At 44.2% G+C, this 144,179-nt stretch overlaps 4 protein-coding genes across 4 annotated transcripts in view; 1 reads left to right on the top strand and 3 right to left on the bottom strand.

Moving 5' to 3' along the window:
* Positions 1-2,516, top strand: part of LOC138799966 (transient receptor potential cation channel subfamily V member 6-like) — a 17,514-nt gene extending 14,998 nt beyond the window's left edge. The window contains exon 15 of the mRNA XM_069981771.1: positions 2,282-2,516. Coding sequence (XP_069837872.1) covers positions 2,282-2,516 — 235 coding nt within the window. The remainder of the gene's footprint in view (positions 1-2,281) is intronic.
* Positions 2,517-4,156: 1,640 nt separating this feature from the next.
* On the bottom strand, positions 4,157-20,411 carry LOC138799965 (transient receptor potential cation channel subfamily V member 6-like). The gene is made up of 15 exons (XM_069981769.1): positions 20,344-20,411; positions 18,685-18,782; positions 17,338-17,460; positions 15,854-15,991; positions 14,284-14,382; positions 13,493-13,665; positions 12,966-13,112; positions 10,760-10,972; positions 9,181-9,267; positions 8,720-8,796; positions 7,863-8,028; positions 7,157-7,223; positions 6,783-7,051; positions 5,350-5,456; positions 4,157-4,595 (listed from the first exon to the last, which is right to left on the bottom strand). Exons 1-15 carry the CDS (start codon positions 20,409-20,411, stop codon positions 4,157-4,159), a joined length of 2,271 nt encoding a protein of 756 aa, XP_069837870.1.
* Positions 20,412-73,430: 53,019 nt separating this feature from the next.
* On the bottom strand, positions 73,431-104,466 carry LOC138799964 (transient receptor potential cation channel subfamily V member 6-like). The gene is made up of 15 exons (XM_069981768.1): positions 104,381-104,466; positions 100,031-100,128; positions 96,676-96,798; positions 95,476-95,616; positions 94,321-94,419; positions 91,742-91,905; positions 91,490-91,636; positions 90,825-91,037; positions 88,915-89,001; positions 88,538-88,614; positions 87,723-87,888; positions 86,187-86,253; positions 84,493-84,761; positions 75,736-75,836; positions 73,431-74,843 (listed from the first exon to the last, which is right to left on the bottom strand). Exons 1-15 carry the CDS (start codon positions 104,464-104,466, stop codon positions 74,627-74,629), a joined length of 2,055 nt encoding a protein of 684 aa, XP_069837869.1. The 3' UTR covers positions 73,431-74,626.
* A 9,976-nt stretch (positions 104,467-114,442) lies between these two features.
* LOC138798398 (transient receptor potential cation channel subfamily V member 6-like) lies at positions 114,443-143,630 on the bottom strand. The gene is made up of 15 exons (XM_069978839.1): positions 143,500-143,630; positions 127,825-127,922; positions 127,093-127,215; positions 125,382-125,522; positions 123,807-123,905; positions 122,766-122,941; positions 121,757-121,903; positions 121,458-121,670; positions 121,280-121,366; positions 121,123-121,199; positions 120,606-120,771; positions 119,789-119,855; positions 117,540-117,808; positions 115,358-115,464; positions 114,443-114,713 (listed from the first exon to the last, which is right to left on the bottom strand). Exons 1-15 carry the CDS (start codon positions 143,628-143,630, stop codon positions 114,443-114,445), a joined length of 2,172 nt encoding a protein of 723 aa, XP_069834940.1.
* Positions 143,631-144,179: the final 549 nt, after the last annotated feature.

Raw genomic sequence — 144,179 nt, 5'->3', positions numbered from 1 at the left:
CACACAGGACACCTCCTCTATACTACACCACACAGGACACATCCTCTATACTACACCACACAGGGCATCTCCTCTATACTACACCACACAGGACACCTCCTCTCTACTACACCACACAGGACGCATCCTCTGTGCTACACCATACAGGACACCTCCTCTCTACTACACCACACAGGACACCTCCTCTATACTACACCACACAGGACACCTCCTCTCTACTACATCACACAGGACACATCCTCTCTACTACACCACACAGGACACCTCCTCTATACTATACCACACAGGACACCTCCTCTATACTACACCACACAGGACACCTCCTCTCTACTACACCACACAGGACACATCCTCTATACTACATCACCCAGGACACCTCCTTTATACTACACCACACAGGACACATCCTCTATACTATACCACACACAGGGGCGGTCTTGGCATTTCTGGGGCCCCAAGCGAAGTTATGTCTGGCCCCCCCTCGACACGCAATCCAAAACAATAGACCGCTGTGTGTTGCCCCCAGTAGTATATACCCCTTGTGCGCTACCGCCAGTAATATATACTCCTTGTGTGCTGCCCCCAATAGTATATACCCCTTGTGTCCTGCCCCCAGTAGTATATACCCCTTGTTTGCTTCCCCCAGTAGTATATAGACCCCTGTGTGTTCCCACAGTTATATATAGCCCCCCGTCTGCTCCCCCAGAAGTATATAGACCTCCTGTGTGCTGCCCCAGTTGTATAAAGACCCCCTGTGTGCTGCCCCCAGTTGTATATACCCCCTGTGTGCTCCCCCACTAGTATATAGGCCCCCTGTGTGCTCCCTCAGGGGTATTTAGCCCCCCTGTGTGCTCCCCCACTTGGATATAGACCTCCTGTGTGCTCCCCCACTTGGATATAGACCCCTGTGTGCTCCTCCAGTAGTATATAAACCCCCTGTGTAGTTCCCCCAGTAGTATATAGACCCCCTGTGTGCCCCACCAGTATTATATAGACCCCTTGTGTGCTGCCCCAGTAGTATACATACCCCTGTGTGCTCCCCCAGTTATATATAGACCTCCTCTGTGCCTCACAAGTAGTATATAGACCCCCTGTATGTTCCCCCAGTAGTATATAGACCCCCTGTGTGCCCCACCAGTAGTATATAGACCCCTGTGTGCTCCCCCAGTAGTATATAGCCCCCCTGTGTGCTCCCCCACTTGGATATAGACCTCCTGTGTGCTCTCCTAGTTGTATATAGACCCCATTCTGCTGCCCCAAGTAGTATATAGACCCCCTGTGTGCTGCCCCCTGTAGTATATAGACCCCTCTGTGAAGCCCCAGTAGTCTATAGCCCCCCTGTGTGCTCTCCCTGTTATATAGCCCCCATGTGTGCTCCCCCCCATTTATATAGACCCCGAATGTGCGCTCCCCCAGTTAAACAGACCTCTGTGTGCTCCGCCTCCTATATAGTATATAACACAATAAAACAAACACTTATACTCACCTGGGTCCGGGCGTCTCCTCTCCTCTTCACTCTTGTGGCCGCAGGAAGGGTTTTCCCTGCGATAACAAGAGGCCGCACTCCCCTTGTCCTGGCGCCGATGCTCCAGTGATGTCACTGGAGCGCCGGCACCACAAGGACAAAGCTGCCACTTGTGACCGCAGGGAAAACACTTCCTGCGGCCACAAGAGTGACTGACAGGAAGGGAGCCAATGTCTCCCGCCCTGTCAGTGCTGCTGCTGCATGTAACTATGAGCGCTCATTACGAGTGCTCATAGTTACAGTTCAGAATGGCAGCAGCGAGCGGGGCAGCGGCCCTGTCCAGCGGTCTTGAGCACAAGAGCGGGCTTGGAGGCCCCCCTGGATGTTGGGGGCCCCAAGCGATCGCTTGGGGTGCTTGGTGCCAAAGACCGCCACTGACCACACAGTACACCTCCTCTATACTACACCACACAGGACACCTCCTCTATACTACACCACATCACACAGGACACCTCCTCTATACTACACCACACAGGACACATCCTCTATACTACACCACACAGGACACCTCCACTCTACTACACCACACAGGACACTTCCTCTATACTACACTGCACAGGACACATCCTCTATACCACACAGGACACCTCCTCTATACTACACCACACAGGACAGATCCTCTTTACTACACTACACAGGACACATCCTCTACTACACCCTACAGGACACCTCCTCTATACTACACTACACAGGACACATCCTCTACTACACCCTACAGGAGAGCTGACAGATCCTCCCTACTATTTCTTTTTTCAGTATACAGAAAGAACACCAGGAAGAACCGGGCATAATGGTTGTGTCACCAAATATTAGTACATCCCAGGATGCACAGAATGTGCGGAAGAATTCGACAACTTCAACCAATGGGGATAACAGAGAAAATGGACACACCACAGCTCAGAGACGATCCAGCCAAGGGTGGCAGATCCTTCGCAGAGCAACAATTGAACAGTTACAGGGCAACGATGAGCAGGAAATCTATTTTATTTAGTAATAAACTTTATTTCCAATAAATATGCTTCACTTTGGTTTGAAATAAGACACATAACACAACACTGGCAATCCATATGATTAGAGATGAGTGCTCATCTAAACCAAGCCAAGTGCTTTGTTTGGTCTGCGCTCCGCTCATCAATCTGCCGGCCTTTCACCGTTGCTCCGCTCTCTGCCGCTCCTCCCAGGATGCTGGGAAAAAGCTGGATCCAATCCTGGGAAACTTCTCCCAGTTTTCAAGGATTGGATCCATCTTTTCCTCTGGAGCTGGGGTGGAGCCACAGGGAGCGGAGCAGCGCTGAAAAGCATGAACATAGTCAGCAAGCTGAGTCATCAATGAGAGAATCAGCAGAGTGTCAGACATAAGATAGCAGCGTGGTCAATCAGGGCAAGTGGGTTTAGATTCAGGTGAGACAATGTCAGCAACAGGATAGGCAATCAGTACAGAAAGGGTAATTCGAGGAATAGACACGAGTCATGATACACAGATACACAGAATAGCAGTGGAATAGCAAACAGGGCAACTTTGCTCAGGAACACAAGGATCCAACAACGCTCAGGCAAGGAGGAACAGTTGGAGCAACTCTAAGTAAATGGAATAGGCTTGGTGGAGGCAGAAATAGGTGAAAACACATTGGCCATTTAAATCCCAGATTTGTGGCCATATGCATTCCCTGGTGGATGGAGGCAGCATTGTAGCAGCAGCTGGAAACTAGTAGCAGAGACTTGCAGGGATGCTGGTAAACACCAGTAGATCCAGAGCCAGCGAAGAGTGCAGCAGCTATGAATGAGCCCAAAGTGGTGAGCATCGCAGGCAGGACCAGTACCAAGATGACGATAGTGATAGCAGGACGCTAGTGAGTGCTGTCTAGCGGCATTGCATCCCCCAGCTTTAACATGAATAGAGGCTGGGCTACACTTTTCTCAGCAGAGAGGCTGTCCTCCAACTCCTCACTCTATATTAAACTTACCTTCTTCCTCTCACTAAAGCAGAACAAGCTTCTTGCCTCCTTCTGGAAGGCTTTCATCTATGTGTGTGAGTCCTTTAAATTGCTCTCAGTCTTTCTTGGTACATTGCAGTTACAATGGCATCACAGTACGATACAACATAAAAACAGTACAAATCAGTAGACCCTTCAAACTGACCCTCTCGACAGCATCACTTATGAACATTTAGCCGTTTGCAAATTTAGTTTAATATAAAATAAAATGCAATTTTTGTTGCAGTGAATTTTTGTCATTCCTATTCAGCAAGAAGACAGGCCAAACATGATTATTTCATCAGTTTACAACAGGTCGTATAATGTAGTCCATAGGTAGCGATGTACAACTTGATAATGGGGCAGTGCGTTCATCATATCACAGCTTCTCGAGGATTTGGCAGTCATAGTCCAAAAAATAGTTTTAATACTGTCTTCTGGGGCAAATGTCCATTCCTTTATCACTGAATTCACATTAAATGTCTTTTTTATGTCCATTAGTTGACTACAACAAAAGTCTTTGTATTAAGACCAGAATTCAACTCTTTGAGTTAAGTTTTTCCATAAGGAAAAATTTTTGCATTGGTGTCTCGAAGAGACCATTGCAAATTTTTAGGTCTAGTGTGTCAGAATATTACACCATTGGGGGATTATTTCTTCAAACATGGTGTATTTTTTCTTCATCATCACTACTAGCTTGTGCGTGTACTTGTACTTGTAGTTTTTGTATTGGAACTGATCTCAATATCTGCCAACCACGACCGCTAGCTTTCCGTACCCCCAATGATGGTTGATCATTGGGGCGTAAAACTTGTGTTCTCTGTGGTTCTACATGAACTTCTGGTAGCTCTAGATAGGTCTTCTGTGTACTGGGTTTGGAGGTCATGTCCTCATATGTTGGTCGACACTGACTTTGTGAAGTCCCTGGTGGCTCACGTGCTTCATCTGTGATCTTTACAATGGGAAGATTGGGTTTTATGGTTGAGGAAAAGTTTTTTTGCGACTTTACGAAGTCGTGGTGCTCCCCTTCAGGTCCTTGGAATGCTTCAACATAACGGCGGATCTTCTGCTCACTTAGGTCCTTCCTCACCACCGCTCTGTAACACAACCAGAAGTTAATTCTAAGAGAATGATCAAACAGGTTAGTATATTTCCTGATTGATCCCCATAGAGACGTACGCCTTTACAGAGCTGAATATTATTAAATGTGGTTGTAAATTGGTTGTCCAAGGGATAGACCATCAATGTCTGACTGGTGGGGTGTGGTGGAGTACTAGAGCAGATCCACTTTTTTGGCGGCGTGGTGCTTGGTGTCTGTGCCTCACCAATCCGACATTGATGGCCTATCTTGTATTCATTGTATGTCGAAAATATTGTAGCCCGATCTTATTGAAGGACCCCTGTATTAATAGAGCTACTGCAATATACATTTTGTTATTAAAGGGGTTGTCCAAAAACATGGCAATTTGCTTCCAGAGACAACACGGCTCTTGTCTCCAGGTCAGGTGTGGTTTGCAATTAAGCTCCATTCACTTCAATGGAACTAAGTGGCAAACTCCACCCAAACTGGAGATAAGAGCGATGCTGTCTTTAGAAGAAATTGGACATGTTTTTGTAGCGCTGGATAACCCCTTTAAATACAATGGTTTGTCTTTACTTTCTATTGGACAACACACACCAACATCTCTTATATCATAGCATCTTATGCAGTATTGTTCATGCCGTGTCCTTTGAATGGATATACAAATATCACTTTCACCTGACTTTTACTATGGTCACAATTTTCCATATGGTAAAGTATTTTGTACTGTCACAGCTGGGGTTCATAAAATAGGTTTGGCTCAAACTCACCGGAGGTACCAATGGTCTCCCAAGCCGTACTCAGTGCCACAAACGCCGGTTCGAGGCCAGAGACATCGCGGGAGCTTCCTTTCTAACATAACAGTGGTAGCAGCAACCTGAGGTAACAGAGGAAAGGCGGGTGATGAAATAATATCCCCAAACTATACAGCTCGTCCTACAAGACCGATCATGAGTTTATCACCATGGTATAACTAGCGACGTTTGTCCTAAATGCTCCCCTGTCATTCGTCATCATGCTGCTTGTTAAAAAAGAAGTTCTCATTACTAAAAACTAACTACAAGACATTAGCAGTTACTGTGCTAATTTGCATAATTATATCCCATAAGGCATTGTATGGCTAAAACTCCAGATGTCAGTTTCCTTAAAGGACAACTCCCGCGGGACCCCCAAAAAAAAAAAAACACAGACACACACAGACACCATACTCACCATCTCTCCGGTGACGATCGCCACTCGATTCGCCCGCCGTCCGCCTCTCCGTCGCCGCCTTCCGCCATCCAGCGATGTCTCCAACTTCCGGGTCCAGGGGATGGAAAAAGCTGCCAGTGCGCTTGCGCACCGGCAGCCTTTTCATTGGCTGGAGCGCATCACATGGCTTCCAGCAAGCTCAGCCAATCAGGGCTGAGCAAGCTGGAAGCCATGTGATGCGCTCCAGCCAATGAAAAGGCTGCTGGTGCGCATGTGCACCAGCAGCCTTTTCATCCCCATTCACTTTGCATGAAGACGCCGAGGAGGAAGAAGACCCGGACCGCCCCTCGGCTCTGACGTCGTCGTCACCAGATGCCGCCCCGGAGAAGAGGACCGTGACGATCGTAATAGGTAATGTATAAATTCCTTAACTTCCGGGGTGGGGGGTCGGGGGTCCGAAAGTGGGGGAAGGGGGCCAGGCCGGGTATTTAACCACATTACAAAGTTATATAACTTTGTAATGTGTGTTAAATGAGCAAAAAAAAATTTTTGTGGGAGTTGTCCTTTAAGGAGAAACATTTTCTCTTAAGTCCCTCATCAATTGGTCAGCTAGAAAGTTGATAAGTACTCATGAGGGGCGAGGACACCTGGCATAGATGGCCATTCAGGCTGGGCCATCTCTGATAAGGGTCCTATTCCACCGGACCATTATACACAGTACAGTATGTGCACAGTATACACATAACTATACTAGTAAAAGGAAATATGTTGATAAATGACAAGTGGTATATTGGTATAAGGTACATTGTTCTGTTCTGTCACTATGAATACTAGTCACTTTTACTTGAGTTTTCGACCTTCTTGATCACTTACAAATGCCTTGTTTTTTGAGAAATTTTGGTGGCCATACACAATGGACAAACATGAGCCGAACCTACAGCCAACCATTTACCGTACATGAGATTGTCAGGGAGAAGAAGGATCTTTTGTAGACATTTTGTAGCTACTGTACCTGAGCTCTCCATAGCTCATCTCTGTCCTGTGCCACCCTCCAGTGAGTATCCCCCATCATGGCGATCAAGAGATTTAACATGAGGAGATTGGCAATAATGGTGAAGCTGAAATAGATGACATGGAATATATAGGGGAGGTCGACATCATAGTTTGTTGGAGAGTTGATGACATTGAGGAAGAGTTCAAATGTGCTGAAGAGCGCCATAGGGTAGCCATAGAAGTGACCGAGCTGGTTGGAGTCCTCGGATTGGAATATGATGTAGAAGGCTGGATGGAGGAATACAGAATGAATGTTATTCATACAACTCCTATAGGAAATGCTTTTTAGGGTATGAACCATAATTGTGAAAGACGTCAGTGAATTCTACTTACCAGTCGTGTATCCAAAGATGACCACAACCATCAGCCAGCAGAAACGCAGTAGGTCCCCAAATATCATCTAGAAGAACGAAGAATGTATTGTATTGTTATTCTAATACACTTTATTATTGGGTATTCACTGGCCAGTTTGCAGACCTAGGCTACTATATTTTGTAACTCAGATACATTGCTTAGAATTTGAAAATTGGCTGCCGATGTATCCATGGTTGTGTCCATTTCAATAGCTTCAATAGCCACTTTCTGAGCCTATTCGAGTTTTGGCTTGGACTAAAAAGCGTAATTTGTAGCAGTAATGCAAAACTCGTACTATAATGGATAGGGCCCAAGCTGAACTGAGCATAGATGCGTTAGTAGACGATTTTAAGATTCTGGTGACGCATCTGTGTCTGGAGGCACAAAAGTGGTATGAACCTGGCCTTAAAATGTGACAGAATTATGACTTGTAAGACAAGACACCTTTAAAAGATCTTAGGATTACTAAGTGTATTGATATCAAGATGTTCACAACACAACACAGTCTATAGTAGAAGAGATCTACTATACAGTGGGACTTCAACGTTGCTACATTGGTGCACGTGCACCTCAATATCGGATAGTCACCAAGAATAAAGAAGTTGTACCAAAAATGATGAGTGCCCTTAGCTTTTTCTTTGACAAGTAGTGTTGATATCAAGGTGACTGATCTACATTTGCCTACCTTATGAATCATAATGGTAAATGGTCCAAGCATCTGGAATCCACGGGCAAAATACATGACGTAGCACCAGCCCAGCACCAGCAGTATAGACATTGGGATGACCTCTCCATCGGTGTCAGTTAGTCTTAGGATTAACGTCACCAGAACCAGACATGGGTACGAGATGCTATAGGGCCATAAAATATATTAGGTAAATCTTAAATAATTAAATCAATAAGTGTTAAAGTCTAAATGGCAGTCATACAGTCTGCTTGTTTATTACTACTCATAATTATGGCATATCTAAAAAAAAATCTCAAACTAACATGAAAATTAGGTGCCCTGACCCCAATTCTCTATCCTGAAGTGACCATATTGAATGTAAGGCAAGGGCTACATGGCAATTCCCAGTCACATGACCCACAAGAACCACCATATCATGCCGCCTGTTCTGCTGCCTGGATAGATTTCTTTTAACTGCAGGGTCACAATTGTGGTTTGCAATGTGACCCCATTCACTACAAGAAGAAGCCGAGAAACATGACCAGGGAGGGCTACATGATCATACCTAGTTGAATGACCAGAAATTGCCGTGTAACCCTAGCCTAACTGGGGAGGTGGCTGCAATCATTGAAGGATCTATAATACTTTTATTGGAAATAGATGGTCAAATGGGTTGGAGATCCCCCAAAATGGGTAGTTTATGGCTCAAAAAACAGACTTTAAAAATTAGATCCATTAAACTCAATGGAAAAAAAACCTGGTAAATCCCATTGTAAAATTTTCCAGTCATAATTTAACATCTATAAAATTAAGTGAAAGGTCATTTTGCTATGATATAATGTATGATTTTGTCAATACAATTCTGAAAATCTTACATAATAAGGGTGAATGGCCCTCCTTGTACAGCTTGGGTCAGAAATCTTGCTTCACGTATCTTGAACAGGTCAGGAATCTACAGAAACATTTTGGACGCTGTTAGCTACATGGTGTTGGATAAATAGCAACATATATGGGTGTAACAGTCATGTGGGGTGGAAATCATCATGTGGTTGCACATTAAAGTGATAAATAGAGATGAGTGTAATTCGAGCATGCTTGAGTCAGTCTGAACCTGGAAGTCTCTGCATTTGAATACCAATGGCTGAACAAGTTGGATGCAGCCCTAAGCCTGCCTAAAAAAAACATGGCTACAACCTATGGCTTATGGCTTTAGCCATGTTTTTCAGGACTCCCTAGGGCTGCATCCAACTTCCATGTGACTTCCAGGTTCAGAGTCATGCGCGAGTTATGTTTGTCTCTATTCATGAACTAGTTTGGTTACTGCTCCAGCCCTTACCTTTAGTAATAGGATAAGGATGGCTCCTACGACACTAATAATTTCTCCTGCCAGACGTAGGTAATCTCCAGAGGTGGCATACGCTTCCTGGAAGGAAAAAGATAGAAATTAACTATATTAACTATATTAACTATAAATTTAAGCAGTTGCATTACTTAGACAATACCGGGTAAGGTTTTTTTTTTTTTTGTATTTTTTTCTCTGTATTTGGGCACAATGGCAGTGCTGTTAGGTTCCACGTTTGACTACTCTCTGTTTTCCTTTTTTTAAGAACAGGGAGAAAAGGGACACAATGGCCTGCTGGCCTTAAAGATCACCTGTGCTTTCAAGCCTTCAGCTGTCATCATCCATGTTTTTCTTTAGCTTCCCCCCCCACCCATTCGCTAGTTATGGCCGGTACCCGGTGGGATCACCAGGCCTCCGGTTTCAGCCGGAGAAGGGCATTTGATACTCTTGTATCAGCTAAGAAGCACTAGAAAGAAATCTTAGGTGTGAAAAAATATATTGGCCATACGGGCAGACAGGATTTTTAAAGGAGAAGTCTGGTGAGGGGGTCGGAGTGGTAGGGGGTTGCAAAAAACGTATTTCGGGCCGGGGACGGGGGAACATAAAAAAGAAGTTATAGTTTCTTTTTCCACTGCCCACGCAGAACCGTAACTCCATCCTGGACCCTGTCAGCTGTCTTCTGAGCTCCCCTCTGGCTACGTCAAGACCCGGCTGACAGGGTGGGACACTACTGCAATCATTGATTGGCTGAGCAGGCTAAATCCCACCCGTCTGTGACATCAAACCCGGGTTGTGACGTACCCAGAACCAAGGAGAAGATGACAGACGTCGGGGTCCGGAAGGTCCGTGATGTGGCCTGGCACAGGCACTGGGAGTGGTAAGAATTTTTGAGTGTAAGCCTGGATGAAAAGCCCCTCTTGGTTCTAACCTTTCACCATGGTCTGTCACTTTAGAAAACAAAAATAGAAAAATACCCCTCCCCCAGGAAAAAAAACAAAACAAAACAAAACAAAAAAACAGAACTCAGAAGTCTTTGGTCAAATTGATTGCTGGAAATTGATAGAAAAAGTGGCCTGATAATGTGCCCAAGGAGGACAACTTGAGGACAACTTCAAATGTCACTTATCAATGACTTATGATATTTAGGCAGAAACATCTATAACAATAAGCACAAATTGTTTCCAATAAGCAACAAGTAGGTGAAACCGGCACGTAATGGAGGACCCGCATTGGTTATTATAAGCAACAGGAGTACAGACAGTGCCTGTTTTAAGAACACATCAAAAGTTGTTGTCACTTGAAACATTCCTCCAAGCCCACGCCATGATCACTCTTTTGTACTTTCGTTGCCTACAGTAAACGTGTCAATCACCGACGAGTCTGTCAAAATGTGCACACTTCGTAAAGTCACGAGGCTCTACCATGTGCATGGAATCAGGATTGTGACCTCAAGACGGAGTCAGAAAACGAACGCAAATGCCTGTAATCTTATAATCAATACAAAGCTGTACGCATGATTGGCACTTGTTTAATTTTATATAAGAAATTATTGAGTAAAGTTTAAGGTTCTCACTTTTAGAGTCTTCTGCACCATAATAGTGATATCCCTGGTATTCGTAACATTGTCCGTTCTTGGTTTGAGAGGTCGGTTGGCACACACTAGAGACACAATGATCATGTATACAATATAAAGAAAACCCAAGGTCCAGAAATATGGGCGGCCAAACCTCTGCCACTTTCTATTGACCAGCTCCTTGACGGGAGACAAGTCCAATATCCTCCGTGCCTGGAAAGAAATGGAGATTTTTATTAATAAAATTAACTACTCCATCTAATCAATATTATGCATTGGGGCTTTACTTTCTTTAATTTGTTTTGAGTCTCAAAAAATTGTTGTTTTAAAAAAGAAAGTTCTATTTTTTAGCCTGTTTTGGCATTAGGTTCTTTTTTTCACTATGTTTTTGGACATATTTTTTTTCTATGCTACTACATAAGCTATAACCCAAAATTAAAATGTGTGTTTCTGAAAACTCTTTAAAAAATCAATAGGAAAATTAGAGCTTTTAAGATTTTTGATGATCTTATCTGACACTGGCCGTTCCGTGACGAACGGCTGGTGTCATACAACGTGTGAACATAGCCTTAAACTGTAAAATAGATTTTTTCATTCAAAGTCCTTTGTAATCTCAAATTTTACATAATTTTTACACTACGCTGGTCTATGTTATGTCCTATTAGACAATCTCTTCCTAAACTTCTCATCAAACCTTTGGAGGCCAACCTACAATTACACTTGCATCCAGGACAAGGCCTCTATTTCAACCACCTCCAGTATGGAGCCATCTTTAAGCTGGGTAAACACATTAAAGCAAAAGTACCATCAGGTACATCGCTTTAAGTGTTTTATATTAATAGACTGGCGCCAGCCGGGAATACCGATGCCGCGGTTCTTTTTAGAACTGTGTCTCGGTTTCCGCTTACAGCGCCAGTGTATTCCCAAGCCAGTTCAGCCTGGCTTGAAGCACTGGAGGCAGGCCCCCCATCCCCAAGCGCCTCAGGCCAGGACGGTGCCTGGGAATATACCGGCGCCATTCACGGGAACTCGGCAGCGGTTCAAAAAAGGACCTCTGCGTCGGCATCCCCGCTCCAACATCAGTCGATTAATGTAAAAATCTGAAAGCAAAGTACCTGATGGTATATTCGCTTTAAAACAATGTCTATAGAACACTTTTTTGGCCAACAGATGTCTCTCCTGATTCTTTCATACATGTGTTTTTTTCGATGAGGAGAAGGGCTTAGCCACTGTCAGAGAAACCTGCTGGCAGCCCGTTTCTCCTGAAAACGAAATGGGGTAAGTTGACATCCGACTGCCCAATCATTCTATCCCCCAGCATCATTTGTCTATGTATAGTGAGGAGGCCCCCCGACACCTCAGATAGTTGGTAGGTTTGGCCTACATGTGTACGGTCAGCTTTAATCTGACCTGCAGTAAAAGTGGTGACAATTACTATGGAAAACAAAAAAATTTCTTCAAGAATGAAGCTTTTGGACTGTTACCAATCTAGTCAGTTCCCTGCTCTGTACTGTCGAGGATGAAGAACCCCAAAACTACTGCCTTCTTATTTTGAGCAGATACTAGCTTGGTTGACTATCCTCATGTGTTGTGTCATGTGATGTTTCAAGGCTCTTTAAGAACTCTATTTCCAATGGGTGGCACCAAATTGCACTTTTGGAAGAGAACTACTGTGTACATTTTTCGCAGGTACCATACAATAGACTTTAAGGTCCCAATTCCTACCTATGAAGACACATTACCACTTAAGATTGTGACCAACGAAGGGCGAAGTCCCCATGCATGCTGTGAGCGGTGGGAGCAGTCACGGGACCCCCCGCTGGGCTCCAGGATCTTCAGGGTGTCCACTTGATGACCCAGCTGAAGGACTGGCCGCTCAGCCAGTAGGTGACTGGGGCGGGACAAAGCTCCAGTCACTGACTGGATGAGCAGCCAGTCCATCAGCCGGGACAGGTACTTTCCCCGTGAGGCCATCACCACTAAGAGGAAAATGACTTTTGGTGGGGGTCCCGCAGCCACTCCAGCCGCTCACCGCTGGCACGGGTAGAGGTATGTTTTTACTTGTAATCATTTTCTTTCCTCCCCCTGCAGATTGATGGCTTTTAGACATCACTGAACTTCTCCTTTAAGAGTGAAAACCAATTAGAGATAGTATTACCCCATAATACAGCTTGTTGGCTACTTCTAGATTCTATCACATACACACCTCCCTTTTCTTCCCAGAAACCACCAAATCCAGTACAGACTGGGGATCATCCCATGAGTCGATCTCGGTAAGGTCATAGAGATAGCAGCTAATGGGCCCAAATGTCCACTGTAGTTGTCGTCTCTTCTGGACTAAGTGCTGGAACATCTGGGAAAATCGAGAACCATGAAAATATTGAGTATTGTGTAAAAAGTAGAATTTAGAGTGAATGGGATTTGTATACGGCACATCCTATTGCCGATGGTCTCCTAATGGCGATCTAGCAAGGTATAGTAAGGTATATGGTATTTAGAACTTTCCCATAAATGTGACCAATCCACGCTTATTGGACTCCACCACGTCCGGAACAACGTACACTTTTATCTATAGAGTGTGGATTTATAACCACTAACGCATGTACTTTTCCAGTAATGGATCCTATTTTTTCACACTCTCTATGGATAAGAGGGTATTTAGAAGCAGCTTACAATACTAGTATAGATGTGATAGATGTGATACAGATGTGATAGTTTCTTATGTATACATACCACAGTGTTACCTTCCAGAGCTGCAATTTTTAACGGGGTAAGGCCATCGTTGTTGTGTATCTCCTCGAGCCCCGGACCATACTTTTCCTTGTGGTAGCTGAATATGAGGTCATACATCTGGCAGGCGGACATCTTGTTGGGCTGTAGTGTCAGGATGTGGAGAATGGTATTTCCTGGAGGGAAAGAATGATAAGAGGAAATGATACTAACCTAATAACTGTCATGGTACAAAGAACCGAGCCCCATTCAGAGAGTTCAGATCATAGTGTTAAAGGGGTACTCCAGTGGGGAAAAACTGGTGTCAAAACGTTATATTGATTTGTAAATAACTTCTATTTAAAACTATCCAATCTTTCAGTACTTACCAGTTGCTGTATATCCTGCAGGAAGTGCAGTCTCACACAGTGCTCTCTGCTGCCACCTCTGTCCATGTCAGGAACTGTCCAGAGCAGTAACAAATCCCCATAGAAAACCTCTCCTGCTCTGGACAGTTCCTGACATGGACAGAGGTGGCAGCAGAGAGCACTGTGTCATACTGGAGAGAATACACCACTTCATGCAGGACATACAGCAGCTGATAAGTACTGGAAGACTTGAGTTATTAAAATATAAGTACTTTACAAATCTGTATAACTTTCTGACACCATTTAATTATAGACAAAACATTTTTCTGGAGTACCCCTTTAAATCATAGTGAATATTGGTTAGACCCATCAACCTACTCTATAACATATATGAGCTTGTATATTCATGTGGTTTAAAAGAAATAGGAAATACATTGGATTTCTCACCATGGGAATCTTGCGCTTGAGCGTCTGCTCCATGTAGCAGTAATAGCCGCACCAGCTCGGCATTACCCACGCATGCGGCAAAGGAAAGAATATGCTCTCCTGTAATGAGAAAAGCCAGATCTTACTCCATATACCGAGTCCTATTGTAATTGCTTACCTTTATATGCCAAAACGAAGATGCAAGCTACTCCTGGTCTATGATATTCATTGGCTAATCCATTTTATTAAAGGGGTACTCTGGCAAAAAAATCTTTCCAATCAACTGGATTTAGAACGTTCTATAGATTTGTAAATTACTTCTAAAAAAAAAAAAAAAAAAAAGAGAGCTCAGTCCTTATAAGCTGCTGTATGTCCTGCAGGACGTTGCGCATTCTCTCCAGTCTGACACAGTGCTCTCTGCTGCCACCTCTGTCCATGTCAGGAACTGTCCAGAGCAGTAGCAAATCCCCATAGAAAACCTCTACTGGACAGTTCCTGACATGGACAGACGTGGCAGCAGAGAGCACTGTGTCAGATTGGAGAGAATACACCACTTCCTGCAGGACATACAGCAGTTGATGGGAAGTATGGGAAGGCATGATGTTTTTAAATAGAATTAAATGACAAATCTTTAAATCTTTTTGAAAGCAGTTGATTTGAAAGATTTTTTTTTAACGGAGTACCCCTTTAAAAAAATCTAATTTATGGGGGATATCTGTCAAAGATAAGCTGTTATGTATATGACACAACCAACATGGTTAAAAAGCTTAATAAAAATTGCACAGAAGGATCACTTAAAGTTTGGTTTTAAGCCCTGAAGTCAGGCCTGGGGACCTAACAAGTTCAAGTAGGTTCTTAAGTCAGCTCTCTGTATTGGTGTTGGTGGATAAGCAACCCCAGTAAATGAAGCACAAATAAAGTACTAGCATTTTGGAGGATACGTGGGTGCCACAAGTTATTTACCTTCATGAACTCAAGACCTAGAAAGTTCCCCACCCAGGGCTGTGCGTTCAGCCCTGCTGTTAGCTCCTACTAAGTCATAGTGACACAGAGGTTAATACAGGAATATATTAATAATTTATAATTAAAAAATAAATAAATAATAATCTAAAATAATAAAAATATAAATACATTTTTAAAAATGTTTTTTAAATTAATAAAAATACATAAATACATAATTATTATTTTTATTGACTATAAAACAATGTTATTGTGCATATATTACAATAAAAACTACACAAACAAATAATGCCAGAAAAGTTTTGGTATAAATGACAAAATATTATACATGTACCCTAAAAAAAAGAAAAGAAATTTGTTTATGTATGCATCACCTATGCAGATCTATGTGTCTCCATGGCTACAGACTACAAACAAACCCCTTGTAGTCTGATCCTGTAATCACACTCTATTCTATTTGTCCCTTACTTCAGGATGGTGGGAAGAGGACAAATGCATGGTTCGACAACAGCATCAGACCACACAAGTTTTTTTGTTGTAGTCTGTAGTCATGGTAACCCATTGGCCTGCACTGGTGCTGAAAACACAAAATGGAAGAAGAGTTTTGTTAAGTCATTGGACATGTACTCACCATAATAGAAGGAATTAGGTTTAAGTTGGAAGAAGGTGCCCACCGCCCGGGCTGTGTACACATTGGCTTTATTCTTAATCAGTTCCTGAGCGATGGCCACATTTTGACGCATGACAGCAATGTGTAAAGCTGTCTGACCTATCAAAGAGCAAAAACACTGACTTAGGAGAAGACTAATATAACGATAATTCATCCTTATACTTCACCAAAAATTTTAAGTTTAGAGTAGAGATTTATCCCCCTCGCCACCTGATCAGCTGGTGATCGGCAGATCGTTCCCGATTCTCCCATCTTGTTATCTACTTCTCATACTACAGGTATAAGATCAGGTAAACAACTAAAACACAAACTAAATGTCCCTCCACGTGAGCTGGGGTGCGTCTACGATGAGGCAGCCGGGAGGAAGGTGTGACTGCATGAACATGGAAATTATTTTAATGAGGTCTGATGGAGAGATGGTTATCTTGCAGGATTATGTAGTAGTGGTAACAAATTGTTCCATCCTATGTAGCCTAGGCAACCGGTATTCAAAAGCACAAGTCACATGGTTAGTTAATAGGGGACAAATATATCGGTGCATTGAAGTTGCCCTTGTAGTTGGGAATGGTCCAATAGGAGCCACAGCTCATGGTGCATGGGACTCCATTTGTGGCTCCATATCTCCACCAGTAAGAACCTACAGTGGTCCCTCAACACATTGTTCTTGGGATGACCTTTGCATGTCGAGACCATAAAATTGGTAATTGGTCCCTGAGCTCCAGAAATGGCAACTCAAAATTAGAAAACATAAAGAATAATAAGCACAAACGTCATACAAAAAAACAAGTAGAAGCAACTGGATACTGGTTAGTCCCTTTCTACAGGATAGAAGCGTTTTCGGGGTCTGTCATTTGGAGTATGTTGAGAAGAACACAAGATGGAAGCTCTTCCACAAGGCTTTCTTTGGGGTGGGACAGCCCTAAAGCTTCTATTGAGGTCAATGGCGCTTAGGGGCTGCACAAGGCTGAAAAAAAGTGGTATGCCACTTTTTTTAAGTTCTTTTTAGCATTCTTCCTTCACTACTCCCTCACGCCAGCCTTTCAGCAATTAAAAATTAGTATGTTTTCTATGTCTGGAACAGCATGAGTTCCCAGATGATAATCCGAGTACATGGTCTCCTGTTCCTAGGACCCTCCAGGTTCCTTTTCCCTGCAGCGCCACCACAGGAAAAATAAAGCATTACACACTTCCCACAAAATCTTTGTAATACATAGACATATTGGAACCTCCAGGATGAGAGACAATCATTGTAACCCTTCTGCACTCTCATAGATAGATAGGTAAATGTGCAAAATAATGAAACCCTCCCCCCCCCCCAATTATTTTAAAGGGTTTGTCCAGGAGGAACTACAAAATAACATGTCTATCCTTTTCTAATACTTTGTACAGTGAGAGCAATTTGTAAATAATAGAAGATAATAATTCACCAATATCTTGTTACCCACCTTGGTACATGTCGGAGGTCATGGGCATGTTGACCAGCTCGGGGGCATGTTCCAGCAGGACCTTCACAGACTCCAGATTATCATGTAACACGGCCAGATGGAGCGCAGTCTCCCCGACCGCTCCTAAGAAGAAGTTTATCATTGTGAGACATGAACGGTGGTAAGAGTTATGGAGAGATCAAAATGTTACAGAGCAGGTTTTATAAACGCCGAGAGCTTGATATTCCTGATAAACGTTCAGCGGAGAAGTTTATACGAGAATACATTGATATCAGAATAAGCCTTCAAACGGGGAAGGGTGGAAAAACACAGATACACAAAGACATTGAGTGGGGTATTCTGATTCAGAGGATCTATCAGTCGGACATGTTAGAGAGTCACGTTGGTGGTGGTCTAGAAGAAAAATCGATGGAACCAGAGAGAATCTGCACATTTTTTTTACCTGCAGATCTTGTCGAGGATTGTGTAGATTTGTTATGCATTGGAAAGGGTGAAATCTGTTAACATGGTGACTCTCCTCTGTTTCTCTTAGATGTTGGGCTATTGCCGTAGAGTACCAGGCTCATTGGTCTCGTCCTCCTACACCTCTAAGGTGAGTGAGCAGTGATGCATACCATCACTATATACATTGCCGCTCGGCTCACATGCTGTGGGAGGGGTCTGCATCATGCTGTAGTGCTATCGTGAATGAGCCGGTGGGTGGTCCTGTTTCGGTTGGTTTGGTCGTGTACCTAACTATATGAATCTGCAGCAAGTAGAATAAGAAGCCTCTGTAGCTCTGTACTGTTTTGCATGCCACCATATTGTAAAGTCCTTTAGAGGACTAACTTGTAGTTCTTAGGACTTGATATCTGTGACAAATCTTCAACTCCATTTACCAAGTACCATTCCCAATACTGGTGTCTTCCAATGTGGCTGAGAGGCCTCGGGTCAACTTAGGTACCAGTGGCCATGGTGTAACTGCTACCTGTGCACCCCCTATAGTGATGCCGCTAGAGAATAGTGGAACACCATAGCCAAGGATCCCAAAGTAGAGTATAGGCCATATTGGATATATTAAGCCATAGAAGTGGCATACATTTTTAATAACTGTCCTCTCTCCCATCCTCCCTATACCCTCATAAATGTTTGGCATGGCACATTCCCTTCGAGGAGACATAAGATACAGCTGGGTAACTATGGAGCCAACTTATCCCTCCGAGAACAATAAAAATCCATCACGTCTGAACCCTGTCTCCACCAACATCAACTGTTGAAGCCGGGAGACCCCCATAAACATCTCAAACAGTCAGTCAACTTTAGTATAAAGTATTTGAGCAGCTTTCTAAAACCCCACCGATCTCTTACCTGTTTGTAGTGGGTTAATCGCTTTACAGGACAGAAGCTTCTTCAGGGATCTCACCCGATTCCTTTGTGCACAATACAAAAGGGGAATTTCCTGAATTCTGCAAAGTAAACATTCCATAGTGATTCCTCCGCTCAGCAGATGAAAGGCGACGCCGACGACCACATCACCTTACCCGCTTTTCTGAATCTTGTTTCCCCTTCCTCTATGTTTGCTGCCATGTAATTCAATCAGTATTCTCAAATAACAAAATTTTACTAAAGATAGTCCCATAAGGAAACAGAAATTATAGGCCTGGAGGACCAAGTTATTTTTAGCTTTTTTAAACTTTTTTTTTTTTTTTTTAACTTTCACTGGTCTCTACTGCATGTATATACAGCAATGCTCTTATGAACCCTCCATCAGGGACAGATATGGCTTAAAGGGATATTCCGCTCAAACATAACTTTTCATATGTTGCTGCCCATGATAAGACTAATAATTCCTTCCATACTCCATACTCAGTCTCCTTCCCCCAGTCCTGAGCTTCTGCGTTCTGCTGAAAACGCAAAAATCTGTATGTGAGCCTTTCCCACCATCTCCCCCTCCTCCCCCCTTCCTTCTGAGACAGCTGATGTAAACAAGTCCCTGGCAGGTTTTATCTGCAAAACTGTAGCTTCTTTGTAATGCTGGGAGGGATGATCACAGTAGGGGAGATTTATCAAAGGGTGTAAAATTTAGACTGGTGCAAACTACCCACAGCAACCAATCACAGCTCAGCTTTAGGCAGTGCTGAAAGGAAAGCTGAGCTGTGATTGGTTGCTGTGGGCAGTTTGCACCAGTCTAAATTTTACACCCTTTGATAAATCTCCCCCAGTGAGTTCATCAGCAACTTGACCTCAGAATAACCTTCCCAGCATTACAAAGAAGCTACAAAGTTGCAGATACAGCCTGCCAGGGACTTGTTTACATCAGCTGTCTCAGAAGGGAGGAGGGGGAGACAGAGAGAAAAGCTCACACCCAGATTTTTGTGTCTTCAGCAGAAAGCAGCAGCTCAGAACTGCATAATGGTAAGGTAATAATTTTGACAGCAAAAACCCTTAAATAATCTCAGTAATATTTATTCTACAATAATTTTCTGTGAGGTCAGAGTGCGGCTCATAGGTTACAGGTACAGAAATGATCTTGATTTCCGGTTTGTTTATTGGGCAGATGACTCTTTTAGCTGCTTGTACATTGAGCCGTATGTGAGCTGACCACCTAATATAAAGGAGGACTCCTGAGTGTCCCTTATGACATTTTATTAAATTTTTTCAATTGAATTCAACTTTTAAATGATATGATCATTTTATAGGTTGGGTTTTTACCCCCATTATGTGACTTTGTAATCATTTGATCTCTTGTCTAGTTTACCGCAATACCTTTGTATTGCAGTGTATTATACCGTTCAGGTTACTACTGAACGGCATCCTATAAGGCAATGGCGGGATCTAATAGGGATACAAAGAAGGCAGACCTGGGGTGTTCAGTAAGTCTGTGGCTGCCATATAAACTCTCCATGTTGTGGAGCAATGATAAAGTGAGAGGGAGGGACACCTTCTCCTGTTTAACCACTTAGATGCCTCAGTAAGCATTGATATACCATAGCATTATAAAGCACTCATTATAAATCACTCTCTTACCTTTTCTGCTGCTGTAAGTTGATTTCACAAATGTTTTCCACAGGTTTCCGATTCCCCCACAGCTTCATCTTGGCGTAGGGTCTTATAATACTGTCTCGTAGGTTAGTTCACAGGCAATAACATCGTCTCTTAGGAGCTCGCAGTTTATAGACAGGCTCAGCTCTCATCCTTCATCCTGGATGAATAATTTGCTGTTTACTGTGTTCAATGCGGCTTTCTCGGCAGAAGTCATGAGTGGCAGGCACTGTCTCAGCCAGCCAAAACCATCCCCTCGTCAGAAGATATCGATCCTATGAAGACAGCTGTGAGGTTACAATGTACATAGTATGTTAGTATTCTAAGTAAGTAACAAAATATGTGTAATATAGACTAACCACCTTTAAATGACCTCTCAATATTGCATTAAAAGGTGGGAGTGTTCTAGAAGAAAAATGCATAACGTATGGGGGCCTGAAGACGTGTAACATGAAGTCTGGTCTGGAGAAGGAGATGGTCTTCTCAAAGAGTTTTCATTGTATTATTACAGTGTCAATTAACCTTTATCCCAACATTGGACACCTGAATACCAGCCAGTCTGCCCCATAAACAGTGTCAACCATTGGCCGTGCCAGCTAGAGAGTCTAACAATTGCCAGCCAACCAAAACGTACCACTATTAGCAGGGAATGAGCTCATAAAAAGGGTCATCTTCTCAAAGGCAGCCAACTCTGAAAGTGACCAGTCCAAGCCCCTCCAGGAAACAGGTGATTGTACGTGGGGTTGAATAGGTGTCTGGGTAATGTAATGATAGCATAAGTCTGCTACGATGGAGGCTACTCTCCATTATAATAAGGATAATGTCCATATGTCTTAATAGGAAGTATGGAGAGGGATAGGTGACTTTATTAACTTTCCCATCAGTATATTTTCCATAAAAACATTCTCCATTTATTTCTTCCTTGTTTTAGCAGTCTCTTTGGCTTTTAGCTCGATCGAAGGACAAAAGGCCATTTTACATGGGTCAATTATCGGTCAATTGAGTGCTCCTAGGAACATTAGTTCTTGATGATCTTCCTATGTTAAAGGGCAAGAAATTAGCCGATGAACAAGAAAACGAGACTACCTACCACAGTCTCCTTATCGGTGGGGGTCTCAGGAATGGGCAACTATCTATGTGCCTCAATGGCCGATTTACATTCCATGTTGATTTCACATTATTGTTCTCAGGGACATGAGGTGCCACCAGAGGAGTTTGGCACCAACTTTCCCCATTGAGAACTCAAGCATGCCTAAGATTGCGCATGTGTATGGGGGGAATCGGGATTGATAGCTGTCAGACAAATGAGACTGCGGCCAATAGAACCTATAAAGAACCTTTATCGAGAACCTTGTGGAACATAAATGGGCCGCATGTTTTTCTTGTAGTGTATGGAAGCACAATTACACTCTCTGCTTTACGAATTCTAATCTTTTTTTTTTAAATACTACCCTATAATAAATTAGACGTAAAAGAAAATCTGAATTAGAAGAACGTAAAAGAGTCCAAAAAAGGTAAAACAACACTAAAAAATTCTCTAGTATGCCTGGCAAGAAAATACAAAGAAAAGCATGTGACCCATTTATGTTCCTAGAGGTTCCTGATAATATAGATTTATAATATATATGAGCAAATTATATGACTATTACCACTCACTAGATATACAATAGTACATGGCTCTAAAGGTGGAGTTTGTAAATTTAAATATGGATTTAAAAAAGAAGGCAAGGAAATAAAAAAAGATAGTTCAAAACATAAAATAAGATAACATGGATGCGTCAAGTTTTCCAATCCATTTGAAATGCAAATTTAATTTCCAGGTTTAACGTCTTAAATCTCATTTGCATATGACTCATGTATACGTGTATTCTGCAATGTGCTCTGCAGCTCTTCTGACACCTCAACGTCCAGCATGTTGGGAATCGTCACCATGCAGCAGCTGCAGGTTGGAGGCGTCTGATACATCGGAATCAAACACAAGTAATGGAGGGGAGTGGGTGACTCACCTGTTCCCGTATCTTGTAATTTACTGGCGATATTTTCCCATCTAGAATCCCTCCTGGACCTGTGTTTTTTGGGATTAGTCTTCGTGCGTCCAACCGTCCTTGGTCCTGGGTTCTGACTTTTGGTCAGATTCTTCTTTTCCTTGAAGAGCTTCTAACCAATGGAGCATAGTGAAACTTGCTGGGCAGGTTACGTGGGAGCACAGATACTTTACACACACAACTAGCTGAGCAGGGGTTAAGGGCTTCCCCCTCGCCTATTATCACCTGAGATGTCAGCAGCAATTAGAGACCTGTCTGCATTAACCCTTCAGAGCTTCAGTTCCTGGAAGACACAAACTGGTCAAGCTTGATTTATCGAGTGACAGTCCAGAAGAGTTCAATAGCTCGGACAGCAGTGATAGAGGTCGTCACCTTAATTAGGTGATCAGACGAGAACTGTCCTTCCCGAACCCCCCTCCCCCGTATGTAAATACAATTGATTGTATGTGTCTGTGTTCTCAATGGGGAGAGGGGCAGCTTATCTGCCAGAAGAACAATGTTGCTAGAAGTTTCCTATTGTTCTACTCTGATCCCCGTATTGTCTTTCTGTCACCTTTCATTATTCTGTTTGTTTTCACCTCATGTTAGGGTACTATTACACAAGCCATTTTTCGACGATTAAAGATAAACGATCTTAAACTACAGCTAAGGCAAACGATCCGAAATCGTTCGCCCAATTACATGGAACGATGATCGTTATTTATGATCGTTCTTGCGGTCGTTTAGTCGTCGGTATTGCGTACATTTCAGCTGCGAATTCTTATTCCACCGAACAATGTGCGAACGATCAAACGATAAAAATAGGTCCGGATCCTATTAAACGACCAACGATTTCTCGTTGGCCGTTTAATCGTTGCCTGCTATTACATGAAACGATTATCGTTCAAATCCGAATGATTTAACGATTTTTCGAACGATAATCGCTCCGTGTAATACCAGCCTTACTAGATAAAATACATTCATTACCTAATGCAACCCCCTAGCACAGTACTGTACGGAACAGCTACTATATAACAATATCCTAAGGTCCTTCGTACACCTTACATTTTTGGGCCCTATTCCACGGGACGATTAGCGTTCAGATTATCGTTAAATCGTTCGAATCTAAACAATAATCGTTTGTTTGAATAGCAGTTAACGATTAACGCCGAACGAGAAATATTTGATCGCTTAATAAGACCTGGACCTATTTTTATCGTTGCTCGTTCGCAAATCGTTCACATTGAATAAGACTTCATTGGGTCATTCGCAGTAGTGACGAACGCAATAGCGACGACAAGACGACCACAAGAGCGATCATAAGTAACGATTATTGTTCCATTTAAATGGGTGAACGATTTCAGGTCTTTCGCAATAGAGATCGTTTGGATCGTTTATCATTAACGATTATGCGAACGATAATCGTCCCGTGGAATCAGGCCCTTAGTCTGCTGAGCCGGTCACTTGGGCTCTTTTGGTCGTTAATCCAAGTGTATGGGGCTCTACCGACTGTCCAGTAACAGATGATGTCAGGGAAGATAGTTGTCAGCCGTGATGGACAATCACGGCCGACCCCTTCCTTTTCGCGGGAGAACATACCCTTAGGGTACTATTATAACAAGCGATTTTTTGACGACTAACGATTAACGATGTTAAACAACCGCTAAGGCAAACAACCCGAAATCGTTCACCCAATTACACGGAACGATGATTGTTATTTATGATCGTTCTTGCTGTGGTTTAGATGCCGCTATTGCGTACATTTCAGCTATGGCTTCTTATTCCCCCCGAGCGATGTGCGAACAATCAAACGATAAAAATAGGTCCAGATCCTATTAAACGATCAACGATTTCTCGTTGGTCGTTTATTCGTTGCCTGCTATTATACAAAACAATTATCGTTAGAATCCGAACGATCTAACGATTTTTTGAACGATAATTGTCCCATGGAATAGGGCCCTTAGGGTGGTTAAAGGCTATGTGCAAACTATGTGAAAATGTGGCTGTAGTGCCGATCACGTGGCACTGCCGATAATAGTAGCATCAATAGCCAAACAAAATCATTCCTAGATCTAAGCTCGGCTCTAAACTAAAGCGTTTTTTCAAGAGAATGGGAATTAGTAGCACCGGTGCCGCAATACTACAGGATTAGTTCCTAGTGATGTGAACAAGAGCAGAAGCTGCAGTAACTCCACCGGCCCTGCCACTACACTATGCAACTATTGATAACCAATATGGTGGATAGCCTATCAATAACTTTTTGAAATACTCCTTGAAAATCTCTTTTTGCATGGGGAGGCAGACGTGACGATACAGAATTGTTATATGGTCAATGTTTCATTGCAGTTAAACTTGTCAAAAAGACAGGTACGATTGTGATTACCTTGGTTCTTTGTCTCTCTATTTGTCTGTACTAAATCTAGGGGAGGCATAAGTTTATAAAGTTTCCCGGCACTAGTCGACTCCAGTCAGAATTAATCTTGGATCAGTGTCCCATCCCCAGAGATCTAGTCTAGTCCAGTTCTTGAATCACCCTAAACCATCTCAGTCCATCTTGCAGCACAAAAGTCACTCTCATAAATCACTGAACCGTCCCCTGTCTCCTCTCCCTCCCTGCAGGGCATATCTCTCCTAATCCTGGTCAATTCCGCTGCACACTTCAACTTGTTACCTGCCTTATGAAGAAACCCAACAAATCTGACCAGTATGTTGTCTTCTTCCTCCTTTCACTGGATCACTTGTTTAGGCTATGTTCACACTACGTACATTTCAGGCAGTATTTGGTCCTCAAGTCAGGTCCTCATAGCAACCAAAACCAGGAGTGGATTGAAAACACAGAAAGGCTCTGTTCACACAATGTTGAAATTGAGTGGATGGCCGCCATACAACGGTAAATAACGGCCATTATTTCAATATAACAGCCGTTGTTTTAAAATAAGAGCAAATATTTGCCATTAAATGACGGCCATCCACTCAATTACAACATTATGTGAACAGAGCCTTTCTGTGTTTTCAATCCACTCCTTGTTTTGGTTGGTATACAGCCTCAAAAATACAGCCTTAAATATACGTAGTGTGAACCCAGCCTTAGTGTGCATCAAACTCCCCCTACATCCTATACCCTGCAACTTGGACCATCTGATTGTCTAAACTGTATGGGAACTTCATATACTGTATGTCCCCAACACCATCTGTACTTATCTGCATGGCCCCTTGGTTCTCAGAGAGATAAGCCACCATCAGACCAGTTTGGCAGTAGCTTACCTCTATTACCATTCATCTGAAAGCTATCTGCCACGATCTCCCCTTATACATGAACATTGGCCGTGGCCGATAGCTTTCAGATGAATGATCAGCACTAATTGAAGGTGTATGGCCTCATGCTGGCTTTCATAGAAACTTGACTTTCTTCACTGTTCCATCCTCTAATTGTTTATACTCCTCCTACACCTTCCAGACATAAGACGAGGCGGGGTGGAGGACTTGGCAGGCTCTTTTCCCTGCATTGAACTTTCCAGGTCATTCCCCCTCTTTCCCTTCTTTTACGTTCACCTTCTTTGAGGTCCACATCTTCTAACCTGTTCTCCTAGAAAAGCTGGTTACCAAGCCCCAGAGACGTAGTTACAAGGGGCACAGAGAGTATGCCAAAAGGGGGCCCCATCAAGTCTCTCCCACAATGACAGGACCTCACTTGACCTGTTCTTCTTAGTTTGGCTCAGCTCATAACTTCTTTTTATGGTCCTTCTCAGGAGCCTTCTACCTACCACTCCATGGCATTCTATGTTCATCATCATCGTCCTGAATCCTAATCTTTCCCCTCACCTAACTGGTTGCCAAACTTTACAATAAAAGTCAAAAGTGCCTTGGTCAAAGCAACATCTCCACACCCTGAAACTCCAGACACAGACGTTGGTGAAGGAAGCACAGGCCTACTTGTTTTCTTTAGTGATGCGTTGAACATCTGTAGAGAACGTCCCAATGTTTCATCAGGCTTCTCCTGTTAGGGTGGGTTCACACTATGGAATCCGCATGGATAAATTCTGGCGGATTCCATTACTAGTGCGCGCTCACGGCCGCGCGCCTTTCTATGGGTGGCCCGATTCCTCTATACGCCTAAAGAATTGACATGCCAATTCTTTCAGTGGAATGCGGAATCCGCCTGTGCATAGAATGGTGTCTTTGGCACGGGCGGAGAGGTGCGTGGCCGTGAGCGTGTGCTAGTGATGGAATCCGCCTGAATTTATCTGCGCGGATTCCGTAATGTGAATCTGGCCTTACAGAGGCAGGCTCCAAAACTGCAATTTTGCCAATGGTTATCCCAACCCAGCCTACGTGTCCTTAAAGCCCCCCACAATGTCCATTAACAATCCGCTTCGGTGCTCTTCACTCCCTCCTTGGCTCTCAAGTTCAGGTTCAGTTCAGCTGATCACTGCTCTCAAAGGGGAAGACCTAGATATTTACTGCAAAGTTAAATCTGCTGAAATCCCACGTGAAATTATCCTGGGTGACTATGAAGCTTTCTCTAATCTCCTGAAATCTTTTCTATAATCCTCTATCTTATGTTAAGTTTTTTTTTTTGTTTTTTTCTTTTGGATCTTTTTGCAGCATTTGGCTTTTCTTTAATAAAGTTATATAACAAATGAATAACATTTTTTAATTGTCAAGTAGGAGATCGTAGGGTTCCAACTTCTAAACCCCCCAGGATCTGTAGAATGGCATTTAAATTGAATACATACATATTTCAATATACAGTAACATTTTATAACATCAATGTGAATCGTTTTAGCTGCAAGCAGTTTGGCACCGGCTAGACTGCTTACTGCAATATATTTTACTTTTGCATATTCATGTTTCCCAGGGGGCAATGCACCTAGGACTTCATTGCACTGAGCGCTTTCACTAGCAGCCGGCAGTGTTGTCGTTTGGCTGGTCTCCCTGAGTTCAGTAATCTGTTTCTCTTATGGCTCTACTAGGCATTGCTCCCACCTAGCCAGAATCCTGCTCCACACTGATGAAGGGCAACACCCCGAAACAGCGGTGTAGCGGTGAAGGCTAGAAAAGTATACTGGCGGTTTGTAGTGGGTGGTGGCTGGTACAGATTCACTTTACATAGTTACATGGTTAATAAGGTTAAAACAACAGACAAGAGACCATCAAGTTCAACCTACAGAAACTTTCCGCATCACAAGGAGAAAAATTTCTTCCCGACTCCAAGGGCAAACAACACAAATCCCTGGGTCATCATCTCATCACATGACATCTAATATTTACTAAGAAAGGCATCCAGACCTCTCTTATTTAATGAATCAACCATGACAGCATACTGTGGCAGAGAGTTCCATAGTCTCACTGCTCTAACAGTAAAGAATCTGTGTCTGTGCTGGTGCTGAAGCCTTCTTTCCTCTAGATGTAGAGGATGCCTCCTTGTCATGGTTACAGGCCTAGGTGTAAAAAGACCACTAAAGTTGAGTTTACTGTCCACCAATACCCCTAGGTCCTTTTCGAAAGTAGTTTTACCCAGTGTTTTATTATTTAGCACATAACTGTACTTATTATTACTACGGCCCTAATGCATAAGCTTTAGTGATGAGCGAATAGTGAGATATTCGAATATTCGATATTCGTACGAATATCCCGCGAATATTCGAATATTCGATCAAATATTCGATCCCATTAAAGTCTATGGGAACAAGTATTCGATTAGTGAAAAACATCTATTTGACCATTTGGATGGTAAAACCGGAAGCTGGGGGATTTGAACGCTTATCGAATATTTGTCAAATATTCGCGGGATATTCGTACGCATATCGAATATTCGAATATCTCACTATTCGATTGAATATCTATTCGATCGAACAGTATTCGCTCACAGTGTCGGACTGGAGTGCCTTGGGCCCACCAGGGGAAATCCTTCTTGGGGCCCACCCTTCTGTGACTATACTTATGTATGGTAACAGTAATAAGGGTCCAGTTACACGGCATGATATGGGGCAGTGTAGGGCTGCAAACGATTGCTGATCAGCAGGGCAGGAATACATAGAGATGTGCGGCCAACAACGATTTTTACAGCCGCACAAAAGATCAAATCAGCCGACTATCGGGCATTTGCTCGCTTGTCAGCTGATCTCTGACACTTTTACATGGGGCTTCCTAGGAGCACTTGTTACCGATAATTGGCCGGTGTAATTGGGCTATAAGACAATTTTCTTTGCATGATAACACTGTATACTACTGTATGCTACCAATAGCACCAGTATATAAAGAGCAAATATCCCCACACATATTACTGCCATACTATTACTGACCAAATCCTGTATACTGAAAGTGATATCACCAATAATACCAGTATACAAGGGGAAATATTATCACCATACATATTACCGCCATACTGTTACTGACCAAATCCAATACCAATATTACCAATAATACCAGTATACAAGGTGGAAATATTACACCACACCACAACCACTACCATCACTATATTGTTACTGACCAAATCCAGTATACTAATAAAACACAGTACCATATTACAAGTGACAAATACACATACTGTACCACATACTGACTAACAACGCCACATACTGACTAACAACGCCACACACTGACTAACACCACCACATACTGACTAACACCACCACATACTGACTAATACCATCGCTGCTACTGAATAATCCACTGTACACAGATCACTATCACCTCATCCAGTCATATAGAGATGGACGCAGCTCTACACAGGCTCTATACACCATAAACATTACAGTGCAGTTACATCAAGTGACTCACAGGGGACGTCTTCTCTGATCAGAGTTCTTCCCTCTTCTTCTTCTTCTCCATCTGCCCTGGGCCGTTATGAGAACTTCTCCGAGCCACGAATCCACAGAATCTGCCAGACAGACATATTAGGATCCTCACTCTGGCACCATCCTCAGCTCTCTACAAACTGCACATCTGTATTGGCCCCTTTACACCCTCATTTAGTGGGTAGCCCTGACTCTATGTATATACAGTATATATCCCTTATGGTATATGGTCCCCTCTGTGTAGACACCTTATAGATGGTCCTTTGTTCAGTCCTCCATATAGATAGCCCCCAGTGTTGTCTATGTCCTATATAGGTAAACCACTTTATGTTGTCCATCCCAATATATATAGCCCCTCCATGTTGTCCTTCTTCAATATAGATAGCCCCCTCATGTTGTCCATTCCCCCCTATAGCCCCTCATGTTGTCCATCCCCCTATAGCCCCCTCATGTTGTCCATCCCCCTATAGCCCCCTCATGTTGTCCATCCCCCCTATAGCCCCCCCCTTATGTTGTTCATCCCCCTATAGCCCCCCTTATATTGTCCATCCCCCCTATAGCCCCTCATGTTGTCCATCCCCCTATAGCCCCCTCATGTTGTCCATCCCCCCTATAGCCCCCCCTTATGTTGTTCATCCCCCTATAGCCCCCCTTATATTGTCCATCCCCCTACAGCCCCCCTTATGTTGTCCATCCCCCTAATAGCCTCCCTCATGTTGCCCATCCCCCCTATAGCCCCCCTTATATTGTCCATCCCTCCTATAGCCCCAAGTGCTGTCCATCCCCCCTATAGCCCCCCTCATGCTGGCCATCACCCCTGTAGCCCCCAGTGATGTCCATCCCCCCCTATAGCCCCCCTCATGCTGTCCATCCCCCCTATAGCCCCCCTCATGCTGTCCATCCCCCCATAGCACCCCTCATGCTGTCCATCCCCCCTATAGCCCCCCTCATGCTGTCCATCCCCCCCTATAGCCCCCCTCATGCTGTCCATCCCCCCGTAGCCCCCCCCCATGCTGTCCATCCCCCCTGTAGCCCCCCTCATGCTGTCCATCCCCCCTGTAGCCCCCCTCATGCTGTCCATTCCCCCTGTAGCCCCCCTCATGCTGTCCACCCCCCCCCGTAGCCCCCCTCATGCTGTCCATCCCCCCTGTAGCCCCGCTCATGCTGTCCATCCCCCCTATAGCCCCCCTCATGCTGTCCATCCCCCCTATAGCCCCCCTCATGCTGTCCATCCCCCTATAGCCCCCCATATATTGTCCATCCCCCCATAGCCCCCCTCATGCTGTCCATCCCCCTGTAGCCCCCCATATATTGTCCATCCCCCCTATAGCCCCCCTCATGCTGGCCATCCCCCTATAGCCCCCCATATATTGTCCACCCCCCTATAGCCCCCCTCATGCTGTCCATCCCCCTGTAGACCCCCATATATTGCCCATCCCCCCTATAGCCCCCCTCATGCTGTCCATCCCCCTGTAGCCCCCCATATATTGTCCACCCCCCCTCGCTATAGCCCCCCTCATGCTGGCCATCCCCCTGTAGCCCCCATATATTGTCCATCCCCCCTATAGCCCCCCTCATGCTGGCCATGCCCCTGTAGCCCCCCCATATATTGTCCATCCCCCCCTATAGCCCCCCTCATGCTGGCCATCCCCCTGTAGCCCCCCATATATTGTCCATCCCCCCCTATAGCCCCCCTCATGCTGGCCATCCCCCTGTAGCCCCCCATATATTGTTTTTCCCCCGCTATAGCCCCCCTCATGCTGGCCATCCCCCTGTAGCCCCCATATATTATCCATTTCCCCCCCCTATAGCAACCCTCATGCTGGCCATCCCCCCTATAGCCTCAAGTGATGTCCCCCTATGATAAAAGGAAAACAAAACAAAACACAACTCACCTGTCACCACGCTCCCCCGTTGGTCGCGGGCCTCTTCTCTCTTCTGTTCCCGGACAGATGAGCAGCTCCTGGTCCCGGGCAGCTCCGTCACCACTGAGCTACGTGCGCGTCGCAGCGGCTGGGACTTCCGGTATGCGCTACGTGTACCGGAAGTCCCAGCTGCCGCACCGCGCACAGAGCTCAGTGGTGACGGAGCTGCCCGGGACCAGGAGCTGCGCATCTGTCGGGAGCGGCGGCGGCACGCTTGTGACCGCAAGCAAGAAGCTGCTTGCGGTCACAAGAGTGATTGACAGCGCGGGAAGCCTATGGCTTCTTGCGCTGTCAATCGGAAGACTGACACATTTAACTGGAAGCGATCACTGCGATCGCTTCCTGTTAAAAGGGTGAGGAGCGCCAGTCGGCGGCTGAGTGGGCCCCCCAGGAGCATGGGGGCCCCGCTGGGCTTACTGGGTGGAGACCACATTGATGTGGTCTCCATCCCTGTGTCCCCTCACTGGGGGGCGGGGCCTACTCCTGCTCGGGGCCCACCGGGGAAATCCCTGGTCCCCCGGTGGCCCAGTCCGACACTGTTCGCTTATCACTAATAACCTTACATTGATCCACATTAAACTTCCTTTGCCATTTATCTGCCCAAGCCTCCAGCTTCCCCAAATCCCTCTGTAATATGATAATCTCCTCTGTGGTGATTACTTTACCCAGTTTAGTATCATCTGCAAATATGGAGATTCTACTCTGTAGCCCCTCAACAAGATCATTAATAAAAATATAAAAAAGAAGTGGACCCAACACTGACCCCTGTGGTACCCCACTAGTAACTAAAACCCAATCTGAATATGTTCCATCAATGACCACCCTCTGTTTTCTAACACTCAACCAGTTACCCATTTGCATACGTTTTCCCCTAGTCCCAGCATCCTCATTTTGTAGACCAACCTTTCATGCGGCACAGTATCAAATGCCTTTGAAAAGTCCAGATACACAACATCCACAGCCTCCCCCAGGTCCAGTCTATAACTGACCTCCTCTTAGAAGCCGATCAGATTAGTCTGACAGGACAATGCCTCATAAATCCATGCTGGTGCTGAGTCATAAGATTATTTTCATTAAGATACTCCAGCATAGCATCTCTCACAAACCCCTTTAAATACTTTACCTACTATAGATGTTAGACTTACAGGCCTGTAGTTTCCAGGATCACTCTTTGACCCCTTCTTGAATATTGGTACCACATTAGCTATGCGCCAGTCCTGTGGAACAATCCCTGGCATTATAGAATCTTTAAATATAAGGAATAAGGGTCTTTCTAACACAGAGTTAATTCCTGCAAAACTCTCGGATGGATACCTTCTGTGCCCAAGGATTTATGGATTTTAACGTTTTTAAGGCGTCACCCCACTTCTTGTTGTGTTAAACAAGAGCATAGGGTGTGAGAACACCAAGAAGAGACCAGGAGAACTCAAGCCAGGAACACAAACATTAGGAGGAGATGAAAAATACAGAAAGCTGGAAAAGACCAAGAATTGGAACCAGGAAAAAAGATGCCAGAACTAGGAACACAATTACCAGGAGGACACCAGGAGGTTGATTCAGGAACAAAGAGTCGAGAAAAGGACAAGGAGGTGAACCATAAACATAGACTCTAGGAAGAGACCAGAAGCTGGAATAAGGAACATAGGTTCTAGAAAGAGACCAGGAGCTGGAATAAGGAACATAGGGGGAGATTTATCAAACATGGTGTAAAGTGAAACTGGCTCAGTCGCCCCTAGCAACCAATCAGATTGCACCTTTCATTCCTCACAGAATCTTTGGAAAATGAAAGGTGGAATTTGATTGGTTGCTAGGGGCAACTGAGCCAGTTTCACTTTACACCATGGTTGATAAATCTCCCCCATAGGTTCTAGAAAGAGACCAGGAGTTGGAATCAAGAACATCGATTCTAGGAAGAGACAAAGAGGTAGAACCATGAACATGGACTGTAGGAAGAGATCACTAAGTTGAACAAAAGACATAAAGGGACATTTATCAAGGGCTTTGTGCCTATTTTTAGGTGAATAATTGGATTTTTCGCCCATTTATGTATAAGAGAATTTGTTCTGCAGGGGAAGTACCTACATAATATAGTGATGTGGACGGATCCTTAAAGGACAACTCCCACAAAATTTTTTTTTTGCTCATTTAACACACATTACAAAGTTATATAACTTTGTAATGTGGTTAAATACCCGGCCTGGCCCCCTTCCCCCACTTTCGGACCCCCGACCCCCCACCCCGGAAGTTAAGGAATGTATACATTACCTATTACGATCGTCACGGTCCTCTTCTCCGGGGCGGCATCTGGTGACGACGACGTCAGAGCCGAGGGGCGGTCCGGGTCTTCTTCCTCCTCGGCGTCTTCATGCAAAGTGAATGGGGATGAAAAGGCTGCTGGTGCACATGCGCACCAGCAGCCTTTTCATTGGCTGGAGCGCATCACATGGCTTCCAGCTTGCTGGAAGCCATGTGATGCGCTCCAGCCAATGAAAAGGCTGCCGGTGCGCAAGCGCACTGGTAGCCTTTTCCATCCCCTGGACCCGGAAGTTGGAGACATCGCTGGATGGCGGACGGCGGCGACGGAGAGGCGGACGGCGGGCGAATCGAGTGGCGATCGTCACCGGAGAGATGGTGAGTATGGTGTCTGTGTGTGTCTGTGTTTTTTTTTTTTTGGGGGTCCCGCGGGAGTTGTCCTTTAAATGGCTACTGTCATTTAATTTTTTTTTATATGTTATAGAGAATATCAAAAATTGTTATTGAAGCTCTTACGACAGAAGTGAACAATTTCTTGTGAGATTTTTTTTTTACATGATTCCTGATTATTTACTTATAGGGTATGTAGGGGGAAACTACTTAAAGGGGTACTGCAGAGATTTTTTTTTTTTTTATATCAACTGGTTTCACAAAGTTATATTGATTTGCCAATTACTTCTATTTAAAAAATCTCCGGTCTTCTAGTACTTATCAGCTGCTGTATGTCCAGCTGGAAGTAGTGGATTTTTTTTCCAGTGTGACACAGTGCTCTCTGCTGCCACCTCTGTCTGTTACAGGAACTGACCAGAGCAGTAGCAAATCCCTATAGAAAACCTCTTGTTCTCTGGACAGTTTCTGACATGGACAGAGGTGGCAGCAGAGAGCACTGTGTCAGACTGAAAACAATACACCACTTCCTGCCGGACATGCAAATATATATTACTTTCTGAAACCAGTTGACGTGAAAGAATTTTTTTTGCCAGAGTACCCCTTTAGAATTGTGTTATAATTGCCTACAGTGTAAACTTGGTAGGTCGGATCCTATTTGCTGACTATTCACAAACCAGCTGAAAAATGTCAAGTGGAGGAAAACTGTGTTCAGTTCTGGTGTGAAAAAATGAACGCTATGTCCAAGAAAAACTGATGAGTAGGAAATAGGTGACACGTCTCTGCAGGCACCGCTGCACGAAGCTCAGCAAGTAACACTGCGGGCAATAGGTAAAGGGGCATAGTGGAGAAGTTCATGTTAGAATTTAAAGCGTTTGCTAAAAAGAAAGACATTCTTCATAGTGTACTCTGCTGACTCAAGAGCGCGGCTATATTACAGCTCCTGATGTATACAGAGCCATAACCAGTTTGCTGCAGGGAGATATGGTCTTTGTTATGGTCCCCAGAATAGTAACCAGATGGGACTGGCAGTGCATACACATTGCTGGTCAATTACGCAGTAGTTACTACTTACTTTCTAATACTTTACTAGTGTAAAGAGCCATGCAAACTACTTAAGAGGAACAGGTCCAACAGAGGTCCCTATCTCTTGTACTGCACAGTAAGCCAGCACTGATTTATGCATCACTTGCTTACTGTCAGTAAACTTGATGTGCTAAGCACTCTCCGCCTGGCCCAGTAAATCTGTCTAGCCTGGTAAAAGCAAGCCTGTGATGTCTTATGAATCACCAACTTATTGTTTATAGACTCTCCCCTGCAGAACATCCAGCCCAGTGAATCTGGACAGTCTGTGGCCCCCTACTGTAGTAAGAATTTTTTGTGCCCCCCTACTGTAGCAAGTATTTTTTGTGCCCCCATACTGTAATTAGATTTCTTTTATGACCCACACTGTAGTTAGGCCCTCCCTTGTGTCCAGAAAATAAAATAAAAATAAAAACAGAAACTCACCTCTCCCCCTTCCCATGCCAAATGGCTTCCTGCAGTGGCCCAATGAGGAGAAGATGATATCCTCAAATGTCCAATCAAGAAGAAGTTATAAGACAAGGTCCCAATGACTCTCTGAGCCATCATTTTTTAAAAGTTTTCAAAAGTGTCATCTTTCTGAGACTGCGTATTAAAGTGATATTGTCACTCATTTTCAGAATGAAGAGTTCTCATTACCATTCCTAAGCTTATAGTCTGGACAGGTTACATCTTGACAGACAAAGGATTTCTTGGTAGTCTCTCCCCTCAAAAATGTATGTTATAGTTGGTGAACAGCACCATATGGACGAGACTTCCTAGCCATAGTGCCCCATATCCCCGCCTACATCGGCTATGTAGGTCATGCCCCCTCTGTGACGTCATTGTCACTTAGGCCCTACCCCTCAGTGGCGCCATTGGAAAGGGCCAACCTATAGGCATAGGCCCCGTCCCTATGTGGCAGGCGGATGAGAGGGGGCAGGGCCTAGGCCTCTAGGTCGGCCTATTCCGATGACATTGCTGAGGCGGGCGACGATTACGTCACTGTGGGGGGCGGGGCATTCCTATACGTCAATGTTCACCAATCATAAAATGCTTTTTTGAGGGCAGAGAGGGAGAGAACTCGTTTATACAGTATATGAAATCTCCAGAATATAAGCTTAAGAATAGTTACAATATAATTTTAAAAGCAGCACTTGCCTACGGATATGGGACATGTGCCCGGTAGGCCCTTCTTCCATGACAGGCCCATTCACTACAGCGCATGCTGTGAGCACAATTATTACTCTGATTAGGAGGACAAAATTGAATAAAGATTTCAACTTGAAACTATAAGGGGTGATCCAACGTTATCCCCTAGACATGGGGTAGGAAATAACCAGTCAATCCTGGGATTTTAACCGTCGGAAAACCTTGCGATTCCAGGAATTGAGGACAATTAGCCCTCAGCCCTTGGCAGTTAGGAGAAAAACTATTATGAATGAATGGAGACCTGGATGTACATGTGCATGTCTGCTCCATTGTTTTAGGGAGATAGTAGTCCTCCATTCTCAGGATCGGTGTGGTCCCAGCTGTTAAATCCTTCCAATCAGATAACTTTGGATCTTGGGGCAACCACTTAAATGCAACATTTTTCACCCAACCACAAACATTTGTTAAAATAATTTTTCTATGTCAAAGGTGTCCATAACGTTCAAGTCTTGACAGTTTTGAGAACATGCTTGTCAATGCGGTCACATGCAAAGTACAACATAACAGGCCAAAAACAAAGTCTAACAAGCCCAAACTGGAATGACAGTGACAAGAATTGAAATTCATGAACTTTAACTATCATACAATGAAGGTGGTGGTCTAGAATGCACAAGGAGCACTATAAATGCAAGTGAAACCTCAGAACGAATATATGGAGAAGGATATGGTTGAAAGGATATAGGCTGGACACACATGACATGCCTCCTATAGAGTACTCATACATACGTGGTCTACCATAAGCCATCTCTGACCTTACCACAGTTTTCCAAGCAAGATGAGTCTGCAGGGTTCAACAAAAATCGACCTCTGGTGCTTCCTTTATATTTAAACAAGCTCAAGAAGAGGGAGCTGGGTTGCAGGGGATGAAGAATCTGATGGTCCCACACCTGGACCTCTCTCTGAAAAGTTCTTGTGATGAACAAACATGTAAAAGTGCACAATATACAAAAAATATAAATAAAGATGTGTGTCGTGTCATAACAACCCAAACATAACAAAGGAAATATAAAAATTCTTTGAGCTAAAAGGCACCTTGGGCTTCCATAATACCTGGCTTTTATTATTGATCGACCGGATGCTGGTCACCTCCCGCCACCAGGCAATCATAGACCCATTATGGCTTCACGAATCATCAATTACACAGAATAGGAAGTTATTAGTGGATGTTTTTGCAAATTATGTTCATGGAATCACTCAATGTTAGATGAAAAAAGAAATCAGAGTCTAAAAATACAAGTAAGGTTTACACAGAGAAAAGCCAATGAAAAACCACTTTTTCATTTAATTAACAGATAATAGGTTCAGGTCTAAACCCGAATTTAAATTTATGGTGAAAAAGGATAAATAAATTGGTTTGTTTTGCTAAGAAAAGACAAATAAACACCTATATAGGGTTCTCTCCTATCATGGTTTCTCCCTGAGGGTGACTAAACACCTTAAAGGGAACCTGTCACCCCGCCCAACCGCCTGGTGGAGCCCCGGATACTTACCCTTTCCTGGAAGTCCCGCTCCCAGACCTGGTTCCGCCATGGAGAAATCGCTGCCCGAAGCTGCGCGCGCGTTATGCAAATCACTAGAGATGACTCCGAGGTCGATAGACAATGACTGGAGCAGTAAGGGGTAAGTATCCGGGGCTCCACCAGGGGGATGGACGAGCTCTGCTCCAACAGCCGGGGTGACAGGTCCTCTTTAGGATGGCCAACCTGTAAGCATGCAGCAGTCCCAGAAGGACCGCCAACCTGTGAGAGTGCAGCATTCCAACATGGACTGCCAAGCTGAGAGTGTGCAGCAGTCCTAGAAAGGCCACCACCCTCTCCTGCACCAGCATCATTGCTTTTTACTCCACCCCTAACCTATTGGAGTGGGATATCAATAGACATGTGCTGCCCCCAGACCCAGGTGAAGGGTGTTCTGAATGAAGGAAGGCAGCAATGCATGAGGTAATAATAAATAATAATAATAATAATAAAGCGTATGGCCTAGTGATGGACCTAGTACATGGCTATACCCTATTTGATACCAGAGGCTCGGTAAAAAGGGATTACCTCCTGGACTGTAAACATAACCTGGAACCTGGTAAGAATATATGCAAACCCATATGCAAGGGGCACAGAGATGGTGGGCTGCTGCCATAGCCTGGCCAGGTGTGTTGCCACCTTCTCTCTCATGTCTTATGGGCCACAGGTTGAGATTATCTCTTGGCCCTGCATGAGCGTCTTACCAAGTAGGGCCAGTTAAAAAGCCTCATGTGGATTGCATCCTTTGGGCAGTTACGGTTTGTGTTAAGTATGTCCAGTTAGGCAAAGCATTTAACTTGGGCCATGTAGGCCACATGTAGAAAAGTGTGTGGTCACTAAACTATGGGGGACATTTAGGAAACGTCCGCCCCAAGCATTCGCCAGGGAGAAGGTGCAGATTCCTCCCTTTTCCCTGGCGTACCCCTGCCGTATGCCCTGCTTGCTCGAAGGGCGGGCTGGGGGAGCTTGGGGGGGGGGGGGGATGACAAGACTGGGGGAGGCGGGGAGGATGCTTGTACGCCGGTCTTCATAAATCCCCCCCTATGTATGTGGTAGCAAAACTGACGATTGTTATGGGAGGATTTAGTTATGTTAGGGGTTAGTGTAATAAAAACATGCTACTACAGTAATTGCTGCTGACGTCTTTTATATAGGATGATGTTTGGGGACTACTTTATGTGGAGACTCTAAAGCAGTGATTTTCAACCTTTTTTGAGCTTTGGAACACTTTTTATACTTAAAAAATCCCGGGGCACACCACCAACCAAAATGGCACAAAATGACACTAAAACAGTACATATTATACATATAGTTAATAATATAGATTCTAAATGTATTTATACTCACTCACAGTGTGAAACCTGGGCCTGTTTTCTTTTCCCCCCTGCTTCTCTCCTGTGCTTCTCTCCACCATACTTCTCCCCCCTGCTTCTCTCCTGTGCTTCTCTCCTGTGCTTCTCTCCACCATACTTCTCCCCCCTGCTTCTCTCCTGTGTTTCTCTCCCCCCTGCTTCTCTGCTGTGCTTCTTTCCCCCTGCTTCTCTGCTGTGCTTCTCTCCCATCCCCAGGTTTCTCTCCCCCCTGCTTCTCTTCTGTGCTTCTCTCCCCCCTGCTTCTCTCCTGTGCTTCTCTCCCATCCCCAGGTTTCTCTCCCCCCTGCTTCTCTCCTGTGCTTCTCTCCCATCCCCAGGTTTCTCTCCCCCCCTTCCTCCTCACCTCCTCCGATATAGTCGCCGCTGCTGTCCGCCTCACCCACTGACCGCCCGTAGGGCCCGGACGTGCTCCCCCAATCAGCGGAAATCGGGAGCGTGGTGCGCTGCGGCGGGCCGTAGCGCACACGTTGATTGGATGCGTGCATCACAGCCCGCTGCAGCGCACCACGCTCCCGGTCTCCGCTGATTGGATAGAAGGAGCACGTCAGGGCGCTACAGGCGGCTAGTAGGTGAGGCGGACAGCAGCAGGGGGGCGATCTGCAAGGGCACCATAGTTTGGGGAACTTTCCCCGCAGCACACCCGGCCATGTGTCGGCACACTTGTTGAAAATCACTGCTCTAACATACACTACTTGCTATGTGCTAGAGGATGTCTACAAAAAGGAACTTATTATCAAAGGACACTATAAAGATGTCACAAGTCTTATGCTATCTTGTCGCCACTACAACAGTCACCAGATTGTTTAATAGTTTATTATGGACGCTGTCAAGAGACTCTTAAAAGTTAAAAGGAGTACTCTGTACCATAATAAACACGGATTACAAGTGCCTTATCAAGGACTTTAAGTGTTCCCTATAAGGTACAAGATGATACTTTATAACTTAAGTTTCTGTTTATTGTGATATTTATGCCTATTGTATGTTATGCTGTTGTTATCTTGCATATGAGATATATGCTTTGTAATTGAGAAAGAATTTTGCACTTATTGACCCATTTGTGGCTGGAGGCTATGAAGGTACAGATAAAAGACTTTTACCTGTTATACTTGATGTCTCAGTAAATTCGTAGGGAAGGATCCCTTGCCTATGCCTGGGATCCTTCTTTAAGCTGGGTTCACACACTGTATACTTCAGGCAGTATTTGGTCCTCAAGTCAGGTCCTCATAGCAACCAAAACCAGGAGTGGATTGAAAACACAGAAAGGCTCTGTTCACACAATGTTGAAATTGAGTGGATGGCCGTCATATAACGGTAAATAACTGCCATTATTTCAATATAACAGCCGTTTTTTTAAAATAACAGCAAAAATTTGCCATTAAATGACGGCCATCCACTCAATTACAACATTATGTGAACATAGCCTTTCTGTGTTTTCAATCCACTCCTGGTTTTGGTTGCTATACAGCCTCACAAATACAGCCTCAAATATACATAGTGTGAACCCAGCCTTATAAATGTCAGAACAGTCTGTAAAGGGACTGATCCTCAGTAGGACAAACAGCATAAGCTGAAGTATCCTACTGATAACTTCTCAACTACCTTGGGAAACCAAAAGGAATTAGCTTCGTCCAGTTGTTTAAGCCTGGAACTCATGCTACCGAACCAGAGAGTCTCTGGGCTGGCTGGTTTGGCAAATGGTGGTCTTCTAACTACTTTCTCTTGTAATTGTGAGTACGAGGATTTTCTACTGCAACACTGTACACTTTCCCCACAGAGTATACTTCTACTTAGGCAAGGTCCCCAAGATAGATCTCTAAACCTGTTCAGAGTCAACAGTTAGCCCACACATTGTGCTACCTTCACAAGTGCCAGTGCCCGTGTGTCCGGATGTGGATAACACCACTCTGGGCCACCATGACAAGTGTCTCAGATAAAAACACCAACACTTACTTGCTGTATATCACAGAAGCCATATCACAGCTACACAACTAAAACTTCTACCTTCACATTATTGTCCCTCATAGTTAATCAATCTCTTATAATCCACTCTAAAGGCCGTATTCCACGGCCCGACTCAGAGCAGGAAACGAGCGATGTCAGCGCTCTTTTGCTCCTCGACCCCGCTCGCTGCTGCCACTATTACACGCGGCAGCAGCGAGCGGATTAGTCCGGAGGGAACTGCTGGGAGGTCCAGGCGTGCTGCCCAGGTGATCGCTGATCGCCCGGGCAGCCCATAGGATACAGGATATGTTGAAAGACAAACGACTTTAACAATTAGCCAACATGAACAATTTCGGCTGATTGTTGCCCCCTATTCCGAATACAGCCTATAATAATTGTTCCGTTAATAGGGCCTTAAGCCTGCTTCTCTAAACCCGCCTCTACCTATCTCTCTCTAGCTAGTGTAAATGTATGTGTTCGGTTCACTGTACATGACCTGACAATATATATATATACTGAAGGAGACAGTGTTACGTCGCAGCTCATTGCTATGTGTGGCTGCCATTTTGGACAAACTTCAGCTTAAAAAATTGGTTCAGTTTCAAAATCATATTTTTTGCAAAGTGTATGAGCTCTAGTGACTAATATTTATCTCCTATGCAGGTTAAATTCTAAATAAACAATAAACTCTAGATCAGAGATTGACCCTGTGTCTGGTCTCTCACGCACTTAGTACTGAAGAGCGAAGCAGCTGTGTGATGAGATAATTCTGCAGCAGAATGTCAGCAATGCATCAGCAAGAAAAAGTGGCAATAAATATTCCGCCCCAGGCTCCATGTGATGTACATGAGGGATCAGAAGACAATCCAAAACCGGATTATTCCGCTAAAGGCTACTGAGACGGGTGCCAATGTCAAATGAGGAAAGAGTTTCACTAAGTGTTTGCTGATACTACAACACGAGGGCGAGTTCTTACCAACCGCATCTAGTGTCAGCAGGATGAACACTACACTACATGTTCACAGCATGTTATAGTATTATAACGGCAATCATGATTGACTGATTAATACATAGATGAAAGACAGACAAAAACCAAAACAAAAGAAGTCTGGATATATTTGTGAAATTTCTTCTGTTCTTCTACAATCTGAAAACTACAGAAAGTTACAGAGCGGCTAAGGCTCATAGTTCATAAAAGTAACTAACATTATACTGACTAATTTCCAAGTTCAAAAATAAAAGTCCTGCTCAGGTATCCGGACTTGACGAGAACCTGGAACAAACCGGGAGTAACAGTCTTCCTACCATGGGTTACGTTCATAGCATCCCCCCTTGAAGGGGTTGTTCACCCAAAAAATAGATTGAATTTGATTTGAAAGAATTTTTTTTGTGTGAACAACCCCTTTAAGTGGGGATGCTATGCATCCTCTCTTAACCCCTTGGTGGCTAGACTGTATATATGATTTAACTCTTTGGTTTTAAAGGGTGGGTGCAGTGCACTCAGCTGCTTAATGTACAGGCCTACCTGCTGTGCTATCATTACAGATGCTACACACTGTAAAGGAGCAGAACACCTGTCAGAAACATGGGCGTTTTGCTCCTGCCTCTTTTTTCCTCCTTTTCGTTTTTCCGATATCGGTATTCTGATGAACACATCAAGTTCGGTAGATTCTGTCGATGACTAATGAGTCATATTTTTAATAAAAATGGTCAATGAGAGGTGTGTCTTTTTATACAGGCTTAGTAGTGAAAACCATATGATAGATGGCAATAATTTCTAACTTGGGGTTTAGCGTTAACCCATAAAATGGCTCACACTAACCTCCACATTATTACCCCAGTACCTACCACCACAGAGTACTGTGAAGATCTGGGTATCAGTAGTCCCAGATCATTGGGAAAAAAAATGGTGCTCCTGGTCTAGGAGTTAGCAGGCTGGTATTATTAGGGTGTTAAGGGGCAAAATACCGTCTTGTATTACTAGATTTTTTTACTTGGCTGGTCATGGAAAAGAGTTACACACTTTTTTTTAATAGTTTAAATAAATAAATAAATAAATAAAAAGGGTTTAGAACCTCCTCACCTCCTCCATAACCAGCCAGGTTAAAAAAAAAACAAAACACAAACAGCAGCGGCCTAGTAATACAGGGGTGGAAAGAGCTATTTATTCTGGCCTTTCCCAGCCTAAATTAAAAAAAAAAAAACGGTGGTAATTGACGTAGTCCACCGTATCTGATGAAGTCTTTAGGATACTAATATATGGAGGGAATGTTGTCAGGTGTTCTGCTACTTTATAGTATACAGCATCTGTACAGATAGCTGATTGCTGTCTGTCCCCCCAGCTGGTTAAGTGAACCTTAAGTTAACTTCCCGAGGGCCAGACTTCTCTCCCTTTGCTGTACTGAGCGTACTGTGCCCATCCCAGCAGAGAAGTCACTTAAAGGAGAAGTCAAGTGAAAATGTTTATTAAAGTATTGTATTGCCCCACAAAAGTTATACAAATCCCCAATATACACTTATTACGGTAAATGCACATAAAGTGCTTTTTTCCCTGCACTTACTACTGCATCAAGGCTTCACTTTCTGGATAACATGGTGATGTCACTTCCTGAATAACATGGTGATGTCACTTCCTGGATAACATGATGATGTCACTTCCAGAATAACATGGTGATGTCACTTCCTGGATAATATGGTGATGTCACTTCCAGAATAACATGGTGATGTCACTTCCTGGATAATATGGTGATGTCACTTCCTGGATAAAATGGTGTTGTCACAAACCGACTCCCAGAGCTGTGTGGGCTGTGGCTGCTGGAGAGGATGATGGCAAGGGATGCTCAGTGTCCCTCCAGTGCCCTGTGTCCCTCAGTGTCCCCCTGCCATCATCCTCTCCAGCAGTTGGGTCGTAACATCACCATTTTATCCAGGAAGTGACATCACCATGTTATCCAGAAAGTGAAGCATGTTATCCAGGAAGTGCAGAGAAAAAAGCATTTTATGTGCATTTCCTGTAATAAGTGTATATTGGGGATTTGTATAACTTTTGGGGGGCAATACAATACTGTAATAAAACTTTTCGCCGGACTTCTCCTTTAACTCCTTCTATGTTGGGGTGGGCACAGTGCTCTCAGAACAGTACATGTAGCACAGTTTTGCACCAGGGGGTTATGCGAGGTTACATAGACCTGTAATTTGTTAAGTTTCGTCTACCAATTGTCTAAAAGCATCAATATGGCACTGATGTCTATGCTATACTTGTATATACTGATGTAAATGCTGTTCTGGCATATGCCTGCCCATGTAGTACATAGTTTGGAGAGTCAAGTGGCAGCAGAAAAAGGGAGCGAGTCATTGTACACGCAAGTGTCGGCATCGCATTATAGAAGCCACAAAGAGTTCTGGTGACACTAATATTATGCAACAATTGAGTGATCTACAGGGAGAAGGTGGACTATTTACTTTAAGTGGTTCCTTTAAAGGGGTTGTCATGCGAAATTATTTTTCTTTTAAATCAACTGATATCAAAAAGTTATATAGATTTGTAATAAAAAAAAACTCAAGTCTTCCCATACTTATCAGCTCCTATATATCATGCAGGAATTGTTGTTTTATTTTCAGTCTGACACAGTGCTCTCTGCTGACATCTCTGACCGGTCTCGGTTTTCTATGAATCCCCATAGAAAACCTCTCCTGCTCTGGACAGTTCCTGTCTCGGACAGAGGTGGCAGCAGAGAGCAGACTGAAAATAAAACAACATTTTTCCTGCATGACATATAGGAACTGATAAGTAATAGAAGACTTGAGTATTTTTGTAATAGTAAATTACAAATCTATATAACTTTCTAATATCAGTTGATTTGAAAGAAAAATGTTTTCGCTGGACAACCCCTTTAAATCAATGCAGGATCTTTAACTAGAGATTGTCTTTCTGTGACATGCCAGACTAAAGGCCCTATTCCATGGAACTTTTTCGAACGATTATCGTTCATAAAATCGTTCAAACGACCGCTCGTTAACGATATTCGTTCTGTGGAATAACTGTAAATGAGCGACCGACAACAGCGAAATCGTCGAGTCGTTCACTATTTTTTTTCAACATGTCGAAAAAAAATTGTTGGTCTTTCAACAATAATTTGCTAATCTTTTCGTTGAATAAAAAATCTTTCAGTCGTTCTTGAAATGTCTACCTACATTTCCCCACGTTTTAAACGACCATGTAACGATGTAACGACCGCAAAAAAATCGTTACACTACAGATATCGTTCACGTTCCCACACGTATTATGTGTTCTCGTTCGCTTAAAAAAATCGTTAAGTGCTCGTTAACAAGCGGTCGTTGGAGCGAGTCTGTGAACGATAATCGTTCCGTGAAATAGGGCTATTAGATACACTCACATAAGTAGATTAATGAGTCCCTAACCTGAAAAATACAGAGATCACTCGGCAAACAGTGTATAAACTAATTCCTCTCCCCCCTCCCAAGAAAAAAATAAATTGCAAGTTTGTTTGTTTTTTAATTTCAAATATCAAATATCACAAATATTTGATTTCAAATACAGTGGTACCTTGGTTTAAGAGTAACTTGGTTTAAGAGCGTTTTGGTTTAAGAGCTCACAGTTTTCCAAAATTGTGACTTGGTTTAAGAGCATTGCTTTGGTTTAAGAACTCCCTGTACTGGGTGGGAGGAGGAGCGGAGGAGGGACAGGGTCTGCATAGCGGGGTCTACAGCTCTGTACTCTGACCCAGGAAGTCTCCCTCACCTTCCAACTCATAGCAGAACCACTTCAGGCTGGGGCTCACATCAGGGGACAGGACTGTGGGGGTAATCTCTCCATAGCTGTAACCCCTCTCTCCCCGGACAGAGAGCGCTGCATGTATGTGCCCACATCTGCCCTGCTCATTCCTTCATGCTCCCTGCAGTCTCTGTCCGCCCTTGTGTTTCCCATCCTCTCCATTACTGTACAGTCACTTATAATATCACAGATTTTGCTGCTTCTCTTTGTTTGTTTCATTTCTTTTACATGTTATTCAGAATAATAAATTATTATTTTTGGGGTATGGAACCAATTGTCTGCATTTCTATGATTTCTTATGGGAAAATTTGCTTTGGTTTAAGAGTGGATTTGGATTACAAGCACCGTCCCGGAACGAATTATGCTCCTAATCCAAGGCACCCCTGTATTACAAATATTTATTTTATCGAGGATAAGAAAAAAAAAAACACAACTAAACGAAATGTGAAAAAAAGCGGGAAAACAGCTAAACAAAGGGTTAAACACTTTTTATTTAGCTAAAAGTGGATTAATTGCTCAGCCTGATCTATAACCAGAATTGCCGGAAGGAACCAGATATTTCCTATTACCGATTGCACTTTCTGGGTTAAGTTGTTGTGAACAATATCATTTAACAGGTTTGTATTTGTGTTGTATACGGCATAGATTGTCCATATACACAGACTAATAACCCTCCGGCAACCATCATCCAGCAGATCCGGAGGGTGTGGAAGGGGTCAGTGAAGACGTTGCGTTGTCTCAGGCTTGTAGTCAGTCCGGTCTGACAGACAATTATCCCTCTGCCTCATCTAGTAAAAGCTGTCAGATTCCTTCAGTTCAGGATGGCCTCTTCACCCGCTACTGTACAAACAATGTTGAAAGCATCTATCCAAATATATAAGGTCATCATTGATAAGTATTTGATACTCTGCCAATTTTGCAAGTTTTCCGACCTACTAAGAATGGAGAGATGTGTAATTTTTAGTGATGAGCGAATAGTGAGATATTCGAATATTCGATGTTCATACGAATATCCCGCGAATATTCGATCGAATATTCGATCCCATTAAAGTCTATGGGAACAAGTATTCGATTAGTGAAAAACATCTATTTGACCATTTGGAGGGTGAAATCGGAAGCTGGGGGATATGAACGCTTATCGAATATTTATCGAATATTCGCGGGATATTCGTACGAATATCGAATATTCGAATATCTCACTATTCGATCGAATATCTATTCGATCGAACAGTATTCGCTCATCACTAGTAATTTTCCTTGCGAGTACCCTTCACTTATGAGAGAGAAAAAATTGTGCAAAATCACATTGTGCAATTTACAAAATTTTTTCACATGAACTAAGTATTTGAAACAAATAATATTTGGTGTAGAAACCTTTGTTTGCAGTTACAGAGGTCAGACATTTCCTGGAGGTCTTGACCAGGTTTGAAGATGCATCTTCTCCAGATCTTTCAGGTTTCGGGGCTGTCACTGGACAACATTGAGTTTCAACTCCATCTAAAGATTTTCTATTGCATTCAGGTGTGGAGACCCCTTCAGGACTAGCCAGTCTCCTTATGCTGCGTCTACACGAAGCGATAATTCGCCCAATCGATCGTTTAACGATTTTGGAGCAACGATTTGGTTTTTATAATCATCAGTGTTTAGACAAATAAATTGTTAAAAAAATTTGTAAGAAAAATCGTTATTGCGAATGTTTTTAAGATCGCTTAAGCCCATCTTTTACATAGGGTGAATCTTTGAAAAACTGTTTACACGAAGCGATCTGTGAATTTTCAGCGAACGATGAACGACCATTTGAGAACATGTTGAAAGATCAAAACAAACGATTTTTCGCTCGTCGCTTGATTGTTCGCTGTGTTTACACGGAACAATTATAGCTCAAATCGTTATTGCGGAAATTCGAATGATAATTGTTCTGTGTAAACGCAGCATTAGTTGTCCTGACTGTGTGTTTAGGTCATTGTCAGCTGGAAGACGCAGCCACCACCCATCATCAATTCTCTTACTGAGGAAAGGAGGTTGTTGGGTAAAATCTCATGATATATGGCCCCATCCATCTGCAGCGACCCAGGGGGGCAAGGTGTTATGTAGCTGGGCTACTTGAATTACTACTAAGGCACTTGTCATTGTGGCCAAGGGTGGTAGGTTTGCCCACCCCTGGATACACTGTGATGGCACCTCTTGTTTTAGGTAGGGGTAGTGGTGTGCAATTTGTTGCACACTAATGAGCATAGATTCCAGGCACTTAAACAGTTAAAGTCTTGAGGTATATATATATATATATATATATATATATATATATATATATATATACATAGTTTGCAGAAGTTCCCGTTAGGGAAATAAACAGTACTTTCACAGTCTTAGAATCTGGATAATAAAATAAAAATTACATATTAGGCACAACTTCAAAGCTGGAAGAAATACAAAGATAAGCCGCTGACCTAGGGTCTAGATATGATACTTGGAGTAGAATAACCTTCGTGTAGAGCTGAATCAGTTTGAGGTCTGTGAGCTGTAAACCTGGGATCCTATCTAGACAACATCGCACTCAGCTGTGGCCGTAAGCAGAGAGTCCCGTACCCACGAGAATGAACATCTGCCTGAGTTACCTTGTTGGCACTGAGTGACACATGATCAGGGATTACACTGGGAGAGCTAGCTGTCGGGGCTACTACTTAGGAATCCGAGTAGTTTGCAGTAGAGACTTGGCCTTTTCACTGTGCTTAACTACTGACTTGAACAGTACCTCAATTAATCTTGTGTAGCAATCAGTAGTAGACGAAGCAGCAATCCGGTTTAAATACGATTTAGCCTGGTGTTCACCACAGCCCCTCACTTGCGGCGCTTTAGCCAGACATGGCTAGGGTAGCAGAGGTTAGGAGAAAAAGGCAATAGTCCCGCACATGGGCCTTGGTTGCCTGGCCAGGCACTGGAAGAATCTCCTCAGCAGGATCTGGGCTCACACACTTGCTCATATAATACTATAACTAGATGTGATCTGAACCAAACCAATTAGTCCCAACCCCAATATATATATGGCTTTTCAGGAGGGATCTAATTGGACCAGGGACATAAGATATCCCTCTGTGATAGGGTAGTGACCTCCAAGGTAGCTAGCTCAGGTATTGGTTAAACATAGAATCAGCAGACAAAGGCATGAGTCATATAATCAATAGAAGAATCATTTAACCCTTAGAAAAGTTTACTCCTTCAGCTGTGCACTTGGGGGTTGTCTCATCCTTCTTCTTCCTCCAAACACGGCGAGTGCAGTTGAACCAAAAAGTTCTATTTTGGTCTCATCTGACCATATGACCTTCTCTCATGCCTCCTCTGGATCATCCAGATGGTCACTGGTGAACTTCCATTAGGTCTGGACATGTGCTGGTGTGACCTTGTGTGCTCTGCAGGATTTTAATCCATGATGTCGGTTATCTTTAAAACTGTGGCCCCAGCACTCTTTAGGTCATTGACCAGGTCCTCCCATGTAGTTTTGGGCTAATATCTGACCTTTTTCAGAATCATCATTTCCCCACAAGGCGAGATCTTGCTCGGAGCCCCAGATTTAGGAAAATTGACAGTCATCTTATGTTTCTTTTATTTTCTAATAATTGAGCCTACAGTTGTTGTCTTCTCACAAAGCTACTTGCCTATTGTCCTGTAGCCCATCCCAGCCTTGTGCAGGTCTAAAATTTAGTTTTTTTGTTTCCATAGACAGCTCTTTGGTCTTGGCCATGGTGGAGAGGTTGGAGTGTGAATGAGTGTGCAGGCAGGTGTTTTACAGAGTAGGAGGAGCTTCTTAATGAAAAACTACATGTCAGTAACTTACCTGACCGCGCTCCAGCGTCGTCTGGCCCGGCTGGAGCGCAGCGCCGCCCTCCTCGGCAGGGCCGGGTGACGTCACGGAGACCCGACGGCGTCCCTAGTAACCAGGGGAGCCGCGGGTCTCGCATCAGTGAGCGCCGCCCGGCCGAGCAGCTGAGTGCTGTTGTACTCAGGCTGAGTGACGGATCTCTCTGCCACTCAGCCTGCAGTGCACCAGCTGCTATGTGTCTGGATTCAGGAGGCCGGACCAATCAGCCTTTGGTCCGGACTCCTGATCCAGTATAAAGTGTTGTCAGTACCAGCCTCTATCGCTGGCTATTAGTTGTTTCTGATCCCAGCTCCCCAGTTCCTTGTATTCTGCCCTATCCTTCCTCTATTGTCTTGCCTGGATTTTGACCTTTTGCCTGTCCCCTGACTCTCCGTTCGGTTCCGATTTTGTACTGCGTTGCTCGTTTGGTTTCTGACTCGGCTAGTTTACTCCCCGCATTGTGTTTGTCTGTCTGTCTGCGTTTTATGTTTTGCACGTATACAGCATAGGGATTGTCTTCGTGGTTGTCCGCGACCGCCTAGGGTCGACCGAGGCAAGTAGGCAGGTGACAGTGGGTGGGGTAAGATTCAGGGCCCACTGTCAAGTGTCTTGTCTTCACCTGCTATTCCTGACAGAATAGCCAGCCAATACAGTTTCGTGACGTGCACCAGGATTTCTATTATGGATCCTATGAAAGCATTAGTGGAGCAAATGCAGAACCTAAACACAGTAGTGCAGAGTCTTGCTGAACGGGTCCAGGAGCAGGAGGCTGCTCCCCGACAAGTTACCATGACCACCCCTTCTCCCCCTGAACCACCTGTACAACTCCCAGAAAAATTTAAGGGGGATAGAAGGAATTTTCGAACCTTCAGAGAGGGGTGCCGATTGTTTTTTCGACTACGTCCCCGCTCCTCAGGGGACGAGTCTCAAAGAGTGGGGATTATCATGTCGCTGCTGCAGGGGCCACCACAGGAGTGGGCATTCTCTCTCCCTCCCAATTCCATAGAGTTAACCTCTGTTGATTATTTCTTTTCAGCTTTAGGATTATTGTATGACGACCCTGACAGGACTGCTGTAGCCGAGCGACAATTGACGTCCTTAAAGCAAGGAAAAAGGCCAGTTGAGGACTACTGCGCAGAGTTCCGCCAGTGGTGTATCCCATCCGGTTGGAACGACTCTGCTCTGCGCTATCAGTTTCGGGTGGGCCTATCTGAGCAGCTAAAGGATCTGTTGGTAGCTTATCCACCCCCTGAAACGTTAGAGGAGACCATGACGTTAGCCATCAGGGTGGATCGTCGTATGCGGGACAGACGTAGGGAGAAAGGTACCGCTGAACTCTGTAAAACTCCTACCTCTTTTCTGTCTCCTTCTAAACCTCCTCCTTCCTTGTTACCACCACCGGAGGAACCCATGCAGATCGGTGCTACCGATGCGAAAACTAGACGAGCCCATCGCATTCAACATAACCTCTGTCTGTACTGTGGCAAAGCTGGACACCGTGTTCGGGAGTGTACCTCCAAGCCTGGATCATCGCCGGAAAACTCCAGCGCCTGAGTGACTATCGAGGGGGTCACTCAGGCGCACAGGTACCACTCGATAAGAATAAGTTAATGGTCCCTATCTCACTATGTTTGGGTGAGAAATGTATTTCGGGGTTTGCCCATGTTGATTCAGGGGCATCAGCTAATTTTATTAATTCCGGGTTTTGGTCCAGTCTGGGGGTATGCCCACTTCAGCTTAAGTGCCCGCTGAGTATTACTGGGGCGGACTTTACCCCATTGGCTCAAGGTAGAGTGAAATATATCACTCCTCCTCTGGAAGTGAAAGTGGGGTCGATCCATTCGGAGTGTCTTGATTTTTTGGTTATGGACAATTTGTCTTCTAATGTTATTTTAGGTTTGCCCTGGTTGACCCAGCATAATCCTGTTTTTGATTGGGCAAGCAGAGAACTCGTTCAATGGGGGCCAGAGTGTGCTGCTCACTGTCTTTCTTTAAATTTAACTGGTTGTTCTGCATTAGAAGGGGAAATCCCCGAGTTTCTGTCTGATTTTCTTGATGTTTTTGATGAAAAATCGGTGGACGAGCTACCCCCTCATCGGCCATACGATTGTGCTATTGATTTAGTTCCTGAATCTAAATACCCAAAAGGGCGAATCTTTAATTTGTCTAGACCAGAGAGGGAAGCTATGCAGGATTATGTTAAGGAAAGCTTGCATAAGGGCCATATCCGTCCCTCCTGTTCTCCTCTTGGGGCCGGATTTTTCTTCGTAGGTAAAAAAGATGGTGGATTACGCCCCTGTATTGATTATCGGGAGCTAAATAAAATCACCATTAAAAATCAACACCCGCTTCCTTTGATTCCTGATTTGTTTGATCAGATTGTAGGAGCCCGGTGGTTTTCTAAGATCGACCTCCGGGGGGCCTATAATTTGATTCGTATAAAGGAGGGTGACGAGTGGAAGACTGCATTCAATACCCCCGAGGGACACTTTGAATACCTGGTCATGCCCTTCGGGTTGTGTAATGCACCCGCAGTTTTCCAACGCTTTGTCAATGATGTGTTTCGTGAGTACCTGGGTCGTTTTGTAGTGGTGTACTTGGACGATATTTTGATTTTCTCCCCAGATTGGTCCTCACATGTCAACCATGTCCGCAGGGTTATGGAACTTCTAAGGCAAAATCAGTTATTTGCCAAGTTGTCGAAGTGCCAGTTTGGTGTTCAGGAGGTCTCTTTTCTGGGATATAAGATCACCCCTAGTTCTTTTGGTATGGACCCCCTTAAAGTGGCAGCCATTGAAAAGTGGGAGCGCCCCAGGAATCTGAAAGCTCTTCAGAGATTCCTGGGTTTCGCCAATTACTACAGAAAATTTATTAAAGGGTTCTCAGTGATTGCTAAACCCTTAACTGATCTTACCAGAAGGGGAGCTGATATGGAGAACTGGACTCCGGAAGCCATTCTGGCCTTCGACAAACTCAAAACATGTTTTTCTGCAGCCCTGGTGTTGATTCAACCTGACTTTGAACAGCCTTTTATTGTCGAGGTAGATGCATCAGAGGTGGGTGTAGGGGCTGTCCTGTCACAAGGTCCAGAAACACTCACTAATCTCAAACCCATAGCCTACTTCTCTAGAAAATTCTCCAAAACCGAATGCAACTACGATATAGGCAATAGAGAACTCCTTGCCATTAAGTGGGCATTTGATGAGTGGAGACATTTCTTAGAGGGGGCTAAACACAAAATTAAGGTTTTAACCGATCATAAAAACCTCGTTTATTTAGATAAAGCCAAGCGCCTTACTCCACGGCAAGCCAGATGGGCTTTATTTTTTACACGGTTTAATTTTGAAATCACCTTCAGGCCGGGTTCCAAAAATATAAAAGCTGATGCTTTGTCTCGTAGTTTCAATATTAATGAAGGCCCCGTAAAGGAATCCGAAACTATCTTATCCCCTGGGGTGGTGGTGGCTATACTGCAGCCCGATCTGGCTGCTCAGGTGGTTGAGTCTCAATCTATGGCGCCTAGAAACACCCCGGAAAACAAACTATTTGTTCCCCCAAATCTTCGGTTAAAAGTGTTGGAAGAAACACATTGTTCAGTACTGGCAGGTCATCCAGGTATTGCTGGCACCAAATATCTACTGTCTCGCCATTATTGGTGGCCATCCTGGGCTACAGATACTAAGCTGTTTGTAGAAGCTTGTGAGATTTGCGCCAGGTCCAAGGTTCCTCGCAGGTTACCGGAGGGACTTCTTCAACCCCTGCCTCTGCCTGCTAGACCTTGGACCCACATCTCCATGGATTTCATAACTGATTTACCACCCTCTAAGGGTAAAACGGTGATTTGGGTGGTTGTTGACAGGTTCTCGAAGATGTGTCATTTAATTCCTCTCAGCAAGCTTCCCAATGCTCGTACCTTAGCCTCTCTTTTTATCAGTCATATTTTACGGTTGCATGGGGTACCAGAGAATATTGTTTCTGACAGGGGAGTACAGTTTATATCTAGATTCTGGAGAGAGTTTTGTGGTCGCCTAGGTATATCTTTGTCATTTTCTTCAGCCTTTCATCCACAATCCAATGGACAAACGGAGAGGGTGAATCAGTCACTGGAGCAATTCTTAAGATGTTTTGTTGCAGGTTCACAGGAGAAATGGAGAGAATACTTACCATTGGCTGAATTTGCCCTAAACAATCATGAAAGTCAGTCTCTTAAAATGTCGCCGTTCTTTTGTAATTTTGGGTTTAATCCTCGTTGTTCTTCTGTACATGCGTCCGAATCCATTAACCCATCCGCCGAAAGAATCTACAGAAAACTGTGCACAGTTTGGGCCCAGGCTCTGCAGAACCTGGTTAAAGCCCAAGAAAATTGTAAAAAGCAATCTAACAAAAGACGCATATCTGGCCCTGAGTACAGGGTAGGTGACAAGGTGTGGCTCTCTACTAGAAATTTGAAATTAAAGACACCATCTGGTAAACTGTCTCCTAAATACATTGGTCCTTATCCTATAGTAGAGATCATAAATCCAGTATCATTTAAGTTGCTGTTGCCTAAGAGTCTAAGAATTCACGATGTTTTTCACAAGTCTCTGGTGAAAAAATATGTTAATCCTGTGTTACCGTCTGCCCCTCCCGCTCCGTTGGTTATTCAGGGTGAACTGGAATATGAAGTAGAGAGAATTCTGGATTCTCGTCGGGTTCAGAATTCTTTGCAATATTTAGTTCATTGGAAAGGATTTGGGCCAGAGGAGCGCACTTGGGTAGCTAGTAGGGATATGCATGCGTCACGTCTAGTTAGACAATTTCATCTGCATAATCCATCTAAGCCTGGTCCCTTAGGTAGAGGTCCGGAGGCCCCTCCTGAAGGGGGGGGTAATGTCAGTAACTTACCTGACCGCACTCCAGCGTCGTCTGGCCCGGCTGGAGTGCAGCGCCGCCCTCCTCGGCAGGGCCGGGTGACGTCACGGAGACCCGACGGCGTCCCTAGTAACCAGGGGAGCCGCGGGTCTCGCATCAGTGAGCGCCGCCCGGCCGAGCAGCTGAGTGCTGTTGTACTCAGGCTGAGTGACGGATCTCTCTGCCACTCAGCCTGCAGTGCACCAGCTGCTATGTGTCTGGATTCAGGAGGCCGGACCAATCAGCCTTTGGTCCGGACTCCTGATCCAGTATAAAGTGTTTTCAGTGTCAGCCTCTATCGCTGGCTATTAGTTGTTTCTGATCCCAGCTCCCCAGTTCCTTGTATTCTGCCCTATCCTTCCTCTATTGTCTTGCCTGGATTTTGACCTTTTGCCTGTCCCCTGACTCTCCGTTCGGTTCCGATTTTGTACTGCGTTGCTCGTTTGGTTTCTGACTCGGCTAGTTTACTCCCCGCATTGTGTTGTCTGTCTGTCTGCGTTTTATGTTTTGCACGTATACAGCATAGGGATTGTCTTCGTGGTTGTCCGCGACCGCCTAGGGTCGACCGAGGCAAGTAGGCAGGTGACAGTGGGTGGGGTAAGATTCAGGGCCCACTGTCGAGTGTCTTGTCTTCACCTGCTATTCCTGACACTACACTACATAGTTTAATCTATAGGATGTAGAATAGGATTATGGGGTGTAGTACAGGATTATAGGGTGTAATATAGTATTATAGGATGTAGTTTAGGATTATAGGGTATTGTGTAGGATTACAGGATGAAGTCTAGGACTACCATGTTTCCCCGAAAGTAAGACAGTGCCTCATATTAATTTTTACCCAAAAACAGGCACTATGTCTTATTTTCGGGGTATGTCTTATTTCTCTCCCCTGCTGGCATGCGTTGGGATGTGTAGCGGTACGTGTGGAGGACGTAGGGGCCATAGACCAAGTTGTGGAGCTTCAGAACTCAGGATTAGGTGATTTCTGGGTGGTAGAAAATGGCAACAGGCACCTTTACTTTCGGGGGCGTCTTCCTCTCAGGGAAGGGGGGGGGAACTAGTTTAGGGTAGGGGGTGCCTTGTTTTTGGCCGGACGCCTTACTTTAGGCTAGAGGGTAGGGTAGTTGCGGCGTCTTATTTTCGGGGAAACACGGTATAAGGTGTAGCATTGGATTATAGGGTGTAGTATATGACTATTGTGTGTAGTATAGGATTATAAGGTGCAATATAGGCATATAGTCTGTAGTATTAGATTTTATTGTGTAGTATAAGACTATAGGATGTAGTATAGGATTATAGAATGTAGTATAGGATTATAGGGTGTAGTATTGCATTATAGGGTGCAGTATATGACTAGAGGGTTTAGTAAAGGGTTAAAGAGTTTAGTATAGGATTATAGAATGTAGTATAGTACTATATGGTGGAGGATAGGAGTAGTATGGGTTTGTAGGGTTTAGTATATGATTCTGAATGGAAAATAACTATTTTGAGTGCGGGATATGCCCAGGAGAGATGAGCGAACCGGTTCGGCTGGTATGGGATCCGGTTCGGATTTTTCAAAAAATCCGAGTCCAATTGGATTCGGATTTTTGGAAATCCGCTCCGATTTTTTTTTCTCTTGCTTTTTAAAATTGCAGCCGCCATTCTAGAAAGCAGGAAGTGTTCCGGGCGGGAAAAGCGCTTTCCCATGATGCCCGGAACACATCCAATCAGCAGGGATCTTGCACTAGCCCAGCCTCTGTGTGATGTCGGTATTGCTTTAAGAGGAGCGGTCACATGACCGCACCACGCAGTCTGCACAGAGAGAGGAAGGAGGTTGTTACTGGCTGCAGTGCACACAGCTCGTGATTATTAAAACGCTGCTGGTGCTGCTGCTGTTATGTACTACAGACTACTGAGAAGATATTGTAGGAAAGGAAAGGAAAGATTAGGAAAGTAGAGAGGAGAAACATCTAGTGATTGAGAGAGAAATATAGAGAGGGCGAAAGATAGATAGATTAGGCATAGGACAGCAAAGGGTGCACAGAAAAAAATACGTGCTGTACAGATATACAAGTTCTATACTTCTGATGTGTGTATATCACATCCGTCTTATCCTGAGAGACAAAAATACCTGGTGCAGGTGTATAGCATAAAAGTCTTTAAAAAAAGTGCTATATATATAGACAATTTCTATACTTGGACCCTTCTGATAGGGTGTATATCACATCCATCTTATCCTGAGAGACAAAAATACCTGGTGCAGGTGTATAGCATAAAAGTCTTTAAAAAAGTGCTATATTTATAGACAATTTTATACTTGTCCTATATATTACAAGTCCTATATATATATATATATATATATATTACAGAAAATACTGTTCTCATCTACCAAGTCTAAAAATCATAATTTGAATATAAAGGCATGGCACAGCGGCAGAAGGAAACCTCACAAAGCGGTTCAGGCAGAGGGCAGGGCAAATAGTCTGGCTCAAAGGGCAGAAGAGGAAGTAGCGCAGGAAGAGGGTCCAGTGGCAGGCCTGAGCTTCCTTTGTCACACCAGGGTCGTGTCCACACGTCTAATTCCACAGTCCTGGAGTGGCTGTCTCACACTTCGACGTCCACAAGGATGAGTAGTGAGACAGCCAGGTATCTGTGGGTACCTAGGACACGACCCTGGGCACGGGCATGCAGCAATTCCCCAAGTCCTCCATCTGACATCCTCTGCAACATCCCGCTAACTTTTGACCCGCCACCTGCAAGGGAACTGTTGGCGTCTATGAGCAGCCAACTGCTCTTTGATGATTATGATGAGCACATGGACAAAGAGACAAGGGACAATCAAGTGCAGGGCATAGCTGTGTCGGAGGCGATATCAGAGGAGGCCCATGTAAGGCCTGGCAGGAGAGCAGTAGGCAGTAGACGAGAGAGGGCTGGGCAGGAGCCTGATGATAGCATCATTCTGGAACAGGATGATGCTACATCGGATGTTACATGGGATCCACGGCAGGATTTGGCTTATTCGACGGATTCGTCAACCGGGAATCCATCAGCCAGCAGGCCCGCCACAACTAAAATGCAGACAGGCAGCAGTAGTCAACTAAAAAGTCGGAAGCATAGCCGGGACAAGCAGATGACCACTGGGGAAACCTCCTCCACTGCAGGTCCTATTATCAGCAGCGCCCGCCCATCCTCACAGCCTGTCGGTACTAGACTCTACACCTCGCCTGTGTGGCAGTTTTTTAAAAAGTGCCCGGAGGATACCTATGTGGTCATCTGTCACCTGTGCGACAGGCGTATTAAAAGAGGCAAGAGTTGCCATCCCGGCACCAGCGCCATGGTTGCCCATATTAAGCGCCACCACCTTTCCGCCTGGGAGAAATGGGGTGATACTGGGTCACAACAGGCCCAGGCAGAGCCGCAGTAAACAGCAGCAGGAGTCAGGGGGGCCTTTCACAAAGTCAGACCTCCTCTGTGGAAGGGAGTGTGGCTTCACTCCATTCTTCGGCTGGTGGCCCCTGTGTTGCTAGCAGTAGGCAGCCTGTCATCATGGAGTCCCTATACCGGAGGCAGACATATTCACCCAGCAATCCTGCAGCAGTCAAGCTGAACGCCCACCTGGCCAAGTTGCTGGTGTTCCAGGCTCTGTTGTTTAAAGTTGTCAACTCGGCACCTTTCCGTGAACTGATGTCGTGTGCGGAGCCACGGTGGAAGGTGCCGAGTCGACACCACTTTTCCAACACAGCTATCCCGGCCATGTACAGCTATGTTCGCAAAAACGTTGCTGACTCGCTGAGCCATTCAGTGAGCAGATATGTACATTTAACCACAGACATCTGGAGCTGTAATTACGGGCAAGGGCAGTATATGTCCATTACTGCTCAGTGGGTAAATGTAATATGGCCGGCGGACCCTCAGCAACTTGGCCAGGGAAGGGCGATGACACCACCCCGTTGTCACATCAGGGTTCCTGTGTCTCTGTCCTTCTTCACCTCCTCCAGTAGGTCCAAAACCTTCTCAACCGCCAGTGTTCCTCTTTTGTACCACTTGGGTATAGCACGGAGGTGTCACGCTGTGCTGCATCTAGCCTGCCTGGGGGAAAGGAGACACACAGGGGAAGAGCTGCACTGCCTGCTCGAGACGGAAATCCTCTCATGGCTGACTCCATGCCATCTTAAAGTTGGGACGATGGTGAGTGACAATGGGAGAAACATTCTCTCTGCGCTGCGTCGAGGAGGTATGAGGCACGCCCCGTGTATGGCACATGTTTTAAACCTAATAGTTACACACTTTCTAAAGTCTTCATCCCATTTACAGACTGTGCTGTCAATGGCTCGAAAGCTGTGTAACCATTTCAGCCATTCAAGTCGCTCTCCCCACATCCTCCTCGACCTGCAGCGGAGGAATGGTCTTCCCAACCATCGTCTCATTTGGGATGTAGCCACGCGGTGGAACTCCACCCTCCACATGCTGGACCGGCTCTATGAGCAGAGGAAGGCCTTGACTGATTTACTCTTGATGCAGGCGGACACGGCGACTCCCCTGTGTAATCTGGAGCTTGGCCAGTGGCAGCTCGTGCATGACACCTGCCGATTGCTACGACCCTTTGGGGAGTCCACCTTTCTGGTCAGTGAGCAAGACACAGGACTGAGTTCCATCATACCCATGCTTCATGTACTGGAGCTAATGCTGATGCGAGGGGGAAGAGGTCTTGCCACTGTCGCAGCCTGGGTCGCTGAAGGAAGGCTTGGCGGAAGAGGAGGGAGAGGAAGTTGAGGAGGAGGAGGACCTGAACGCACAGGAACTCTTAGAGGAGACGGGTGGAGGAGAAGGAGATGAGCCTTCCTGCCAGACCAGAGGGGGGCCAGAGGAGGATATGCAGGGTGTGGGAGATTAGCTCTGTAGAGCCGGGCAGACAGAGATTGGCAGTCAGAGACAGTGACACAAACTTTTATAAAACAGAGATTCTCCTGTTTGTTTATTGAAACAAAAAGAAATTCAGCCTTAAATACAGGCACAAAATAAAATAAATCCTGCTCGTCTGAGCTCTAACTAACACAGCAAATCCTGGCTATACAGGTGACTTGCTACCAGTCACCCAACATCAGTTGGTACAATACCAGTGTGGCTCAAATTCCAAGCAGAAGCTTTAGCAGCCCTGACCCTCTCCACAGCCAGGAGAGACATCCACAGCCAGGAGAGACATCCACAGCCAGGAGAGACATCCATGCACAGCCACAGCTCTATACACTCTGTGCCTCCACTTATGAGACCTGTGATCAGTGGCCTCCAGCACCTGGGCTGACTTGGCCAGATAGAAAAACCTGGACTGGCCAGAAAGGGAATGACAGGCCCCACTACCAACCTGCCTGTCATTCCATAAAATCCAGGCCCTTTTACAGCAACTAACAGTCCCATAGCAAGTAGTTTGCTATGGGTTTTAACTTTCCTGGATTCCTCCATATCTCACCCAGCTTTACCTGGATTAGGTAGGAACTTTCTGGAGCCTAGTGTTCACATATGACAGGTACCTTGGGGAGATATAGCGATTCCCAACCACAATCCCTGTCACTGTCTCACAAGGGCTATGAGGAGGATGAGGAGGATGAGGAGGATGGAGGCAGTACCCATTGGCAGTATGCTGTGGAGATGGAGGCGGAGACTCCTTCTCACTCCCTGGTGGAAATGATTAAGCGCATGTTGATATGCTTTCGGGCTGACCCTCGCTTGCAAAGGATTCGTCAACGGGACGAATTCTGTCTGGACACACTACTGGACCCACGGTATCGCAACAAGCTGTGTGAATTCATTCACCCTTATCAACGGGAGGAAAAAATTAATTATTATAGAGAGGAGCTGGGTGCACAGTTAGTGGCAGCCTTTAGAACACGGCGCTCTCATTCACGCCATTCCTACCGGGGCCACATCAGCAGCGCTGCCTCCTCCACATCCTCCTCTAGCAGCTTGGGTGGCATGAGCAGCGGCACCAGTCTGAGCCTGATGTCCATGATGCACACTTTCATGCAGCCACAGGCTGGGGTAACAGGAGCACCCGCACAGCAGCAGGACATGGCGGCACACCTCAAACAGCAAGTCCAGGTGTTTTTGGACTCTACGTTGCCACCTAACGTCCCGGAACCCCTGGACTACTGGGTGGGAAAATTAGATGTCTGGCCACAACTAGCTGAATTTGCTTTGGACATACTCGCCTGTCCGGTCAGCAGTGTGTCATCCGAGCGAGTTTTCAGCGCAGCAGGTCATATTGTCAGTCCCAGGAGAACCAGATTGTCCTGTGATAGTGTGGAGCATCTGACTTTCATAAAATGAACGCCACATGGATAAATAAGGACTTTGTGACACCTGCTCCTCATACCACAGAGTAGGATTTGGTCCCGTTGTCACCAAGATGTAGGACCTTTTCTGCATCTATTATGGCCTATATGTGAACTAAACCTTACTGGTCATTCCACCATTCCTGCTGCCCTGCTAACTCTCGCCTGTCCATGGACCTCATTATTCTGCTTCTGCTGCTCATGTCACCCCATTACAACTGCTACTTCTGCCCTGGCCACCACCTTGCCTACTGCTGGGCCTTCACTGGCCTCCATATTGGCTACTGGTGGGCCTTCACTTGCCTCCATATTGGCTACTGCCACTCCTGCCCTGGCCTCCATGTTGGCTACTGCCGCTCCTGCCCTGGCCTCCATGTTGGCTACTGCTGCTTCTGCCCTGCCCTCCATCTTGGCTAGTGCTGGGCCTTCACTGGCCTCCATATTGGCTACTGCTGGGCCTTCACTGGCCTCCATATTGGCTACTGCTGGGCCTTTACTGGCCTCCATCTTGACTACCGCTGTGCCTGCCCTTGCCTCCTTGTTGGCTACTGCTGGGCCTTAACTGGCATCCAAATTGACTACTGGTGTGCCTGCCCTTGCCTCTATGTTGGCTACTGCTGGGCCTTAACTGGCATCCATGTTGACTACTGCTGGGCCTTAACTGGCATCCATGTTGACTACTGCTGTGCCTGCCCTTGCCTCCATGTTGACTACTACTGCTGGGCCTTAACTGGCATCCATGTTGACTACTGCTGAGCCTTAACTGGCATCCATGTTGACTACTACTGCTGAGCCTTAACTGGCATTCATGTTGACTACTACTGCTGGGCCTTAACTGGCATCCATGTTGACTACTGCAGTGCCTGCCCTTGCCTCCATGTTGGCTACTGCTGGGCCTTAACTGGCATCCATGTTGACTACTGCTGAGCCTTAACTGGCATCCATGTTGACTACTACTGCTGGGCCTTAACTGGCATCCATGTTGACTACTACTGCTGGGTCTTAACTGGCATCCATGTTGACTACTGCTGGGCCCTAACTGGCATCCATATTGACTACTGCTGGGCCTTAACTGGCATCCATGTTGACTACTGCTGTGCCTGCCCTTGCCTCCATGTTGGCTACTGCTGGGCCTTAACTGGCATCCATGTTGACTACTGCTGGGTCTTAACTGGCATCCATGTTGACTACTGTTGGGCCCCAACTGGCATCCATGTTGACTACTGCTGGGCCTTAACTGGCATCCATGTTGACTACTGCTGTGCCTGCCCTTGCCTCCATGTTGGCTACTGCTGGGCCTTAATTGGCCTCCATCTTGACTACTGCTGGGCCTTAACTGGCCTCCATGTTGGCTCCTGCTGCTCCTGCTTGGCCTCCATGTTGGCTACTGCTGATCCTGCCTGCCCTCCATGTTGACTACTGTTGCTTCTGCCTGGTCTCCATGTTGGCTACTGCTGATCCTGCCTGCCCTCCATGCTGACTACTGTTGCTTCTGCCTGGCCTCCATGTTGGCTACTGCTGCTCCTGCCTGTCCTCCATGTTGGCTACTGCTTCTCCTGCTTGGCCTCCATGTTGGCTACTGCTGCTCCTGCCTGGCCTCCATGTTGGCTACTGCTTATCCTGTCTGGCCTCCATGTTGGCTACTGTTGCTACTGCCTGGCCTTTATGTTGGCTACTGCTTATCCTGCCTGGCCTCCATGTTGGCTACTGCTGATCCTGCCTGGCCTCCATGTTGGCTACTGCTGCTCATGCCTGGCCTCCATGTTGACTACTGCTGCTCCTGTACTGGCCTCAAATGACTATTGCTGGACCTCCACTGCATTTGTGACCTTTTTCCTGCATAGACCCTGTAATGGTGAATTTTCTGCATAGACCCTGTAATGTTGAAATCCGAAATTCGGTCGAACCGAGCTTTCCGAAAAAATCCGGAAGTCCGGTCGGAACGAACTTTTGAAAAGTTTGCTCATCTCTAATGCCCAGTGTATGTTTCTGTCTCTTATTTACATATAATCTCCAGGATCACATTTGTACAGACATAGATCGGCTGGTATTAGGAGATAGAAATCTGCTGACATCGGGGTTAAAGGCAGAATTTTTAAAATATTTGATTGAGAGTTACCTCACCTGATAGATGTTCCCTCAGGTGCGTGACTAACATACAGCACAGAACTACATTATTAATAGACAGGATCGGCCATCAGTCACTGATCGGTGGGGTGTTGCCAAGTGTTGTGGATGCAAAGGGGGAAGCCTTATACTATATGAAGGCTGCAGAAGAGGGAGCCTAATGCTATATAGGGTCTACACAGGGTTTCTTTACTAGGTTGCTGCAGAGAGGGGCTGGGCTGGATGAAGAGAAAAAGGAAAAGTGAACAACTCTGATCAGAGAATATGCCCCCTGTGAGTCTCTGGATGTACAGTAACTGTACAGTGTATAGGAACAGAGTTGCCTCAGGGTCCGGCCCTTGTAGCCAGGTGCCTGCTTCTGCCAGAGACTGTTCACCTTTCAAAGTATCTTCAACAGGATTATTCCCTGCTAAAACCCTAAAGAAGGACAATTACTGTTAAAGGGGAACTCCAGGTAGAAGTAAAAAAAAAAATGAAACTTCTGCAGAAGCATAAAGCATTACTTACCTATCTGTCCCAGTTTTGAAACTACCATAAATCCATTTGTTTTGAGGGGTTTTGTTCTGTTTTGAGTTTCTGCACTTCCTGGTTGTACACAGTACTACAGGTTCCAGAATGCAATGCTTTCCCTCAGCTGTTCATCACAGTCTCCCACCCTGCACATTGCCTGCCCAAATCTATTGCAGAACATCTAGGCTGTGTTCACACATTGCAGTTTCATTGTGTTACTGAATTTATTGCATTACCTTATCATTTCATTGTTGTCCCACCCACAAAGTGCACTGTATTCTCTACCTGTAACACCACACAGCACGCTGTATTCTCTACCTGTAACACCACACAGCACACTGTATTCTCTACCTGTAACACCGCACAGCACACTGTATTCTCTACCTGTAACACCGCACAGCACGCTGTATTCTCTACCTGTAACACTACACAGTGCTGTATTCTTTACCTGTAACACCACACAGCACACTGTATTCTCTACCTGTAACACCACACAGCACACTGTATTCTCTACCTGTAACACCACACAGCACATTGTATTCTCTACCTGTAACACCACACAGGACGCTGTATTCTCTACCTGTAACACCACACAGCACGCTGTATTCTCTACCTGTAACACCACACAGCACATTGTATTCTCTACCTGTAACACCACACATCACGCTGTATTCACTACCTGTAACACCACACAGCACACTGTATTCTCTACCTGTAACACCACACAGCACGCTGTATTCTCTACCTGTAACACCACACAGCACACTGTATTCTCTACCTGTAACACCACACAGCACACTGTATTGTCTACCTGTAACACCACACAGCACGCTGTATTCTCTACCTGTAACACCACACAGCACACTGTATTCTCTACCTGTAACACCACACAGCACACTGTATTCTCTACCAGTAACAGCACGCTGTATTCTCTACCTGTAACGCCACACAGCACACTGTATTCTCTACCTGTAACACCACACAGCACACTGTATTCTCTACCTGTTACACCACACAGCACACTGTATTCTCTACCTGTAACACCACACAGCACTCTGTATTCTCTACCTGTAACACCACACAGCACACTGTATTCTCTACCAGTAACAGCACGCTGTATTCTCTACCTGTAACCACACAGCACACTGTATTCTCTACCTGTTACACCACACAGCACGCTGTATTCTCTACCTGTAACACCACACAGCACACTGTATTCTCTACCTGTAACACCACACAGCACTCTGTATTCTCTACCTGTAACACCACACAGCACACTGTATTCTCTACCAGTAACAGCACGCTGTATTCTCTACCTGTAACCACACAACACTGTATTCTCTACCTGTAACACCACACAGCACGCTGTATTCTTTAACTGTAACACCACACAGCACGCTGTATTCTCTACCTGTAACACCACACAGCACGCTGTATTCTCTACCTGTAACACCACACAGCACGCTGTATTCTCTACCTGTAACACCACACAGCACGCTGTATTCTGTACCTGTAACACCACACAGCACGCTGTATTCTCTACCTGTAACACCACACAGCACACTGTATTCTCTACCTGTAACACCACACAGCACACTGTATTCTTTACCTGTAACACTGATATTGAAATAAAGTAAAGAACTTTAAAAAATATATATATATATATTTTTATTTCCACGCACATATTATGATCAAGCATCTTTTATCTTTGAAGTGGAGCCCCACAATAAGGCTCTGATCCTCTCTGCCTTTTAGCATCATTTACTTGTGTTACTGCATCATTTTTGTGAATACGCTGCAGTACTGCAATGACACTCCAATATGTGTGAAAACAGCCCTAATTTCACTGCACACTTCTGCTCAATTAGAGAAATCAGTGCAACACCTGCTTCTGGCTGGTCAGAGATGGGTGATCACTCAGGGGATTAGGGGATCCAGACAAGCCTCCTGTGACATCACGCCCTGCCCTCTGTCTGAATCATCAGCCTGATCTCAGCAAACACACACAATGTGGGACAGAGGCATGGAAGATTTGTCTCCTAAGGGGGGAGAGCAGAAGGAGCAGGAGACAATGTGGATTGGCACAGAGGTCATTTTTCTTCACTTCCTGGATGTCTATCAGCTACCAGTGTGGCAGAACCGTACAGATACGGTAATACATTATATAGACACATATAGACACAGCTATAGAACTTTTAATGTACTTTTAATAGAAAATAAGTTTTCCTTATCCAGAGTTCCCTTTTAAGGGGTTTCTACTGCCTGTCTACTTCTGGGGTGACTGAACGTAATTTTCAAGTATTCTTAGCAAGTCATTCTACTGTCCAGGATTGTCCCAGTTATTGTTTAAGTTGCACTTAAAGCCGAAGTATCCTGTTGTTGCTCTTAACAAAGTATCCTGTTAATGCTCTTAATGAGTAACTGTGTACTGTCTCTTTAAGAATCAGGTACATTCGTTGTATGTGTAGCATATCAATAGAACGGCGCCAGCAATAGGAAGCCTGTTCCCACGCATGGCGCCAGTCTATTTCCGCCACGGCATAGAGGGGCTTCCTCCCACAAGTGGTGGGCTGGCCCGCCTCCAGTGCTTTAGCCCAGGCCAGTGCCCAGTAAATTACCGGCGCGCAGCACCGGCGCCGTTCTATTGGTATGCTGCACATTCCCTGTAAAGGGGTAGTGCGGCGCTAACCAATCATTCACAAAATAACACACATGTGAATGGCCCCCTTCCCCGTGTTTCCCCCCACCCACACTAGACCCGGAAGTGTTGGTGCATTATACTTATTCGTGTCGACCCCCGTCCGCCATCTTGAGACAATGACGTAGTCTTCAGGAGGCCGGCCGAACCGCTCCATCCGTCTCTCATGCCGGCCCCCCTCTGTCGCGTCATCAGCAGCTTAGGCTGAGCAAAGTTATGATGCGGCAGAGGGGGACCGGCATGACGGACGATTGGAGCGGTTCGGCCGGCTGTAATGGTAGTGAAAGTGGTCAGGTTGTGGCGGTATTAGTTAGGTAGAACGTGACCCGTGGCTCTATGAATTTCTATGGAGGTGCTGGAGAGAGCCGAATAAGCACTCTTTCAGCTTACTGGACTCTTTCCAGCTGCGCCAGACAAATGAATAGAGCCGCGGGTCATGCGCCATACCTGCTGCTCTATTTATAACAACGAGCCGGGGGCCCGATACGGGGAAAAGTTCATTTTTTCCAGACAAACTCTTTGAGCCCTGTGAGGTAACGCGAGGCTCCGTGAGATAACTCCCAATCAAATATGTTAAAAATTCTAAATTTTTATGCCGATGTCAGCAGATTTCTATCGCTTATTACCGGCTGATATATGTTTTTACAAACATGACAGATTATATTTAAAGAAGAGACATAAACATATACCATACAGCATATCACGCACACAAAGTAGTTATTTTCCATTTAGATTGTTCTGCATTACACCTAGCAACTGGGGTGACTAAATCCATCGACATCTGAGGTATGTCTGCCTGACAACTCACAGGAGATCACAGGTTTCTCTTAGGGTATAATTCACACTCTGCAGATTTCTTGTAAATCATATTTTCATCATGGGGCCTTTAAGGTGAGATGGTGGCTTGGAAATTGGGTATCATTACAATTGTACTAACCTGAAGGATACCTATAACATGGGAATTTTTCCACACAGAAAATCCCTAAATGTTCTTATTTTATTTCATCTCACAGTCCGGAGGAAAGAAAGGAAAGGGAGAGATGATCAAAACCTTTAAACATGTTAAAGGACTAAATAAGTATGGAATTGTTTTTATTGAAAAAAAAAAAAAAAAAAGAACTGTACTCAAAAACAAGGGGACACAGTCCAAGGGAAAGATCAGAAACAACGTGAGAAAATATTTCTTTACTGAAGGAGTAGTAGATGCTTGCAACAAACTTCCAACCGATGTAGTAGGTAAATCTACAATAACAGAATGTAAACCTCCCTGAGATATACATATATCTATAAAATAATAGGGAAATACTAATAGACTAGATGGAGCTGGGGGGTTGCGGGGGTCCTGCTGACAATCGTGTATGTTTCTAACCATTTTACTTCTTGTTTCTCAGTATTTTTTGCATTAGGCCCCGTTCCCACTGAGGAAAGGTAGCGGAATTCCGCTACCTTTCCTCAGTGGGAACGGGGCCATATAGAGAGGAGCCATGCTGGAGATGGGCCACTTATATAAGTCACACACACCACACTCAGGGAGTTACCATAGCAACACCAACTGCCTCCTTAGGCCCCGTTCCCACTGAGCAAAACTAGCGGAATTGTTCATTCTTCAGCGCGGACCGAGCAGGAGCACACGCCTCCCATAGACCTCCATTATGAGAGGGAGGCTAACGGCATTTCCGCGGAATTCTGCTAGTTTTGCTCAGTGGGAACGAAGCCTTAGTGTACTACACTAGCAAGGAGAGAGGTCCAGAAAGAGGGTGGGGCTACTCTAAGGCTCCATTCACACAGAGCAAAACTGGCAGAATCAGCCTTCTTGTCATACTGGCAGTCTATGGGAGGCTTGTGCGTCCATGGAGAGAGGAGGCGCGTAAGCCTCCTATAGATTGCCAGTATGACACGGAGGCTGGCGGAATTCCACCAGTTTTGCTTCATGTGAACGGAGCCTTATGAGCTCTCCTCGAGAGGCAGTTGGCACAGGGAGTTGTTGAGTAGTTGAGTACAGCTGTAGCCGGAGTAACATCCTCTGAGGGGATTTCAGCCTGTGAGGAGATTTATTGGAGTCAGCGCCGCAACTAAAGAAGATAGTGTGACCCATGGGAGTTGTTGAGCCAAGGAGCTTATTATACAGATGAACTTACCAAGAGAGCGAGCCGGATCTACTTACTCATCATATTGACACTGAGGAGCAACTTCTCGACATACCCTCAGTCATTTCTGGGATCTGAAACGTTGTGGCTTACAGCCCGGCCCAGATACCCTTAACCCCTTCAGGACCGGGCTAATTTTCGTTTTTGCTTTTTTTCCTCCTCATGTTTAAAAGGCCATAGCACTTGCATCTTTTTACCTACAGACCCACAAAAGCCCTTATTTTTTTGCGCCACTAATTTTACTTTGCAATGACAGGCTGAATTTTGCCATCCAATATGCTGCAAAACCAGATAAATATTATTTGTGCAGTGAAATTAAAAAAAAAAGGAGTTTGTTTTCATTTTGGGGGGTTTCGTGTTTAGGCCATTCATTCTATAGTAAAACTGACATGTTTTTTTTTTTTTTTTTTTTACAATATTTTATTAAGTAGGCAAAAGCAAGAAAACATTTCAAAAGGAGCATGTGAAAATAATTCGGATTACAGACATTGCTCAAAATAGTAGAACCTTAGTGATATTGTCTAAATACAATAAAATAATATCATGCCTACAATTTCATACAGTATATCAGCAACAATGAAAATTGCAGAAAAGACTTAAAATATCTCCAGATAGTAGATGATGTTTGAGGTTTATAATAAATATGGGAGTGAACCGACTCTTGTTTCTGGCTGCAGTTAAAACTGACATGTTATGTATATTCCTCAAGTCAGTATGATTATGTAACCATTAGGGATGAGCGAACTTTTGAAAAGTTCGGTTCGGTTCGATTCGGTGAACTTTCGTGAAGTTCGGCTTTGTCCGAATCGAACCGAAAACGAACCTTGCTCTAACGGCTGAATAATTGCAGCTAGAATAGTTGGAGTGTGATAGGGTATAGTTTCGTTTAGTTGCAGTTGCTATTACAATGAAAAAAGTGGAAAAAAAAGTGCAAAAATAATGGAAAAAAATTATAAAAAATAATAATGTGACAAAAAATATTGAAAAAAAAAGTTTAGGAGGAGGATGCGACAGCACTTGATTGCACCCAGGCCAGTATTGTTGAGAAGAGACAAGTTGAGCAGCAGGAGGAGGCAGCAGTTGATTGTTCGCCTCTCTGGCCAGTATTGTTGAGAAGAGACAAGTTGAGGAGCAGGAGGAGGCAGCAGTTGATTGCTCTCAGGCCAGTATTATTGAGGAGAGACAAGTTGAGGAGCAGGAGGAGGCAGCACTTGATTACTTCCAGGCCAGTATTATTGAGGAGAGACTACTTGAGGAGCAGGAGGAGGCAGCAGTTGATTGCTTCCAGGCCAGTTTTATTGAGGAGAGACAAGTTGAGGAGCAGGAGCAGGCAGCAGTTGATTGCTTCTAGGCCAGTATTATTAAAAACAGACAAGTTGAGGAGAAGGAGGAGGCAGCAGTTTTTTTTAAAGTTTTTTTTTTTTAACTTTTTTGGTTGCAGGCAGCTAGACGGGGTTGACGGCACCCAGCAGAGCACAAACGGACAGCTTTTGTGGGGCGCTGACTTAGCGTCACACATAACAGCTTATCACAAAAAAAACCCAAGCAAATTTTATTTTTTTTTTACTTTTTTGGTTGCGGGCAGCTAGACGGGGTTAACGGCATCCAGCAGAGCAGCAACGTCTAGCGTCTCCTCTCGGTCATGGAACAGTAGCTGGTTCAATGCTACGTGTCCTGAATGACTCTTCTCACTTTTCTCTCCCTATTTCTTTTTTGGCTCCCTATGTTGCTCCCTGTTATAGATGCCCCCCCATGTTGTCCCCTTATAGATGGCTCCCTATGTTGCCCCTCCCTTATAGATGCCCCCCCCCTTGTTGTCCCCTTATAGATGGCTCCCTATGTTGCCCCCCTTATAGATGCCCTCCCTCATGTTGTCCCCTTATAGATGTCCCCCTCTCCAGGGCCGGACTGGCCATAGGGCACTTCTGGCAAATGCTCCTTCTGACCCAGCGACTGCCGTAGGGAAAAGGAGTCACTGGGCCAGGAGGAAGACGGGACCGGCCCCACATCGCTCTGTCTGTCCCCCATATGATGCGTGTGCATGAGCTCTACGATGCACGCACTGCCGGGGATAGGACGCGACAACCCCGGCAGCGTGCGCATCATACGGGGCCAGACCAGGAGGAGAGAGGCTCGACGGGGGAGCACGTTGTTAGGTGAGTTGTGTGCTTTTTTATTTTTTTATTTGCGCGGAGGAAAGAGGGGGCCAGCTATAAAGGAGGGGAAGCATCTATAAGAGGGGGCCATCTATAAAGGAGGGGGCGGGGGCATCTATAAGAGCGGGCTATCTATAAAGTAGGGGGGAGAGGGGGCCATTTATTAGGGAGGGGGGCATCTATAAGAGGGGGCCATGTATAAAAAAGGGGGGGAGAGGGAGCTATCTATAAAGGAGGGGGCATCTATAGAGGAGGGGCCATCTATAAGGGGGCGAGTGAGCCATCTATAAGGGGGGGAGAGAGGGGGCCATCTATAAAGGGGGGGAGAGGGACCATCTATAAGGGGAGGGGGAGAGGGGGCCATCTGTAAGGGGGGACAACTTAGGGATGTGCAGTTTGTAGAGAGATCAGGATGGTGCCAGAGTGTGGAGCCTAATATGTTTGTCTGGCAGATTCTGTGGATTCGTGGCTCGGAGAAGTTCTAATGGCCCAGGACAGAAAAAGAAGAAAATAAAAAGGGAAGAACTCCAATCAGAGACGTCAAAGACGTCTCCTGTGAGTCACCTGATGTAACTGCACTGTAATGTATATGGGAGCTGGGTCTACCTCTATATAACTGTAAAAGGTGATATTGGTCTTTTTAACCCTTAGAGGAACGGGCCAATTTCAATGTTTGCGTTTTCGTTTTTCCCTCCTTGTGCCATAGCAGTTGCATTTTTTCACCTAGAAACCCATGTGAGCCCTTATTTTTTGTGCCACTAATTGTACTTTGCAATGACAGGCTGAATTTTTGAAGTACACTGCAAAACCAGAAAAAAATTGTGTGGTAAAATTGAAAAAAAAAAACCCCCAAAAAACGCATTTCTTTACTTAGGGGGTTTCATTTTTACGCCGTTCGCCCTGGGGTAAAACTGACTTGTTATACATGTTCTTCAAGTCATTACAACGATATGTAACATGTATAACTTTTATATTATCTGATGGCCTGTAAAATATTCAAACCATTGTTAACAAATATATGTTCCTTCAAATCGCTCCATTCCCAGGCTTATAGCGCTTTTATCCTTTGGTCTATGGGGCTGTGTCAGGTGTCAATGGGGTACCTTGACTGCGCATATGCGACTTTTTGATCGCTTTTTATTACATTTTTTCTGGATTTGATGCGACCAAAAATGCGCAATTTTGCACTTTGGGATTTTTTGGCGCTTACGCCATTTACCGTGCGAGATCTGGAATGTGATTAATTAATAGTTTGGGCGATTATGCATGCGACGATACCAAACATGTTTATTTCTTTTATTTTTGTGGGGAAAGGGGGGTGATTCTGACTTTTATTAGGGGAGGGGGCTTTTTATTAATAAAATTTTTTTTTTTTCTTTTACACTTATACTAGAAGCCCCCCTGGGGGACTTCTACTATAAGCACACTGATCTCTCATTGAGATCTATGCTGCATAGATATGCAGCATAGATCGATGAAATAGGCACACTAATTGCTTCCGGCTGCTGCAGCATCGAGTGCCCAGCCGGGATCAGCGCCATTACGGCGCAGACCCCGCACGGCATAGGATGTGTGGATCGCACCTCCGGGACAACGTCCCGATAGAGCGATCCACCCGACTAGACCCCAGGGATCGGCTGCATCAAGTAATCGGATGCAGCTGTCACGGACCGCCACGGTTCAGAGCGCGGCCACCGCGTGGCCCCGCTCTGAACACATGGAGGCGGCCCTGGATGTACGGGTACGTCCAGGGTCACCGAAATGTTAAAGTGGATTTTATTCAGTAGCAGTGGCGACATTAGTCAGCATGTGGTGGTATTAGTCAGATAGTGGTGATATTAGTCGGCATGTGGTGGTATTAGTCAGCATGCAGTGTTATAAGTCAATATGCGGTGGTATTAGTCACCATGCGGTGGTATTACTCAGTATGCAGTGGTATTAGTCAGTATGCGGTGGTATTAATATGCGGTGGTATTAATAAGTATGCGGTGACATTAGTCAGTATGTGGTGGTATTAGTCAGAATGTGGTGATATTAGTCAGCATGTGGTGGTATTAGTCAGCATGCAGTGTTATAAGTCAGTATGCGGTGGTATTAGTCAGTATGCGGTGGTATTAGTCAGTATGCGGTGGTATTAATCAGTATGCAGTGACATTAGTCAGTATGTGGTGGTATTAGTCAGTGTGTTGTGGAGTTAAACTCAGCATGGTGACCGGGGCCGGAAGCAGTCTGTCTCTGTACACTGTGTAGTGATGACGACCTGTAACTGCAGCTCAGCTACACAATACAGAGACAGAAGCTTCTGACCCCATTTACTGTGTTATTATCTGTAATTCATGGCCGTGATGATACAACATGTAGCCACGCTGCACTCACAAAATTGTCTCATAACATTTCACCACGCGGCGAGTGGCCTGTGTGCTCTGAAATGCCAGGGCTGATTTTTAGTCCCAGTCCGGCCCTGCCCCTCTCCCCTCTGTGTAAAGCAGATTTAAAAACAAAACACAACTCACCTAACACTGTGCTCCCCCATAGAGCCTCTGTTATCATGAGTGTTGGACTGGGGGTGCCTAGGGTGTCCCTTCCTATCTCCAGGCAGCGCACGCAGAGAACTCACTGTGCGCTGGGGCTGGGACTTCCGGCACAGGGAGCATCTCTAAGTGCTCCCTGTGCCGGAAGTCACGGCCATAGGCCACGTGCACTGTCTGGGGATAGGAGGAGAAAACCCCCAACAGCCGCATCAGCCGGGAGCCAGTACGAGCCTGCCTCTTGTGACCGCAAGCAAAACAATGCTTGCGGTCACAAGAGTAATTGATTTTTTTTTGGGGGGGGGGGTTGTGGCAGGCCCGATCGCGGCGGAAACCGATGCGCCTGCACAGATCACTTTACAGCAGCCTCCTCTTTATCATCATAGAAAAGAAAAATGGAGTCCCAGTGTAATTTCATACCTAGTGGTGAAAATGAGAACTGCAAGATTTCAGGATTATTTTATAATATAGATAGTAAAATGGAAAAGTGTGAAACAACAAAGTTACCAAAAATTCTTACAAAATATGTTTATCATAAACATTGATTTTATCAAGACGTTGACTGATGACATGTTCAATTTAAAGAATAGACATACAACCATGCACGTTAAAAAAAGTCATTTATGGACACACAAAAACTACAGAGAGACTGCAAAAGCTCATAAAAAAAAAAAAAAAAAAGAGATCTCACCCCTGGGTTTGTATAACAGCTTAGACTGTTCATTTCTGCTCTATAATGCCCTCCACACTGCTGGAACTTCTTAAAAGGGTTATCCAGACTTAAAGGGAACCTTTCACTCTGGGGACCAGGGCAAAAAGGCCAATAATCTGCAATAAAGCTTTTCATACTTACTATCCTTATCGCAGTGAGGCTCTTGCTGCCGGTCCAGTGGTGGAGAAACGGTTGATTCTTCTTTTCCCGCTCAATATTCAAATGAGCAGAGATGAGTCTGACATTCTCAGAGAATTGGAGCTGAGTCCACTGTATTCATGAGGTCCCCTCAGCTATGCCACCCATCCACGCCTCCTGGATCTTGGTTGACAGTCTACAGGTCCTGTCCGATCCTTCTGATCCTGTGTTCTTCTCCGCATGTGCAGTACACACAGAAGCTTCAGAGAAACGGTGACGCATGTGTTGGTATCGAATCCAATGCGAAAAGATGATAAAGAAGAACATCAATCAAGCTAAAGGAAAGTTGGAAAAAGCCCAATCATGTAAACGTCTGCACTCATCTGCATAATGAGCACGAAGGAAAGAATCAGTGATTTCTCTGTGACTGGATCAGTATCCAGGGCATCCAGAAGGTAAGTATGTAAGACTTTATTACAGAGTATAGGACCTTTTGCTCCGATCGCCAGCATGACAGGTATCCTTTAAAATAAAACATGGCCTCTTTATTCCACAAACAGCACCACTCATGTCCTGGGTGTTGGTTTTGTAGCTCAGTTTCATTGAAGTGAATGGAGCTTAATTGTAATACCACACACAACCTGGAAACATGGGTGGCGCTGTTTTATTAAAGTAGCTGTGGTTTTTTTTCTAATCCTGGATAGCAAGGTGTAGTATAAAGACAGAGAAGAGCAGAAGGCCCTTCTGTGTCTGTGTATTGTAGGGGAGCCATCACAGCAGTTAGTCTACACCTACTTTGGGCCTGCACAACAGAAATCTGGTGAAAGCGTTATGGTAGAGAGGTGGTTCTGGCTTTGTTTTCATTGCTGTTACTGTTGTGTAAATTTAAAAATTTATCTAAAAAGATTAAAGCTGAAACGTCTCTTCTCCACAGACATCATTGTCATTTTGATCCACTCTTCCAGCTCCTTCCCCGATATCCGTTCTGATCTCCCGTTGGGGATACAAGTCTGGATTCCTCTCTCGTACCATCTGATGTGGGAAATCTTCATCTGACTCCTCATCGCTCGATGACCGGATGATTTCAAGCGGGTGGTGCAGATGCCACTTCCGCTCCTCTACGCTAAAGAAATCGGAAGAAAATATAAGAAGCCGATTGAGCTATCTGTATACACAGTATGGTTATAAACATACACAATCCTATTAATATCAAGCTGTAGTTTCCCCTGGATAAAGTCTGATCTACTATGCTAAGCCTATTTCTTCTATATATTTTATTACTTTAATAAAAGGCTGCATTTCCGTTCAGCTTTTCTGTATAGATTTGGACAATATCAGCAGAGACATCTCATGATTACTGGGTGGGTGAATTAACAATAGCTCTATAGATAGAGATAAGAATATATATAGATAGGGCAAGTAAAGAACATTATGCTCCCAGATAAGGGTTGATACATCTCATTGTCAATCTCCGATTACTGGTGGAGGAACTGCATGCCATTACGTCCTGAAGACAATAAAAGCATATGGCATTTTTTCTGTCAATTAACTTCTATTCATGGAGCATATAGCACACATGCCTGGCTGCACTGCTATCTATCTATGCAGAAACAACAGGAATAAAGTATGTGTCTCCAGCATGTCGATAAATAACAAATATCATTATATTTGATATATTTTATATATCATAATTTTTTTTATAATTTAAAAAACACATTTTTTTATTCTTTTTTTTTATACTTTTCACATAAACTACAACCATGTGAAACATTCTATTAAATTTTAACATTTCCAGACTATATTAACAAACTGTCTAATTTTTGTTGTTTGCCCGTTATTACACAAATAACACCTTTGTGTGTGTGTGTGTGTGTGTGTGTGTGTGTGTGAACATTGCCTTAAACTTGAAAACAAATGTTTGTATGACTGGATAGATGTGACCAGAGCAGAAAGTGACTATTATAAATGTCCGGGACTGTTGATTCTATTGGTTATCAGGAGTCTTTGTCGTATACCACATATATTGTCTGTCTTCCAAGTCACGCTTGCTGGAATTTGAAGCAAAGAAGGAACACTTTGGGAAGGTCTGCTCCAACTTTACTGTGGCACCAGTCATCTACAGAAGAAAAATTACAATGTAAGATCTGCAGTCTGAGATGTATTATTATCACTGGTGCTGCTTAGGTTGTAGGTACCACTAGAACATATCTTCTATCAGCAGATAGGGGAAAAGTGTATGACCACAAGGAGCCTGTTAAGCCATGTTACGAATGAAGTCCCTAGTCTCCCATTACAGAGTTGTGGTGGTCACAGTCATTATTTATGGGAGCTGGTGAGGATAGCAAGTTCTAATAGCCCCACAATCAACAGCAAAAGTGGTAAAATTAAACAGGGCTGTGAATCTTCTCTCCGATGACCCCACAGTACAAAAATATAACTAATATAATACTGCCTCCTAAATACAAAAATATAACTACTATAATACTGCCTCCTATTTACAAGAATATAACTACTATAATACTACTCCTATTTACAAGACTATAACTACTATAATACTGCTCCTATATACAGGAATATAACTACTATAATACTGCTCCTATATACAAGAATATAACTACTATAATATTGCTCCTATATACAAGAATATAACTACTATAATACTGCCCCTATATACAAAAATATAACTACTATAATACTACTCCTATTTACAAGAATATAACTACTATAATACTGCCCCTATATACAAGAATATAACTACTATAATACTGCCTCCTATATACAAGAATATAACTACTATAATATTGCTCCTATATACAAGAATTTAACTACTATAATACTGCCCCTATATACAAAAATATAACTACTATAATACTGCTCCTATATACAAGAATATAACTACTATAATATTGCTCCTATATACAAGAATATAACTACTATAATACTGCCCCCTATATACAAGAATATAACTACTATAATACTGCCCCTATATACAAGAATATAACTACTATAATACTGCTCCTATATACAAAAATATAACTACTATAATACTGCTCCTATATACAAGAATATAACTACTATAATACTGCTCCTATATACAAAAATATAACTACTATAATACTACTCCTATTTACAAGACTGCGCTCGTTTAGGCCGAGCGGGCCAACCGCATTCAGTCGTGAAATCCATGTGGATTCCCTTCTTAATAGAGTTTGATGTCTGTCTGAGCCGTCTTTAGGGGGGTTAACCAGTTCAAGGCCAAAAAACTTCAGTGAGGTGGTGTCGCCATTATGGACAGTTCTGATGTGTTCGATCAGACGGGGGACTCCCTTTCCCGTCTTTAGGGTGCGTTCACACCTACCGCATCCGCAGCTTATTTTTCCGCGGAAATACGCAGGTCTGGTAGTGCAGATTTCAACCTGCGAGAAATCCGCATATGTGTGCGTTTTGCGGTTTTTCTGCAGCAAGTTTATTGCAACTGAAATGTCTGTTTAGAATGAGAGACATTTTAAACTGACATTTCAGTTGCGATAAACTTGCTGCAGAAAAAATGCAAAACGCACACATATGCGGATTTCTCGCAGGTTGAAATCTGCACTACCAGACCTGCGGATTTCCGCGGAAAAATAAGCTGCGGATGCGGTAGGTGTGAACGCACCCTTACAGAATAAACATGTTCTTTAAAACGGATCCATAAGGCTCTTTTTGTTTTACCTATGTAGTACATTTGACAACTACAAACTAAGGCATATACAACAAAGCACGACTTGCAGGTTATGAAATCGTGTATGTAACAATCAGTGCCCCCTAACCGAATATATGCTACATTTAATAGATGCACACAGTATTTACATTGTCCGCATTTTTTGTTCCCTTGCGGTAGGGTGGATGTGAGCCATTGTTTCTGTAGCGGTGTTTTTAGTATGTATGTTACTGCTGAGACAATCGCCTAGATTTTTTTTTTTCCTGTATGAAATGCAGGGTCTTCGAGAGGCTATTTCATGAAGATCGGGGTCGTTCTCTAGGAGGTGCCAGTGGCGCAAAATGGATTTTTTTAGTATAGAGTTCATTGTGGAGTTTTGGAAGATAAAATTAAACCTTCTTTCATTATTTTTATTTCGCTGGGAGGGTTTCAGCAGGGTAGCTCTGGGCTTAGATTCGGCACGTGATCTCGCTTCATGTATTACATTAGGGGGGTAGCCCCTCTCCAGGAACCTCTTCTCCATTTCAAGAGCTTGAAACAAAAAGAGCCTTACGGATCCGTTTTAAAGAACATGTTTATTCTGTAAAGACGGGAAAGGGAGTCCCCCGTCTGATCGAACACATCAGAACTGTCCATAATGGCGACACCACCTCACTGAAGTTTTTTGGCCTTGAGCGGGTTAGCCCCCCTAAAGACGGCTCAGACAGACATCAAACTCTATTAAGAAGGGAATCCACATGGATTTCACGACTGAATGCGGTTGGCCCGCTGGGCCTAAACGAGCGCAACGATTTGAGTGTCTTTATCTGATACCTGTTATTTGTTTTTACTGGTTGTTATTTATCACATGCACATTGTAGTGTGTATATAACACCCCTCCCGGCATCCTGACGTCATTACCTGGTCGACAAAGGGGGCGTGTCCCCGAAATGGCTGTCCCAGGACGCGAACACACCTGAACCCTTCCCCTCCCCGCAACTTGTGGATGCAATAAAGTCGCTAAGCTGAAGTACGGGTGAGTGCTACTGCATGTTTCTATTCCCGAACTTTGGTAGATCTTGCCTCTGTAGTTTGCACCCCCACCCAGCACCCGTATCCACAGTTACTGTCTGGCTCAAGACCGTTCCACAGATCCATTCCACACAGTGTATATTTGGAGCGGTGCAGGTCTCTACATCTCACCACCCTCATTATCGTAGTTATATTCCTGTATATAGTGAGCAGTATTATAGTAGTTATATTCTTGTATATAGGAGCAGTATTATAGTAGTTATATTCCTGTATATAGGAGCAGTATTATAGTAGTTATGGTTCAGGGAAGAAAAAGAGTGCTGCACCTCACACCTATGGCTGATACTAGTACCTCTCGGCTGCATAAAAAACATCAGAATTCTGTATGTGAATTGATCAAGCCACACTGCCCCATGTACCGCGTGCAGGTATCTGATACACATGGGTCCCTACACTAAGTCCACACTGTGCCAGTCAGCGACCACCACCCCCGCAGGCGTGCTCAGTCAGGGAAGGGAGGCCATGGAACGGCCCTGCAACCCCCATGCCACAGGACCAGACCCAAAAATGCCACACCAAAACCCAGCCAGCACCACCGGCGGAGGAAGCTGCCCCCAAACAGCACGAGTCTGGATAAGGTATAGCACTCACCATAGCTATCAAAGATAGAATGGGACAGACAGGAGGGATTAAAACCATGAGCACTCAGGTGTCTCCTGCTAATTGCGGTCATGTGGGTCTCACCAGGAGGAGTGCAAAACACGGAGAAAAGAGAAAAACAAAATACGGTTCAGGGAAGAAAAAGAGTGCTGCACCTCACACCTATGGCTGATACTAGTACCTCTCGGCTGCATAAAAAACATCAGAATTCTGTATGTGAATTGATCAAGCCACACTGCCCCATGTACCGCGTGCAGGTATCTGATACACATGGGTCCCTACACTAAGTCCACACTGTGCCAGTCAGCGACCACCACCCCCGCAGGCGTGCACAGTCAGGGAAGGGAGGCCATGGAACGGCCCTGCAACCCCCATGCCACAGGACCAGACCCAAAAATGCCACACCAAAACCCAGCCAGCACCACCGGCGGAGGAAGCTGCCCCCAAACAGCACGAGTCTGGATAAGGTATAGTAGTTATATTCTTGTATATAGGAGCAGTATTATAGTAGTTATATTCCTGTATATAGGAGCAGTATTATAGTAGTTATATTCCTGTATATAGGAGCAGTATTATAATAGTTATATTCTTGTATATAGGAGCAGTATTATAGTAGTTATATTCTTGTATATAGGAGCAGTATTATAGTAGTTATATTCCTCTATATAGGAGCAGTATTATAGTAGTTATGCTTCAGGAAGATACAGGTGCCGGCACTGTCTGAATACTGCTCAATCAGTAGCTGTGCGCTGGAGTCGGATTGAGGGCTAATAAACTGCACTGGTAAGTAGCCGCGGTGCTCGAACAGAGACAAGGGCAGTACGGTGTATAAAATAGAAAATAAGTCCAAGCACTCACCGGATGAAGTGATCTCTTTGTGCGTTTATTCAAGACATCACAGGGAGGGAGCAGTGGCAAGGGTGCGGGAGCGTGTAGCAGACAACTGTTTCGCGCCTCAGCGCTTTGTCAAGTCTTACATCACTACCGGGGGAGGGTAGTTTAAATAGGTTACATCATGCATATGCAAATAGTATTCAAAATAGGTGAAAACAAAAAATGTTACATACAAGTACAAATTATCTCACAAGAAAACACTCCAGTCATTCCTCTCATTGAGGCCATTGGGAGCTATCGCATCTAGAGTGGCAATCCATGTTGCCTCTCTCCTGAGGAGGTACTGATGCCTGTCTCCTCCCCTATCAGGTTGATCCACCTTCTCTAAGCCCAGAAAACGCAGGGAGCTGGTGTCACCTTTGTGGACAGAATTCACATGCTCTATAAGGCGGGGAACGCCTTTCCCCGTCCTAACTGAATAGGCATGCTCTTTGTACCTGGTCCACATTGGGCGTTTAGTTTTGCCAATGTAGAAGCGGTGACACGAGCATACAAGCGCATAGACAGTGTAGGGGGTTCTACAGGTAATGAGGCTATCGATATAGCAGTCTACTCCATTCAGGTTAATATAAGCAGTAGGAATAAGCTGCGGGCAGTACTTACAGCTACCACATCTTTTATTTCCTGTCAGAGGAGCTCTGGTAAACCACTCATCTGCCGCTTTTTTCTTTTTGCACGTATTCACATTGAGCTTATCACCAATGGTGCGGTTTTTGCGGTATGTGATGAGGGGTCCCTGAGCTGCAATCTCCTTCAGGTCATCGTCCTGTTCCAGGATGGGCCAATGTTTCCAGATGGCTTTAGTAATACACTGATTCAGCGGTGAATTTTGAAAAACAAAAGAAAACCTGTTTAACCCTTTCTGTTGTGTGGTTTTGGATCTCAGTAGGTCTGATCTGTTCAGCATATTGGCCCTAGTTCTAGCTTCACTAATAACCTGTTCTGGGTACCCCCTTGCTGAGAGTCTTCTCTCCATATCTGCAGCCTGTACAGCAAATGATTGATCATTGCTATTGATACGTTTAAGTCTCACTAGCTGGCTGAATGGAATGGAGTCTTTAATGCGTGTGGGGTGAGAGCTAGAGTAGTGCAAGATGGAATTGCATGCGGTTTCTTTTCTAAACACTGAGGTGTGCAGTGTGTTATCCACTACGTCCACCTGGACGTCCAGAAACTCAAGGGATCGGTTCCCTATCTTATGTGTGAAGACCATGTTCACACTATTCACTTCATTAAGGTAGGTGACAAAATCAATAAATTTACTTTCTTCTCCAACCCACACAACGAAGACATCATCCACGTAATGAAAATACGCCCTGATGCTTCCGATGTGTGGGTTGCGAGTGTTAAATACATAGTCATTTTCCAGCTTGGCCAAAAAGAGGTTTGCGTACGTGCAGGAGACCGGCGTGCCCATAGCAGTAGCGATCTCCTGCCCGTACCATTGGTCCTCAAACATAAAGACATTGTTAGGCAAAATAAAGTCCTTCTTTCGCTAAGTTTCTGTAGGCTTGAGATTGGTCTGTCCTAGAGGGATGCGGGTGTAGGGGCTCTCTAAATCGATTGAGGCCAGGATGCAGTCATCAGAGAAGTGCACTGAGTCCAGCATGTTTATGAAGTCCCCGGAATCTTTTAAATAGCCAAGTGTCTCGGCTAGGAGGGGTCTAAGAGACCAGTCCAGGTATTGGGACAGGAATTCGGTAGGGGACCCGATGGCGGACACGATTGGGCGCCCGGGTGGTTTGTCCAGATTTTTGTGGACTTTTGGTAAGAAATACCACCTGGGCGCTCGGGGTGTCGGGGGGAGTAACTTCTCAGCTGTTTTTTTGTCGATTGCTCCAGTACTGCTGTGCTTGAGCAAGAGGCTGCGTAATTGCTCATGGATCTTGGGTATGGGATTTTTTGTGAGGAGTTTATATGTACAGCGATCGCCTAATTGCCTCTGAGCTTCCTCTATGTAGTACGAGCGTGACATTACGACAGCTGCCCCCCCTTGTCAGCCCTCTTTGTTATGAGGTCAGGGCGATTGCGGAGCCACTTGAGTGCTCTATCTTCCGCCTTAGACAAGTTTTTGGTCGCCTTGGGGTACACGAGAGCCTTTACTTCCTGTACTACCGACTTATGAAAGGTGTCAATGGCTCCCCCTGGGGTAACCTGGGGACAAAATTTAGATTTGTTGCCCCCCATAAACACTGCTTCAGTGGTGGAGCTGACTGCTTCTTCATACCCGGCCAAAAAACGTGTACATTCAATCTCCTGCACATTAAATTCTGCTGGGACTTGGAATCCCAAAGGACCCACTGTACAACGAGACTCGCCTCTGGTTTGCTGCTTATTGTGACTTTTATTAACAGAGAAGTGTTTAGTAAGATTGACTTTGCGTACACCTTTGAACATGTCAACATCAAATGTTGTAGGAGAAAAGTCCTCTGTGAGGCCATAATTAAGGCCCTTGCTAAGTAGCTGTTCACATTCAGGGGGCAGGGGTACTCCAGAGATGTTTATGACATTCGGCTTTTCATTTAATGTTTCCAGGTTACTTGCTTCCTGTAGCCTTCTTTTCTGCTGTCTTTTTTCTCTCTGGAATCGTGCCTTCCTGCCTCCTCTCCGTGTTTTTCGCCTAAAGGGCCTGTAGAACCTGTAGAAACCCCTACACTGTCTATGCGCTTGTATGCTCGTGTCACCGCTTCTACATTGGCAAAACTAAACGCCCAATGTGGACCAGGTACAAAGAGCATGCCTATTCAGTTAGGACTGGGAAAGGCGTTCCCCGCCTTATAGAGCATGTGAATTCTGTCCACAAAGGTGACACCAGCTCCCTGCGTTTTCTGGGCTTAGAGAAGGTGGATCAACCTGATAGGGGAGGAGACAGACATCAGTACCTCCTCAGGAGAGAGGCAACATGGATTGCCACTCTAGATGCGACCGGTCCCAATGGCCTCAATGAGAGGAATGACTGGAGTGTTTTCTTGTGAGATAATTTGTACTTGTATTTAACATTTTTTGTTTTCACCTATTTTGAATACTATTTGCATATGCATGATGTAACCTATTTAAACTACCCTCCCCCGGTAGTGATGTAAGACTTGACAAAGCGCTGAGGCGCGAAACAGTTGTCTGCTACACGCTCCCGCACCCTCTACCACTGCTCCCTCCCTGTGATGTCTGAATAAACGCACAAAGAGATCCCTTCATCCGGTGAGTGCTTGGACTTATTTTCTATTTTATACATTATAGTAGTTATATTCCTGTATATAGGAGCAGTATTATAGTAGTTATATTCTTGTATATAGGAGCAGTATTATAGTAGTTATATTCCTGTATATAGGAGAAGTATTATAGTAGTTATATTCTTGTATATAGGAGCAGTATTATAGTAGTTATATTCCTGTATATAGGAGCAGTATTATAGTAGTTATATTCTTGTATATAGGGAGCAGTATTATAGTAGTTATATTCTTGTATATAGGAGCAGTATTATAGTAGTTATGGTTCAGGGAAGAAAAAGAGCGCTGCACCTCACACCTATGGCTGATACTAGTGCCGCTAGGCTAAATAAAAAACACATCAGAATTTTGTGTATGAATTGATCAAGCCATACTGCCCCATGTACCTCGTGCCGGTATCTGATACACATGGGTCCCTACACTAAGTCCACACCGTGCCAGTCAGTGGCCACAAACCCCGCAGGCGTGCACAGCCAGGGAACGGGGGCCATGGGACGGCCCTGCGACCCCCATGCCACAGGACCAGACCCAAAAACACCACACCAGAACCCGTCCAGCACCGCCGGCGGAGAAGGTCGCCCCCAAGCAGCACAAGTCTGGATAAGGTATTGCGCTCACCATAGCTGCAGCAAACAGAATGGGAAAAAACAGGAGGGATTAAAACCATGTGCACTCAGGTGTCTCCTGCTAATTGCGGTCATGTGGGTCTCACCAGGAGGAGTGCGAAACACGGAGAAAAGAGAGAAACAAAATGTGGTTCAGGGAAGAAAAAGAGTGCTGCACCTCTGGACCCTATGTCTTCCCCATTCTGTGAGAGCAGCAATGGTAAGTGTAATACCATATCCATACTTGTGTCGTTTGGGGGCAGCCTTCCCCGCCGGTGGTGCTGGCTGGGTTTTGGTGGGGCTTTTTGGGTCTGGTCCTGTGACATTGGGGTTGCAGGGCCGTTCCATGGCCTCCCTTCCCTGCACGTGCACGCTGATTTTACTATAATACTGCCCCTATATACAAGAATATAACTACTATAATACTGCTCCTATATACAAGAATATAACTACTATAATACTGCTCCTATATACAGGAATATAACTACTATAATACTGCTCCTATATACAAGAATATAACTACTATAATACTGCTCCTATATACAAGAATATAACTACTATAATACTGCTCCTATATACAAGAATATAACTACTATAATACTGCCATTATATACAAGAATATAACTACTATAATACTGCCATTATATACAAGACATTTACCATTTGTAACCTTACCTCTGCTTTCCATAATTCCTCCTTCTTTTTATCCATTGCAGATTGTGTGTCTCCCATCATTGCAATGAGCAGATTGAACATGAGAAGAAAGGCAATGACACAAAAAGAGCCATAAAGGGGAGTATACATCCCGGGGACATCAACTGTGTAATTTGCTGGTCCATTGAGGAGATTGGAGAATAGACAGTAGGTGCTGATCAGGGTCATTACATAGTCATAAAAGGCCCCAAGTGCTTGTCCCTGTACTGTCTGAAAGGTGATGTAAAGAGCTGGAGAAGGTGGTGGAATAAAGGACAAAAAGAAAATTACTGACTGCAAAACTTAGGTCAAACTTATTAAAATTAAATTAAAATTTGCGAACCGAATCATAACAAATTTCATTAAAAGAGGCAAAACTATTGTAGCTGCAGTAGTAGGACTTTTATAGGACAAATTTGTTACAGCATGTTGTTTTAAAAGTGTCAAAAATCGGAAAATCACAATTAAAAACAAAAACATGTCAATCACAATTAAAAAAAAACAAAACCATGTCACTCATCCAATTTTCACCATTGATAGCAGTAGACCTTGGTGGATCAGCAGCGTAATATAATTTTTTTTTTCCCAGGACAGGAGTGGGGTGGAAGCACTGATTATGTAAGGGGCACGCTACATTCACTGATCCCAGTAAATTGGTATAACCCAATAGGAATTTATAGGAGTTTATAGTGCTCAATGAGTGAATAATATGGTCCCAGTGCATTGCTATAGTCACCCATTTACTTAGTAAACTGGACACTTGGTCTGTAAGGGCACTATTACATGGGCCGATGAGGGCCAGATAATAACAGTAAACGGGCCTATTAGGCGGCCCGATAATCATTTAACAAGTGCTGAATGGACATCGTTACGGATGTCCTTGCAGCCCTTGCTAAACTGGTATACATTACCTATCCTGGGTCCAGGGCTCTTCCTGCTCCTCTTCTCCCCAGGTTCCACGTGCTGTAGCTTCAGAGTGGCCTGTGATTGGCTGAGCGGACTGTCAGCTAAGACAGACCGCTCTGGTGCTGCAGCGCGCGGGACCCAGGGAGAAGAGGAGTAGGAGGAGCTCTGGACCCAGGATAGGTAATGTATTCTTTTGCAAATCGCCAGCCGTGCATCTCTATTACACATAGCGATGCGCTGTCGGTGGCTGACAATTATAGGTCAGAACCCATATTAACGATCAGCCGATGACAATGATTATTGGCTGATCGTTGTGTTTATTATGGAACGATAATCGTCCGGATAGGGCGGATTCTGCCGATTATCGTTCAGTGTAATAGTACCCTTAGTCTCTCCCTGCTGTGCTGTGACTGCCTGCTGCCTGTTCTCTCCTCCACACACAGCCGACTGGCCGCCTCCATTATAAAACCTCCTAATATAGAGCGGGAGGGGCTGACATCACAGAGGGGCCTGCAGCTGATTGGACGGGCGCTAGGGATTATGGTTAATCCCTTTCTCCCGCCCAGTGACGCTCCAGACAGCATCTGCGGCTGCCCCGTCTCTTTTTTGCGAATTTTCTTAATGAATCTGCTTGAATTCGCTTTGCAGAACGAAGCGAATTGACATTGCAATTCGCAGCGAATCTTGATTTGAAATTTATGGTAAAATCCTTATAAAAATTAGAGTTTTTATTAGTTATTATTATAATAATCATCATAAACATTGCTTACCCACACTGTATCCAACAACCACCACCGCCATAAGCCAGCAAAATGTCAAGAGATCACTGGCAGCTATCTGTATAATAGAAGAAATAAAAGGTCAATATTAATACAGTATAAAAAAAACCTCTACTAGGGTAGGATCACCTTCTATGATGGTTGTCGGTCCATAAAGTTCTTTTTCCCACTAGTGGCATATTTGCTTGTTTACATTCATTCTAACATTGTCTGTTTTATCCTAAATTATACAATTTGTTTGGACAATGTAAGCGTGGGGTACGCTTGTGCATATACACAGCAGGGTACCAACATCGGAACAATGGGAGTGCATTATAGGGGAACTATCAGCAGATTAGACGAATCTAACCTGCGTATAGCACCCCCAATTGAACAGGAGACATTGAGGAGGTAAGTATGTCTCTTATCTTCATCGTCAGTGCCGTTCTGGTGCAGTTAGTAGTTTGCTCCATGGTCCGGTAAGATGGTTAGGAGAACTGAGGCACACCCGTTAGTAGTACTTGCCTACCCCCATAGGGCCCATCTGGCTTTCTCCATTTATTATAATTAGAAAGGGGTAGGTTGGCTGGGGCGGATTAGCGCTATGGGGGCAGGGCTCCTAACTGTTACACTGAACCAAACTACTAACTGCACCGAAACAGCACCGAGGATCAAGGTAAGAGACATACCTTCCTCCTCTGCATCTCCTGTACAATAGGGGGCTATCAGCAGGTTAGATTTGTCTAGCTTGCTGATAGTTCCCCTTTAAAACGTGACCCAGATCCCATGGCAAGTAAGTGGTGCCTTTCACTTGAGCGCGTCCTTAGGACACTCATGCCACGGAGCAAAGATGCCATCAACTCCTTCCCTATTACTAATTTCCCTAGACCTGCAACCAAAAGGCTGGGAGTAGTCCAAGACTTTTGTGTCCTGCTTCTTTCTTAGACACAAAATGACATCATTAATCTAGTACTGCGGCAAAGATTGGGGTCGGTAGAGGAGACCCTGGTAGTGAGTTTATTATTTTATTTTTTTTTTTTTTTTTGTAAGAAGAGATCTGTCTACTAACATGTAGGCACCTATCTACCTAGAGGAGGGTCACCTATCTACCTTCGGAGGAACCAGTCTAGCTACTGTGGGACCTGTAATTAGAAAATCCGCAGCACACCGAGGTCGTAAAGATTCGTGATTTATTGATTCATAAGTGCAGCAATCCAACAGACGCAACGTTTCGGTGATCACATATCACCATTTTCAAGTATACTGTGGGACCTGCCTACCTCCTAGGGTGTACCTATCTAACTACTGGAGTGGTCTACCCACCTACTTACAGGAGGACCTAACTACCAAATGGGATATTATTATCCTTTGGGGCACTGTAGGTGGGTAAAAGGTTAAGAAGATGCTGGAAGAGTGTAGAGGAAGAAATTCTGTGGAGACGAACCTTAGATAAGGTTCTCTAGTTATACGGTAGGGTTCCATTACGGTAAGGAGCAGACAATCAGGATATGGTAAATGTATAACATAACACTTTCTACATCTTCTTACTTTTCGTATCATGATTGTGAAAGGTCCCAGCATTTTGAACCCACGGGCAAAGTACATGGCATAACACCAACCCAGTACGAGTGCCACGGACATGGGGACAACTTCTCCATCCGTATCAGTCAAACGCAGAACAAGGATGATCAGGATCAGAAAAGAGAAGGAAATTCTGTAAATATAGCAAAGATTTTGGAGCTGTTAATAACTGTAATTGTGGTAACGCACAGATTTAGCAGATTTAGCAGAGCTAGGTGTTTCATTTGGTTCGGAGTGCAGAAGTATTACAAGGTGTTGTGTGCAGCTTTCCATAGGACTGCAAGTAAATTTATCATGGTGCACAAAATAAATTCACCTCTGCTCAGTATATCATCGGGGTAATCTGTATACTACAACTAACATTCTGTTGTAGTGATCAGAGAGAACTCAGATCCTGGCCATTTAACATCTTAGATGCCTAAGTCAATAACAAAGCATCTAAGGGGTTCGACAGAAAGAGGGGATTCCATTCCTTCCGCCATCAAAGACTCCCAGACCAGTGTTATGCTTAGAATAGCAGATTATACAGTGTGCATTACCAGTGCATGTCAAGACCCCTAATAGGACTAAAAAAAAAGTTTATATATATAAAAACTTCTTTAGAACCAATGGAGCCACGTCACAGAGGGGACTGGAGGTGTCACACCAGTTCTTCATACCCGGCCGGTGCTCGGCAATAGACCAGCGTTGTGCACGAGAACCCCGCGACGGCGCCAATCCATTCATGTTAAAAACAAAAAACAATGTACTAGTGGTACATTTGCTTTAAGCTGCTATCTCACCTGATTATGTTGAATGGATCCCTCCAGAATGTGCTGCTCACAAAGTATTTTATACCCATTCTGCAGGTCTGCTTCACCTAGAGAGAAAAAAAAACAAAAACACATTTTTTTGCAAGAGTTTAGACCAGATAAAGGAATTCAGAATGGCCCGTGAGTAGACAAGATGACCCCCCCCCCCCCCCCCCCAATTGGCCCGGTCTCTTCCATGAGCTTAATTACAACAGGAGTGTGAGGGGCAGAGAGGGGTGGGGAGGACCATCTCTATTTCAAGGTGACACTTAAAGTGGGTCACTGTCTTATAGTGTTTATTAAAAATGCCCTCTTAACCCTTACTGATTGGTGCTCAGAAACATCTTGGCTGTAGGACCCACTCTCACCTCACTTAGCAAAAGTATTAGGGCCCCAATGACTGAAATGACCTCACCAACAAGTCTTAGATGATCGTCATATGTCAAATAAGCTTCCTGGAGATAGAAAAGAGACGTTCAATAAGAGTAGGTCAAGGAAACTCAACAATGATCCATTTACATCTCCAACTGAAATACAGGAATATTCTGTTTTCTTGATGTCAAAGTAAACTCCACCACTTTTGGTTGCCTTAAAACTAAAACTCACTTTTTGTGAGGTCTCCAGAACTGGACACAGTATTTCAGATGTGATGTCACTAGAGCTTTATACAGTGGGATCAAAACCTTCCTCTTACTACTGGCTATACCTCTAACTATACAGCCCAGCATACCATTATATATACACCCCAGCATACAGTTATATATATACAGCCCAGCATACCATTATATATACAGCCCAGCATGCCATTATATATATATACAGCCCAGCATACCGTTATATATATACAGCCCAGCATACCACTATATATACAGCCCAGCATACCATTATATATACACCCCAGCATACAGTTATATATATACAGCCCAGCATGCCATTATATATATATATATATATATATATATATACAGCCCAGCATACCATTATATATATATACAGCCCAGCATACCACTATATATACAGCCCAGCATACCACTATATATACAGCCCAGCATACCACTATATATACAGCCCAGCATACCATTATATATACACCCCAGCATACAGTTATATATATACAGCCCAGCATACCATTATATATATATATATACAGCCCAGCATACCACTATATATACAGCCCAGCATACCGTTATATATATATACAGCCCAGCATACCACTATATATACAGCCCCGCATACCATTATTTATATACAGCCCAATATACCATTATATATATATATAGCCCAGCATACCGTTATATACAGTCCAGCATACCACTATATATACAGCCCAGCATACCACTACATATACATATATATATATATATATATATATATACAGCCCAGCATACCATTATATATATACAGCCCAGCATACCATTATATATACAGCCCAGCATACCATTATGTATATATATATATATATACAGCCCAGCATACTATTATATATACAGCCCCGCATACCATTATTTATATACAGCCCAATATACCATTATATATATACAGCCCAGCGTACGATCATTTATATACAGCCCAATATACCATTATATATACAGCCCAGCATACCATTATATATATATATATATATATATATATATATATATATATAGCCCAGCATACCATCATATATACAGCCCAGCATACCATTATATATATATATATATATATATATATATATATATATATATATATATAAAAACACATACAGCCCAGCATACAAATATATATATATTCCTTCTCTCCAAGTGCATTATTTTATATTCGGAAACATTGAACTGCAGTTTCCTCTGTGTTAACCACATATCTAGTAACGGTAAATCATTTACCAAATTACTGACACCACTATGAAGAACAGTATAACTAGTTGTTAGGAGTCCAATATTGGCTTCATTGAGCTGGATACTGTAATTGGAACCTACGGGTAACATCGCCATCAACATCACATTCCCTTTCACTTATTATTAGGGATGAGCGAATAGTGAGATATTCGAATATCCCGCGAATATACGAATATTCGATCCCATTAAAGTCTATGGGAACAAGTTTTCGATTAGTGAAAAACATCTATTTGACCATTTGGACGGTGAAACCGGAAGCTGGGGGATTTTAACGCTTATCAAATATCCGCGGGATATTCGTACGAATATTGAATATTCGAATGTCTCACTATTAGATCGAATATCTGTTCAATCGAACAGTATTCGCTCATCTACTTATTATACATGAGTTATCTGTGCCCCACCTTCAGAGTTTTCTGAACTAACAGAGTTATATCTCTGTTGTCTGTGTTATTGTCTTCTCGCTGCTTTAGAGGACGGTTGGCACAACATATAGAGAAACAGATCATATATAGAATATAGATCAGACCCAGGAACCAGGTGTATGGACGTCCGGTGGAGTTCCATTTCTTTTGCAGTAGTTCCTTAACCGGGGGAATGTTCAGTATTTTATGAGCCTATGAGATATAAGAGATTGTCAGGCACAAAGATATCTGGGGAAATCTTAAACTCTTCTTACTGCCACCCAGTGGTGTAAAACAACAAATAGTCCATACTTACCCCATCTCGCTCCATTTGCTTCTTTCACTGTGCAATCTTCCAATGCTGGCCGTGCTCCCATTCTGCTGGCTTCCATCAACGTCCTTCTCTCCACTTCACCAATCAAAGGACTATGCAGGGAGTTGGACTCCAGCAGATGCAGACAGAATGGGAACAAAGCCAGGATCGCAAGATGGTCCAGCTGGGGGGGATGGGGACGAAACAAGGGGAAGGTAAGTATGGTGTTTGTTGTTTTATGCCATGGAGGGGCAATAGGAAGAGTTGACAACCTCTTTGAGAGAGCATCTTTATTCCCATGAATGTCGGGCACAAGAAGAATGAGGTTATTACTACGATTCCTATGTCTTACCTGGCTCTTGTTGGCTGATGCAATTAACTCAAGCACCGACTGCTCATCTCCCCAAGAATCGATTTCCGACATGTCGTACATCATGGTGGTGACAGGACCAAATGTATAGTGGATCTTTCTTTTCTTTTGAACTAGGTGCTGGAACATCTGCGAGTTGACACAGAGGAGAATCAGATGTCTCATTGAAGTCTGTGGAAAAGGTTTCTTGGGTATGGTGGACCATGTAAGACCAAGAAAATATTATAAACTCACAACCACATTTCCTTCTACGACGGCCAACTTCAGTGGTGTAAGTCCCTGTGCATTGGGAACGTCAATAGGAGTTCTTCCACCATCCTGGGATAAGAGGAAGTCAAACATCTGACACGATAGATTCTTGTTGGGTTGAAGAACAAGGATGTGTAGGACTGTGTTGCCTACGGAGATGTAAAAACAATAGAAATGCCATTGTGCAGTGTTGTAAGGGGTAAAATTGAGATACGGTACATCACAGTGTAGACATTATATTTCCATTATGGACTGGTGATACGTCCCCTTCTACCAATTCTTTCAGCAGGAATGGTGTCACCATTGTCGGTTTGGTAGGGGATCGGAAAAAAGCAATCAATGTCTGAGCAGTGGTGTTGCGCAGACTTGAGAAAAGTGTCCAAACCCTCAGTATTCAGCTCACAGCGTCTTGAAAAGTTGCACAGTATATCGTCGAAGAAAGTCCTGAAAAACATGGATACACCCATAAGCCATAGGCAGGATCCATGTTTTCATGGGAGCCCTATGACGGCGTCCAATTTGGCCACTTTTCTGAATTTCACTCAACCCTACTGAATAGCAGTTGTAATATGAAGTAAAGGATATTCGGGACACTTATTGGTAAATGTGTTCTGTGCACTTTGAGCATTGGGGAGGCTATACCCAAAGAAGCAGCCTCTATTTGGGTAGATGAGAAGATGACAGCAAGCTCTGTAGCCTTTAGTGGTTTGAGTCCTGTGAGCCAGTAGACTGGACACAAACAGAGGCTAGAGGGGAGGCTCTAAAAAGTAAGTGTGGTTAAGATAGAAGTCCTTCTCTTGCATACATGGAAGGGGCAAGTCATGAGGCGAGCTGAACCTGAGGCAAGATAGTAATTGGTAGATAATGATCTAAAGAGGTTCAGTTGTTCTTGCTGTAGTTGCCCATGTGATGCTGTGCTGGAGTAGTTCCGCTCCCAATTCCACAAACTGAATAATTTACATATTATTTAAACTGCAGATTTAACTAAAGTGGCGCTGAGGATAAAGGTAAGAAAATTACCTCCAGCCCTATGGAAACATAACAGCAGTTTCCAAATGTTCAAGTACTTGCACCGTGTATGGGTATTGGGCATGTTGAAATTTCCAACGTGCGTAACTGCTGCTTTTCCCCCCTACAACATGTCACTAAAAAACCCATTAAGTTCACATTACGAAATCCGTGTGGATAAGCTCCGGCGGCTTCCTTGTGCACCCGCATATCCCACCCCCCCCCTTGCTTGAACATCTGCCCATCCCAAAGGCTTCATTCTATGGCCCGGCGGATTCCATCATCCGCCCAAGGACTTGACATGTCAATTTTTTTTTGGGGGCGGATGGCGGAATCTGCCTGAATAGAATGGAGCCTATGGGATGGGCAGATCTTCAAGCAGGAGTGCAGAGGGGCAAGTGCATGGAATCCGCTGGAGTTTATCTACATGGATTCTGTAGTGTGAACACGCCCTAAAGGAGTACTCTGGTGGAAAAAAATTCTTTCAAATCAACTAGTGCCAAAAAGTTATATAGATTTGTAATTTTCTTATATTTAAAAATCTCAATCCTTCCAGTACTTATCAGTTGCTGTATGTCCTGCAGGAAGTGGTGTATTCTTTCCAGTCTGACACAGTGCTCTCTGCTGCCACCTCTGTCCATTACAGAAACTGTCCAGAGCAGCAGATGTTTTCTATGGGGATTTGCTGCTGCTCTGGACAGTTCCCGACATGAACAGAGGTGGCAGCAGAGAGCACTGTGTCACACTGGATAGAATACACCACTTTCTGCAGGACCAACAGCAGCTGATGAGTACTGTTTTTTTAAATAGAAGTAATTTATAAATCTATATAATTTTCTCTGCAGTACCCCTTTAAGAAATTGTCTAGTTTCTACAACCCATATTCATATGTCCTTTTAGGAAAGTTTGAATTAAGGGCTCATTCACACGATCCGTGCCACGATCCGGAAGAGGATCGCGGCACGGATCCCCTAGCTGGAGCCCCCACTGCCACCCGGCAAGGATTAAGACTCCCCTTCTTATTTTTTCGCGGTGCGGGTTGCAGCATGGATCATGTGAATGGCCACATTCACTTCAAGGAGCCCTAACATTGTCTGTGGTTGTGGATCCGCGACCACGGACAATTTCCCGGGACGTGTGAATAAGGCCTAATAGCGGTGGGCATTTTGTTCGGAATCCTCATCTCTCTCTCCTTGGAGGACCTGCCCTGCCTGCATTACACAGATAGATAGATACCTGTTTTAAATGGGCATTGCGTAATGTTTAATTTGTCCTGAGATGGCGCTGCAGGGAAAACTAACACTACTAGATTTCTCCACACATTCCACCTAATTGCTGGGTTACTAGCAGGAGGTCACTTTGTGATGAGATTATTGCTGTGCTACTCACAAATAGATTGTCCAAAGTGGAGAACTCCTTTAACAAAAAAAAAAAAGAGGACATTCTGGAGAAATACTATAGTGACTAGAAATTATACCCAACCTATTAGGCATGAATAATTACCAACATTCTGATTATAGTCTACAGGTCTACAACATAGTCCAAATTTCCCTTACCCCAAGAATCCTTGGCCTGGAGATCAGCGCCATGATCCAGAAGTATCTTCACAATCTCAGTGTCCCCTACACAAGCGGCAAAGGTCAGTATGTGTTCTCCTAGAAGATATTCAGTCCATGTGTTAAGGCATGCCAGGTAACACTGTGTATAAAGACTCACACAATACATACAGCAATTTCAGAACTTTGTTGTATACTACTGGGGCAGTTGGGTAGCCGTTCCCGGCTCGAGTTACATTATTTTGTAAGAGTCTGTGGAACCTCAACTCACAGTCTCAAAACGCGGAACTAGCCAGATAGCCCTCCAGGGAAGGACCTAGCCAAGGGATGTCTCCTGGAAGGAGAGAACCAAAGCCAGGTATCCACCCACAGACAGCTGTTTCAGGGTGTTGCCCCTCATCAGTGTGGAGCAGGATTCTGACTAGGTGGGGGCGATGTATAGTGGACCACCACCACAAAACGAAAACGATCACTGACTTTAGGGAGAGAAGCTAAAGAAACTGTAGGCTGCTGGATAAAGTGCTCAACACATTGAAAACCTAGGAGCACTGCTCCACGGAGCCTCAATTTGGGTCTCAAAAAAACGGGACTAGCCAGATAACTCTCTAAAGAAGGACCTAGCCAAGGGATGGCTCCTTTATTGAGTTACAGTGGCCGGTTTAGAAATCTCTTTGAACCCTTAGATGTAGTGGTCAACAGCGTCATCGACCATTAAGGCCATATTCCATTATTTAGCAGTTTTTGAGGACCGCATATTACCCTCACAATTGTCTGCAATCCGAAAAAGAAAAAAAATAGTCCATATTTTTTGCAGGAAGGCGATGGTCAAATTAAGTTGATCCGTATTTTTTCGCAAATTTTACAGACATTTTTTCCGTAAAAATTACGGATCTTCAAAAATTACGGGCACTCCCATAGAATTAGACTGAATCTGTGATACAATGTAGGCCCGTACTGTGACTAGCCCTAAATTTGTCTGGAATTGTGGATAAAATTACAGAACGTGTGAATAAGGCCTAAGTCTATGTTTTGCCGCTCATAATTCTTGCTTTGTTGATCGAGAAAGAGATTTAAGTAAGAAAATTATAGGAAAAACCATCTCCGTCTTACATCTTCTTGGCTACACAGGTAATCCTCTTATGTTCCCACACTTACCGAAGTAAAAGAGATTTTTCTTATTAAGTGCAAAGAAGGTCCCTGTAGCTCGAGGTGAAGAGACGTCGGCTCCTCTATGTATCAGCGTAAGAACCAGGTTTATGTTCTGATTTACAGCCGCTATATGCAGTGCAGTCTGACCTGGAAAATACGACGTATGTATAAGACCAGAGGAAGGGGAAACCCAGAGACCCACCGGCTGCAGTGTATTGTGGGGTTCTGGCCTTTCCCCTTCTTAGTCCCCTGACTAACTTGATTATACACAGTCCTTGATTATACACAGTCTGTTCACAGTCTGTTCAGGCTATACTGAGACTTCTGATGCTCTGCAGTGCCCAAGCTATGAGGTTCCATCCAGTTTGGTGCAGCCCCCTCATCTACTCTATTGACCAGGCCTGGCCAGAAACCCAGTAGGTCTTGGACCATATTTACTCCCTTATTCACTCTTTGCCTCTAATACTTAAAGTGTCACCGTCATTAAAAAATTTTATTGCATAAATCAATAGTACAGGCGATGTAATTGGGTTTATTAGCCAAAAAATGAATATTTATCATGAAAAAGGAGTTTGAAGCTCTCCCCCCTGTCTTTATGGTTTTCCTATGGAGACAGAAAGTAGAGGAAGCAAAACAGGACAACAAAGAGTTAATTTACATTCACATCACAGGCTCTCTCCTCTGACAGTCACCACTGACCTCTCTGACCTCTGAATGGCACTGTGAATAGCTCCCCCTCTGAGTAATCCTTTGTTCTCGGCTCTCAGCTGCCCGCTAATCTCGCTCCTTCCCCCTCCCCCCCTCCCCTCTTCAAAGACCAGACATATCCGACTGATGGAAAAACAGTCGAGATTTCCTGATTCTGAGCAGTGGATGACAGAAAGGAGAGGAGGGGGTGACCTGGGAAAAGCCTTTTTACATGCAGATAATGGCATATTTGGCTAATAAACCCAATTACAAAGTTTCTTAAAATCGCCTGGACTATTGATTTCTGCAAAAAAAATTAACGACAGTGACTCTTTAAAGATTATGTAACCCTCTCAATTATTTGCACTATTGACATGGTGTAGATTCTTATCAAGATTTACGCCTGCGGGCATGATAAACAAGGTGCAGGAGGAGGCCTCTTAGGATGACCCCTTTGTAGAAAACCATAAACTACAAGATTAAAAACCACTAGACAAGATGTGCGATGGGGTAGGTTACCTTTATAGAGGTCGGAGGTCATTGGCTGGTTGATTAGCTGAGGGGCCTCATCCAATAGAATCTCCACAGCTTCCAGGTTTTCGGCTTGGACTGCCAAGTGCAATGCCGTCTCTCCCACCGCTCCTGTGTAGGTATAGAGAGATGAATACCATACTGCTATTCAGTTTGTGTTTTCGAACATCTACTCATGCTTCAAGGCTCTTTAAAAAGGAATTTGTAAATAGGTTTATTCCATCTTAAATGTGGCAGCATAAATTAGTGACAGAAATGCTGAACAGATCGGTGTATTACCTACATCATTCTGTTCAGCCGTTCTCCTAATCTGCAGGACAATAGGATTTTGGCCACACCCTTCCTCCCGCCCTTCAGCTGCTGATTGACAGTTGACGGCCTATACACAGCATGGATAGATAACTGCCAATCAGCAGCTGGTGGGCGGAGTTTTCTGCTTCTCATGAATATCCAGGGCTACTGGGCTCATGCACATAATGGAGAGGACTACTTATTGTCCATTTATTCAGGAGGATACAAGTGAAACATCATTCTGTTCAGCTTCTTTATCACTAGTTTATGCCACCCTGAGATAGCACAGCCTAAACCTACTCACAGAGTCTCACAGTGAAACTACCTCTAATAGGTGTCCCCAGATAATAAGCTCTTTTCCTTCTGGAAGAGGGTATCTTTGCTGAAGGTAGACTATAGCATAGGCCTGTGCAGTATAGAAGGTTATTGGAAGACAGACTTATCTTTAGTCACTGACTGGATATAATTCAGCTACTACCTGCTGCTCCACATTGTGCTGTGATTTCCTGCTGTGGTAGGGGAAAAGAGAGTGAGAGAGCTGCCCTCACCATCATATGCCATATGAGTGCAGACCGTAGTGGGGGGGGGGGGGATTTCCAGGCAAAACAGATTGAGGTTCTATCCACAGCTGTTCAGAGTCTGCACTACACAGTGAATGGGGGCGGAAGCAGTGGTCTCCGTTCACTGTATAGTGGTGGAGACCTGTAAGTGTAGCTCAACCCCTGTTTAAGTTAAAGGCAGCTTAGCTGCAGTAACAATGTCTGACTACTACACAGCGAACAAAGAAAACTGCTTCCAGTCCCCTCAAGTTATATAAATTTGTAATTTACTTCTAATTAAAAATCTCCAGTCTTTCAGTACTTATCTGCTGCTGTATGTCCTGCAGGAAGTGGTGTATTCTTTCCAGTCTAAAACAGTGCTCTCTGCTGCCATCTTTGTCCATGTCTGGAACTGTCCAGAGCAGGAGAGGTTTTCTATGGGGATTTGCTGCTGCTCTGGACAGTTCCTGATATGGACAGAGGTGGCAGCAAAGAGGACTGTGTCAGACTGGAGAGAATACACCACTTCCTGTAGGACATACAGCAGCTAATAAGTACTGGTAGACCGGAGATTTTTTATAAGAATTAAATTGCAAACTGATGACAGTTCATCTAAAATATTCCCCCGACCCTAAACACCCCTCCCCCCGCCACTGCCCGATTACCCTTTAAAGTGACTTTTGTGGGTGTTAAACAGCTGATTCTTGGTAATAAATGGGCACTGGCTTTAAAAATAATAAAAAAAAAAGTCACAGAGGCATATCAAAAGTTTTGAGCAGTCAGGGTGTTCAGACCATCACCATCACCACCAGGAGAAGTAGCCGGAGTCGGTGCACAGTGCGTTCACTCCTGGCTCCATGTCACCTGACCTGGACTGACTTTCAGTGTAAGTCTATGGGGGTCCTCCTAGGTCTCAGACACAGAACGTGAGCGGAGCGTGCGGCAGCGTAGTTGTTTCCCGGCTTCCTCTACCGATCAGTCACGGTCTGGACACTCTGACTGATAAAACCTTTTGATGTGTTCAAAAGTTTTTTGTAAAGACAGGTACACTTTACAGATAAGGATTTACAGCCTAAAATATTCAGGGTTGTAAACAGGAATAAAAAATTTATTTGGAATGATAGAAAGGGAGGTGAGTGAAGCCAGTAACCCTGAGTGCACGCACCATCCTCACACAGGGGGAGATCTGTAAATCCAGCGAAGGAGCAGGAACCCGGCGGCCTCCAGAATTATCATACAGTAGGCTCGGACTATATGGGGTTGCCATGTAAGGGGCCTATTCCACGGAGCGATAATCGGGCGATTATCGCTCCGTTGAATAGAGACAACGATCACCCAATGATCGTGTCATCGGGCGGGCGAGCGACGATTCAAGCAGCACCATACTTTACCTATCCAGGCTGCAGGTCTTCCCCTGCGCTCCTCTTCCTCCTGGTCCCACACGCAGCAGCAGCTTCGATTAGCTGTTAGCTGACAGGCCGCTCAGCCAATCACTGGCCAGGACTGCTGCGGCCAGTGATTGGCTGAGCGGTCTGTCAGCTCAGAAAGGCCGCACCAAAGCTGCTGCTGTGCACGGAACCGGGAGGAAGAGGAGCACAGGAGAAGACCTGCAGCCTGGAAAGGTAATGTGTGGTGTTTAACAAGGGCTGCAAGGACATCGGTAACGATTATCGGGCCTTGGAATAGGCGGCATTGCAGGAAATTAAAGAACTGTAGCCATATTACCCATAGTTTAACGGGGACCTACAGAAAAAAATTCAACTGGTGTCAGAAAGTTATATAGATTTGTAATTTATTTCTATTTATAAATCTCCAGTCTTCCCGTACTTATGAACTGCTGTATGTACTGCAGGAAGTGGTGTATTCTCTCCAGTCTGACACAGTGCTCTCTGCTGCCACCTTTGTCCATGTCAGGAACTGTCCAGAGCAGCAGCAAATCCCCATAGAAAACCTCTCCTGCTCTGGACAGTTCTTGACATGAACAGAGGTTGAAAGAATACAATTTTGATGGCATTCCCTTTATAAGCTTGTGCGGTCTTTGTAACAAGGGGTGGGTGGGGGTGTGGGACTCCGTTTTGTCCAATTCAGAGAGATCCTGTACACCCAGAGGATATAAATAAGGGGCGTTCGGGTTTGGCCACCTCAGAAAGCCAACGTGATCAGAATTACTCTAGAATTTCTATGATACTGGATAGACCATGGGGGAGATTTATCAAACATGGTGTAAAGTGAAACTGACTCAGTTGCCCCTAGCAACCAATCAGATTCCACCTTTCATTGCTCACAGACTCTTTGGAAAATGAAAGGTGGAATCTGATTGGTTGCTAGGGGCGACTGAGCCAGTCTCACTTTACACCATGTTTGATAAATCTCCCCCAATGTATTGGTGGATATCATGGTCAGCATGGCTATTGTCTTGCTGTCCCTTTAGAATGACAGTGTTCAAGGTGGCAAGAAAATAATGCAATCCCATAGGGTTTGGCCAGAACCATGCTGGGGGGTAATACTCTCACCTCTCTGGAATGGGTCACAGTTCTCATCTTCAAGAAGTTCCTTTAGTAGTCGAATATCATTTTCCTGTGCAGCCCGCAGGAGCGGAAGGTCTTGAATCCTGGGATAAGAAGGTGCGGAATCATATAATAGATAGTAATATCACCATAACTGTGGCCAATAGTGGCCTTGAGTTGTACTTTTGCAATATCCGGAGGGCAGGGGGTTCGATATCTGTGCTCCAGGGTGTGGGATGGTTATTTGCTTTTTATATGATCACTACATCCCAATGGCAACAACACCAGACTAGACAAGCTCTAGTACGGGCTGAAATTGCGGCACAGATTCTCCCATAGAAGTTAATGGAAGTGGCCGTAATTTTTGCAGATGTGTCATTTTTTACAGAAGAAAAATCCGCCAATCTGTAAAAATATGGATGAGTAATCTTTTTTAAACTAGTCCCAATTATTTATCAGCCTCCCCTCTCCGCCCCCCCCCCCCCCCCACACACACACACATTACGGAGGTGTTACGGACAATTTCTTTGCGGACTGGGGCGATTGCAGACATCCTGTAAGGACCCAAAAAACTGTCAATGTGGCCTAAAACTTACAGCCATAATATTAAGTTAGGGCATACCATTTATTGTAGCCAATTTAGCAAATAAAAAAAAAAATCTGTTTTTTTGTACCCAGTATCTCCAGAAGTGAAAAAAGATCTTTTTGGTTTGTTTATTGGTTTTGGTTTGTGCGGGTGTTTTGGGGCTAAAAATACTGGCCAAAAACAGAGTGGTCGCTTGCGTCTGTTCTTTTCGCGTCATATTCATGAATGTGTCTGTCGCCGTTAGAAAATCTGGAAGGTTTTTCACTGGACAAAACTAAAACTCGACCATGCCGCCATACTAGAAGTGTCTGGTTTTTAGACTAGAAAGCCCATTAAAAAAATGACGGTTTGCTTAATAAAATCTGTTGGTTGTGTCGGGTTTTAAAGTACCAACGCAACAGGCCCAGAGAGGGGGAGGGGCCCGGTGCTCTAATGTTCAGCCCAGAGACAGAGCAGGACCTGCACAGAGAGAGAACAGGGTGAAACTCCTGATCACATGACCTGAAGGTCCTCAACCTCACAGTGTGGAGAGCAGCCAAAGAGGAAGAGGGAGAAGACTGAGCTGTAAGTGCTGAGTGTTAGTGCCCGAGTGTGTCACGGTCAGTCTGTCAGTGTCAGTAATATGTGTTTGTAAGTTAGTGGTGTCTCAAAGGATTGTCCATAGTGTGTGGAGGATGGGTGCATAGTGGATGTATGAGGGGCCCGCTGAGGCTCTGTCACCCAAGGACCCACAAAAACCTGGAGCCGGCCCTGAATTTGCTGCTGGGAACATGGTAGTAAATCAGCTCTATTATTGTTTGTTCCAAATGTGGTACAAAAAAATTGTGCCCAAAATTTTTGAGCCAGTTATCAGAATGAAAAAGCAGCAAAAGATGGCTATATAATATATATATATATATATATATATATATATATATATATATATATATATATATACACAGTGGTGCCTTGGATTATGAGCATAATTCGTTCCAGGACCGCGCTTGTAATCCAAATCCACTCTTAAACCAAAGCAAATTTTCCCATAAGGAATCATTGAAATGCAGACAATTGGTTCCACCCCCCAAAAATAATGATTTTATATTCTGAATATCATGTAAAACAGATGAAACAAACATTCATAAGCTGCTGAATATGTGATATAAGTTACTGTACAGTATAGCAATCAGCATGTGGTATATAATGTATAGTAACTGTATAACCCTGATAACACAGCAGCTGGATATGTGATATATAAATTACTGTACAGTATAGCAATCAGCATGTGGTGTATAATGTATAGTAACTGTATAACCCTGATAACACAGCAGCTGGATATGTGATATATAAGTTACTGTACAGTATAGCAATCAGCATGTGGTGTATAATGTATAGTAACTGTATAACCCTGATAACACAGCAGCAGTTTGTAGATACAGGATGGAGCTGCAGATCCCGATAATGCAGTAGCGTAGTACAACAGGCTAGAATAGAGAAGCAGGGCAGCTGTCAGAGGTCTGTGTGGTCACATGACAGCAATGGGGGAGGGGTGTGTGTTAGCATGGACCAATCAGGACGGACAGAGACTGCAGGGAGCAGAAAGGAATGAGCAGGACAGATGTGGCCACAGTATAGCAGCGCTCTCTGTTCCCGGGAGAGAGGGGTTACAGCTATGAAAAGATTACCCCCACAGTCCTGTCCCCTGATGCAAGCCCCAGCCTGAAGTGGATCTGCTATCATTTGGAAGGTGAGAGAGACGTTCTGGGTCAGAGTACAGGGCTGTAGACCCCGCTATGCAGACCATGCCCCTCCCCCACTCCCCCTTCCACCCAGTACAGGGTTAAACCAAAGCAATGCTCTTACACCAAGTCACAATCTTGAAAAACTATGAGCTCTTAAACCAAAACACTCTTAAACCAAGGTATCACTGTATATATATATATATATATATATATATATATATATATATATATATATATATATATATATATATATATATATATAGGCTTTTGTTCCCCCCCCCCTCTGCCTGTAAATACTGGTATTATTATTATTATTATTATGGCTGTAAATACTGGGCACAAGTAAAAATAACCTGTCCCTTAAAGGAGTTGTCCAGGGTTAAAAAAGCAAGCCTGCCTTCTTCCAAACCAGCGCCACCCCCTGTCCACAGGTTTTGTGTAGTATTGAATCTGAACTAGATTAAAGTGAATGGGGCTCGGATGCTCTACCCCACACAGCCTGAAGACAGGAGTTGTCCGTTTTTTTAAAGGAATCCACCATGTTTTTCTCATTCTGGATGCCCCCTTTAAGTCTACCTGCTAGAATAACCACAGCCAGATCAGCAGCAAATTCTTCCGGAACTTTCGGTCTTCATGGACGGGAACACACACTAAGACCGTAATGTGCGGGACCCCCATTGAATCAGAATGGGGGAGGGGGGGGTCATGTGCATTGTGGTCTCATTGCATGATCACATGATCCGGCAGCGGCCGTGCTGACACATACACTTATATACGCTGATCGTTCTGCTCCACGGGGCACAGCCATCAGCCGTATATATATATCACTGTGTCTGCTTTACTGCCTAGGATTATGGGAAGGCGCGGCACTATAAATGACACTATAATATATATGTTATTACCGTATAAATGGAAATACTGTGGGCGGAGCTTCACTTACATTATGCATTTACTATTGTACTGTTATCACCTGAACTGCACCGTATCCCCAGCTACACAGCCCATTGCCTTCTCCACTTGTGCAATTGTTGTTGCATATTACACAACACAGCTACTTTCTTGCAAAAACAGCACCACCCTCCGTCCTAAGGTTGTGTGTGGCATTACAACTCAGCCCTGCCAAAAAAAAACCAAACACACAAACTGAGGACGGGGTGGTGCTAGAAGAGAGTGGCCATGTTTTTCCAACCTTTTTAAAGGGGTACTCCAGCAAAAATCTTTTTCTTTTCTTTCAAATCAACTGGTTTCAGAAAGTAATAGAGATTTGTAATTGACTTCTATTAAAAAATCTCCAGTCTTCCCATACTTATCAGCTGCTGGATGTCCTGCAGGAAGTGGTGTATTCTCTCCAGTCTGACACAGTGCTCTCTGCTGCCACCTCTGTCCAGAGCAGGAGAGGTATCTATGGGGATTTGCTGCTGCTCTGGACAGTCCCTGACATGGACAGAGGTGGCAGCAGAGAGCATTGTGTCAGACTGGAAAGAATGCACCACTTCCTGCAGGACATACAGCAGCTGGTAAGTACTGGAAGACTGGTGGTTTTTCAATAGAAGTAAATTACAAATCTTTATAACTTTAGGAAATTAGTTGATTTGAAAGAAAAAGATTTTCGCTGGGCTACCCCTTTAATTGGTTATGATAGATAATAACATTATATACAGCCTCTTAAAGGGATCGTCTACTTGGTACAGTATAACGATCCTTGTAAGTCAATCTTTTGAAGGAGGCTAATGGTTTGTTCACACAGAGACAGATTTTGGAAGCCAAAGCCAGGAATGGACTATGAGTAGGGAACAGGTCATGAAGGAAAGACTGAGATATCTCCTCTTTCCGAATCCATTCCTGGCTTTGGCTTCCAAAATCTGTCAGATAAATCTGTCTGTGTAAAGGCACCATTAGGATCTACCTTTCGGCCCCCCGTCGATCAGACCCCCCCCCCCCCTTCATTGTTGGCAGAGACGCAGGTAATAATTCCATTTGAATATTTAGAAATGATAAAATCCAATAATAACCCTACAAGGTGACCCAATCCTACAATACACCATCTACCGTTTCCTCTGGATCAGCTCCGTCCTCTCCTCCTCCTGATGGTTCTCGGCCCATGTGCTGATCCTCTCTCGGAGTGGATTAAACATGTCGCTGCCCGATTCACTGATCCCCCACACTGGGGGTCACATCGTCTCTACTGCCCCTTTAAATTGTGATCCTGGTCGGCAGATCCTCCAGCCCTGGTGTTGTGAGGAGGAGGCGGCAGGTGCACAGTGTCTCACCCCAGTCTCCCTCATTCCAAACCCCCATCCTCACCAGACCTGTTCCTCTTCTATATTAACCAGCTGTGTGCTGGAGCAAAGTAAACCAGAGTCACTGGTTACCAATCATTACGGAAAACACAAACCTGTCACCCGGCTTTCCCGGGGTCCTGAATGGCACATCTGTTAAATGGGGTTTTATATGTGTAGATGAAACTTGTACAGCTTTCAAATAGACTACCACTCAGCATTACTGAGCGGGACGATTATCGTGCGAAAAATCGTTATATATGTCGAATTTTAACGATAATCGGTCTGTGTAATTACAGGCAGCGATCAAAAAATCGTTCGTATATCGTTGATCCAGATTTGAACCTAAAATTATCGTTAATCGTTTGCTGTAATTCCACATTCGTTCGTTCAAGTTCTGCATTTTTTCACTAATCGTTCAGTGTAATTGTTCATTGTTTTGCTGGGAACAGAAGGAATAGATGATCATAGTAACAATCGTATCTAACGACCATCGTTCTGTGTAATATGGTGAACGATTTTAGGTTAACGATAAACAATCTCGTTTGTGATTGTTTATCGTTAGTCGTTAAAAATGTAATAGGACCCTAAGACTGATGTTAGTCTAAAAAAAAAGCTTACATAAAAAAGAAAAAAACATTATTGCTGGAGCTATGGGCCTTGTGCACCCTTAAAGGGGTTATCCAGCACTACAAAAACATGGACACTTTTCCCCCTCTCGTCTCCAGTTCAGGTGCGGTCTGCAATTAAGCTCCATTTACTTGAATGGAACTGAGTTTCAAACCCCACCCAACCTGGAGACAAGAGCAGGACAAAAGTGGCCATGTTTTTGTAGTGCTGGATAACCCCTTTAAATACGTTTGGCACATACAGGACGGACTAAAAGTCAAATAATAAAAAATTTAAAAAATGACTATTTCTGACATGAAATTTGCCGCAGACTCACTTTATGGCTTTCATCAAAAAAATAAATATATAGGTCTGAAACTTAGAGACCATACCCACTCTGACCCCATACATTGTACATAGCTAGTCCTGCTCTCAGCTGTGTCCAATCTAGACAATGCTCTGTGAGCTCCAGCCTGATACATTGTACATAGCTAGTCCTGCTCTCAGCTGTGTCCAGTGTAGACAATGCTCTGTGAGCTCCAGCCTGATACATTGTACACAGCTAGTCCTGCTCTCAGCTGTATCCAGTGTAGACTAATGCTCTGTGAGCTCTACAGCCTGGACTGTAGACTGATACATTGCACATAGCTAGTCCTGCTCTCAGCTGTATCCAGTGTAGACAATGCTCTGTGAGCTCCAGCCTGATACATTGTACATAGCTAGTCCTGCTCTCAGCTGTATCCAGTGTAGACAATGCTCTGTGAGCTCCAGACTGATACATTGTACATAGCTAGTCCTGCACAATGCTCTGTGAGCTCTACAGCCTGGACCCCAGACTGATACATTGTACATAGCTAGTCCTGCTCTCAGCTGTATCCAGTGTAGACAATGCTCTGTGAGCTCTACAGCTGTGTACAGGTTTACTATCTCTGAGTGTTCTCATTCACTGACTGCAAACAAAGATCTTTTTAACGGTGAAGAATTGAAACAAAGTATATAAGAGGATTGTAGAGCTTTTTTCTTGTACTCAATAATCTGGATTCATCAGACGTCTCCTATACCAGAAACAGAACTGAAAGAGAAGGAGCTGAGCTGCATCCTGATGTTCTAAAGAGCCAGATGCATTATGGGAAATGTAGGAATTTCACGGGGCAAATACAAAGCAACAGAGTTTTGATGTTTAAAAGTAAAAAAAGAAGTGAAGTGTTACACAAGGGAACGCCCGTCTGAGCGCGCGGCATCCATTACTGAGAAGTGGTTACATATTATTGTACACGGACACACCCATCGGGAAGGGGTTACTGGCAGAGCTCCTACATAGAGATAACTGTCCCTGGTCACTAGAGGGCGCTGCTCTCCTGCAGCTTATCGAAATTCAAGAAGAATCAGTATAATACACTAACGTATGAGGGAACGGCTTAAACAGCAATTTCTAAAAAAACAAACAAAAAAAAACAACAATTGTATATATTTAAAAAAAAATATATATATAGAGGAGTTGCTAATTGCAAATGTGTATATATGCACCACACACACACATATATACAGTGGCGTAGCTATAGGGGTCGCCGGGGTCGCCATGGCGACCGGGCCCCTACGCTAGGGTGGCCCGCACGGCCCCCCTTGCCACTTGTGACAGTGTCACTTTAAGCATCCCCAGAAGCTGCGGCCGCGCAGCTTCTCGGGATGCACAGATCGCTTTGATGTTCCGCCCGCACAGTGAGCGGGCGGAACATTAAAGCGATCAGAATACAGGAGAAGGACCTGTCAGCGTCCTCCTCCTGTATTCTCTCCCATAGGCTGCCGGCACTTCATACCAGCAGCCTATGGGAGGCCGGGCCGTGGTCATGTGCCCCTCCGGCAGGTGTGATGATGTGACGTCATCACGTCTGCCGGAAGTCCCGTCCCTGCGGCTCGCAAGATGGAGCCCGAAGAGGAGGAAGAGCTGCTGCCTGCACAGCGCGGATTAGGTGAGTAGGATGTTTGTTTTTTTAGGGGCACCTCTGAGGGCATTATTAGTGTATGGGGGCACCTCTGGGGGCATTATTAGTTCTTGGGGGCACCTCTGGGGGCATTATTATTGTATGGGGGCACCTCTGGGGGCATTATTAGTTCTTGGGGGCACCTCTGGGGGCATTATTATTGTATGGGGGCACCTCTGGGGGCATTATTAGTGTATGGGGGCACCTCTGGGGGCATTATTAGTTCTTGGGGGCACCTCTGGGGGCATTATTATTGTATGGGGGCACCTCTGGGGGCATTATTAGTTCTTGGGGGCACCTCTGGGGGCATTATTATTGTATGGGGGCACCTCTGGGGGCATTATTAGTATATGGGGGCACCTCTGGGGGCATTATTATTGTATGGGGGCACCTCTGGGGGCATTTATAGTGTATGGGGGCACCTCTGGGGGCATTATTATTGTATGGGGGCACTTCTGGGGGCACTATTAGCTCATGGGGGCACCTCTGGGGGCATTATTAGCTTATGGGGGCACCTCTGGGGGCATTATTATTGTATGGGGGCACCTCTGGGGGCATTATTAGTATATGGGGGCACCTCTGGGGGCATTATTATTGTATGGGGGCACTTCTGGGGGCATGATTAGTATATGGGGGCACCTCTGGGGGCATTATTATTGTATGGGGGCACCTCTGGGGGCATTATTAGTTCATGGGGGCAACTCTGTGGGCGTTATTAGTTCATGGGGGTCACCTCTGGGGGCATTATTAGCTCATGGGGGCACCTCTGGGGGCATTATTAGCTCATGGGGGCACCTCTGGGGGCATTATTAGTTGATGGGGGCAACTCTGGGGGCATTATTAGCTCATGGGGCACCTCTGGGGGCATTATTAGCTCATGGGGGCCACCTCTGGGGGCATTATTAGTTGATGGGGGCAACTCTGGGGGCATTATTAGCTCATGGGGGCCACCTCTGGGGGCATTATTAGTTGATGGGGGCACCTCTGGGGGCATTATTAGTTTATGGGGGCAACTCTGGGGGCATTATTAGTTCATGGGGCACCTCTAGAGGCATTATTAGTTCATGGGGGCACCTCTGGGGCATTTTTAGCTCATGGGGGCACCTCTGGGGGCATTATTAGCTCATGGGGGAACATCTGGGGGCATTATTAGTTGATGGGGGCACCTCTGGGGGCATTATTAGTTCATGGGGGCACCTCTGGGGGCATTTTTAGCTCATGGGGGCACCTCTGGGGGCATTATTAGTTAATGGAGGCACCTCTGGGGGCATTATTAGCTCATGAGGGCATCTCTGGGGCTATTATTTGTTCATGGGGGCACCTCTGGGGCCATAATTAGCTCATGAGGGCACCTCTGGGGGCATTATTATTGTATGGGGGCACCTCTGGGGGCATTATTAGCTCATGCGGGCACAGCAGGGAATCCTACATACGGGGCATCCCACATTCCTACTCACTTTACTGCACATTACACCAAACAGTGCAGTTACTATGGGAGCCTACAGGGGGGAGGAAGGGAAGGAAGTTGCTAGAAATGTGCGTAGCCTAAATTGTTTGTCTCGCAGGTTCTAAGGGGATGAAACGTATCTGGAAGGAATCATCATGGAGGTCTGGGCCGGATGAAGAGGAAAAGGGAAAGTGACGCCTCAGATCAAAGAAGACATCACCGGTGAGTCACTGTATGACGGTTTTCTTATTTTGTAAAACATCATTTAGTAGGGGCGCCCCGAGGTGGAAAAGGTTGGGAAGCACTGCGCTAATCTGTCCCGCTGCGCCCGCTGGCACATGCTGTCATCTGATTGGGCCTCTTACCTAATCAGATGACAGCAAGTACCAGCGCCCCCTCCTCCAGACATCTGCCTTGGCGGCCCAAGCTATGTCCTATGGCCGTATCTTTACCGCGTGTAGCTCCAGCTTGTGCTGCATCTACATTATCTGTACTCAGAGATATCACTGCGTTATCTGTGGTGTTACATAGGACTGCAGGGGACATCTACTACATGATCTGTACTCAGAGATATCACTGTGTTATCTGTGGTGTTACATAGGACTGCAGGTGACAGCTACTACATTATCTGTACTCAGAGATATCACTGTGTTATCTGTGGTGTTACATAGGACTGCAGATGACTACTACATTATCTGTACTCAGAGGGATATCACTGTTATCTGTGGTGTTACATAGGACTGCAGGTGATATCAGGTGACTTCTCCAGGTTGCAGAAGTTCAAACTTCATCATGCCCTGCTGACAGTTTATAATGGGAGTTGTAGTTTTGCAGCATTTGGCTCTTCAGGTTGCAGCACTACAACCCCCATTGTTTCCAACTGGCAGTTCATGATGAGAGTTGTAGTTTTTCAGCTGTAGAGTCAAAGATTGGAATACAATGATTAGACAATGACACAGTACAGTCCATTGATTATAGGGGGCAGTAGTGCAGTACATGAGGTGGAGGCAGTGGCAGGGCATTAGAACATGGTGGCACATTAGAATCATTGGATATAACGTTAGATAGGACTTTGCCTGATCGGGGGGAGATGGGGGGGCCCCAAGCTAACATTTTGCACCAGGGCCCATCAGCCTTTAGCTACGCCCCTGCATATATATATATATATATATATATATATATATATATATATATATATAATCTTGCTACACTGGGTCTTGGCCCTCTTCCACCATCTCACCGGCCATGTGCTGAGTAATGGTGCTGATGTATGCAGACGGGTCACAGACAGATATTATCTCAATGTGAGGCATTCCAGGTCGGACTCCTCTATATTCTGGAATATGGAGCTGCGCTGGAGTGGAAACAAAATAATTTGAATAAAACACTTCAGGCACTGACTCCATTATATCCTGCATGATCTGGTATCAACTTTTACTCCATCAACTTAAAATCTTGTTTGCAATAGAGGAATGCTCCAGCTGGAAAAATAAATAAAAAACATAATAATAATAATAATAATAATAATATTATTAATATAATTAATATATTTCATATGAACTGGTTTTAGAAAGTTATATAGATTTGTAATTTATTTCTATTTAAAAATCTACAGTCTTCCAGTACTTATCAGCTGCTGTATGTCCTGCAGGAAGTGGTGTATTTTTTTCCAGTCTGACACAGTGCTCTCTGCTGCCACCTCTGTCCATATCAGGAACTGTCCAGAGCAGGAGAGGTTTTCTATGGGGATTTGCTGCTGCTCTGGACTTTTCCTGACATGGACAGAGGTGGCAGCAGAGAGCACTGTATCAGACTGGAAAGAATACACCATTTCCTGCAGGACATACAACAGCTGATAAGTACTGGAAGACTGGAGATTTTTAAATAGAAGTAAATTACAAATCTATATCACTTTTTGAAACCAGTTGATTTGAAAGAAAGATTTTCGCTGGCCAACCCCTTTTTAGGGCATTTTTGTTCTAGTCCTGTTAACGGGGCCTGTGTAATGCTTAATTCCCCCTGTGGTGGCGCTGCAGGAATAATCAAACACTTCCTGCCGGTTTGGTCCACCGATTACAGCAAATACTGTAAATCTGATGAAAACTCTTAAAGGAACAGGTCTCCAGTAAATCACTAGTCTCACTGATGACAGATGTTTGTGACCCTGATAATCATGACTTTATTTTCATATGTAAATTAGGAAAAAAAAATAATTGAAAAACAAAAAAAGCTTCCAGATGTAAATCATACAGGTTATTCTGGTCCTGGGTGCAGCTCTCAGGAGATAAAAGCTGAGCGCTGTGTGTTACAGAACATGTAGAAGTGCACAGGATCCTCATTTACACTCCAGGCCTCAGGGGGAGAAGAGCTCTTAATGGACCCTCCACCTATCAGCAATGGCTTCACACCCTAGTATACTGTACATAACCATGACGCCTTATGTAACATGTACATTCTAATAATACATTGTATCCTGTGATAGGGCCGGTTCAGACTACGGAATTCTCGCGGATAAATTCAGCAGAATTCCGTCTCCTGCACGCGCTCACGGCCGCGCGTCTTTCCGCCGGCTCCATAGACACCATTCTATGGGCCAGCTGATTCCGCATTCCGCCGAAAGAATTGTCACGTCAATTTTTTTCGGCGGATAGCGGAATCAGCTGGCCCATAGAATGGTGTCTATGGAGCCGGCGGAAAGGCTCGCGGCTGTAAGTGCGTACAGGAGACGGAATTCCGCTGAATTTATCCGCGAGAAATCCGTAGTCTGAACCCGCCCATATAGAGTATGTTCATAGTACCATAGAGTATGTATGTTCATCACAGCGTCCTAATTCTGATAGTGCTCTCTGCTGCCACCTCTGTCCATGTCAGGAACTCTCCAGAGCAGTAGCAAATCCCTATAGAAAACCTCTCCTGCTCTGGACAGTTCCTGACATAGACAGAGGTGGCAGCAGAGAGCACTGTGTCAGACTGGGGAGAATCCACCGCATCCTGGAGGACATACAGCAGCTGATAAGAACTGGCAGACTTGAGGTTTTTAAAAAGAAAATTACAAATCTATATACCCCCCCTTCCAATTTTTTGGTTTTTCAAATAAAAAATGTAAAAAAAAAAAATTGACTTATTTGGCATCACCGTGCATAGAATTGTCAGAACATACACTTATTTTATGCAAAATTCCCTCCTATAAAAGATACTACATACAATTGTACCATCCAGAGGCAGAGTTCCAATCTCCTCTATGACTTTACCGCGTCTTATCACTTTGCTTCCATCTCATCGCTGCAGATTTTTAATGATGACAAGTTAAAAATTTATAGAAAATAAAATTTTTATTGGCAAAAATAACATTCTACCAACAACAATAATTAAAGTGCAAAACCAAATGGCGCTGCTTAAAGTGTCAACTGTGCTTCACGGAACCTTTATGGCGGGTATAGATTATTTTCCAGCCTTTAGAGCTTATAAACCGTCAGAAGTGATGAGATGACGGTAACAGATCAGTATAGGAAAACTTTCTGGAACATTTGAAGTCAGAAAAAGCACTGCAAATATGGTATAGCTTAGAGATTTCATATTAGTCCACTAGTTGCCAAAATTACTTCTTCTAGAACTCAATTGGTTCCTAAGTGCCCACTAGTTCAGTCTTAATCCAAAGAAACCCTACTTTGGTGGTGGATTCCCTGTATTATAATTGTAAAAACTCCAATATAATATTACAAATTAGAGTACAAATATCAACGCAATTTTAAGTAAAATTAAAGCGAATGTGCCATCAAGAACATTGTTTTTTTTTTTACACCTTAGCTACTCAGCACCTTCCTTTTTTCCTTTTTTTTTTTTTTTTAACACTCCCCGTTTACCATGCTTCGAGCTGGTCTTTTTCCGAGCACCAGCCCAGCTTGGGGCACTGGGGGCAGGCACGACACCCCCCCAGTGTGACCGAATCCCCTCCTCTCTGACTATATCTCCTTCCCTCTGCGACGTGGGACTTAGGAAAAGACTGTCAACAAGAGTGGGCACTGGGTGGAGGTTCAAAAAAAGGACCACCCCATGCAGGTGCTGACTGACTAAGGTAAAAAGAAAAAAGCAACGTGCTTGATACATTCACCTTAAGCCTACAGTGAGTCATGCCATATTATGTATGTATAGATATTATCCCTGCTAAGATTAACTTGCCCAGCAGAAAGCCAACAAGAACATGAGCCAAGAACAGAAGACGACTGTGTTTTGTTCTATAAGAAGAAGCATCTGTAATTATTAGCTCTGGGAATCAACATCTATGGGTCAATGGAATTATACTCCACTCTCTAATCCACGACTCTAGACACGAGTGCCAATGATTAGATGTAAAAACCCAACATGTAAGGTATACTGGCGCAATCGTAACACTTGCGTGCATACAGTGTTTGTGTTACTTACATAATGCCCTTAACTTTCTTAGATACCAATGGATAAAAACTTTTGATATGTCAAAAGTTCATGGTGACGGGTATGCTTTAAGCCTCAACATAGAAACTGTCTGAGAATCAGTAAATCGTTTTTGTGCAAGCTAGGACCATAAAGTGGTTGCAAGCATTACAAGATGGCCACCCTAAGAACTGAACCTTTTTCAAGTGTTTTTTTTTTTTTTTTCTAGGAAGCTTCTCTTCCCCCATCACCTATTTAGATATTTAAAAATTCTAAAAATTACCTTTTGCTACATATGAATTAGATTATCAACATTATTAAATATCCTATCGAGAAAATATAACCATTGTAAAACTATAGATGTGCTGGGTGACTAATATGTTATTTTAGTAGCTTACTTGCATAATAAAGTAGTGGTTGAGTACTGTCCATAACTGTCTCTACCTTATGTTTGTTCTAGATGGGGAAGCAGGGTCAGGTTTTACTCCCTATCGAGAGCACGGTTGTCAATGGTTTATAAACCAGGCGTTCTCCATGTTGAGAGCAGAGAGGTGGTGATGGTCCAGTTGACCAGTAATCGCAAACCTTGGCACTCCAGCTACAATTCCTGATTCCTAAGCACCAAAACTAACAGCACGTTTAAGGTGAATGATCACAATAACTTTTCAACCTATTTTATGTAACAAGTAGAAGCGTAACGACAGTCATGACTCCTTCATCGGGAACGTCCTCTCAAAAGAGTTTAAAGTGCAAATAGTGAAGGCAACATGCCAGCCTGGGACACATCGCCAAGTTCCTTCGATAAGAACTCCATCCATGGATTACAGACGCTAGGTAAAGTTTGCCTGAACGTTATGTTAAGACAGCGATGATGGCAAATTCAGGGCATTCCTAGCTTGGCTGTAGGAATTTATCCATTTGGGAGGTAACAAAATCTTCATTAAACAAAGTTAACGTCACAAATTTACTCAAGAGCTGCATTAGGATTTGGATGTCTTTGTGGGATAAGAGTAGATGCTCTACTGAAGCGTGATATTTGCAAAGATTAATGAAGAATCCAACATCATACATCTATATAGAATCAATTCCAACATGGTCCTCAAGTAGCCAAGATAATCCAAGGTGGATGGGACTCCTACAGAAGTCATGTTGGACAGAGGAGATCCTATGCTCTTCAGAAGATGTAGACAACCCACGATTCATGAGATGTGCTCAGTTTATACTCTGTAGAAGACATTTCCTTCTCTTTAAGATGCTTCGGGGCACCAAGTTAAAAGTAATACTGAGCAGTATGGGTCAATATTCCTTTTAGAATCCAAACGGATTGATCCTTGGTCCAAAAGATTCTTCAGATTCTTCAGAATCGAAGGAAGTTTTTACCAAATCACACATCATAGACTTCCTCGTGAATATCAAGGGCATGGTTGACTTTGCCCTTTAACTGGTCAAGTGAAGCTTTTTTAAGAATTTGCCAACCTCTGCTTGTTTTTCTCAAAGAAAGCTTTCGGAGCAAGAGTGGTGTTTCACTTATGGACACCCTCTTATTCTTGAGCTTGCCCTCAGGGAAATCCATCAAAGGCTCAACAGTTTCATGGCACTCGTCATTTTCAGAGTTACTTGTTTTATGTGTGTCCAAATCGTTGCGCTCCTCGACCCTATCAAATGAGAAGTTGACAATCATGTATGACAATTTGTACTCTCAAAATTCATGAAATAAGGATGTTCTAACCAAAATTGGCCATTCCAACACATAATCTACTTATAGAGTTTATAGAAGTGTGTCTGAAAATTACATTATTCAGAGGAAAGTCACTGGAGGATAAACCCAACTTCTGATAAAGAAAACTCACATTCTACACTCCCCCCCCCCCCCCAGACAAATATTCAAACTTTGTATTTATTGGGAACATGTCTTAATGGCAGTCTTTTGAAAACAGTTATCTTCTTATAAGACTGATGAGTGAACACTCAGTAAGTAAGAACCCAAACTATTGGCGTTTGACTCCCAGTGGCTGGAGAAGATGGATGCAGCCTGACGATTGCCTGGAGAACAAGGATACAGCCATAGACTATATTGATGTTTTGCAGGCAGTCCTCTGGTTGCATCTACGTTCTCCAGCCACTGGGAGTCAAATGCCGATAGTTCGGGTTTGCTAGAACCCAAACCTTCTGTAAGTAAACTCATCTGTAGTCCTAACCAGTATTGGAATACCGCAAGCAAATTGTATTAGAGATTGATGGCATAGTAATGGAGGAGAAGGTGATGTGTGGTCTTTTTTTTTGCATTGGGATCACTTACCGGAGATACCATGAGTCTCCTAAACCGAATTCCTTGCCACTGATGCCGAGACGTGGCCAGAGGGCTTTGGGCATCTTTCGTTCAAGCATTATAGTCGTGGCTACAACCTGTAAATATCCGTATATAGATCTTTAAATACATTATTTTCTCATTTAAAGAAAGCCTTATATACCAGAGCTAGCGTTCCCCTTGGTTTAATAAACCTGTAAACAAGTAATTTTACTATGTCTGTTTAAGGATCTTTCATGTTTAGATATTCCATAAATGTCTCATGGAGATTAGCATTGAGTGGATCTGTGAAAATGTTTGAGTTTGGATAATGTTGCTAAACCCGAACAATTTTCACAGCTCTGCTCAACACTAATGGAGACACCACGCCTGTCACCAGCTTATGGATTCTTGACCCACTGTATCCGGACAGGGACTGAAGAGATGACCAGGACTATGCTAGAGTTTGGCGGTTCTGCAGCCCCTGCTATTTCTTTGTTCAGTCCCTATCAGGCTTAACTGGGGTTGAGGGTAACTCGTTCTGAAAATAGGGGCAGGTTTTAGAGACAAGAATTTTAGGGTATATTCTGTGGATAAGGTATAATTGTCTAAAGGTGGGATTAACCATGTAAATCAGATCTGTCAGAATCTAAACAGGGGGATAAATAAGCCCATTTTCCAATTTGTGTGATCAGTGAACACTAGGACCATTTTTACAGACATGACTCCGAGCGGACTCATCACCACACTATAGTAGTATAGGGTAAAACATATTCGAAATCGTCTGATCAAAAATTGTCTGATCTGAAAATTTCACCCTTTTTAATAACAAAAAATTATTTGAAGCCTAAAACAAAATGAAAGGGAACTGATCCTTTCTGTGAAAGTAGCAGCAGTTGAGATATTCTGGGAAAACCCCTGACCAAGCCCCAAGGAAACCCAGGATTCTAAGGAACCTCAACTGGAAAACACCAGGAACAGCTTCATATAATGCTTGATACATAATGCAGCTTTCACTTTATTGATGGTGCAGTTGTTAAACAGGACCCGCAGTATGGGTACGTCCACACGGAATTATCACGGATAACTTGCCGTGGATTCCGCAGATTGTTCCCACTTCACTTGCCGCCCATCCCATAGATTCCATTCTATGGTCAGGCAGAGTCTGCTGTCCATCCAAAGAATGGACACGCTCATTCTGTGAAGATACTCTAAGACCAAGTTGACACTTCCGTCCGGGCTCCATTTTTTTTCAGTAGAATCTTAGTGGACAAAAAAATCCTGCAAGCAGTTATTTTTTGTCCACTGGAAACCTGCAGTATGAAGGGATATCAGACAGAAATCCAACTGACCATTTTGAAGCCAACGGGATCTCTTGGGTATACACCTGCGTCCATTGGTACCCATTCTTGATTGGACTATTTGGCTCTTTGTTGCAGAATCTCCGATGGAGCCCTGGGTGGAAGTATGAAGCTACCCCCTAAGTATTATACCTAAAATATTTCTAGGTATAATAGCTTCTCCATCCTTAACTGACCTCCTACATTTCACCAATGCCTCATAGATATGTCATCACACTTGATTACATGTTCCCATTAGGCTGTGCTCAATAGCCGTCTACATAATAACTATCTGTAATTGTAATCTAGATACGGGACCAATAATTATAGCTTGCATCTGTTAAACGTATCTGTATACCGCACCTTTCTTCTTTTTGTTGTAGCTATACAAGGTGCTGAGGAGTAGAGATTCCGGGATTTAACCTATTACCTAGGCTGAATCACGGAATTCCAGGCGGTACCCGGGCTGTCTCCTCCTTCTCCACGGACCGGAAAGGCATTGGGAATCAAATGCGGAAGGTTCGAAAAGGTTTGAGTTCGATAGAAACTAAGATTTTCCGATGTTCTCTACTGAGGAGGCAGTTGCACAGTGGCCCTTGAGACGAGATGGGTCCAAAGACTATTCTGCCATATAGGATGGGAAAGGGGTCTTTGATTGATTTTGCATTGGAGACCAGGGGTTCCAACCAATACCATGCCATGTACTACTGGATGACAATATTCTCCTCTCGATGCTCATAGAATAGGACATAGGTACAAAGTAATCTTATAGTCTCATCATTGTGCAAAATAACGTTCCCTGTGATTGATCCTGGACATCATCAGCTACATAACACCCATGCAGTTCAACCTACCTGAGCTCTCCACAATTCGTCTCCTTCATGAGCTACACGCCAGTGTGTGTCCCCCATCATGGCAATGAGAAGATTTAACATTAGAAGTGCAGCAACAATAGCAAATGCGGAATACATGATGCTGAACATGAACGGCAAGTCTACTGCGTAATTTGCTGGACCATCGATGATTGTTAGGAAAAGCTCAAACGTGCTGAACAGGGACATGGGGTACGTCATGAAATGCCCCAAATCTTCAGGGTCCTGGGTTTGAAATATCACAAAGAAAGCTGTGGAGGAAATAAATAAAAGTATTATTCTCTAGTTGTATAGTTAGATGTCCTTGAACACCATTGCTACCTTGTATCTCGAGAACCACAAGTTCGTCAAGTATTTTTTTAAAATTTTTCTTTAAGGCAGAGGGGGACATAATAATAATAACAATGTACAATACAGAATACAGAATAATACAGAATTAGAGACCTGCTCATGAAAGCGTACAGACTAGGAGGACTGGGGGTGATACGAGAGGCAACAAGTGCTTTATTTGCCAATGTTCCAGTCATTGTACATAAAATCTCCAAGTGCCTTTAGGTGATTGGGCGAGCCAGTCACATGTCATTTTCTGAGGTCAGGTAGCCAGTATAATGTAGATGGTACCTAAGAGGATATAGAGAGAATGGAGAAGGGATAGCAGAGAGGGAGACGAGATTAGGGAACGTTATAGGCGCACCTGAAGAGATGAGTCTTCAGGGCATGCTTGATACTGTGGGTGTTGGAAATAAGTCTGAGGTCTTTGGGTAGGGAGTTCTAGAGAACTGGTGCAGCACAAGAGAAGTCCTGGAGGCCGGAGTGTGAGGTTCTGATTATGGAAGAGGTTAGTGGGAGGTCATTAGCAGAACGCAAAGCATGGGAAGGATGGTAGGTGGAGATGAGGGAGGAGATGTATGGAGGGGCAGAGTTGTGGAGAGCTTTATGGTTGAGGAGTTTAAACTGTATTCTGGATTTAATGGGTAACCAGTGCAGTGACTGGCACAGAGGAGAGACATCAGTATAACGGCTGGAGAGGAATATGAGTCTGGCTGCTGCATTCAGGATAGACTGGAGAGGGGAGAGCCGAGTCTGAGCGGTGTCAGTGGTGAGAAATGGGCAGATTCTGGAGATGTTTTTGAGATGAAGATGACAGGAGCGTGTAAGAGCTTGAATATAGGGAGTGAAGGATAGATCAGAGTCTATCATAACCCCCAGACATCGAGCTCGATGCACAGGAGTGATGCTAGTACCACAGACTGAGTGACATGTTGGGTTTAGGTATGTTAGAGGGAGGAAAAACAAGAAGTTCAGTTTTAGAGAGATTAAGTTTGAGAAAGAGAGAGGCCATAGTGTTAGAGATAGCGGATAGACAGTCACTAGTATTTTGCAGGAATACAGGGGTAATGTCACGGGAAGAGGTGTATAACGGGGTGTCATTGGCGTAGAGATGGTATTGAAGGCCAACAGAGAAAGGTAAGGGAGAAGAAGTAGAACCCGAGAAGGATACACTGAAGGAGCGGTCAGAGAGGTAGGAAGAAAACCAGGAGAGAACAGAGTCCTTAAGAACAAGATAGCTGAGAATGGAGAGGAGGAGCTGGTGGTCCACAGTGTCAAATGCTGCTGAGAGATGCAGCAATAAGCAAGGAGTAGCTTCCTTGTGACTTGGCCTTCAGGAGGTGGTTTGACACCTTAGTGAGAGCAGTTTAAGTGGATTGAAGGAATCGGAAGCCAGACTGTAGAGGGTCGAGAAGAGAATTATCGGAGAGATATCGGGTTAGGCGACAATAGACCAAACGTTCCAGGAGTTTAGAGACAAAAGGCAGATTGATAGAGACAGGTCGATAGTTTACTGCACAGGATGGGTCCTTACTTCCCTCTCCCCGTGCCTGCCATCCACCACAAGACCAGACCTGGGACCCCAGCCAGAAGGCATTTCACCCTTGAGTTGTAATGACGTCATGACTGCACAGCTGCAGTTACTGTTTGGCTGAGTGGCCAGTTCATCAACTGAGTTGTGACATTGGCTCTGGTTGAGATCCCCAAGTCCCCCCCCCCCTGTTGTACTTCTCCTTTAAGGTCACAGTCACTTGTCTGTAGTGCAGCCTATGACTAGGTGGGGATCTGGACTAAAATGGGGGTGTTTTAGATAGGGTTTTACTATTATGTAGCACTTGGCAGCAGCTTTACCCACAACTACAGTAAACTGATGGGACAGCTTCAAAGAAATCTTATCTCACCTGCACCAAACCCAAGTATAACCACAGCCATTAGCCAACAAAATCGCAACAGGTCTCCAAATATCATCTGAAAAACAAAGTTAAAAGATTCAGTACTGAGTAAAATTTACTGTCCAAGGGTTAAAAAAGTTTTACATATATATGTCTGGAGGCGGTGTTAAAGAAAAAAAATAAAAAATCTACCTCACCTACAATGAGCCCATTATTTGCTGCCCCTGCTCATCACTGCTACCTTCCTGTTGACACATTGTCTCAGAAAGAAGGACCTCACACCTAATACTGGTGGATGAACCCATGGCGAACCGGATAGAATTATCTAACCTGCTGAAAGTTCCCCTTTAAGCCAGTGATTGGCTGATGGTGAACCAAAAAGTAGTAATGATGAACTTTTTTTTTTTAAACACCACCCTTGCAATAGTCTAAAGAATATTACCTAAGAACTTTACCAACTCTGCCCAACCTAATGTTATGAAGGAAACCATCACAATAGTTCTGTACCTTCTACTCCTTTCTTGTTTTTCTATTCTTTAGACATGAAATAATTTGTAAACGTTGTAATGTTTTTGTTGATCAATAGTAAAATTTTATTATTACAGGACAATTTTTCACCCTACATTGGACGACAGAGGCCGAAACCTTTTAATTCAGATCCTAATATCCTAATATCGGGTTAAAACATTTTCACAGCTTTGCTCATCTTTACGAAGCCCTATTTTTGCACTTATGGAAAATTTGAAGGAAAAATTTGTACTTTAATTACATTTCCTATGGTTGCAATGGGGGAAATATTTATAATATGACATATCTGATCATTTACCTTTTGTATCATGATGGTAAATGGTCCAAGCATCTGAAAGCCACGAGTGAAATACATGATATAACACCAGCCCAGGACCAAAGCCACTGACATAGGAACCTCTTCTCCTTGACTGTTGGTTAACCTCATGACCAAAACTGCCATCACCATACAGGCAAAACCAATTCTACAAAAAGCAAGAGAAGAAATTTACAGATACTAAAGCAAGATAAAAATATCTACATTTTCTAAGTAGGTTATGGTGACATTTTGCCAAATGGCATATTTGTAAAAATTTTGGCCCAACTATATATCCGTTTATTGTTAAAAAAAAAAAAAAAAAAGTGCTGTAGATTTATTTTTAGGACTTTTAGCCAATACAAAATTAACCAAATTTTGCCAATTTCATAAATTTGGTGCAAATCACTCCAATGATCTATTTTCTTACACTGGTTTAAGACCCTTCAGTCTTCATAAATGTAGGGCAAAGTAGATAGACAAAAAATTAAAGGTCTGTAGCCAATCATAATGTTCTTACATGATTATATGAAATGGACCACCAAGTACCGTCTGCCCAAAGTATCTTGTGGCTCCAACCCTAAGCAGATCAGGAATCTAAAACATAAAATAATCATATAAACATATTATAAGTAACCACACACAAGTAAGTCCTGAACACTTGGAAGATTTCTTACCAAAAGCAGCAATATAAAAATTGCACCCAGGACACTAATAAGCTCTCCAACCAGACGGAGATCATCCTGGTAGCTGGTGTACGCTTCCTATTAGGATAAAATAAAAAGACAAATAAAAAAAAAAGGCATAAAATAACCCATCACAAAAAAACCCTCCATCCATTCATTGCACACTTACACGAAGAGGCCTTTGCATTAAGATGGTTGCATCTCGAGTATCATTTGACTTTTCTGAAATGTTCTTAAGGGGTCTGTAGGTGCAACACACAGTCACACAGATCATATACAAGACATAGACGGCCGCTAAAAACCAAAAGTATGGTCGACCACAGCTCCTCCACTTCAGACTGACAAGTTCTTTCACTGGTGTAAGGTCAAGAATATGGCGGGCCTACAACAAATGTTGGATGGGATAACTATGTTAGATAATGCACAAGTCATGTCAGGAGCTCAAACACGATTTAAAAATATACTTACTGCTCTCTTTCTGGAGGACACCACAAGTTCCAGCACTGACTGATCTTCTCCCCAAGAGTCTATACCCGAAAGATCATATAAGACGGAACTCACTGGGCCAAAACTCCACTGGACCTGCTTCCGTTTATTTAAGATGTGCTGGAACATCTGAGAAGAAGAAAAAGACTGTGAAATTTACAGATGCAACAAATCGAAGCTTCGTGTTTGATGATCAAAACCCATAGATGACCTTCTAATATTGACATTTTTGGGGGAAATATTTATGGACCACTAAATATAGGAAAAAAATTGAATCTGATCACATTTTTACACCTTCTCAGTACAGAGTAGAGTACTAGTTGGTCGGTTGAGATGCTTTTGATGAAACTTAACATTGGCTGACCCTTTAATGGGCTGGTCCATATCCTCCTTTTTTATTCCTTTCTGGAGGAGGCTAGTTAGGATAGGTGGGAGCGCTACTACCTCTATAACAGGAGTATCAGGTTGTTCCTTAGTTTGTAGGGGAATCCCAGCTGGAGGAGCTTGAAATAACCAAAGTCTATCTACAAGCCCATCCAAACAATCGGATTCCACAGCTAACACCGTTTAGAAGAGCATGGCTTATAGTAGGTTGACCACCAAGCACAAAATCTTGGCATTTAGGACCTTAGGAACTATGCAAAATGAGATATTGCCTGAGCTGCCCTTTCACTGGACACCTTTGGTGTATTGAGCTTTTTGATTGTGTAAAGACCAAACTAATATACTTGGCAGCTTTAACTATTGTTTTTTGTGTGTTGTGCCGATTTTACTTTACATTCCATATGGATTCCATATATATATAGAATAATTCTCTTGTAGAAGCCCATTGAGTCTGACAGGAGATGTATGGTCATGTATGGAGACTTTACAACTCTATACTAAGTCACTGTACAGGGTCCCTGCACAGGGCCATGCAATCTGTATTAGGCTTTAAAAAAGTACAAAAAGTTTTTTTTTTCTTTCATTGCACTCAAAAAGTTAGACTCACAACAGTATTTCCTTCAGCAGCAGATAATTTAAAGGCAGTAAGACCCAAGTAGTTAGGGATCATTTGAAGGTCCAGATTGTCACTGTTTTCTTCATCATAGGACAATATAAGATCAAACATCTTGCAGGAGAAGGTCTGGTTGGGTTGTAGGGCTAGGATGTGCAAAATGGTGTTTTCTACAAAACAGAATGGCCACAATGAAAATACTTATTGTAGTAAATATTCAGATCTTCTGGTGGAGATATAGGAAACAATGGACACCAAAGCACCAGCTAAGTGCAAATGACTTATATTACAATAGCTACAAGACCTCACTTTCTTCTAATGCCAAACAATGCACACCATGTATGTTCACACAATGTATTTTTTCGTATTTCTACGGCTGTTGTTGTAGATTGCAGCAACAGCCATGGTTAATATGAAAAAATACGTTGGCTTTCTGTCTATGGGATCCCGGCCGGAGCGTATACACATAGTATACGCTCCGGCCGGGATCCCTCACGGCGCAGCAAAGAACTGACATGTCAGTTTTCTGCGGCCGCTATTCAGTGGATAGCGGGCGCAGAAAACCCTGTCAGTGCACACTGTGAAGCGAGCAGCTGCGGCCACAAGCTTCATAGTGTGCTGTGGAGTGTTCTGATGCGGGCACGCATGGATGCACCCCCATCAGAACTCTGCGGCAGGAAAGATCATCCGGCCGGTACTGTAGCACTGGCTGGAATGATCTTTTTAGAGACTGGCTGTTCCGTGACCTGGCCAGGTCATGGACCGGCCGGCCTCTTACGCCATGTGAACATGGCCTTATAATAGTGACATGGTAACATATTTAATGGTCAAAGGTTGAAAGAAGAGTCCATGAAGTTCAAACTACAAAAACCCTACTGTGTCCCTACTGTGTTGATCCAGAAGAAGGCAGAAACCCTTATGAGGCAGATGCCAATTGCCCCATCACAGGGAGAAAATGCTTTCCAGACTCCAAATGGCGATCAGAATAATCCCTGGATTAACGTTCTCTAATAAATTCCAAAAATTGGTTCTCACCGTAGGAATCTTGCGCCCGAATACTGGCCCCACTCTCAATAAGAAGGCGGACAATTTCCTCGTTGCCAGTGCAAGCAGCAAAAGACAAAACATGTTCGCCTGCAAGCAATGAGGAAGTGTATTCATGAAAAGATAACGTGATTGAGAGATTGTTAGGAACATTATTAGGATAGATTATATATATATATATATATATATATATATATATACACACACACACTCACCGGCCACTTTATTAGGTACACCTGTCCAACTGCACGTTACCACTTAATTTCTAATCAGCCAATCACATGGCGGCAACTCAGTGCATTTAGTCATGTAGACATGGTCAAGACAATCTCCTGCAGTTCAAACCGAGCATCAGTATGGGGAAGAAAGGTGATTTGAGGCCTTTGAACGTGGCATGGTTGTTGGTGCCAGAAGGGCTGGTCTGAGTATTTCAGAAACTGCTGATCTACTGGGATTTTCACGCACAACCATCTCTAGGGTTTACAGAGAATGGTCCGAAAAAGAAAAAACATCCAGTGAGCGGCAGTTCTGTGGGCGGAAATGCCTTGTTGATGCCAGAGGTCAGAGGAGAATGGGCAGACTGGTTCGAGCTGATAGAAAGGCAACAGTGACTCAAATAGCCAACCGTTACAACCAAGGTAGGCAGAAGAGCATCTCTGAACGCACAGTACGTCCAACTTTGAGGCAGATGGGCTACAGCAGCAGAAGACCACACCGGGTGCCACTCCTTTCAGCTAAGAACAGGAAACTGAGGCTACAATTTTCACAAGCTCATCGAAATTAGACAGTAGAAGATTGGAAAACTGTTGCCTGGTCTGATGAGTCTCGATTTCTGCTGCGACATTCGGATGGTAGGGTCAGAATTTGGCGTCAACAACATGAAAGCATAGATCCATCCTGCCTTGTATCAACGGTTCAGGCTGGTGGTGGTGGTGTCATGGTGTGGGGAATATTTTCTTGGCACTCTTTGGGCCCCTTGGTACCAATTGAGCATCGTTGCAACACCACAGCCTACCTGAGTATTGTTGCTGACCATGTCCATCCCTTTATGACCACAATGGACCCAACATCTGATGGCTACTTTCAGCAGGATAATGCGCCATGTCATAAAGCTAGAATCATCTCAGACTGGTTTCTTGAACATGACAATGAGTTCACTGTACTCCAATGGCCTCCACAGTCACCAGATCTCAATCCAATAGAGCATCTTTGGGATGTGGTGGAACGGGAGATTGGCATCATGGATGTGCAGCCGACAAATCTGCGGCAACTGTGTGATGTCATCATGTCAATATGGACCAAAATCTCTGAGGAAGCTTCCAGCACCTTGTTGTATCTATGCCACCAAGAATTGAGGCAGTTCTGAAGGCAAAAGGGGGTCCAACCCGTTAATAGCATGGTGTACCTAATAAAGTGGCCGGTGAGTATATGTATGTATATATCTATATATATATATATATATATATATATATATATATATATATATATATATATATATATATATATATATATATAAACAAAACTAAAAAAGCAAACAAAATAAAACCAAATATGTGTTGCACTTACCAAAGTAAAATAGGCTCTCTGGGTTATAAGAAAAGAAGCTGCCAAGGGCTCGGGGAGAACAAACGTCACCACCTTTACGAATCAGTAGTTTTACCAGATTTAAGTTTTGATTGACAGCTGCAATATGTAAGGCGGTTTGTCCTACAATAATGAAAAACACCAAATAAATAAATATCCCCATTGTTAGAACTCAGAATTCTACCATGTGTCAACCGTCATACTTTAAATGGGCACTGTTGTTAAAAAAAAAGATATACATAACATTATTTACGTAGTCTTTACAATAAAAAAACTAAAAACTGATCAGAAGAGATAGCTGGGGATCGCAGCAGCATGACCCACTCCCCGGCCGGCAGTGCAGAATTTCAAATTTTCCCATAGACCTCCATTATGAATTTTGACGGTCTGTGCCGCTAGCTAGGGGTGGCATCATGTAAAAAATCTAAAATTATTCCAGTACTTATCAGCTGCTGTATGTCCTGGAAGAAGTGATGGATTCTTTCCAGTCTGGAGAGCAGGAACGGTTTTCTATAGGGATTTGCTCTTGCTTGGGACAGTTGCCGACATGGACAGATGTGGCAGCAGAGAGCACTGTGTCAGACTGGAAAGAATACACTACTTCCTGCAGGACATACAGCAGCTTCTAAATATTGGCAGACAAGATTTTTTTTCAAATAGAAGTAAATGACAAATCAAATCAGTTGATTTGAAAGATTATTTTTCTGAACTACCCCTTTAAATGAAAAAAATCTGTCTGCCTGCAGTCACCACTAGGGGGAGAAAATGAGCTTAAAGGCCCTATTCCACGGGTCGTTTAGAGGAGCAATATCGTTCGTATTCGGCCGATATCGACCGCTACGAACGATATTCGTCCCGTGGAATAGAGTGCAACGATCAGCCGACATCGTTCATGTCGGCTGATCGTTGCAGTCGCTTGTTTTTCAACATGTTGAAAAACAAGCGACTGATATAGCAGCGATCTGCTGCCGTCGCTCCGTTGAATAGGAGCATCGGCAGCAGGCGCTGCTGTATCCTATGGGCTGCCCGGACGATCAGCGATCCCCCGGGCAGCCCCCCGCAGCTCCCCGCCGCCCCCTCCCGCACTCACCAGCTCGCTGCAGCCGCGTTGAATAGCGGCGGCAGCGAGCGGGGAACGAGGAGCAAACGAGCGCTAATAGCGCTCGTTTGCTCCTTCAAACGACTCGTGGAATAGGGGCATAAGGCAGACGCTGCCATCTCAAATGCTAAGCACCCTGCATTGCTATGGTTGCAGGGGTCACTCAGAAGAGAGAAGAGACCACTACATGGCACCCAACTGCGTAGATGCTGTAGTTGCTTTTGCCGTAGCATCTAGGGGGTCGAGTGGATGGGATTGATGTGATCTCCAACCCTAACCAATAACAACAACAGGCGTAAGCAACCACTGTGTCTGGAGCAGCCTCAGCTCCTAAGCCTGCTCCATACTCCCTGACCCATGATTTGACCTATATGTCCTTCTCCCACCATCTAACATGAATGAGGAGCATCGCCCTACACTAATCCCTCTGCCTGGGTTGATTTGCAGGGTTAGGGGCCCAGAAGCTTACATTTTTACACATGTTACATTAGAATGGGCAAAACACCATAAAAATGTGATAGAGACCACTCAATATCAGCTGACCAATAACCACAGAGCCCTAAAATTTTTTTTAGCACAATGAAAGTATCTGACCTTCATACAGGGCTGAGGTGAAGGGTTGGTTGATCAGGTCGGGGGCAGCCTCTAGAATTATTTCTGTAGCCTCTAGGTTGTCGTACATAACAGCCACGTGAAGTACGGTCTCCCCTACTGCTCCTGAAAAACACAGAGTGAGAGTTATGGTCATTAGCCTCCAAAAAGTTATTACTTATGACGGCCAATGGCACTTTTTGCCACTCTGTGTGACACTTGTCACCCTCTTTGTGCATTCTGACATCTCTACACAGGTGTAAAGGGTAAACCTTATTTCATATCATACGTCATGGTGTTTGTTCAAGTAAAAAATGTCCTTTTATCAACTGCAGATTGTATTAAGTGGGCGTGGCCTCGCTGCATTAACGCCACTTAGCCTCGCCCTCAACGTTGGCACCGCCCCTTGACGCCCGTTGGTTGGCCAGCGTAAAGGGGGTGGGGTCTAGACCTTTCGGCCAGCCTGTTCCAATGGCCGGCGATTGGGCGGAGCCAACTGTGGTGTTGTGGGCGGGGCTAAGTGGTGCTAATGCCACGAGGCCCTGCCCACTTAACACAATCTGCAGTTGATAAAAAATTACTTTTTACTTGAACAAACACCATGACGTACGATATAATGTAAGGTATGAAAATCGCTAAATTTACCCTTTACACCTGTGTAGAGATGTCAGAATGCACAAAGGGGGTGACAGTGTCACTTTAAGTCTTACTCATGGCCACGCTGCTCCCACCTACCTCTCACATACAGGTCAGTTGATTCGCACTCCAGCAGTTTTCTTAAAGCTCCAACATCATTGTCTTTTGCAGCACTAAGTAACGGGCACTCACCGATCCTGGGAGAGATAAGAATAAACATTTCACAATGAGCAATTAAAACAAAAAAACACCCCAGAAATTATGAACACATCATTTAGAAACTCAAACCTTTAAAGATGGCAGACATTCTTTGAGTGTGACCTGGTTGATGTCAGACAGGAGGTCCACAAGTGAGTTTTACAGCAGGGGGCAATATTACTATATGGGGGCCACAGCAGGGGGCATTATTACTATATGAGGAGTGTACAGCAGGGGACATTATTACTAGGTGGAGGGCACACCAAGAGGCATTATGACTATGTGGGGGTGCACAGCAGTGGGGCATTATTACTAAATGGGGGCACATTAGAGTGCAATAATACTATAGAGAGGGCAACAGCATGGGACATTATTACTACTTGGAAGGGAACCACAGAGGAAATGTTTACTATATGGGGGCACAGCAGGGGACATCCCACATACCTACTCACTTTACTGCTCAACACCAAAAAGCAGAATTAGTAATGTATAAAAAAGACAAATTTGGTCAGCTCTCCTAGAACACCATTCACACTAAGCACGAGCACGTTGCTATGGCTGAAATTGCAAACACACAACAACACATCATTACTTTTGTGGAAGTTTTTTTTTTGGCAGTTGGGGGGGGGGGGGTCTGCTTATAACTATTTTCATGTCTGTGGTGGGTCTACATCTTGCCATTGCGGTGAGCTGTTGCATTTTTTTTGTGTTTTTGTGTTTGCAATTTCAGCCATAACAACGTGCTCCTGCCTAGTGTGAATGGTGTTCTAGGAGAGCTGACCAAAATTGTCATTTTTTCTGTGTTCCAGATGGGGGAGTGGCTGCCTCTACTTGGTCGTGCACTCCACCCATCCCACCCAGGTGGTGTAATTACTTGTGCCGGTATAAGACAGATCTTGCATGCCCAGAGCATAGGCGTATTTCATACCATGGAGAGGCCATAGTACAGTGTAGGACTGCCCCGGTATGAGGCCACCGTAATGCTTTTAACTATTTTCATGTCTATAGTGGGTCTGTATCTTGCCGTTGCGGTGAGCTGTTGCATTTTTTATTTTTTTTGTGTTTTTGTGTGTTTGCAATTAGTAATGTATGGGAGCCTATAGGTGGGAAAAACACGTGAGACACGTGAGAAGCCTAAGATGTTTGTCTGGCAGGTTCTGAAGAGATGAATTGTAGCTGGAAAAAAATGTTATGGTGGTCTGGGCCAGATGAAGAGGAAACAGGAAAGTGACGCCGCAGATAAAAGACGACATCACCTGTGAGTTACTGAATATTTTCTGTAGAACATTATTTGTTTGGGTGCCATCATTTTTCCTAGCGGTGTCACAAAGTAGAAAAGATTGGGAAGCCCTGCCTAAGAGTGACAGAGTGGTCTGTGACGTCACGACAGCTATGCTTTGCTTCTTGGGTGGATGGTACTGAATATCAGTCTAAAATAAAATAAAAAATCCCAAGCAGTTTTCAAATCTGATATTTTGCAAAACAGTTGGGAACAAAAACACATCTCTGTCTCATATATAAGTTGTCTGTCAACTGTAATCTACGGAACAGAAGTAGTAAGGCCCTATTCACACATCCTGTTCCTGTCCGCAATTGCGGATCCGCAATAATATAGGACCAATGTATTTCAATGGACCTATACACACATCCGTGTTGTGTACTGGGCTGCAATCCGTTCCGCAAAAAAAAAAGGACAGACCCTAGTACGGACAGTAACTGACACATCCAATACAACTCTATGGGGTCTGTATTTTACTGAAGCAATACGGATGCAATACGGATGCAATACGGATGCAATACGGACTGAATTTGCGGATTGTATACTGACTGAAATTTGCGGATTGGAAAAATATACTGACGTGTGAATAGACCCTAAGTCACATAGAATCGACACAGATCCGTAAGCCCCATTACAAAGAATAAAGCTCCGAGCCGGGATTAAGTGTTTGTTTTTTTCCCCCTGGTACACGTGTTCTCTGTAAATTACATAGTTGTTACATGCTCAGTTAGGAAATTGTTTCTGGAATCAATCCAGATATATGAAATACTGTTAGGAAGGATGAAGATAATAGCTCCCCCTGAGGGTCCACCCTCAAAGTTGGCAGTGCGGAATAATACAGGATGCTTCCTGGTTTAGACTCCACAATGAGTGGTTTAGTGTTTTCTTGTCATTGAGAAATTATTGGACTTGGTTAGTATTTTATTTAAATCCGCATAATTGTATGGTGTAGTATTATGCAACATGCAAAGTAGGAGAAAAAAAAAAAGTTTCTAAAAGAGCTAACCTTATTTATAACTTATCATCTTTCCCCCATCTCGCTCCACCCTGCCATCTAATCTGTCAATCACTATCAATGGCTGCACTCTGTCCCCTGTTCCTCAAGTCCGCTGCTTCGGGGTCACCTTTGACTCTGCCCTGTCCTTTAAACCCCAAATTCAAGCCCTGACCACCTCCTGCCGCATTCACTTCAAAAATATTTCCAGAATCCGCTCTTTTCTCACCCCTGACTCTACCAAACTGCTGGTACATGCTCTCATTATTTCCCGCTTGGACTACTGTAATATCCTCCTCTCTCGCCTTCCATCTAACTCCCTTGCTCCCCTCCAGTCTATCCTTAACTCTGCTGCCCGACTTATCCAATTTTCCCCTCGCTTTTCCTCTGCCTCTCGACTTTGCCAATCCCTCCACTGGCTACCCATTGCCCAATGTATTCACTTTAAACTGTTGACCATGACGTACAAGGCCATCCACAACCTGTCCCCTCCGTACATCTCTGACCTAATATCCCGCTACCGTCCCTCACGCAACCTTCGATCCTCTAGTGACCTCAGTCTGCACTCCCCCCTTGTTTGTACCTCACACAACCGCCTCCAAGACTTTGCCTGAGCCTCCCCCATACTCTGGAACTCGCTACCCCGACACATCCGTCTCTCACCCACCATAAAGTCCTTAAAAAGTAACCTGAAAACCCATCTCTTCAAACTAGGCTACAACCTATAATAATTCTGCATCACTTGACTGGCTGCACTTTACCTCCTGTTTCTCTCCCCCTACCTTATAGATTGTAAGCCCTCGCGTGCAGGGTCCTCTTCCCCATGTACAAGTCTGCCATTTGCCTTCATGTAATGTGTTTTGATCTTGTGTTGTTTCTGCTCGTTACCCCTTTCTATTGTGTAGCGCTTTGGAATTAAGGGCGCTCTATAAATAATAATAATAATAATAATAATAATAATAATAATAATTCTATATCATAGGTCTTAGTTTTATCAATTTTGACAGTTGATTTGTGGGACACCGAATACCACCCCTCTTCACCCTGATGAATGCCAAGAAATGTCCCATTGGAAAGACATGAGCATAACACAACCCCTTTGGTTCAGTTTGGTGGACTGGCCCACAAAAACTCAAATTATAAGTAGAGATGATCGAACCTAGGCTGTATCCCGGAATTCCAGGCGGTACTCAGGCTGTCTCCTCCTTCCCCACGGACTGGGAAGGCATAGGGAATCAAATGCTGTAGGTTCGAGAATGTTCGAGTTTGATCGAACCTGCAAAATCCCAAGGTTCTATCATCCCTAATTATAAGCAGCTCATAAACAGTTTTCCCATCATAAACCTATATGGCTTTGTGGTGGGATTGATTGGTTAGGCTTTGACAGCTAGGAGGTCACCGGTTTGAAGAGGTGGAGAATTGTGTCCATTTAATGGAAGCCAGTCACTCGCAGATAATAAAGATTTCTCTTTTCAGCTAATGGGGGTAAGTGAATCCTGATCTTGGGATCGGTAGTGATGGTGATAGTGGGTCTATGGGAGGCATATCGATTTCTAATTGACATGCAGTAAAATGTTTGTTGGGTCTACTATTCATAGCTTTATGCACCAAAATACAGAAAGAAAAAAACAAAAAACAAAAACAGCAGTGCTATACTGAGCCGAAATTGATTCTCTACTGATTTCACTGTAGATACATGGCGAGTATGATGGATTTCCACCACCTGACCCTTTTATACTCTGCACCAGAGCAGTCTGGCTCCCATCCCATAGAGAACACATGAAGGATCAGTCATGGCTGGAGGGGCAGCTATCAGCCGAATGATCCTTCAGCCAACAGGTATCGGTGTATAGGCATCTCAGTGTGTATCCCATCTGCCAGTGTGTATGCTGTCCTAGTGTTCCCTGATCAGTCCGTGAAGACGTGACCAACCGTAATGTTCTCGGACCACAGATGTGAACTGTTTAAAACCTCTATGAAAAATTAGAAAGTCATGTAAAAAAAAAAAAAAAGAATAAAAGAAAACATCGAAACATACTACCTAGGATGTACCTAGGATTTAGGTCAGTGGACCCCGGACTCCGACCAATACAAACCTCTGACATGTCGCTATGAGAGGTATGCTTAAAAAAAGAAAAGATAATTGTACACTGGACTAATACCTGGTACTGCCCCATTCCTCTACACATCTCCTCTGACATGGACTGGGAGGATTGGTCAGACTTCTGTACAGAAAACAATTTAGCTGCAGTGTGTAAGAGGGTTTCTTGGATGGATTTAGAGACTTGGCCCTCGTCAGCCATTTTTTTGGCAGAGGTGCTGGTATGTGGAGGGAAAGGGGGGGGGGCAGTCATTGACATGTGACACATTTTGGCTGAGCTTCAGTCTTGACACACAGTTTCACATCCTCAAACTTTAATATATCTGATGCGTAACAGACTTCATTGTTGTTAAAGGGGTCATTCAGGATTAGAAAAAAGGTGGCCATTTTCTACTCCCATATGCAAAAAGGGGTAATCCAACGTAAAATGTTTTCTTTCAAATCAACTGGTGTCAGAAAGCTATAAATATTTGTAAATTACTTCTATTTAAAAATCTCCAGTATTCCAGTACTTATCAGCTGCTGTATGTCCTGCATGAAGTGGTGGATTCTCCCCAGTCTGACACAGTGCTCTCTGCTGCCACCTCTGTCCATGTCAGGAACTGTCCAGAGCAGGAGAGGTTTTCTATGGGGTTTTGCTACTGCTCTGGACAGTTCCTGACATGGACAGAGGTGGCAGCAGAGAGCACTGTGTCAGATTTTTCTGGAAAAAAATACACCACTTTCTGCAGGACACTCAGCAGCTGATAAGTGCTGGAAGATTGGAGATTTTCGTTTTAAATGAAGTAATTTACAAATCTGTATAACTTTCTAATGCCACTTGATTTTATTTCTTCTCCGGAGTTCCCCTTTAAAAAGCATAATTGACTAAAATAGCTGCAGAGGCAAAAGGTTCATTTACCAGATGACTGCTTGTTCATCGGTTGTTCAGCCATCAACTTACTGATATCTACTGTATATGACCAACTTACAAAAAGTGACATTTGGTGGCCTTCTTATGTTTTGGGGTATCTGAAGCATGTATGTGCCCAAATCTATAAAGTTTGATTCACTCCATACATTTGAGATGACATCTTAAAGTATATGATAAGCTCCTCAGCAATGTGTCCTGGGAGTACGATGTCTGTAGATAAGTTGTATATTAATCATCCTATGTCTTACTCAGAGCTATACAATCATAGAATGGTAATTGGGAGATTAATCTCTCTTATAGAAAAGTAAACAGTCCAATGCCACCATGACAAACACACCGGGGAGGTGTTCCCAAAAACACCTATCCCCCACCCCCGAACACACACAAACATGGAATAACACACACTGGATGGGGTCAACAGTTTAATATTCTCTAAAAATTTCCGATATTGTTTCCTTGTCAGATAAGTGGTTAATTGGCTAGTAACTCACCTTTCCCTGATCCCACATTTGGACAAAGCCCTTTAAAGTGGGCACAAATATTACATTGAGGCTGAACACTGGTATACCCCAAATCTTTCCCTTCCATGCCAACTGAGCATACAAATTCATCATAAACCCTTTTTTTTCTTGGCAAAAAAATACTTAAAGTGACTCTGTACCCACAATCTGCCCCCCCCCCCCAAACTGATTGTACCTTCGGATAGCTACTTTTAATCCAAGATCTGTCCTGCGGTCCGTTCGGCAGATAATGCAGTTATTGTCCTAAAAAACAACTTTTAAACTCGCAGCCCGTGACAAATAGGAGTATCTGTGCCCTAACTTTGCACCACCCCTCTGTCCCTCTTCCCCACCCTCTTCATCATTAGGGATGCCCCAGGCATATTGCCTCCTATTCCCCACCTGTGTTAGCGCTGCACATGGGCTGGATTGTTAGGCCACCTGTGCAATGTTCAGCATGTAGAAAATATGTTCCAGTGGCATTCCTAATGATGAAGAGGGTGGGGAGGAGGGACGGAGGGGTGGTGCAAAGTTAGGGCACAGATACTCCTGTTTGGCACGGGGCTGCAAGTTTAAAAGTTGTTTTTTAGGACAATAACTGCATCACCTGCCGAACGGACCCCAGGACAGATCTTGGATTAAAAGCAGCTATCTGAAGGTACAAGCGGTTTGGGGGGGGTCAGATTGTGGGTACAGAGTCGCTTTAATATCAATCCATGTTCTAAAACTAAGAATAAGAATCTGCCCTCCCCGTCAGCCTTCAAAGTAAAAATAAATATAAGGACAACTGCAATGGTATATAGCACCTTTTCATATATCTTTAATAGAAGAAGAATAGTTAATGTTTATAATGTAACTATAGTCAAGCAAACTAGCCTAAAGTTCGGGATTGGCAACCTTTGTTCGAAACCGATCACTTGACATTTGACTCCCGGCATCTGTAGAAGTTGGATGGTGCCCCAGGGGTGCCAGAAAAATATGGATACAGCCTATGGCCTATAGCTGTATCCTTGTATTACAGGACTCCCAACTTCTACAGCCGATAGGTTTCAAATGCACAGCGTTCGAGTTTGGAGAACAGAACTTTGCCAATCTTGAACTTTCGACAAGTTGGCTTATAGTAATACCAAGCAAACTGTGCTGTGAGTCTTAAAGGAGAAGTCCGGAAGTTTTTTTTATTAAAGTATTGTATTGCCCCCCAAAAGTTATACAAATTACCAATATACAGTTATTACTGGAAATGCTTATAAAGTGCTTTTTTCCCTGCTCTTACTACTGCATTAATTCTTCACTTCCTGGATAACATGAGGTCACTTCCTGGATAACATGGTGATGTCACTTTCTGGATAAAATGGTGATGTCTCCCGACTCCCAGAGCTGTGCAGGCTATGGCTGCTGGAGATTATAATGGCAGGGGGACAGAGACACATGGCACTGGAGGGACACTGAGGGACACAGGGCACTGGAGGGACACTGAGGGACACAGGGCACTGGAGGGACACTTGGAGCATCCCTCTGCCATCATCCTCTCCAGCAGCCACAGCCCGCACAGCTCTAGGAGTCGGGTCGTGACATCACCATGTTATCCAGGAAGTGACATCACCATGTTATTCAGGAAGTGACATCACCATGTTATTCAGGAAGTGACATCACCATGTTATCCAGGAAGTGAAGCCTTGATGCAGTAGTAACTGCAGAGAAAAAAAACACTTTATGTGTATTTCCTGTAATAAGTGTATATTGGGGATTTGGATAACTTTTAGGGGGCAATACAATACTTTAATAAAAAATTTTGCCGGACTTCTCCTTTAAGCCATCATGGTTCCCCCTTCTTGATTAAAGGAAATGTCCATCTCCAGGAGATCAGACACCAGTTTCCCTTACTACCAAATTTTCAGAGAAAGCTCAAATCTATTGAGTGCTGCACAGCACCTGTCTAGTACCGTAACTTTATCAATAGAGAGACCTGTTGCACGTGAGCGTCATGTTGTACAACCTCCTACTACTTCTATCATTACATTCCCTAGGTCGAGCTCTGCCTCGTGACTAACCTAGTTCTCACAGAGCTCATCCCATGTTGGATAACTGGTACTCAACCCCATACACAGGATGTCCTGCAGGAAGTGGTGTATTGTTTCCAGTCTGACATAGTGCTCTCTGCTGCCACCTCTGTCCATGTCAGGAACTGTCCAGAGCAGGAGCAAATCCCCAAAGAAAACCTCTCCTGCTCTGGACAGTTCCTGACATGGACAGAGGTGGCAGCAGAGAGCACTGTGTCAGACTGGAAACAATACACCACTTCCTGCAGGACATACAGCAGCTGATAAGTACTGGAAGACTGGACTTTTTTTTTTTTTTTTTAATAGTAGTAAGTTACAAATCACTGGCACTTTCTGGTACCAGTTGATTTGAGAGAATTTTTTTTTGTAAACTACCTCTTTAATAAGTTAGTCCTATATAAGGTTTTTCTTGCAACATTTATATACTGTTCAAAATTATTTTCTCTTTCCCTTATAAAACCGGACTATGTTGGCTGGAAGGGGTCCATACCTACAATAATTTAGGCTTATAAAATGAACTTTATGATTTGCAACCTTACTGGCCTTACATAAAGTGTGCTTGTGAACTCTGTCTAGGCTAATAAAGTTTATATTATGCCCCACAAAAGGCATAAAACACACATACAGTATATACACAGACACATATGCAAGTTTGTGGATTACGACCACTCAACCAATAGGAGTACAGAATAGGACTACAGAGTTAGCGGAGAGGAACAGTGTAACAGTGTTTTGTTCCAGCACAGCTGCATCCGTTCTTTACAGTATTGTAATTGGGTCATGTGATCCCCAGCCTGACCCACAGAAAATGACAGTGTTTAATGTGTCAGAGGAAGTGGTCTTACCTGGGTCAGATGACACTGCCCATCAGACCCCCCCAGCTCTATCTGTACACTGATACCCTTTTTTTAGGATTGGGATATATGGTTGTTATACATCACCCCTGAAACATTTTTACCATAATTTTAGAAAATTGCAGCAAAAGCATAACTTACGCCTTAAGGGGTTATCCAGAAAAACACGGCCGCTTTCTTCCAGAAATACCATCATTCCTGTCCTCAGTTTGGGTGTAGGGTTTGCAGCTCAGTTACATTAATGTGGATGGAGCTGAACTGTAATACCACACACAACCTGAGGACAGGGGTGGCGCTGTTTTTGCAAGAAAGGAGCTGATTTTTTTTTTTTTAAAGCCAGGATAACCCGGATAACCTCGGCCGTTAACCCTCCCACAGACATCCAGGTAATGACTTCCACATTGAACTCCTGAAACACTCTCACATTGGCTGTTTGATACTTCCGAGCTTATCTTTACAACTATCTAAGAGGCCAGAGGCATTCAGCTGATCCCCGCAGCGCACGGCCAAGTATGGCAGAAGCCAGATCCCCCCCCCCCCTTCTCTTCATCTATAACATTACATTTCTATTGGCAGCGAGAGGTTATCAGGGAGAATAGATAGAAACAGGAGACAGCAGCTCATACTCAAGTCTTCCTAAAAAATACTTAAGAGATGACATCACAAGTTATTATTTAAAAGTGATTATATACTGCAGAGGAGAGGAGGAGCAGTAGAGAGGAGAAGGAGCAGTCACAAAAAGAGGGAAGAAGAGGAGCAGAAGAGAGAAGCAGCAGCAGAAGAGAGGAAGAGCAGCATTGAGGAGGAAGGGTCATAAAGGTAACAACAGAAGAGGAGGAGAGAGGCAGTCGAGAGCAAGAGTGAGGAGAGGAATAGTAGTAGAGAGGAGGAGGAGGAGGAGTGGTCATAAAAGTAACAACAAAAGAGAAGTCAAGGGGTAGCAGCAGAGAGCAGGCGCAAGGAGAGAAGAGGAGCAGCAGAGAGGAAAAGTAGCAGTCCTAAATGGAAGAACAGAAAAGGAAAATGAATTAAAGAAAAAAGGGAAGGAACAGTAAGGGAATAGTAACTGTGAGGAAGGAGAAGAGCTGTGTGTGTGTGTGCGTGTGTGTGTGTGTGGGGGGGGGGGGGGGGTAAGAAATGCAGAGGCCTGAGGTAGGGGAGAGGAGAAGCAGCAGCCATCATAGAAGGGAAACAGAAGGGAAGTAAAAAAGAAAAGCCATGGGGAAAGGGGAGGAAGAGCAGCAGCAGTCATGAAGAAAGAACAGAAGAGGAGGAGGAGTCAGAAAGGGGGGGGGGGGGGAAAGGAGAAGCAACTAGAGAGAAGTAGTAGAGGGGAAGTAGCAGCAGTCAAGAGGAGAAATAAAACTGGGATTAAAAGATTAGCAAGAGGAGGAATGGGAAGAAATGGAGGGTGAGTGGAGGAGAAGCACACAGAGATGAGGAGCAGCAGCAGCGATAACCAGAAAAGTAGGAGATTAGGAGGATGGCAAGAAAGTGGGATCAGCATCTACAGAGGAGGAAAACAATAAGCAGAGAGAAAGAGTAGGATGGAGGAGATAAGGAGCAGCAAAAATGACATAGCAATAACCTGAGAGGAGCAGGAAAGTAAGGGGGGGGGGGGGGGGTAAGGAAAGTAGGAAGAGAGGAGCAGCAGCCAGGGAGGAAAAAGGTGAGGAGCAGCAGCCAGGGAGGAAAAAGGTGAGGAGCAGCAGCCAGGGAGGAAAAAGGTGAGGAGCAGCAGCCAGGGAGGAAAAAGGTGAGGAGCAGCAGCCAGGGAGGAAAAAGGTGAGGAGCAGCAGCCAGGGAGGAAAAAGGTGAGGAGCAGCAGCCAGGGAGGAAAAAGGTGAGGAGCAGCAGCCAGGGAGGAAAAAGGTGAGGAGCAGCAGCCAGGGAGGAAAAAGGTGAGGAGCAGCAGCCAGGGAGGAAAAAGGTGAGGAGCAGCAGCCAGGGAGGAAAAAGGTGAGGAGCAGCAGCCAGGGAGGAAAAAGGTGAGGAGCAGCAGCCAGGGAGGAAAAGGGTGAGGAGCAGCAGCCAGGGAGGAAAAGGGTGAGGAGCAGCAGCCAGGGAGGAAAAGGGTGAGGAGCAGCAGCCAGGGAGGAAAAGGGTGAGGAGCAGCAGCCAGGGAGGAAGAGGAGAGGAGCAGCAGTCAGGGAGGAAGAGGAGAGGAGCAGCAGTCAGGGAGAAGTAGAGGAACAGCAGTCAGGGAGGAGAAAGAAAGGACAGAAAGTGAGCAAAAAGAGGAGCAGCAGCAGCCACAAAGAATGAGTTGAGAAGTTTGGGACAGAGAGGAGGAGGATAGCAGCGGCTGTCACAGGCAAAGAGAAAGCTTTTGTGGATTTGGCAGTGCAGACTAATCAGCACTGGGACCATATACAGTACTTGGAGCATTGCAATTTCTGTACATAGCAGCTATTGAGGAACGGAATAAAGTTCCCCAGCCCCTTTTACTATGACTATCTGCAGGGATCCTGAGGACTCTCAAAGATCAATAAAAGTGAATTTAAACTGGTTAAAATCTGCGATTGACATTCCCAACTGCTGACACTGTTAGAACAAAGACACATGGTACCCTTCATATTTCTGTCTGTGCTTCCATTCTGTAAAAATATGCTTTTATTTTCCTATTTAAAGTGTAGATGAGACTTTCCCAAGCTCCTGAAGAGCTGAAAGCTGGAACATCAACTCATTCTTCCTCCCAATCCTAAGGCTATGTTCACACGCTTTATAAGACCGGCTGTTCCGTGACACGGCCGGGTCACAGAAAGGCCGGTCTCATTAAAGATCATCCCAGCCGGTACTGCAGTACCGGCCGGATGACCTTTAGCACCGCTGAGTTCTGATGCGGGCGCATCAGTGCGCGCCTGCATTAGAACTCCCACAGCACACAATGGAGCGTGCGGCCAAAGCCGCTTGCTCCACTGTGTGCACTGACAGGGTTTTCTGCAGCCGCTATTCAATGAATAGCGGCTGCAGAAAAGTGACATGTCAGTTTTCTACGCCGCCTCTAGAGATTCCGGCTGGAGCGTATACTGTGGGGCACATGTATGAAAAGGCCTAAATGCTTTTTTTAGGCACAGGTGGGGCAAATCGTCGTAATAATTTTCGCAAACAGTATTTTTACAAATATTTTTTTTCCGGATCTGCCCCTGACGTAGGTTTTAAAATTCGCACGGTCGGGCTCCATGCGATCGGGATTTATGTAGAGGCAATGCGTCTCTACATATATCTCCTGAGCTCCGGAGACATTTGTAAGGCCGGCGTAAAAAACGCCAGACTTCATAAATGTCCCCCTATGTGTATACACTCTGTCCGGGATTCCATAGATGGCAAGGTAACGTATATTTTCGTATTAATCACGGCCGTTGCTGCAATCGGCAACAACGGACGTACTTTTACGCAAATATATACATTGTGTGAACATGCCTAACTCTGCAGAGAGATATATGTAAGAAACTGTGTCAGTGGTTGGGAATGTAAATGACAGATTCCCTCTAAGCTTCATTAACATAAAGGTGCAGTCATAGGATGTTATGTCTCCCTGTCTTCTCTACATAAGTATGGCGGAATATATTATAATAGGGCCATTAACATCCCCACAATATCTGATGGTATCAGCCCGGCCTGCAACGTCCGATGAGTGAGCTGGGAATATATCATGTTCCTAGTCAATGTTATATTATCAGCCACTAGGAATAGCATCCTGGCAGGTCACAGGTTATAGTATAGTGACTTCTCAGAGGGTGTGGCTATTTAGTTGTTGTAGAACTACAACCACAAGCATGCACTGACAACCTTTGGCTTTGGCTGTACCATGCTAGGAGTTGTAGTTTTGTGAAGTCTATGAAATATTCTGGATTACTACAGAACTTATAGAGCAGGCTGTATCCATAGAGAAAGACAGAGAGGCTATATACGAGATGATGGAATAGATCCGGCAGTATACAGGGAGTGTACAGCTCATAGGTAAACACATCTGAAGCTCCGGGTTGGAGTCTGACCAGGGGCAGCATATACATGAGTTGATGTTATCAATCCTTACACAGGTTTCCTTAAAGAGGTTATTCAGTATTAAAAAAATATGGCCGCTTTCTTCTAGAAACAGCAGCTCCTGACCTCAGTTTAGGTGTGGGGTTTTGCAGCTCACTTCCATTGAAGGGAATGGAGCAGAATTGTAATACCACACACAACCTGAGGACAGTGGCGGTGCTGTTTTTGCAAGATAGTAGCTGTGTTTTTTCCTAATCTTGGATAGCCCTTTTAAAGTGTCCCTCTCATTTAGAACACCTTTAAACATGTAAGATAAAGACAAAAAAAAAAAAAAGACCAGGCACAGCGCCTCATCGGCGATATCGATCAACAAAATCCCACAGGAGAGTAGAAAAAAGGAACACAATGACGCTGCATGTGCAAGACGCTAAACCTGTGAGACAGTGCCCCTGCTAGATGTGAAGTGTACGCTCACCTGGCCAGGTGGTACAGTAGGCTTCACTCTATTGTGCCCATAGAACACAATGAGAGCGCGGCTGCCGTCATCCTCCTGATGTCCTTTCCAGGCATTTTTGGAGTATGGGAAGAACGATGGCTTCTCAGACCCTATTTACTCAAGATCAGACCCGGTGCACAAACCTCAAAGGATTAGCAAGAAAAAACCTGGCACGAGTCACGACCTTCACAAGGATTCTTTTAATGGAAACAGATTCAACGCGTTTCAAGAACTGTACCGTTCCCTTCCTCTGAGGAGGCATCAGTCTGAGGAAGTGAACAGTAAAGTTCCTGAAATGCGTCACATCTGTTTCCAATAAAAGAATCCGTGTGAAGATCGCGCCGGGTGTCTTCCTCCTAATCCTTTGAGGTTTGTGCACCGGGTCTGATCTAGAGGGAATTGCCCCTGACCTAGCCACCAGGCCTCCCATACTCCATATATATCAATAAAAGGATAATGGATAGGTATAATGTACATAACCACAACCATAGAATGACCATATACAGTTGAGTATACCGGATACAGACAGGTTAGTAATCCAACTTTGAGAGAAGGTGACCTCGACACATTTCGAGGTGAACATCTCGTCGGGTTACAGACACATCATATTGTGTGTCTCGGGAACCTGATGAAGATATATTCACCTCAAAACATGTTGTAGCTATACTCTGGTTTTTTACTAGTCAGGTTTTTTTCCCCAAATTTTGACATGTAAGACAGACCTGTCAAAAACTTTGATGGCACAGGTTGTAAGTGTTCAGACCCCGACTGATCTCTCCCCGATATCCCTGGTAGTGCACCTCTCTGCCAAGCTGACTGTGATCTCTATCCAGCTGCACCACACAGGCATCATTATAATGGCGTGTTTACACAAAGAGATTTATCTGACAGATTTTTAAGCCAAAACCGGGAACAGACTATAAATGGAAAGACAGAGTTCTCCACTTCTCAAATCCATTCCTGGCTTTGGCTTCAATAATCTGTCAGATAAATATCTATTGACTACTCAGCTTTTGAGAGACCATGTCAAAAGTTTTTCTGAGTGACAGGTACAGTGGCATTCAGGTAGTATCACACATGGCTATAGGTATAGGATCAGGACCCTTGAAGAGCGGTATTTTTCCTTGCTACATTGATCAATATACAGTATATACATGACATCTAGGTAGTATCCCACCTGGCTGGTGGCACAGACTCCGCTTTATTACGATCTGTGTTACTGGTTCTATTAGGAGACTCCACCAACAATTCCAGACATAATAATGTGTCATGATAAAATGATGGACACCTAATGAGGTCCACCAATGGTTTCCATGGTGCGGTGCATCTGGCACCACCAATACTTCCATTGTGGAATTACGATTAGAGAACGGGACTTGTCATACAGATGTGAACGGACTCTTATTTGTCATCATTGACAACCTTGAATTTATACGTTCTTAGGAGCCGTGCACAGCATCATAGGCTGCCCTGCCATCATAATAACGGAGAAAAAAAAAAGGTCCGTCTGGTCTCGGTCAGGTGGTGCTCATCCTTATACAATTATTTTTGTACTGTACAAGGAAATGCAATGGTCTGCACTTATCTATACAGAGGGTCAAGATAAAAAAGACTAAAAACAATACATAGTGGAAAAGACTGACGTATGCTGCTTTGTGGCTATATAATGACAGACTGGTGCAGGGGTAGGGAACCTTGGCTCTCCAGCTGTTGCAAAACTACAACTCCCATCATGCCTGGACAGCCAAAGCTTTAGCTTTGGCTGTCCAGGCATGATGGGAGTTGTAGTTTTGCAACAGCTGGAGAGCCAAGGTTCCCTACCCTTGGTCTGGTGTATATGTCAGAGAACACGTGATGTATATCTCCAGATAGTATACAAAAACGTGTAAATTACAAGATATATATATATATATATATATATATATATATATATATATATATATATATATATATATGACCCTGTTAACCATCTACTGACATGCTGCTTCCTGTCAACCATTCGTAAACCTGTGCAAACAATTAGATGGTAAGCTCCTGCGCCCAAACAAACTTTTACATTAGGAGCCAGGCCCATAGGGGGAGATTTATCAAACATGGTGTAAAGTGGAACTGACTTAGTTGCCCCTAGCAACCAGACTTCACTTTTCAGACTCTATGGAAAATGAAAGGTGGAATCTGATTGGTTGCTAGGGGCAGCTGAGCCAGTTTCACTTTACTCCATACGGGTTGCCCCTAGCAACCAGACTCCACTTTTTTGACGCTATGGAAAATAAAAGGTGGAATCTGATTGGTTGCTAGGGGCAACTGAACTAGTTTCACTTTACACCATGTTTGATAAATCTCTCCCATAGTTCCTACCCCCCAAAAATATATCCGACATATTCCTACTCACCGATTCTGCTGTAACATGTGGATCTCATCCAGCTCCAGCCCCTCAGGCGCTCGACTCTGGATCTGACTCTTAATCCCATTCCATACATTGCTGGTGATCCCAGCCGTCTTGTCACAATAAAAGATCCCCATGGCCAATTTAATGGGGGTAACCCTAAAAAGTAAGACAAAAAAAAAATCTGCACCCCTTTTCCTATTGACTATTACCTCACAAGCTTTGATGGCAAAAAAAAAAATAAAAAAAAAGTTCTCAGACTAGCCTAAACCATCCTGCACCTGGTCTCATTGCTCTCTCGGAATGGTCTAGGCTCGAAAACCCTGAATCACATGAATTTGTATGAAAATAAAGGAAATTTAGTAAAATTTTTGAAATAGGGGGAATAAAGGGGAGACTCTGTAAACTAGAATCCTCAGAATTTTCTGCAATGTTTCAAAAAGTTTCAAAAATAAAAGCGAAGAAGGTTCCTTGTGGCTTCCTTGAGGAGCAGTGACACAGGGCTGGATGCAGGCGAAATTAAAAACTATCTCCTCAGCTGTAATTACAGAGGAGGCCGAGACTTGGGAGGTTTCCTTCCTTGTGGGTGAGAGCAAGGATCACACACACCTACCAAGACAATTAAAGGAATAGTCGCTCTGTTTAATAGCAAACACAGCCCTCCATACCAAATAGAGGAGGCGAGG

This window comes from Dendropsophus ebraccatus, chromosome 8 (assembly GCF_027789765.1).
Source record: "Dendropsophus ebraccatus isolate aDenEbr1 chromosome 8, aDenEbr1.pat, whole genome shotgun sequence".
Classification (NCBI taxonomy): domain Eukaryota; kingdom Metazoa; phylum Chordata; class Amphibia; order Anura; family Hylidae; genus Dendropsophus; species Dendropsophus ebraccatus.
Note: the sequence above shows the minus strand (reverse complement) of the source record. Positions and strands in the feature narration are given on the sequence as shown.

Excerpts from the sequence above, each read along its gene's own strand:
- LOC138799965 (XM_069981769.1), bottom strand. The coding sequence starts at position 20,411 with ATGAAGCTGTGGGGGAATCGGAAACCTGTGGAAAACATTTGTGAAATC. Across the intron at positions 10,973-12,965 it reads TTTCTGGGAAGAAAAGGGAG|GCACGGAGGATATTGGACTT; the intron begins GTGTGTATGTGA and ends ATTTCTTTCCAG. Across the intron at positions 7,052-7,156 it reads CATCTTTGGATACACGACTG|CCTTCTACATCATATTCCAA; the intron begins GTAAGTAGAATT and ends TCCTCCATCCAG.
- LOC138799964 (XM_069981768.1), bottom strand. The coding sequence starts at position 104,466 with ATGTTTAATCCACTCCGAGAGAGGATCAGCACATGGGCCGAGAACCAT. Across the intron at positions 91,906-94,320 it reads CCAGGCCAAGGATTCTTGGG|GCAACACAGTCCTACACATC; the intron begins GTAAGGGAAATT and ends ACATCTCCGTAG. Across the intron at positions 75,837-84,492 it reads AGGAATTATGGAAAGCAGAG|ATGACTGGTGCCACAGTAAA; the intron begins GTAAGGTTACAA and ends TTTCTTCTGTAG.
- LOC138798398 (XM_069978839.1), bottom strand. The coding sequence starts at position 143,630 with ATGGGGATCTTTTATTGTGACAAGACGGCTGGGATCACCAGCAATGTA. Across the intron at positions 121,200-121,279 it reads TTTTTATATTGCTGCTTTTG|ATTCCTGATCTGCTTAGGGT; the intron begins GTAAGAAATCTT and ends TTTATGTTTTAG. Across the intron at positions 115,465-117,539 it reads ACGAATTGTGGAGAGCTCAG|GTTGTAGCCACGACTATAAT; the intron begins GTAGGTTGAACT and ends GGATATTTACAG.